Source organism: Aphelocoma coerulescens, chromosome 13 (assembly GCF_041296385.1).
Source record: "Aphelocoma coerulescens isolate FSJ_1873_10779 chromosome 13, UR_Acoe_1.0, whole genome shotgun sequence".
Lineage (NCBI taxonomy): Eukaryota > Metazoa > Chordata > Aves > Passeriformes > Corvidae > Aphelocoma > Aphelocoma coerulescens.
The window spans coordinates 7,801,378-7,923,273 of NC_091027.1; the positions used below are offsets into that span (position 1 = coordinate 7,801,378).

At 44.1% G+C, this 121,896-nt stretch overlaps 1 protein-coding gene and 2 long non-coding RNA genes across 5 annotated transcripts; 2 read left to right on the plus strand and 1 right to left on the minus strand.

Moving 5' to 3' along the window:
- The first annotated feature begins 3,197 nt into the window (after positions 1 to 3,197).
- On the plus strand, positions 3,198 to 33,930 carry LOC138118357 (uncharacterized). Of its 2 annotated transcripts, XR_011155102.1 has the most exons (5): positions 3,198 to 3,286; positions 4,032 to 4,076; positions 5,455 to 5,526; positions 28,113 to 28,432; positions 30,384 to 33,930. It is a non-coding gene; the product is annotated as an uncharacterized lncRNA (long non-coding RNA). The 2 variants fall into 2 exon arrangements; XR_011155103.1 differs by lacking the exon at positions 5,455 to 5,526.
- Positions 33,931 to 42,969: 9,039 nt separating this feature from the next.
- LOC138118358 (uncharacterized) lies at positions 42,970 to 46,869 on the minus strand. The gene is made up of 3 exons (XR_011155104.1): positions 46,241 to 46,869; positions 44,609 to 44,726; positions 42,970 to 43,576 (listed from the first exon to the last, which is right to left on the minus strand). It is a non-coding gene; the product is annotated as an uncharacterized lncRNA (long non-coding RNA).
- RASGEF1C (RasGEF domain family member 1C) lies at positions 44,723 to 121,447 on the plus strand. Of its 2 annotated transcripts, none has more exons than XM_069029296.1 (14): positions 44,723 to 44,862; positions 88,127 to 88,309; positions 89,910 to 90,032; positions 92,562 to 92,699; positions 98,505 to 98,717; positions 100,798 to 100,872; positions 104,271 to 104,366; positions 105,457 to 105,559; positions 105,660 to 105,739; positions 106,379 to 106,474; positions 110,895 to 110,990; positions 111,140 to 111,263; positions 113,269 to 113,341; positions 113,734 to 121,447. In XM_069029296.1, the coding sequence occupies exons 1-14, from the start codon at positions 44,827 to 44,829 to the stop codon at positions 113,756 to 113,758; spliced, it is 1,461 nt and encodes a 486-aa protein (XP_068885397.1). In that variant the 5' UTR covers positions 44,723 to 44,826; the 3' UTR covers positions 113,759 to 121,447. The 2 variants fall into 2 exon arrangements, with proteins under 2 accessions (XP_068885397.1, XP_068885398.1); XM_069029297.1 differs by lacking the exon at positions 44,723 to 44,862 and adding an exon at positions 47,172 to 47,378.
- Positions 121,448 to 121,896: the final 449 nt, after the last annotated feature.

Below are 121,896 nucleotides of genomic sequence, written 5' to 3' on the forward strand. Positions count from 1 at the left end.
AACATGGGGAACTGATACTCTGCAAGTAGCAGAACTAATACAGAACAGCTTCTCACCAGTGAGCAGGAGTTACTGAGCTGCTCTCAGAGCCAGGATGGTCCTGTGAAGCCATCAGTATTGTCATATTCCAACTATGTTGTACCTTTGCTAATGAGCCCAGGCAGTTTCAGGCTGGCTTCACATCTGGGCCATGGTCATCCTGCAGGGCCCTTAAGGGGCTTGATAGCACTGTGTGCCCTGTGCAGCAGCACATACAGGGTTAGGAACATGGGAGAGATGTGACTGAGGAAGATGTACATGAAAAACAGATCTCTTGTACAGATGAACTTCCTTGGGTCCTGGGCTTCTTGATAAGCTCAGAACTTACTATGAATGGAACATTCCCATTCACTGTTCCATTCATAAAGAAGAAAGGAGCCAGTTTTGTTGCCCAGGGTTGCCCACTCCCTTTGGAACGGTTGCCCTGCTGAGCTGGTTGTGGGTAGTGGAAAAAGTGGTTGGATGCTTCTGCACAGCTTGGTAGATGTGCCAGTTTTCATTCTTTTTCTAGGGCAGCCTCCTTCACATCAGGATCTTGCTTTCACTACAGCAATCCAGAGGACAATGTTGTCTTCCCAAAGTCAAAGGCAGGGCGAAGGTAACTGGAGCAAGGAGATAATTCTTTAGCAGGGGTTAGAGGGCAATGAGAGGATGAGTGTGTGCTCTGCTGGAATACCAGGGATCAGGGGCTGGGTCTGCTCCTATTCTCACTAACCTACTCTGACTCTGGGAAGCTCGGGCTGCTTCAGTCCCCATTTGTAGGGAAAGGGAAACACTCCCTCATCTTCACCAGTGTAGCAAATATAATAGCCCTCATCTACAGGATTTTCTTCAATACCATGATGTTTCTTTATCCTTTTTCCCCTCAGCTCTGGCTGCACAGGCAAGCTTAAAGGAGGAAGGGGATCATCCTTTTCCCCTCTTCTCTCTTAGTGCCCTTACCAAAGAGAGGAAGCACTTTCGTGAAGGCAAGGAACTTCTCTACTGCTCTGAACGTGCTTGAGCCAGAAAAGGCTTTTTTAGCTGACTCAGCTTCAGCAGCACTGAAATGAAATTAGCAGGTGTTAAGCCTGTTTTGAAATGCTGCATCACTATGACCCGATTAATAACAGCCTAACTCTTTTAAGCTGCCTCTTTGGCCTTCTATGATTAAAATTTTGCCAATACATCATGTTGTTCCCTTGGTTTTTCTTATGCCAAAATGAAATTCACTTTATTGCATTAGCCATGGTGGCTGGAGGATGCTTGTTATTGAAGGCAGTCAGAAATCTATCTTCCTGTTCCTGCAGAGAGCAGAGTGTGTGCAGCTCCTTATGGAGGGCTGGCTCACACCCAGGGCTGTGCAGAGCTGTGCCTTACCCGTGGCAGTAACTGACCACTGCTAGAAAGTTATTTTATCTGGATTGTTCTGTTTGAGACTCCAGGCTCAAAGCTTTTAGTACTTTCCTGGCCTGTTAAACGTGGAAATCATGTGCTTTGCTTGTGCCTCGTGCCTTCTGACTGGCTGTGGAGGTACAGAGAGACCCACATTCCCTGCTGATTACTGTAGTGGCAAATAGCGAACGCCACTGCATTTTAATTTTGTTTTTAATACTTAGGGTGACGAACCTCTCGTGCTTTCCTCATGTAGTCTGTGTGATATAGTCTTCTGTCCTTTCCTGCAGATGCTGTTGGTAAAGCAGCTTTTAAGGAAACTGCTGGGTGCAATGCATTGGGACACCTTTCTCCAAAGGCGAGAATGGTATCACTCCTCTTGTAGCCTTCACCTTCCTGGGCTCCTATTTTCCTGCCCCAATTGGTTTATTTAGCCTATATGTTTCCAGGACAGGGCATGGCTCGTTTCTTCTGAGCTGCATTCAGCAGAGCCCTGATCCTTTGATAATGCAGCAATAAATCTCCTGGAGTGTTTCCTGACTTGACAATTGTGTGCTGAGTCCCATCTTCAGACATTCAGGAACCCAACAGGCTCAGGTATCTTGGATGTAACCAGCAAGACAAGAATGAAAACCAGGTCAGCTTTTTGGGAACTAGTGTTTTGATACTCTGTCATCCAGCAATTACAGGAAACTAGATAACCAAATTTTCAATATCTAGTGCACTGATATCTGCTGATAATCTGCCTGCTGGTTTTGATGACTAAGTGAGGGCTGACTCTCCAGGTGCTGTTCCTACTTGACTTCTGAGGTTGACTCCAGCATCTGATGTCAACAGAGATGACATTCATCCATCTGCAGCAGGCCTGTGTGTCACCAAAACTGAGTTTTAATGTGGTGACTGAACTTTATCCTGTTCATTACTGCCATCTAAGCATGCTGCTTATCCCCCACATGCCTCTGAAAAATGCTATGGATCCCCTGGATGGTTGAGTTGTTGAAGGGCCATATCCTTTCTCTCCTTCCCAGCACAGCTGGTCAGTGCAGTGTTTACACCCACAAACATGAGGAAGCCTCAGCTCTCAGCTCTGCCATACCCAGTATGAGGGCATGCTCTGTTAGGCTAAAACTGATCTAATCCCATTAAAACCCCCAAGCTGTGCAAGTTCAGACTGCTCTTTGCTCTGAGTTCCTGAGTACTTCTCTGAACATAGGAGAAAAAAAGGCATGATATTCATTGCTGACATAAAGCACAGAATATGATGAAACTAAAATTGCACTGCCACTAGAAGTGTTTGTAAAGAGATTTTTTTTTTTAGTAAAAAATTTCTTTGGCTTGCTGTGATTTCCTTAGTTTGTGCTATTTTCATGCAGATACAATGATTTGTTGTACAACCAGTGTTTGCACATGTCCTGTATTTTGATAAAAATTGTCTAGCACTAGAGCTATCCTAAGTGGTCATCACAGTAAACAAAGCCCAGTCAGTGTGTGTTGGGTGAAAGGAGCAGATTTGCAGTAAAGCAGCTGACAGGGGAAGAGACAGTGTGAGACTGCAGCCCTGAATCATGTCACTGACTTCAGGCAATGCAGATCAGCAGGAGACAGGACTGCAGCAGATGGTCTGAGTTTGATTAATCAAATGTCCTGAATTAAAGCCTGATTGTTTTTCTTTAAAAAAAGTAGGTTAAAAAATAAAAGCAAGCTGACAAGGTAAATGCATGCACTGTCTGTCGCTGTTATTAACTTCAAATAACTGAAGGCATCTTTGTTTTCCTGACAGATCTCAGCACATGGAACACCAGAGTGTTTAAAGAGATTTAAAACATTGTGGGGCTCAAGCACAAGTACAGCAAATTCTGCATCCTCTGGAAAGGTTGAGCATGATGGGCTGGGGACCTGGTGGAGGACAGGCAGGACTGTGCTAAAATACACAGGGCCCCATCAGTCCTGAGAGCTGCTCTGGGCCACAAAACCCTGTTCAACCCCAGACATTCACCACCCTGTGCTTGAATTCAATGTAGTTGAGGGGTTGAGCCTTCCAATGTGACTTCCAGAGAAGGAAACCAGACCTCAGTTCTCCATGGCTGAGACTGCATGTTTATTTTTTGCTCCTAAATAATGCACATTTCATTATAATTAATCATCATAACTCAAGAAATGGGGAGAAATTACAGAAGTGGTGCAAAATCATATTCAGCTCTGATTTTCTATCTCTAAAACAGCAAAAGCCACCCAACATTTTAGGAGTGCAGAACTGAATTAAAACTATAGATTGATCATAAGTCCTCTTGGCTCTAAGCCAAGAGTGGAGCTATTAATTTGACACAAATTAATCTATGCAAATTTGCACACTGATTTAATGAAGAGACAGACATGCAATCATTTCATTACTTCTCAGATTTTCAATTAGATTGAATTCAGTAGCTGGCCACCATCATAGTTGCAGAGTTTTGCTAAAAGGTTATTTGATGAATATTTATGAATTTGTGACTCTGCTACAGCTGGGCCTAATAGCAAGTATCATATTTTCTGAGTACATGCAAACGATTCTTCAAATATCCTAATGTGGTGATTGATTTACCTTTTTTTTGTCTTGACTGCTCTATCTTTAATCCCAGTTATTACTCTGGTGTTCTGGTCGGAGACAAATGACTTGCTATGGGGTAAGTGACTGTTTTAAATTATTACAAACACTGTCTTGTTTCATGGCTATTTCAGTGTGAGACGTGATGTTCTGAACAGCTGGAAATGTGACAAATCTCACTCAAAGTGCAAACAGATAAAAATTGAGACAACCCATAATCCTGCCCTGGGCAAAAAAGGTGTCACTTCTACAGATGTCTGAGATTAGAGGGATGGATTCCCTTCCCATGGAGCTCTATAATGATATTCACCTTGCAGTCACACCTAAGGATGTGTTTAGCTGGAAGTCTGAGGCTTCCCAACTCCAGTGAAGCCAGTACCTGCTTAAGCATTGTCCCAGTTTGAACTGGTGGTTCTGAACCTTATCCAGCTTTGCTGAAATTAAAGGAGCTAGGAAAAAAAATCTGTGAATGGGAATAAGAGCAAGTCCAACATGTTCTATTCCTGCCTTTCATTGTTTCAAGTTCTGAGTTGTTGCAAAGATCCAGATTAAAAACTGTATGCACTCTTGTATTGCAGGACCATTTTTGAGCTAGTGGGTGTTTGGGGAGCAAACTAGGTGAGGAAGCTAAAGCTTTAATGTGCACACACATTCCTCCTTCAGGAGTTCAGAAGTGTTCTCCTCCGGACTCATTTAAGGCCACAGATGATCTCTAGCTTTAAATCTGAAGGTTCATCCAGGCAGCTACTTTTATTTTTGATAGGCTTTGGTTTTTTTGTTTCCGTCTTTCAACCTGCCTGCTCACAAGACATTGGCTTGGAGTTGGACCAGATCTCTTCTGGAGACAGCCAGAATCAGCAAAAGTTATGCAAAATACTGGCTGCCCTGAGGTGGCTTTGCACCCCAATCTATAGACAGAATGTCAGAAACTTAGAGTAGAAAACATTTCATTTGGTGACAAGTTAAACAGGAAATGAATGATCACATCATTATGAGCACCCTGAATCTCCATTTTTCTATGTTTATCCATGTAAGCTCTTACAAAACCTCCAAAAACAGTGTCAGAGCATCTTCCTGTAACCATAGGTGTGCTGTTTAGCCTCTGGCATGAGGGACTCGGTGTGTCTCTCTGCATCTCTTCTCAGCTGTGCTACAAATGGGATTTGTTCCTGAAGTCAGCCTGGAGAATACACAGCTGGTAGTTTGGATAGGAGATAGGGGGGTTTGTGATGCTCCTTAGTTCCCAAAGAAAACAATTCTGATGTCTGAGGTCAGCATCTTCCTGCTTATCACATGCTTCAAACTTTGCCTTGGACTTTAGCCCTTTACTGGTGCAATGCAAGTGAAAGTGCAGGTAAATGTGAAAGGAAAATGGCTGTAATTTGTGAGCTTTACAAAATGAGATCTTGAACTGCACAAGGCAACATGGAAATAAGCCCTATATTTTATCCATTCAGAGGTGGAAAGAGCTGGCTAGCAAGAGTGAAAACATACAGGCGTCTTAGTAAACTGTGATGGAGGTGCCAATGGTAAGTTGAGAACTAAGCCAAAACTGGTGTCACTTGTACCTTCTGCCAGACTCCTCAGTGTGCCAGTTAAACCAGTTCTTTTGCCCTTTGGTTGACACCCACATATATTATAATTACTCCCACATAACTACAAAACTGGCTCATTTTACCTGAGCAAGAGTATTTTCTGTATGAAGAGCCAGAAGAGCAGGATATATCTAGAAAGACAAGAAGTGGCGATAAGGAAGTGTTGGCTGAAGGAGGCTTCACTTCCTTTTAGATTTCACTCTCCACTGGAGCCAGGGTGTTAAGTTTATTCCTCCTGTAACATACACCATGTTATATCTTTCCACTGACCTCTGTGTGCTGTCCAGGATATGAATTAAATCTTGTTTGTGATGGAGGAATTTAGCTGAGAAAATGGGAGAGCACCAGACTTCAGAGGGTTAGGAGGCTACCAGGACAAGGAAGGCATGTTCCCATTCTGCTGAGAGGGAGTTCTATTCTCTTTCAGCGGCAAGGAGATTGGTCACTATTCACTAATAGCTTCTGAAATAAAGAATATTTATAAATTTTTGCAATCTCCTAACTCAACAAGGTCAAAAGGGTGCTGCTTTCATTGCAGCCTGTTTCTTGCACTATATAAACACCTGCAGGTTATGTCAGGCAGGACTCAGCTGCTCTGTGAGGAAATGCTGCAGGATTTCGACACAGGCCTGGACTGCCTGGGAAGAAAAGCTGATTCAATACAGGCTTTGGGAAAGTTTGTAGCAAATGTCATTGGCAGGGTTTGTCTATCAGTTATGTAAATTGGAGTACATGGAAAGGAGGATTATCAAACTGGCAAAGCAATACTATCACCAGCATGTGACCTAAGGCTGAACCATTGCAGGGAGGCTGGGCTGAGGCAGGGCTGCAAAATTTGACTCTATGAAGGAGTTTCTGATTTCCACACCAATTTATTTGCATTGTGTCTGTGAGTGTCTAATCCTCTCCTGCTTATTTATATTTTTTCCTGCTCTGGAGAATATCCTCCCTGAGCTTTTTCTTTAACATAACAAGAGGAGGTTTCATCACTAGCCAGAGATGTGACCATACAACTTGGAGAGGTGTTGCTGCTTTTACAGCTCTATTATTTGACAGGGCATGATGTTTCCACACTTAACTGGAGAGCTTGTCGAATGCCTCATTGCCCTCCTGAAAATTGCCTTTCTTCTGTGCAGTGGTGACAAATGACCATCACAGGGCCCATGGAGCAGGAGAGAAACTGTAAAATTCCACAGAAATTAATTTTCTGAAGCAAAAGACTAAACCCCATGTTTGCACAGCCCCATACATTTCAGCCCCTGACAGCATTTCTGCCTCCCTGTGGGAGCAATCGAAGTGTGTCCCCTGTGCTGAACTTGGAGCTGGTTTTGTTGGCTTTTGTGGCTCACAGAAAGGATGTGGCATGTCCACCTTGGTACAGCAAGATGTACTCTGCAAGCCCTTCTTCCACGACTGTGCAAACAACAAACACCACAATCCTGCTTTCCCTTTAAAAAGCAGGGATGTACAAGAAACAGGACTGCCCCATCTAAGGGACTGGGAGCGTTTTGTCCCCAGTACTGTTACTGGCCATGCTGGTGTTTCTGGCATGTCCTTGGCCTGAAGGTGCATGTCCTTTCCTTGGAATGGGGTTCTGAATTGGCAGGAGATATCCTGGGAGCTAAGGAGATTGATGTGAGGGAGAAACACAGGAGATCTGTGTGTCCTCATGGATAAGGCACCACCCCTGGCTTTACCTGAGGTAACTCCCCTGATGCGATTTGTGGTCAGTCTCATTATTACTACCACAACTGCCTTCAGGAAAAAGGCACTGGTGCACTCCTGAATAAAGGAAAACAGAGGTAAGGCACATTAAAAAGGTGCTTTTCCTGCCCAGGGCACAGTGCTGAGGGGCTGACTCTGGGGTACTATCCCCTGGCTGTCCCCTCTGCCTGCAGACCAGGAGGAGACCCCTCCCCTATGACAGGCCCCTCGGTCAGGGTTAGATGCCCTGTCCTGCCCTTGTCCCCCACTGTGCTTCCAGCACCCCTTTGCTGAAAGGAGAAGCTCTTCCCATGATGCAAACACAACAAGGAAAATACCTTATTTAAACAATTAAAAAAGTCGCCTTGTTTCCAATGGTGTGTAGCCCATTGCTGCATGGAGGTGTTTTTACTGCAGGGTCTAATCTTCTGCTGTTCCTGGCACTTGTCTGGACCTTGGGGGTATTTTTCTGATACTTTGGCTGCAGGTAACACTGTGCCTGCTTTGTTGTGCTTCACTTGCACCCGTGGAACCCTCTCCAAACTGCCCCTGAGTGACGAGATGGCTCAATTTATTGTCTCGTAATATTAGGTCTCTCAGCCATACTGCAAATAAACCTCAGAGAGAAATCAATATATCCCACCCTTAGCACATTGATTTACACCACCTTTCCGATGATGGCTCTTGTAACAAATGCAAAAGGGCTTTTAAAGACTTATCTGAATGCAAATGTCTTCTACATGCAAAACACAGCAGTGTGGGGTGGTGAGCAATATGTGGTCCTGAAACAGCCTGCACAGGGTCACACGGGCTCGTGCAGGGTTGACTTCTGTGCATATGAGTGCATGTTTGAGAGATGCAGCCCATGGTCTGGGAACAAGCAGTAAAACAGTGGGATGCTGCCTCAGCATGTGGGCTATAATGGAACTAGGATGGTGACAATACATGATGACAATAAAAAAATAAATATATAAATAAAGCCAGCTACAAGGTTTGAACCTTGAAGCACTTTGTGTCAAGAGAAGAGCAGAGCTGAACACAAAGAAGCAGCACATGCCATGCCGTGCTTTTGAGCTGCCTGTATTTTGGTGCCAGGCAGCTGAGTGCCTCAAATTTTTGTGTGTGAGAGTCTCAGTCAGATGGTTACAATACCAAAATACTGGCCTTTTAGCTGACAGGGCTGCAGTGAAACTCCCTGCTCTGGCTTGGGCAGGGCAAGGGGAGAGGCTTCAGAAGTAGCTGGGGTGAGATGTGGGGCTGCAGAGGTGGGTCCTGTCAGAGCAATGTTCTCGATACTTGCTCGCACCCCAAAGCCCTTCAGTGACCTGGAAGCTGCCCAGGATTGTGACTCTGCCTGTTCTTTCAATTTGCTGTCTAGAAAGTGTAATTTGTATTGTTATATGTTCCATGAACTCCAGCCATTGCTTAGCCACAGCAAGCCTTTGTGTTGAGCTGAGTTTTGGAGAAGTACAGCAGCATCAGTACCCAATGTCTCCTTTCATATGGCAAAGCACCCACCACATTCACCAGCCGAAGTCACCAGTCAGAGGAGTTGTAGGGGCTTCACAAGGTGCTGTGCCCTGGCAGAGCAGCTTCAGATCCTCTGTGTAAGCAGCCAGAGACAAGCACTGGCAGCACAGTCTTGAGAAAATGCTGAATGCAGCTTTTTGCTGGCTAAAAAAAAAGGACTTGGAGCTCTCTCCTGCTGCTGCGTTCCCGGTGTGTGAAGCGAAACAAGGCTTTGTACATAATTTGAAAGCAAACAGGATTGTGTCAAAAATATCAGACTTCGCCATTAATTATTTCTCCAGACTGGAATGACCCATGGGAGTCAGATTTTTTAGCCAGCTCCTCTGGGCAGGCAGATAGTATCATGAAATGTTCTTATCTGATGGAAGTGGGTATCACCCCCTGATACACCCCAGGAAAGAAGCTGACAAAAATAAAAAGAAAAAAAATCTATTAGAGTTGGAGCTGAGCAGAACATGAATTTAAATAGCTACTTTCAGTTAGCTACTTGGTATATTAAGTACATAATTTTCCTACTCCATTACTCCACTGTAAAACAATCACTAATGAAGATGGAATTAAGAGTTTGTAAAAATGCTTTTGAATATTTTGCAGTTTGACTCAAAGTGGTTCCTTATCTAAAAGGGCAGATCTGATAGTTCATAGATCTGCAGGGATTGCTGATATGCACTCTATAGTTGCTTTAATGGTGTCAGCATTTCAGAGCTGTTGAGCTGTACCTCTGCATTGCTGCAGTCTATGAGTTCCCATTAGGGAAGTTTCCAGTATTTTCCAAGCTTCATCTCCAGTAAAATTTCAGGTCCTCGAGGAAGAAGACACAGAGGAGAATAATTTCTTATGTGTTTATACAGTATCTACCACCACAGGACTCCAATCCTAGCTAAAGTCTTTGGGTACTGCCGCAGTATAAATGATCTTCCAGGTGAGAAATGATCTTCCAAGTGCTGTTTAAGAGCTATTTAGGAGGCTGAGTCCTACTGTACTAGTTCCCTGGGACCACAGATTTACTGTTGATAATTTCTTAGGATGGGTGCTTGGCTCATAGTAGCTGGGCATTTGGCAGTGTTGTTTTTCTCTTGAAGTCCTCAGACTCAACCAGAGGTGCAAAACCTAAACACAAGCCTAGACATCCTTCAGCTCTAAGGCTGTATTGGTTTGTGTGACCTTGTTGGGTCCTCAGATGTCCTTTAAAATGTGACTTGCTAGGGTCTGAGCATCTTCCTGTGTCCAGAAGGAGCAGAGGGTTAGGCTAGCTCAGGATCTTGTTCGTAGGCAGACTCACCAATGCATTTTAATGCTGTTGGTTCAGAATGTAGAATTTTTGTTTCTTGAAGAAACAAAAAATTCTGTCTTAGAAACAGGATTTGTAATAATTCTTTGTAATTTGGGTAAAATAGACACCTTTCACTTGAAAGGCCCTCTGTGCAAAGATTATTTCACTCACTGAACATCATGATTTCCCATCAATTCCCAGAAAAAGCACTGCTCAATCAAGGCACCTCTAGCTGCATGGCAGAGCAGTGCTGCAGCAGTGGTACTTTGCATGGTCAGTAAGCTGTGTTTATGGTGCACATTTGATGTTCCAGCCATAGTCCCATATCATACATAAAGCAACGTGGATTTTCCCAGCAAGAAGCTCTGCTGTACCCCAGATCTGCTGTGCAGCTGCCTCTGCCCCCACCCCAGCTCAGCTCTCAGTCCCAGCAACGCCTCGGAAAGTGCAATACTTTAAATAGAATGGTTGTATGTGCATCAGCCCAGACTGACTGTACTCGTAATCTGCCACTGCTCTGGGCATGTACGAGGACAGGTATGGCACCAAAAAATGGAACAAAAAGCCACAGAGACTTTTATGTTTCCAAACACTTCAGCTGTAACTTGGATATTGGGAAATGCACTTCACAGGACAATGCACGATCTCTGCGCTGAGACCCATTTGCATGATTTGTCTCTTCTGTATTCATGAAGAGCTCTCTCATTATGGCTATTTCTCACATTTATTTTATTTCTAATTACAGTGATTTATGATTGGGTTTTAATTAACTTCTCTTGTCAGGATCTTACCTATATGTTTAATTGAGCCTTGCAATCTAGGCCTCACACTGGTGGAAGTTGTGCATGGAAATACTCTTGTAGCCACTAGCTTTAAATTAATCTAAGATTAGATTCTGGAATGGAGCAGCTACTGAAGATGATCTCAGTTTCTGTGCTACAGAGGAGATGAATGAACTTGTTCAAGGTCTCTTCTGAGCCCTGGTCTCCCAACACCAAGTTAATGCTCAGTGGTCCTCAGACTCCCATTCCATGAGTCAAGTGCACCATGCCTGTGGATACACCCTGTAGTCCAGGAAGGTTGGCTTTGTGGATGCTGTCTTTCACCTTCACGGCACTCAGCAGCTCTAGTGAGACTTCAGATGTGACTTTGGAGGGTGATGGGACCCCACAGCAGGAGGAGGAGAACAGCAGACTGCTGACAGTGCTGTAGTGTGGATTCCCTGTGAGGCTGCTGCACGTTCCAGTCGGAGAGAGCCACCTCGCAGTGCAGCCCTGGCTGCAGGGACACGTTAACAGTGCCGGGAGCTAACTTTGATGTGACATCAGACTTCTGGTTTAGCATGACAGTCCCTCAATTTTCTAATAAATTTGGGTCAATGGTGGTCTTTCATGGGATAATTAAGGTTGATCCATTCTGCAGGGCAAGCAGGAAGAAAATTCATTACTGCACAAGGAGGTCAAAGAGGGCCAAGGTGGAGAATATCTGTGTTCCAAGCACTGCTGTTTAGTGCTGCATCCTAATTGATCAGTGAACTATGTAAATGCCGAACAGGTCAGGCTGTGCATTTTATAAAGTGTCAGAACTGATGAGGCTTGCTTTGAAAAGTTACCTTGCTGTGCTGCATGCTGCCAAGAGAATAGGAAAATGGGATCTTTAACAATTGTTCATTTTTAATTCATGGCAAGTTCTTCTTATGATCTTTACACTGTGCTTGGCCTGCTGAGCATAGTGATTGCCCCTGTAAACAAAATACTCACAACACAAATACAACAACAAACATTCTCCAACCCTTGTCACCTCTTCCCTCCCTCATGCTGGGTGCTGTGCAAAGCAGTGGCAGAGCAGTGATGGTTTCCTATGACTGCAAACAACCAAGCAGCTTTGTAATAAAATTTATGAGCTTGTTCATGGAAGGCAGGCAAATTTTGGACCTAAACCCAAAGCCCCTTGAGGCCACTGTTTCACACTCCCTTCAGTGTGGACTTCCTTTCCTTGTTTTTATAAGAAGACACCTGATTCCAAGCACAGTCCCCATCTTCCTTCTACCTGGGCTCCAGGATTCTGGGCAGAATGTTGCCATGAACACCACTGCCCTGCACAGTAGAAAATAGGAGCATCTCACAGCAGAGCTGGGCCTTTGTATGGCACTTCCAAACTGGAATTCCAACACTGGGAGGAGGAGTTTTGCTATAAATACAGGGCTTTGTTTGCAGAGCTTTGACTTGCAGGATTGTGCTCAAGTCCCATAGCCTGAGCACTCTGCTAGAACAAATTGCTCTGAGAGATCTCAGTGTTTTTCATTTTACTATGACTGGAGGAATACCAAGTTTTTTTCATTCACTTGTAGCAAAGAAACTTACCTGACCTCAGGGCTTTACAAAGTGCAGTGAGTTAGAATCATCCAGGAATGAGAACTTCCTATGAAGCAAGCTGCATATTCATTTTTACAAGTGGTGCAGGAGCAGAATTCCTATTTGTTTCATTAATCACTTTTGTGACAGGCCCTTCACCACTCCTTCCTATCAATGCTAAAGCTGGGGAACATTGTTTTTCACAATGAGAGAGGGAAGAAGTGGATCTCTAATTATGAATACTATTACAGAGCAGAAGCAAATCACTCAAGGCTGTTTTAAGTATCATGCAATGGAAATCATCACTCAGGCTCAGACAACACACATCTGTTACTGATATTAGAATTGTTAATGTGAGCATGCCGTGGTTTTCCTTTGTGATAAGACTGTGCAAATAAAACAAAAAGAAATAAATTCAGGGGATGCTTGAAATTCTGATTCCTCCAGGCAGAATTTTTCTGGTGAGCCCTGGGCTGTTCACTGTTTGAAAGAGTAGAGTGGAGGACTTGCATCCCAGGCTGGGACAGGTATGCTAAGACTGATGGTCTCGTTATGAAGAACAAGGAGTTTCTAATCCTAAGAGAGGAGGTTGAGGCTCTCGCAGGAGAAATAGCTTGGCTTTTACTGCTTCATGAAGTGAGAACTGAAGGGAGAATGTGATTGTTGGCTATAAATTCAAGAGGAATAGATAAGAAGGAGAAAAACTCTGTTGTTGACCCATGCATCTGTAATTTGGCCCAGTGCTTTCCCATTGTATGAATGGATTATTGAAAGATGTTACTTCTCCTAGAAGACTCTGGTTTTCTTCTAGTCTTGGACCATAGCAGCTGTGGTGCTTCTATCCTTGGCACTAGAGTGGAACACTTACAGTCAAGTTGAGATAAATTTAGTGTTAGTGTGAGGAGGATTCCAAATATGAGAGCTGTCGGGATCTGGGAAAAGCTCACAGTATTCAGGCAAAGCACCTGAAATAGCCATAAATTGGCTTTTGATTAGTATCTGAAGGACTGAATGACGTGGGAGCATGCGATAGCTGAATTGTGATGGCTCAAAATCCTCTGCAGTCCTAAGGGAACACGAGCTGAAATAAAGAGACTGTGTAACATCAGTGAAGTGGGGAAAAATCTACATGAGGAACATCAGCAGATTTACTAGCCAGTGGTTTATATTTAATTATTGATAGTAATCCAAGCACTTCTTACTCTGTTTTGTACTGTTTTACAGTGTTTTCCTCTGTGTATTGAATGTCTGATTTACTAAGGAACTATATGCCTTGGAGTTGTGTAAGAACAATGAATGCATTCATCAGCTTTCATATAAAGCAGCTGTAAGATCTCACTGAGGAGGGCTTCTGCAAAGAGTTAAGCTGTGGGATAGAGGGGAATGTAATAGAATTATACATAAGATTGGCACATCCATCTAATGTGCTACATGGGCTGTGTCATCAGGTTGGTTGTTTTGTTCTCCCTCTGTGCTTAGAACTTACAAAAACATTTCAGAAATTCAGCATCAATATCTAGGATAAGATTTTAGCTCCCACTTAGGCCCTGGACAAAGGAGCCAGGGTCTCAAATGGCAGGCTGTGCTGAGCACTTTCCCTTTGGCTCTGCCATGGAGAAAAGCTGCTCATCACACTCAGCCAAGAGGAATGGGGCACAGATCAGTGCCCTGGCCTTCCAGGCTCCCAATGCCTGCCGTGAGGGGGGCTGGCTACAGGCATTTTGGGGAGTTACTGTACAAAGGGAGTGCAGTGTTTTGAATTCTGCAGCAGTTTCTTCAGTAGGACTGGTGTGAGATGCCACAGACCAGTGCAACTTTGCATGAAAAAATTTATCTGAGTGCATTGCCAAACTTTTGTCCAGGATAAACAACCAGGGAACATCAGATTGTTTCTGTAAGTCAGCCTCTGCCAGTGGATTCACTGAAAGTACCAGGAAAAACTCTCATCCTTCTTCTGCACTGCATTGTATCCTTGCTCTGTATTGGTAAGATGGAGAATCCTTGTCTAGAGCCTTAATGGCTTTTGTGCTACAAAATACCTCATACACAGGTTTACCTGAAAGGAGGTTGCAGGGAGGTGGGGATCAGGCTCTTCTCCCAGGTAACAAGCAACAGGACAAGAGGAAACAGCTTCAAGTTGTGCCAGAGAAGGTTTAAATCAGATATTAAAGAAAATTTCTTCACTGAAAGTGTGGTCAGGCATTGGAACAGGATGTCCAGAGAAGGGGTGGAATCCATGCCTCTGGAAGTGCTCAAAAAATTTGTAGATGTAGAGACATGGTTTAGTGGTGTCCTTGGCAGTGCTGGATTAATGGATGGACACGATGACCTTAGAGGTCTTTTCCAACCTTAATGATTCTGTGATATTATAAAATTGCAGGTCTCAATTCTTCTTTGATATTCCACTGAAAGGGAATATGATGGAGGGCTGATAAAATAGGATGGAAGACCTCACTGGGCCTCCCTGGAAGAAAACGTGTCCTCAGAAGAACAAGTAAAAACCCTTCCCATATCCTGTCCAGGCCTGTACTCTGAACTTGGGCTGCACTTCTTGATAGCTTGAACAGGTTTGGCTCAACCCTTGCAAATGGGAATGTATTAACAGAAATTACACAACAACACTCTCAGGAGATGCTACTCACCAGGAGTAGTTAGGAGCCATTGCAAACAACTGGATGCACACGGGATGGTGTTTTACACTGTCCTCAGTTATCATCCCTCTCCTGTTGTAAATGCATCTGAAGGGCGTGATTTCCATTTACAGTACATTATAGAACCAGGTCAAACATGAGGAATTCAGTTTTTTACCTGTCTGGTAACCTGACAGACCATGTAGTTTGATCTTTGTGAAATTATCTGACTAGACATGGCACTCTTCAAAAGTAGAGGATTAGGAACTATTTAGACAAAGAAGACAAGTGTAATAAAACAGTGGTAAGAAAAGTTTCTTACCCTAGATTTACAGGGAAAATTAAAGAGGAAACTGTTGCTTATTTGACACTGAATGTGGGAATTATTGGGGAAAGTGTTACTTATTTGACTGTGAATGTGGGAATTATTACTAATTGCAAGAGTAATTTCTTGAAAATGATACTGTAATGATTCTTTCTATTACAAGTGGTAATGCTGTCATTACTGCATTACTCAAACTCAAATCCATGGGGAAACTCTGTAGGGTGAGCAGTGATTGAAAGTTCCACATTAAAATAATTACACTCAGTCTTAAATTTAGACTATGTGATAAATATCTAATGTTCTCGAGATTTCTTAAGGCTCCTCTTTCACAAAGATGCTTCTCTTATGTGCACTGTGGACTGGCTATTTTGTTCTTTTTATACTAATTAGTTGTTCAGGACACGTTTAATGATGATATTCAGAAATGAGAGTTTTAGCATTCATACAATTGTGACAATCAAAAAATGAATAGCTCATTTCTTGTCTATAATGCTGTGTGGAGAAAAATTTGTCAGTCCTATCTGGAGCTTTCCTGGGTTTGCTGCCTCTTTGAGATAGGATTTAAGCATCTCGGTGGAAACATCCTGTGGCAGTGTGAGAAATGTGACAGAGGAAGGTGCAACAAATGCTACTCCAGGTCTCATCTTGATTCTGTAAGCCCTGGGGAAGGGGGCAGGGCATGTGAGGGATCAAGAAGGTCCTTCTGATTAGAGTAAAAGAGAGTTATGAAGTTATGCAGACTCTCTCTGCTGACTGTCTGTCTCACTGACCCAAGGGCACCTCCAGAATTTCCTAAGGAAGGTAGAGCAAGCCCTTTCCCTAGCAAATACTGTTAATTCAGTTCTCCCAGAGGTGAGGAGCCTGCTTGATCTGGAATTTTAACTAGTATCATCCGTAGTACTTAAGAGTGAATTCTTTGACAGCCAGGTGAAGGCATGTGGCTGTTGTGTACAGATATACCTTGGTGTGGCAGAGACCAGGGAGCACCTCTGAAAGGCAGTGAGGAAACAAGGGGCTTTCCTCTCCTCACTTTTTTACTGTGGTGTTCCTGGTAGCAACGGGGAACTGAGCCACTGCTGTGCCCTGCCCTTGGCTTTCAGCAGAAGGTTGTGCTGACCTAAGTTTTAAATGCTCAGGGGTTACTGTTGTAGGAACAGGTCTGAAGGAGAGTTTTAGTCTGGGTTTTCTGTACCAAACAAAGGGAAAGGAAGTCCCCAAAACAATTTTTGCTTAAGTTACCTGGGTGGAAATTAGGTAGTCATAGAAAAACACAACCCACTTCAACTGGAGGGTGAAGGAGCCATGGCAGATGGACTCTCTCCTGCTTTGGAAGCTCTTGCAGAGCTTCTGCTGTCTGTTTCTCCATGAGGTCCTGAACAGGGGCTGCTGGCTGGGACTGCTGAGGGGACTTGGGTCCCACATGAGGGTGGTGGCTGGCCCAGTGTGGGCTCTGAGGGCTTCTGCCTGATCTCACTACTCTTCACTTCAGTGATGATCTTACTTCTTTACTGAGCTTGTCCCAGTTAACTGAAGTTGGGGACTTGTCAGGATTCTCCTCTGGCAGAGAAAGTTTAGTCTTTACTCTTCAAACGTATTCTCCTTTGTAAAAGTGTTCAGAATGTGTTTTCTTTTTAAGTGTAATTTTGAACACATTAATGATATTGGCAATTACTCAAAGAAAAACATGTAATCAATGAATGCTTACTAGTCTGTGGGGTGATAAATTTTAGAAATACAGTCTGTGCTTGCCTGGAATTTATTGCTTCAGGCAAGGTGATGGCTGCAGCAGTGCCATTTCCAAAGACTGTGCCGTGCATTTATTTTCTCATTAGCGTCTAGTTTCTATTGTATATTTTGAACAAAGGTAACCTTGGAGTAGGAACACATTCCTTTCTGTCAGGAAGAACTTGTGATGCTGTTTCAAAGGTGCATGCATGATTGAGCAGCAATACATCACAAGAAGCTCTGCAAAGAAGATAATTCTCCATGGGCTGTAGTTGAAGAAAAGAAAAATCCATTTTTTTAGATTACTGTACTTTGTGTGGGGGGGAGGGTTAATTTATGTCTGTTGTGACAAGCTCTCTCAGATGGTGAGTAGACTGTTTGTCAACTCATAACTATCATTCTCCAAAATAGCAAAGATTCATTGATTTGCATTTTAGTAGGTTTTGATAAAAATCTGTATTCCTTTTTAAAGGAAGGAAGCTGTTGTCAGTGAAAATTCTTTAAAAAGCAAAAATTCAAAGTGGTTTTTGTAGTTCAGGAGAGGAATTTGAAACAGTGACTCTAAACTTTAGCTGCAGCATGCACTGTACAGCATAAAACCCTTGCTGCATTGCTGTCGTTTAATGCCCACGATGCAGACAGACTACACCGAGCTGGAAGTTCATAGGAGCTGCATTTCTGAGGATGGAGGAGAAGATGTAGTGGGGAAGTGAGGAAGGCCAGTCCTGTGGGAAAGCACTGAGCTGTGCCCTGGAGGAAGAGGAGGCCCATGGTGGAGGGAGAAGTATTTGTGACAAAGAATGTCAAATGTCAGTGGGAGGCCTGGAAATGGCCTCTCAGGTGCTCTTGTTTTGGAAGTACCTCCATTACAGCAACATCTCAGAAACATTAGACCCAGCCCAAGAAGGTAACAAGGAGAGGTCCTTTCTGTAGCTTGGACCAGAGCTGGGATAATAATCATTGCCCAGCACAGGAAAGACCCATTCACATGCCCCAGAAACCACAGGGCATAGTTAGAACAGGAAAAACACTGGCAGCAGAGCCAGGTATTGACCAGGATATTAATCCCAGTACTCTCATTTTACAAAACACAATCTGAGACCTTTAACAGCTCTGCTTAACCTCAGTCTTGTCTGCTCCAGCAGAAAGGTGCCCCCACATCTGAGGTGAGCACTGATGCAGGGGAGTGGCTTCTGCTAAAATCCCACCACAGGCTGTAAAACTTTCAGTGTCTGGAAACTCCAATCAGTGCAGGGGCAGCTGCCTCTAACACTGCCAGGATTTTGACTCAATGTGCCACTGGTGCAGCTTCCAGTGCCACCAGCACTCTGGGTTACACCCTCAGGGATGAGCTGAGTTGTCCCAGGAAAACAGAAGCACAGATAATGAGCTGTGGAAGCAAAGCAGTATTCCTTCAGGCTGCTGTTGTGGATGGGTTTGGATCACAGCTGAGCTGGCTCTGTGTGCTGGGGATGCTGTGTGCTGAGTGTTGGGCTGAGGACAAAAAAGCTGCTCAGGCTCATCCCACTCCAAAGAGGGAGCAGTGTCTGGGGAATTCCAGAGATACTAAAGGGCTGCACCAGCCAAAGCAGCTGGATTGTGGCTTTCAGCTCTCAGCTCCAGTGAGCTGTGGTGTTGGCCCTTGCTCTTGTGTTTTTATGACAAGGGAGATGGAACTGACACCCTGAAGTTTCTGGTTTTCAGGATTTTTCTGTGATGGCAAGTTTGAATCCTCAGCCTTCCTAGGACACCAGGGTCCCAGGAACTTGCTTCAGGGGAAAATGGGGCTGGTCAGTCCTGTGCCAGATTGATCCTAAAGGTGGAACTTCCATCAGAGGAGCGAGGGGTTTAAGGATAAATTTCTGGTGAGAGGCACTGTGTAATCACAACATGGGCAGACAGCTCTTGGCCTGACAAGCTTTAGCTCTGCAGTCAGCTACAGCTGTGCTGGCTCAAAAGATCACATTAAATCTATGCCTCTTCCTATTCACAAAACTTGATGGATTTTGAACATAACAAACTTTAATGTCTTTGAAAGTGCCTTAAGTTGGTAATGATGATGAAATGCAAAGAATCATCCAAACTTCTTCTGTTTACTTATATAGTATAAACAGCTTTATTCAGTAGTTTCTGCATGGGGTATTCAAGATTTTTAACTGACAACAGAAATCCACATATGGCTCAGAAAAATGTTGGCATCCTCTTGTGTGAAGTTTGTTAAAATTGTATGATAGACATCTTGTTATTTTAAAAAATCCTTTTCCTTTCAAACAAATTTATTCTGTGGTTTAAAAATTGTGTTTTCAAAGCTAATTGGACAAGGCCAAGGTTATAATTAGATTTATACTCATGAAGAATAGTCTCCTAGGACTATTTTGTAAGTCTGTGTCTGAAACTGAAGTTTGTCTGCATGTCAAAATTTATTTTAAAAAATTGTCATCTGCTGTAAGTAACAATTGCAGTTGTACCAGGAATTTTTCAGTATCAAAGGCAGATATGGTCTCAGATGGGGGGATCTGCCATTATTTACCATCTACCTTGTCAAGCTGGTTTCCTCCCTTCTCTCCTGGAGGTGATGCTGACAGCCAAAATTGTCCTGCTGGTGGTTTCTGTAGGATTAAGAAAGTCAAACCAACATGAGGTCATTCACTGAAGGCTGATTCATAGCTGTTAACAAGTGCATTCAGTAATCATATTTTTTCTACCAAAATTATCACATCTTTAAGAGGGGCAGAAAATAATTTATTTAGGACATAAGAATCTTCACAAGCAGCCCAAACATTTAATTTTTTTTTTTTAATGGGAATTTAAATTCTCTCTTTCCCTTACACAGAAACGTGTGCCTTTGTTTGCATCATTTCATGGCTGAGAGGTGTCTGGGCTCTCTCAGAAAAGCAAAAATGTTTAATTCAACTTACCCTGGGCTTGTCACTGCCTTCCCCACCTATACTATAACTTCGTTAAGGCACTCCCCTTGTGCTTTTACCTGCTCTTACCACACATCAGAGATACCTGCTGGGTCCTGGCTGAACACAAGGTGTGTTCCAGGTCCTGGCTGAGCACAAGGTGTGCTCCAGGTCCTGGCTGAGCACAAGGTGTGCTCCAGGTCCTGGCTGAACACAAAGTGTGCTCCAGGTCCTGGCTGAGCACAAGGTGTGCTCCAGGTCCTGGCTGAACACAAGGCTGCTCCAGGTCCTGGCTGAACACAAGGTGTGCTCCAGGTCCTGGCTGAACACAAGGCTGCTCCAGGTCCTGGCTGAACACAAAGTGTGCTCCAGGTCCTGGCTGAACACAAAGTGTGCTCCAGGTCCTGGCTGAACACAAAGTGTGCTCCAGGTCCTGGCTGAACACAAGGCAGCTCCAGGTCCTGGCTGAACACAAGGTGTGCTCCAGGTCCTGGCTGAACACAAGGTGTGCTCCAGGTCCTGGCTGAACACAAGGTGTGTTCCAGGTCCTGGCTGAACACAAGGTGTGCTCCAGGTCCTGGCTGAACACAAGGCTGCTCCAGTGGGCTCTCTGTGGAGGAGTTCTGCCCTCAGCCTCGTGTGACGGCTGTTTGCTGTGGCAGATGCTGTGTGCATGGGCACCTGTGGGAGAGGATCAGCTCACCTGTGGTTTGCCTCCTCTCCCTCACGATTCTAACAGGAAGCAGCAGCTTTTACAGTGTAAATGAGAGGCTGCTGCCAAAAAGTTCATCCTGATTCCATAACACAAATCCTGCATATTAAAGCAGTTATCCCTTGTTAGACACGTGCTATCATTTAGCACATGGAGGTATCAACAAAAGGCAGGTATCCCTGCTGCTAGCAGCTACACATTTGGGTAATCAGAATTCATCTCTGTCCTGAAGAACTTGCAGCTGGAGCTTGTGCACAAGGCTCACAAGGAACTTCTTGAATGGGGAATTTTCCTGTTGTCAAACCTGAGTGGTTTGGTGGAAATGACCTGACTTCCCAGACAGAGCATATCCGTGTCTGAATGGCCACTGTTTGCTGTTTTCCTAGAAGCCCCAGCCCTTCCAAAATCCCATACAAATGGAATAAATAGTAAAGGCTTTCAATTTCATCAAAAGGCTGGAGGTCTTGGACAAAAATGATCCTGAAAATTTTTATTGTTGTTTTTTTGCTTTGTTTTGTTTGTTAAGTCTGGTTTCCTGGTAAGCTCTATTTATCATCTAATAGAAAAGGTGGAGGAAATGTGCCTTTGAGAACAAACTGATTAAATGACTTCCCCAGGGTCTCACATGTACTCCAGAAGCAGAATTGAACTTACAGCTTCTGAGTATTACTAGGGCCTTAACTGCAGAATGATCTTAGTCTTGTTACGTGAACATAATCTTAGCAATATGCTGGCTGACTTAAACCTCTAAAAATGAAAGCAAAGCTCTAGCTCAAAAATGAAATAAAATGCTGGAATCCCTTCAGTACCAGTGAATTATTAATATTAACCATTTAAAGAGGAATGTTGCAGAGGAATAGCCTTTTTTAAAAGTGTTTTCAAAGGACAAATGTTTCTATTCAATAACCAGACTGCAGGGAATCATCTCTGAGAAAGCTGCTTTGAGTCTTTACCCATAATTTGCTAATGAATTTCAGCTTAAGTGCAGTTAAAATGTAAGAGTTTGACTAGGGGATGGATTGAAAATAATAATTTTTCTTCTTCCTGTTTTCTCTCTAGGCACCTGTTAAGAAAGGTTTGAGTGCAATGAAGTGTTAAGAGACTTGAGAGCTTGTTAAAATAGCAGAGGGGCAGCTGTTGGAGGGGAGGCAAAGAAGAAAGTTAGGAATGTATCTGAAGAATTTTTCTTTCCAAGGAAGATTAAAAGCACTTCAATTTGAGGAAAAATAAATGTCCTTTCAGATCTTCCTGTTACACACTTTAAAGTCAAATGAGGCAGAAAATTTGTTTGGCTGCTTCTATGAGCTTCAGTCTTTTATGTCTGCATTGGGACACTGGACCTGGTGTGCACATGCCCAGGCTAATTGCACTGGTAATGGTCTCATGCAGCAACTGGATCCAAAATTGGATGGATATTTAGGAATAATGGATGTACTCATAGTAACTGGGATTGGCTAAAACCAGGATAAAGTGCTCAAATATCTAGGTTGCAGTGGGTGATACATTCAATTTTGATAAGGACATTTTGCATTAAAAAGGCTTCTCTTTCCTCAATAATTAATCAATTTCTATATTTATTGCTCAATGGCCATCACTCAGCTCTGGTTAGGCATCTTCAGAGATGGCTTCTCCCAGTGCTTCTGCATTCCCTGCAGTCTTCTCAAATGCTGTAACCAATGGGATCAGATCAGCTGTAACTATGAGGGGCAAAGCCAGCAGCTCTAAAGCAGAGCAGTGTCTCTGTCCTGGTGTTTTCTGGCCTGGGTAAGGGCTGAGTTCTGTCTGTCTGTAACAGCACCCAGCCAGGCTCTGCAGGGCACAGTCCCTGGATGGGGCAGTGCAGCCAGTTAGAGCCTGGTGCTGACAACACCAAGGATGGGTGTGATCCCCATGTGGCCATTCACCGAGGAGTTGGGCTTGGTGATCCTTGTGGGTCCCCTCCAACTCAGAGCATTCTGTGATAAGAATCTGCAATAAGAAGGCTGCAGTTGGCACAGCACAGTAACTGTGGGGCTGAGGACAGGCTGCAGGTTTTCACTGTTGGTCATCTCAAATAAGAACCAGTTTAGGGTTGTCTACCAAGACTGGCACAAGGGCAAGTGCCTGGGATGTCTCTGTGTTTGCCACATATGAAAGGAAGGGGCAGGTTCTCCATGGGTCCAAGCCACTGGTGCCAGACAGGAAAGGACTGCTTGGCCTGTGCCCTGCTCTTTTCTGTTCTCTCCACCCGCATTGTGTTGGATCTGATGATTTTGGGACCCTGCTTGGATCTGAATCTTTTTGTTAATCCAACTGAAAATTATCCTCCCCCGCCAAAAGGTGGTCTTTGGTTTGGTTTTGGCAGAATTGCCCCAGAGCTGGCTCAGCACAGGTTCCAGGGAAGGAAGGCAGGGAGCAGGAGCTCTGCCTTCAGAGCTGCTGTGTTGGCTACAGTGGTTCCTACACTGGGAAGTAGAATAAACAAGGAAGATTTGTTAAGTGAAGTGTCCTCATTTTTGTGTTATTACAAGTTAACAGGACAATCTGGGGAGCAGATACCCTGCACTGGGAGCAGATCTGAGCTGACTCTCTGGAAAGGTGGCAATACACCTTTGCTTTTGAAAAACTGTGCTAATGTGTATGTAAAGTTAGCTTGTTTCGTGGTTTGCAGGCATGGATATTGAAAGAATTCAATTAGATTGCATGTGATTAAAGACACTTTTGCTGTTAATCAGTGTGGATTAGGAGGATGGGTTTAACAGCTTGAAGGGGGAGCTAAAATTATGGAAGGGGACTTAGTAATATTTGAAGTGCAGACTGCCATTCATTCAGCTGTAAGGCTTTGGGATCCCGAGAAGGCCCTGTTTCATTTCCCAACAGCATACAGATGGGAAAGTCTGTTTACAGATGCATCATGTTCTGTGGGAGACTTAGTGGGAATGTTTGCCCTGGACTTTTAGTATTATTCACGTATAGTTCTTATTTAGATTGGATTTTAAGCAAGAAATCTGCCTCTGTTCTAGCCTAGTTTGCATTTCAGGGTTTACTTGTACACGTGCTAGTGCAGGTTGAGCTAATGCCTCTGAAGTCCTGTGTGGGATGTGGGGATGGAGCAGGCACAGAGACTGAGCTGAGCTCCTGTCCCAGCCCAGCTGTTGTGAATGCACCATGTACAGATCACCAAACTGTGCTGGGACAGCCCATTGCTCTGACCCTGCCACACCCAGGGAGTCAGAGGAGACATCTGGCAATGACTTTGTAACCAGGCCCTCAAATCAAGGTACCCTGAACTCTGAAACTGCAAAACCCCCAAAGTTTGCTTGGCTGATATGCACCTTGATAGGCAGAGATACAGATATCCAGGCAACTACAGAATATCCTGGTATGTGTTAGTGTTGCTGGCTTTGAAAATAATAGTGGTATATTTTAGGGACTGAATTAAGCCATTTAAATCTTCCAGCCTGACTTCTGTAACATCAGAGGTTTTCCTTACATTCTCATTGAGAAAAAATATCTTTTAGCTATAGGGACCAGTCTGTCACATCCCTGAAGAGGGCTGTTCACCTACAAATTGTCCTTAGTCTTAGAAGTGCTTTTGTTGTGCCTCTCAGTCAAGTTGGCGAGTCCATAAAATTGGCTTTGATGTTCAGCCTAATATGCTAAATTGAGCCTGGACACTGAAAACATTGTCCAAGAAGGGCACAGAGGTAACCTGGCTTAAAATTTGGCTTGCCTTCACATTAATAAACAAAAAACCAAAACAACCTAAAAACCTAAAACAGACAAACAGAAAGTTCCAAGCAAAGAAAAAACACACAAAAATTATTGCCATCTAGTTTACATATGATCTCAGTCCCTCCCTGTATGGTTGCTGTAGTGCTACTAACACAAGGGGATCAGGAGTACTGCTACTACTTTTCTGGTTGGACAATAAAATAATCCATGTTGGGGTATGAGTAGTAATTTTCTGCTACTACTTTTCCAGCTGAACAACCAAATAATCCACACTGGTGTACGAGCAAGCACTTTTCAGCACACAACTCTATCAAAATCCTCAATTAAAACAAACCCTCCCCTAGCCTCAAATACGAAATCCTATTCATTGCCAAAACTCGTTAGCTTGTCAGTTTGTTAAATATTCCCAGGACTAAACTCACCCTGCCAAAAAGGATAACGCAAAATGCAGAGTTTTAACAAAGCCATAAGAGGGATGGAAGTCCTTCTTTCTCTTGCTAATGTATTTCCAGCACTGTTTTGCATCCTTATGACTCTGGGGAGCACAGTCTGTGGAGTACACGATTAAGCATTATCGCTGTGATTTCAGAGCCATCCTGTTACACCGAGTAATAACTCATTTTCCACCATTGTGCACACCAATATTGCTGTCAGGGCTGTGAGCCTGACCCTGGCGCTGGCACTACAGGGGAAGGGAAGCCATAAACCATTGTGAGCACTTTTACACTTGGTAAAGTCAAACAGGCCTGTAGACTAGAACTTCATGCCTGCCATAGGCTTAGCAGGCTGGGCAAAATAAGGCTGTTCTGTTACTCCAAGGCATTTTGGTTTATGGTTATAGTTTTCTGTGGGTTTATAAGACAGTCTTATGTTTTCCTGGAGGCACCATTTTAATTTTGAGGGCAAATCATGACCAGTGTTGGATTTGTCTGTTTAATGAGATTGCTCCAGGTAGAAGTTGCTCTCTGTTAATTAAAACATTCACTTGAACTCAAACCTTAAGTCCTGTTTGGAAGCAGGAGAACAGCAGCTGCTGGGTGTGGATGTGAGAGGGAGGCTGAGGTTGGTGAGAAGGTGCAGCTTTGGGGCAGAAAGAAGTACAAGAACCTTTGCTCTTTAAATCCCTGCTCTTTCAGTCTCCTTGTTGGACCACCTCACATGCAGTGAAATGATGGCTGTGATGTCAGTTGATAGAGTATTACAAGGGGCTCTTGCTGCTTACAATCCCCAGACACAAAACTGGAGACCTAGTCCCCATCTCCCAAATGGGGAGGAATGTTTTCATTACTATGTTAATTCAATCTCTCCTGTAATGGTGATACTTTAATTGCTCCTCTGTTTTCCTCAGACATAATCCAATTCCCTTTGGCCTCCTAGTTTATCCACACATTAATTGGGTTATTGCCTTGTAAAACAGAAGGGCAAATATATAGCTTAAGTTTTATGACAGACAGTTAATAAGCACGACTGAGATTTTTAAAGTGCCCTAATGCAATTAAGTGCCAGGCTCTCAGGAATTTCAGTGGGATCTGGGTGCCTTCCTGCATCACACTTCTTGGAAATACCCATCCCAGATATGTAAGGGAATCTATATTTCTTTACTGTACATTGAGTACTTCAGAGTTTCTCCTTTTCAACCTGAAATCCCAATTCTACAGTCTTTAATCCTGTAAATCTGCTTTCGATTTAATCTAGTAAATTCCTTTTGATTTCCTTGGTTAAGGTTTGTGGGGTCAAAGCCTTTGAAGTACAGCTGAAGGCTTTGAAGTATAAAACAGGCAGATACAGGGCTTGGGGGACTGGTAAAGGGACACCAAGGTTCTCACCTTCAGGACTGCAGTCCCTGTCAGAGGTGACTCCGTGCTTTCCCAAGCTTGTGGCTGCAGGACTAATGTCCATCCCCTGAAATCTGAGGGAGCTGCTGAGTAACAGCCTTGTTCAGCAAACACAGAAAGCTCTGAAGCTTTCCCATCTCTCCACACCACCTTGCTGTGAAAAGGAGCTTATTTTGTCACAGCCAGGACTGTGCTAGTTATCCAACAAGCAGCTGTCTCTGAACCCCTCCTGCTTCGTGGGCACTTTTGTCCTGTGAACTTCTATTAACTGTGTCAAGAAGCACTGGACCAGGATAGCAGCAATGAAAATTACTAGGAAAAAAAACCAGAGGACTGTCAAGTATGGCCTTAATTCATTTTTACTTGAACAGTGCAGTGGAACACCAGGACTGAGCATACTGTGAAGATCTTCTCTCCCCTTGGCTGTTTCAAGCACCACTCACAGAGCAGGATCAGAAATAACCTTCCCACAGAATCAAACATATCCTGCAACTCCTTCAGCTGGCTGTTCTGGGAGGCAACAGGTTGCAACAGAAGGGGAGATGGCTGCTGCACCCTCCCATGATTTCCTGGTGACACCAGGCTTGGGAAACCATGAGCAAAGAGCCACCATTGTGACAAAGCCTTCATCAAGGAAAAGCCTGGGCTCTGTATTGTCACTCAGCTAGAGTTTGAATCAAACAGCATAAAAGGCAATAGGGAATGATCAAAGGGTGAATACTAATGATAAGAACATTACATGAATTCATGGAATATCTACCATGCCCTACCCACAGCACACCTGTGGAGTGGCAGTGATCGATTTTCTTCAAGCTGGCAAGGGAGAAATAAGAACTGTCGAAGCAGTACACACTTTGCCCTCTCTATTCTTTTAAAATATGGAGTAAATTAAACTGACAGGGATCGTTTTGCTTTGATTGGTTTTTAGATAAAATCACTTTCCATCCAAGCTTACACAGTGTAGGTGTTACAATGGCCAGGGAAAACCTGGCATTTCATAGAGCATTTCAGGAGCTGCTAAAAATCGGAATCAGAAAAAAGTTAATAAGTTGCAAGTGGTGGGAGAGAGCTGGGGGCAGATGCTCCTCCAGTTCAAGCAGGGACTGAAGACCCAGGGCTGAGCTGAGCTGGAACCTCTGAGTCCTGGTGAATGCAAAGCAAGACGTGTTTTCTTTTCTTTATTGGAATCTTTCTTGTTTAAAGTAATTTATGGATTCAGAATCAGTCTCAAGTAACTTTTACTGACCTGTGAACTGGGGTTTTTCAGGAAGTGCCATGTTCCTAACCTTAGTGGACAGAGGGATGATGAACATCCTGATTCCCTTGGGTGTGTCATGGAGTGAGGCACAGTGTTTGCTTTTGCTTCTGACTCTTCCATGAGGAAAATCAGCCCTATTGCTGGCTGGGCTTCCATGTGCCTGTTGAGAAAAAATTACTTAAATCTGGAAGGTATCCCATGCAAGAATATAGAGATATGCTGTCCTAGGTGGGCTGATCAAAGCCTCTGGAAGGGCTGCATTCTCCATCAATTACAGACAAATTCACAATATTTCAAAGGTACAGTTGTCCAAACAAGCTGAGAGCCTTATGTGGAGTGTTTCTGATCTGTTACATACGTTGGCTATGACTGTCATAAGTATCATCTTAAAATCTACAAACAAATCTTGTGTTGTGTTTTTCATTTCCAGGAAACACCTTTAATTTAAATAGAAAAAGTCTGAGTAATTAAAGCAAGCAAAATGCTGTAGCAAGGAATGTGCCATCCAGCTGTGGTTGTGCTAAGTACCGATGTTTCCTTTCTCCCTTCCCCAGAAATTAAAGGAGTTACAGGCTCATTTCAACTCGGTTCCAGTTCCCAAAGCTCGCCTTGCCCATTTCCCACCGTCACTGCTCTGGCTGGAGGCGTTCAGCTGTGTGTTTATAGAGAGGGAAGGGTTCAGCTGCCTGGGCTGGATCCACAGACAACAGCTTGGGAGCACCTGAACCAGCCTGGCCCCAGCACGACACCCGAGTGAGTGGAGCTGTGCCAGCCTGTCTGGGCTGAGCCTTCCGTGGGCACTGCTGTTCCTGCTGGTGCCTCTGCCATGGCTTTACCCTTCTCAGCTCAACCAGTCAGCTCATAGGACTGAGTGGTGAGTTCTCCCTTGGGGAAACTTCTCTGTCGTTTCTTTTGGAAAATAATAAAAATGAAACATGGAGATTTTCTCTGCAGTGTGGTGGATTTGGAAAAGACAGAAATGACTGCAGCAGTGCTCTGTTAAATGCTCACTGCCACAGGGGAAGAGATGCTGTGGCTGCTAAATTTGGGGTGGATTAAAACTCCCTCGTAGTGTAGGGCAGAGTATTTTCATTTGGAGTTTGGAGTCCATCCAAAACAGAAATGCAGAAATAGAGAACAAGCTGTGATTCTGACAACTGCTCAATCCTGTCCTTCCATCCCTTCTCCCTGTACAAAAAAAACAACACAAGTTTTGGTCTCAAGCCCTTGGTCTTGCTTTTCTTTTTGGCTGAGCACTCATTTCAGGTAAATGTTGCCACCAAGTTCTATTTCTTGAAAACCCAAAGGTCACAGATTCGTTTTAGGTGATTGTTTTCTTCATTGCAGGCTTCAGGGTTTATATGAGGGGCCAGGATATACTTGATGGGTTTTTTAGTTACAAAAATGCCTTAAATAATGTCTTTTACAGCCTCATAATCTTTATTTGTTGTTGGTCTTTTCTAATACCTTTTAGGATTTATTAGCTGCGTATATAGAAAACACCCTAAAATCTGATAAACTGTAATACTTTTACTCAGGCTGTTGAGTTGATTGCAGCTTATGAGACTTCGTGACATCTTAAGTACTTCATTGAAGCTACAGCTATAAGATGATTATTGTTAGGTTATTTGCATTAAATATAACAGTAGCCACAAGGGTTTAAAACTGTTGCATACATTAGAAAAGGGGATAAAATATATTGATTATGCTGGAATTTATTCACAGTTCTTTAAGACTGCACTATGCCCAGATGAACTGGGAAAATGCTGATCTTGCTGATAAGAAGCTGAGCTCCCATCAGTTCTGCACTAACAGAATCAGGCTCAGAAATAGCCTGAGATGGGGCAGTCAAAATACCACTTAAGCTGCTGCTGATGTCTCTCTTACCTAAGTGGGGTGTGGGCTCCAAATTCAAAGAAGTAGAGGGAAATATAGCACTGATTTCCTCAAACTGATTCCCAAATGACCAAGAAGTCATGGGGGATTGGGTGTTTCCCCCAGTAAATTTCATGGTTTGCTCTTTGAGATATGTGACATTCCCTGTAGAAGAGCTGTATGAATTGAATGCTCTAAAACCTTTAAGATCAGCAAAAAATTGGCCAGCACGTATGGGAACTTGAGTCCTGTCACTAACTTTGAACAGGCAGTGTAAGATCTCAGGGATAAATGAGAAGGCTTAAGGGAAATGTGGTGTTTAAGAACTTTACTGCTTACATTCTGTAGCACTGATTTTGATTGATAGCTCTCTAATACTGGAAACATCATATCCAGATCAGAGGGAGCTCCACACACGAGCTACACAGAGACCCCAGAGCTCACTCTAAGGGGCACAATCATAAAATAATTTGTGTGATTGTAAAAAGTAGGATGGTAGAAATGGGAAAAGGGGCAAAGGTGTTAAAAATGCAGGTATGGATTCTTTTAGCTCTGTTTCAGTGAGGCTCAGCTGTGGTGCCTGCTGTCTGTTCAGAGGGTCAGTCTGGGTTGTTAACCTGGGACTTTGCATGGAGTTGCATCTGGGGTGCTGAAAATCATGATGTGGTACAGATGGAGCCACTCCTTTGTGTGCCATGACACAATTTCCCTGGCCCAGAAGGACCATCCAAGGCTGAGAGGTCATTTGACTCCCAGGGATGTACAGACTGTAACTTTGCCATCTACAAGTGCTCTGTCACCCTGAAAAATCAGCCCTGTGCCTGGCATGAGATGTGAATTCCCCCTTTGTACCAGCTGGTGCAATGCAAGGCTCAGGACTGTTCTAACTGGAGAGATCTGGGAAGGTGGCAATAGCAGTTGAAGCTTTATCAGTTTTTTTACACTTGCAGGTAAAGGAATCGTAGACTCTGTGACCTTGAACTGAACACGACCACCCTCTTTACAGGCTCAGCATAAGCCTTATCAGGACCACGTGAAAAAAGCATTATCACCTTTTGGAACTGAGTGGGCTGAGGGCTGTGATCCTGAGGTGTCCTGCAAGCCAAATCCAGCTCTGCTTTCCCTGGCCACAGCCAGCCCAACTCCCAAGAGATTAACGAGCCAAATTCTGATCTCAGTTATATTTGTGGACTTGTCCCATATCCATCCTATATAAATCAGTCTTACCCTCTTCAGGAAAGCCAGCTGGGTTTTGGTCCCAATTAAGTCAATGGGAATGCTGCCATTGACTGCAGTGGGTTTGGGTTTCATTTGGGGTTGAGAGCTTTCAGTCTCATTTAACTGTTTCCTACTGGAAAAGGCAGTATTGTCCCAAAGCTGAAATAAATATTTGGCATCCTCTAAGCCAGGCAGCTCTCACGTAAAGGTGCATTGCATTTCCCATAAAAACTGCTTCAATATTTGGTTGGCCAGGATTCTTCCCTTTCATGCTGAATCAAGAGCTCTAATAAGCATGATGACAAAATATGAGGAATTCTATGTAATTATGGCAACGGCACCACCTGCCTCTAATTAAGCTGCCAAAACATTTGGTCTAAAATGATGCAATGAATAAAAAAAAAAAATTATATCCAATATTTTGGCAATGTAACAAGAAGCTGGCTTTCCTCACATAATTAGCTTTAACAAAGTGTTGTTAATCTGATTTTTGATTAATAGACTATTTAATCTTATAGCAGGCTGACAAGACTCTGATCTGCCTCTGGTTTAAGTTGTTGCCACCAAAAAGGCTAAGATTTGTAAGAGTTTTAAGAGATATACTTGTATAAGAAACATTAAATTTCCTTATTATTTTCATTGTTCTACATGAGAGCCCCAAAGGTTACATTCTCTGAATTCACTGAACTTTTAAGCCTTTCATTAAATTGGAAGCCAGAGGAAAAGCTCTTTTTTTTTTTTTCCTCTTCCTAATTCCTTGTACAGAGAAGTCACTGGTATGACTAATTGGGGGGAGGAGGGGTGCCCAGAAACCTGACAAGCTCTGCACATTTTAGAGCTGCTGGTCGGCTGGCAGAAAGTATCAGCTTTGTGGACTGCTGTGATGCCCTGGGGTGTTTGGTGGCTAATGGTCTCCCCCTGGAAGTGCTTCTCCGGTTGGATTTAGTGACAATGAGGAGGGGAATATAATGTGTAACAACAGCAAAGCAGCCCAACCGCTTTTCCAGGACTTGTGTGGCTATTTGGGTTTCAGAGCTGTTAATGTAACCTGGCATGTTAAATCAGACATGATCAACACTGTAAAAGAGCCAAGCATACCAACAGTACAGATGGGTGGCAGATAATGAAAGCAGCCATGGCTGAGCAGTGTAAAACTGCTGATCAAACCACGTTAATATGTGGGTCTTATAATTCTGGAAATCAGCATTCAAATACACCAGGATGCAAACAGGTAACTGTGTATTCACTGTAGGTGCCATCTATTAAAAACATATTTTTAGCAGCTTGCTTGTGTCTTGCCCTGAGTGCCTTAAATGCATGATTTTTCCAGTGTCTTGAGCTCCCTGTAACAATTGGTGGCTCCATGAAGTGGGTGTAAATAGTTTCTGCCAGCCACAGTTCGATGTCTGTTGTCTCACCCTGTTGAGTTTCTTTCCCATAGCAGTGTCTGGGCTGGATTATTTACTCCCACTCCAGCTGCAAAGTCTTGATGGGCTTTAAAATTCAGAGGAGTTTCAAGAAAATCCGAGAACTTGACAGCTCTGGGCTATTTGTAAAGACAACTGTTAATTCAAAAGATTTGTTTCAATTTTCTCATCCTAAAGTAATGATAATGGCACTGTTCTTGTATCTGGTATATTGCTGGGCCAGTGCTGAGATTTAGGCATTTGAGAAAAGGTTTTCTGGTGCAGTTCCCTGCTCTGACAGCAGAGATTTGATGATATGAGTGATACTCCCTTTGGAGGTCAGACAGCCTTTTTCTCACATCCCCTTCAGAGCTGGGTGCAGAAGTCCATTTGTTATCTCCAGGCTGCCTTTGTGCCAGCAGTAGGTTGGTTTCGTAGCAAACCTTAACAGATTTGCTAAATACAAACTGAGTTCAGGTGGTATCCTGACCCACAGGCATGAAGCTGCAGTGTGAAACCACCTCCAGATTCCACCTCCTGCCAAGCACTGGAGATGTGGAGCAACCTCAGTGAATGCTTCCTGTACAGCTGCTGATAAGGGAGGACAATGAGGGCCAAAGGTCTCACTGAATGCTGATAGAGTGTGTGAACCAAAACCCCAGCAGGGTGAGTGTCCCCCACGATGTGCTAAGGCAGCAGGAATTTGAGGTTACTCACTGTTCACTGGCACACCAGACGATTGTAAAATCCAGGATCTCCATTAATTCCCAAATCTTGCTAATAGACTGCCCTGCTCCTCCCAAACAACAGCAACAGCCCTTAGGTGACCACCTCACCTCTATTACACATTGGACTGGCAGATTAAATGCTTATGGCTTTTTTTTTCCCCTCCACTCTCTATCTTATTTATCAAATAAGTTTTCAGATGCAGATTTGGGAATACCCTGTGTTTACTTTTAAATGCACTTGGTAACATTTGTTTTCTTAAAAGCCTATCCAAGGACTGAACAAATGGGCTCCTGAGCCAGTCTACAGAAGGAGGTGGCTAGGGTCAGTTTAATATTTGCCATGAAAGAATACACACTGCTGAGTAAATACAGAGAGGAATTATATGTTATTTGACTAGCTGCTAATTACGGTGAGCTCTTCCTGACTGTGCTTCTTTTTTAAAAGATGAAAGTCAGATCCCTCAAAATTCTTGTATTGAGTTCCTTTGGAAAAAATGGTCTGGTAAATAAAACAAGTATTACTACTCTAGTTTGTATCATGCTTCTTTTGCATGCTAATCCGAAGTTCCCCTGAGATAATTTGACAAGAAGGCCATTAATGCAAATTTAAGCGTGACCTAGAAAGGACTTATTTTTCATGTACCACATTGATTCTCTGCTATTGTTATTTGTTCTTCTTTGTTTTAAAGTGCCTGGTGGTTTGGAGTTGCCTTTCCTTCTTTTTGTTCCTTTTTTTTCTTATGATTTTAGTAGCACAATGCAGAAGAAATACATTTCAAATAAAACGCTCAAGTCAGATATGAAAGTGCTGCACATAAAGAACAGAATTTATGTGGCAAACACTAGATACAGTTTGGGAAAACTGTTTTTGTAGGCAATTAATAAAAGTTGACTTTAATTTCTTTCATTTTACTGGAGAACTTGTGTGTAAATTTGTGTTATAGATACCTGAGCTTTCCCAGCAGGTGTGGTCTCAAAGCCCTTCATTGCCCAGCCCTGCCAACTGGCCAGCAGAATGAAGTAAATGCTAACAAACCAAAACTATTGCAGATGTAAGGATTAAACATTCACTTTTCTTCAATTGTTTGTTTCAGTAATTTCTAGGCATAACATAATTTTGGGGAACTCTAGCTCTGGCACTCATGTAAGTTATCTAATGCAGAAGAAAGCAAGGAATAGACCCTAACACTTGAGAATCTCAATGCTTCTGGATTTGCTTACACCTTGCAAGGAGTAAAGGGTCAGAGCTACCTGCTTCCCTTTAGCCCTTTACAGGTCAATTCAGGACTCTTGCTATTTTTATAATAGAATATATATGGAAATAAAGTATGTAATGTTTCCCAAGGGATCTCAAAGCTCCGTGCCATCTTCTTTCACTAAGGCCTTGAAAAATACACCATTGCTTATGGTCAGGAAAAGTAGATCTAGCTGGTTTCCAGATAAAATGTGGCTTGTTAGTCTGTCTCAGTCGGTGGGGTTTTCCTGCCTGGGACAGGTAGTGGCAGAAGGAGAACGTTTACATTCCCTATAGCTCCCAGCTGCGCTGGGAGGGCATTGCTGCTGCTGGCCCCGGGAACGCGCACACAACTCGCTCCCGGCTTAGTTAATATTTTTGCTTTCCAGGTCGATACATCTGCTTAATATTCGGCTGGAGAGAATGCAAAACACTTCCTCGTGTGGCGCAATGGGGACAGCGCTCAGTCCCGAGGCGGAGAGAAGTTCAGTGCCTCGGGGTTACGGGGTAATTGAAGCGAAGGCTGGCGGAGGTGCGAGCCCCGCTGGAGCCGCGGCCGTGCCGCCCCTGCCCTGCCCCGGGAGCGGAGCCAGGCAGCGACACACGCTGACACCGTGCCAGCTTCTGCTGCCGGAGAACGCATCCAGTGTCCAGCCCGCTTGACCCCCTGTCTGAGTAACTTGTTTTGCCATTTGTCACTGCCAAATGTTTCTTTATTCTGCCTCAGTCACTTGGTGTGCCACTCATTTGACTCCCTGCATAATTAACTTTGCCAGCCAATTGACTCGCTGTGTAATTATCTTTGCCAGTCACTTTGGTCTCTGCATATTAATCACGGTGTGTAATGGGCCTCGGGGCAGGCTGCAGCTCGGTGGGGCTGGCAGCAGGTGCTGGCCAGCCCTCGCACCCACCGGCGCTGCCTGGTGCAGGGAGAGAGCCCAAGGGCTGCCGGCACAGACGGGACCTGGCGGGGCTGGGCCGGCAGCAGGGCTGGGACAGCTGCAGAGACATGCTGCCACTTGCTGCTTGTCTCCCCTGACCCGAATTTAACTCCGCTTCCCAGCAGTGCCCCCCTCCAGCCCTGCCCCTCCTCATTTAATTGCTCTCATTTCGTATCTCATCCGTCCGCCTTTGTTGGCGTCCCTGACACACTTCCCCATATGCTTTATCGCACTCTGGTTGTGCAGCCTTAGCCCTTTGCTCCCCGAACAACCTGCAAGGCGCCCACAAATTCTTTGTTCAGTTTCAACTGGGGGGCCGTTTCAGCAGGATGCCTTGGAAAAATTATCTGACTTAGAGTGACAAGTGTGAAGAGCAGTTGCAGACAGTTTATACATCCTCCTTGGGGAAAATAAACCTGTTAGTGTGCTCCATATGCTACAAAGAAGTGGCTCTCGGCCACGCCGCTGAAACACTGGAGCCCTTCCTTGACTCTTTGTTTGCTTGTCTATTTGTCTTCAAAGCAGGAGCCCCTTACAGCAGACACTTCTTAAGCCCTGCGTACCAAATAGCTGCGGACTTTGTAAATAATGCAGATGAAAGTTTTGGATGTTGTGGGGAATAAATAACATAATGTCTAGATTAATCGCAGGATAAGGTCCTTTGGAAAACTATCTTGCCTGCCTACCTTTCAGAGAGGGCTGTTTTTATCCACTGGTACACGTTGCCTTTAAAATCTCTCTAGTCTGTGCTTTGTTCTGCCCTTTCTGTCCAACTTCAGTCTAGCCCCTGTATTGCTTGATTAAATTTTGTACAACTTCATTCCCTACTGGATATGCTTCAGCTCTAAAAACACAATTCAGCATCAAAACCAAAGGCTTCCAATCTAATTTTCCCAGACAACGTTTTCTAGTTTGCCTGGACTGACAAAAATCCATTTCTAGGATTTTGGCCTCTCTGCGTCATTTTGTATTGACTGGTTATTTTATAGTCCAGTTATCCTCCTTGCTTAGAGGATCTATAACAAATTCTTGTAAAGAGCTTTTTAAAATCCTCTCCCATTGCTCAAAGTTTTGCATCTGTATGTAAACAACAATGTTTCTCTCAAGTGTCAAGGAAGATAAATTCCCAAATGCATTTCTGAGATACAAAGGCACAGGCCCATACGGTGCAATCAAGAGTGGTGGTGTTATCTCACCTAATTTTAGTTGAGGTGGCTCCCCAACAGGAGCTTTCCAGCTGCTGGGTTAGTGTGGCTCTAACCTGAGTGCTTCAGCCCTGCTGTCCAGCTCTGTGTAGCCTTGCTCAGAGGTTTCTGATGGATCTGGACATGGTGCCCTGTGGGGTGAGTGATGTGAATGTTTTGCTCATGTCAAAAGGAGGAAAGTGTTCCCTCTCCTCCCAGCTTGTCTTTCAGTCTCCAGCCTTTACATTCCCTGACATGTTCCTCGGAGAGCCTGAATTATTGTTGGTAGTGGTTTTGTTTTGCAAGAGCAGAGTTCCTTGGCTGACTAATGCACAGACAAATCATCTGTCCTGCCTTGGTCTTCCCATAACTTCTGCATAACAAAAGGAAAGGGAGCGATCCCATCTCAGCTGTCCTGTGCTCTCACGCCTGTGTTTCAGTCTGGGGCAAGATAAAGGAACTTTGCTGGGAAGAGATCTGAAGTTCACAATCTGGAGTCTTTCTTCTGAGGCTTAGCAGGTTTTTTTCTTTTTCAGAAGAAAAAATGAGTTCATGTGTGAAGTATGACTGCTGTTTATTACTATTTTTTTTCCTGGAATGTCTCTCCTCTGCCTCTCCTGACAGCTTTGAGCTGCAATAAACCCACTCAGAACTGCACCAAGAGCCAGTTCTGACTGGTGCAGACAGCGAGGCTGCTGAAATTCAATTTCAGCACAGGAAGTGACATGACTGGAGCAAATTCCTCAGCTTGACATTTAAGAGCAAATATAACATCATTGGTGGTTTGACTGGGGCTGCTGTTGTTTTGGACTAGGCTTGGGTCAGTGGGAAACACAGTGACAGAGGGGACGTGCTAATGCAGCCTTGTTACCTGCTCAGGGACAATCTGGGGGACAAAGGCACAGCTTTGCATTTTCCCCAGGTCAGTCCCTGCCTTTATGGATGCACAAACTCAAGGCTCCGTGCACAAGGAACTCCAGCAGAAAGGAAGAAAGAAACCCAGTCCTGGCACCGAGCTCTGGCTAAAGATTAACCTTGCTGACTAATTGAATGCTGGGTATGAAAAATCTTTAAACAAATACACTAAAAACACAGGGCTGTATTTTTCCTCTCCACTGGCTGATGGAGGGCAGTGTTGCCACCTGTTTGGGCCAGCATTTTTAGATATTAAATAAACCTGGTCTCCTTCTGTGACACAGTACTGAGAAGTTAATTCAGCCCCATTAAAAGTCTACAGCACAAAGTGAGCCAATAACAGCTTTGAGTATGTCCTTAAAGCTATGTTTCACACCCACCCAGAACACAGAGATAACAGTGTTTACTATCGCTTTGTAACTCTGGATGACTAAATCAAAAAGTAATGAAATGCAGCTGCCTGCTGTGTTCCTCTTTTCTCTTTCATTTATTCATCTTTCTGTAAGAGAGCCCAGGGTCTGTGATCCCCTCCTCTGGGAAAAGCAGGAGTAGGTTCCCCTCTGGGGAAAGTCTGGCTGCTGCTGGGGAGATGTGGAGGCACAGAATGCTGCTCTTGAGGAATTTCTGCTGTGGTGACAGATTGGGCTTGGCTCAGGACTCTGAGTTTAGCCTCCTCACTGAACAATCCTGCCACCCTCCAAACTCAGTGCAAGATCTTTCTCTTTACCTGTATTGACAACAGATTGTCAGAGCGAGGGAGGAAAATGAGACAACAGTAGAGGAAGGAAACAGGGATGCTGTTGGAAATCATTGGCCTTTTAAGACCTTTTTAAGTCTCTCTATTATTGCAAAGATGAGCTTGTTATAAACTCCAGAATGGACAGACAGAGCCTGATGTGCAAGAGAATGGGCCTGAGACAGTTTTCTATTATCTGGGAGATTTCTGTCTTAATAGAAGCTTTCAGAGCCAGAATGAGAGCTGAGCTCTAAAATTATGCCCCCACAGGAACATAGTGTGTTCTGATGGAAAAAGCAAATAAATTGTGTTTTATGATATTGGACACACACAGTATTATTCTGCTGGTTCTCAAGTCACACAGACTCCATCACAGACATCGAGCCTAAATGTCTTCTGTGGCAAAAATCAAAATAACTTTCTGTTCTCACTGAGAAAATACTCACATGAGGCAGTGCCCAGTGAAGGTGGCTGCTGTGTTCATCTCACAAAACTCTTCAGAGAGTTTTTTTCTCTGCTGCTCAGCCCTTTCTATTCTTATGCACACATTTTTCTTTTAATTTTTCTTTTCACAGTATCTACATACTCAACCTGTAAGTGTGAAAATCAATGTTTACATAATTTGAACCAGTTAAAACTAATTAAAGCAAACTGTCACTTTCCAGGCTGGGCAGAAATGGAGAACAGTCCGTGCCCCAATGCACACCCACCCCTTCAGTGCCCTGCCTGTCACACAGCAGGATAAAATGGTAACAAATCAGAATGTCAACTTAGATGAAGTTCTGCTACCACACTGCTACTCTGTCCTGTGGTTTCAGCCATCAGAACAGAACTCCCTCCACATTCAAACCTGTGGTTTATGAAATAGATTTTGCACTTCCAGTCTTGCCACTACTTTATTTACTTTACTACTTTCTTTACTTGCCACTTGTGGGTGGTGCCTCCTTTGGGAATGCTGGCATAGCTTCCATTACTGGCTGCACTGTTTATCATAATTCCACATTATTTTATTTTCTGCCAATGGCAATCATATTATAGCAATGGATTATTTACCTCCTTTCAGCTTAAATATGATCTATATATTTCAGTCTAGCTTAATAGCTCTTACATTTACAGTGCATTTTTTGAAGATTTTAATCAGATGTATGCTCCAATAATTCCTACAAGATATATTTTTCTGCCAAAACTCAGAATTCAATAAAGAGGCTGCCTTCATGTTTTACAGGTTTTTAAAAGGAAAGAATCTCATGAACAATTTTTGGTGTTATACTTGCTTTTAATCTGCAATTAAGGGAATATAATTACTTTTCACCTTGTGTTCTGTTTGCTTTTTGCATTCCAGTTCTGTGCTTGGAGTATGAATCATGTTTTATTTCCTAGTTGGAAAGCAGGCATGGGTGTGCTGCTGATTCCATGTCTGGGCTGTATTTTTGGTAGAGGCACTCAGCTGCTACAAATCAACAAAGGAGTCACTGAAGCCAAGTTGGTTTAGATGAGCAAAGGATGTAACCTTTGATCTTCTGCAAGAAAAAGCCCTTGACCCTACTCCTTTGAAAAATCTAATTTCAAACAAAAAGTACATGACTGTCAATCAAACACATACTATTCTCTGGGTGAGGGTTTGCCCTTGCAGGCTTTTTGCCTCCTCCTAGGAATGCAGTCGGTAGAATTCAGATAAAAACCTGATAGCTGAGAAAGACCCTTCAGCAAAATGTTTGTCCAGCAGTGTTAGAACTTGCCCCTGGATGATGAGTTAGATCCACCTTTGTCATTCCCTCACAGCTTTCACGTAATTAGGCAGCGATTCCAGCACTTGTTGGAATTCACTGAGAATTTCCAGTCTGGATCTGCTCCTGCTGATGATAAGTTTGACACTGTTGGAGCAGAGTGGGCCTGGGCCCATCTCTCCCAGGTTACCTGCCTATCTTCTGTTCCCCTTTCCAAACCTCAGGCTGTCACTGATGCAATAACTCTGTAGGCTCAGCCGAGCTTTCCCTTGAACCTGCTCTGTAATTAACTCTGCTTTAGGTTCTTATCAGTAGATTAACTTACTGCAGAAACATTCTGCATTTCCATAGCTTCCACGCCACATAGGAACTTGGCCACAGCCTTGGCATTACTCAATATGTCAGCTGAAGTCTTAGAAGTTTTCCAGACCTTTTAATCTTTACTCCTCACATAATATTGTTCCCTTCAAATAGATGTCATCCCACCCACAGACACTTTGCCTCGTGGGGATCTAAATCAAGCTGGGTTGAGTAAAGACCCATTTCACACATGGAGGAAAACACAAGAAAGAGAAGGCCTCTAAATATAAACCTCGATTTAGGAGGACAATAAAGCCCTTGCTTAAATCCATTCCTGTTGTAATTATTGGTGTTATGAGAGCTATAGAAACTACAGCCCTATTTGTACTTGATGTTGTACGAATATATAATGAGGAGGAAGTGGTGTGCCCTGAAAGTCTGCCTGGCACTGTAAGGATGAAGGCAACAGGGAGATCCAAGCAACAGACGGGAGTACGGGAAAGTTGACAAAACCTTCATCTACAGAGGGATTCACTGGCCAAAACAAATTACCTGTTGAACAGCACTGTGATCTCTGTGGGTATTGTGGCATATCCTCAGCCCTAAGCATGCATTTAAGGCTAATTGAAGAAATTGAAGTTTAGCATGTGCTTCAGTGCTCTGCTGAATCAGGGCCATAAAAAAGACTGTGTGATATCAGTGACATTCCTCAGCAGCTCCCAAATTGGGGACGTTGTGTCCAGCCAGGACAACTGAAGCCCCTTTCTGTGCTGTGATTTTCAACTCTGATTAAACCATCTCAATATACATTCCCAAGGCCACTGATGTAATAGATTCCCTCCAGAGAAAAAACTGCGCAAAGCAACGCTGCCAGGAAATGGGAGCCCTCACACTTAGTGCCTGTATTTATTGTAAATATCCTGACTGAAGTCTTTTGTGTGGCAGTTTGAGAAGCAGCTTGTTGTTGTCACCCTCTTCAACTGCACCATTGTCCAAGTCTGAAAAGAAATTGGGATCTCATCTGTGGTGAAAAAAAATCCATCCTAGAAAAGGAGATGAAATACAGTAAAGACAAAAATAGCCTGAAAACGGGTTTTCAGTGGGAATGTAAGTTTCCTGGAGTTCTTGTCAAAATAATCTTCATCAACAAAGAGCTCTTAAATGCTATGGGATTTTCAGCTTTTTTTTCTGTAATAGTAGATTCAACACATGAATGTGGTGGTGCTCTCCCTGACCGTATGGTCACAACATGACCTCCTTGCTGCAAACAAACTCAGCAGCTTGGCAGCCTTCTGTGCAAGGGGGCAGCTCACCTCACCCTTAGTCAGTTCCCAGAAGCAGCAAAATTGAAGGAGAGTTTTGCAGCTGAGGTGGATAAAACCCTTGAGTGCTTGTGCTGGGCACTCCACCATGGTCATACCACAGGCTCAAGAGCTCTTCTGCTGGAATCAACAAGCCCCTTGTCTCAGTACTCCAAATGTGCAAGGCTCCTGCATGCATTAAAGCAGCTAAAATTTAGACAAAAGAAGCAGCTGGGTTTTTGGCATACTAATAGTATTAAATGTCATTATACCGTTAAACATCAAAGAAACCGAGCTTGGACCAGAGCTCTCCCCTGCAGAAACCAGTTGGTGACTGCAGGCTACGGCATCTGGGCAGGCCAGCACTAACCAGAGAGGTACATCTGCTGGCTGTGCCTGGCTGGGAGTCCTCAGCCACAGAACCAGCATCCACAGCTGCTTTCCAGCTACTGCTGAAACTTGTGGGCTTTCCCACAGCCCTGACCACTCGCCAGATCCTCGTTAAGGTGTCAGAGCTAAAGACAAGGAATGTCAGGTAAAATGTGGGGCAAGGATAGGGCTTAGTCACCACGAAGTGCTCCAGACTTTGACCCTGGGGGCACGTGGGGACACTGCTCCTGGGATGATAACTGCTGTGGTGGCTGTGGACAGCCACACCGCCCTGTGGCTGCTGACAGGCCTCACCTGGTAAAAATTATCACAATTAACAAAAGAGCACAGCTATTTACTAAAATAGAGAGGGGAATGTCTCAGTGAAACCACACAGCTCACTGGGTGTGCCTTTCTATTTATAATAAATCCCTGAGTGGAAGCATAGTCAATCTGCCACCACAGGTACCTTTGTTATTAAAGTGAGAACATCCCACACACATTTCTCAGTGTCCAGGGCTCTTTCTTCACTTGCAGTGCTGGTTTTGACCTAGGAGCTCCTTGTGCGATTTGGCTGAGGGCTGCCTTGGAGTGTGCTCCTTCCCCCTCCAGCCACCACAGCAGCAGAAACCAGGGATGCTGTGACAGGGGCTTGCTGAAGCCAAACTTCTGATAGAGTTTTGGGCACTTCTGTCTTACTGGAATTCATTCCCCTATTGAGTCAACAAAATCTGGATGTTGAAGTTAGCACAGAGTGTAACACTGAGCCATGTGAGTGAGAATCAAGGTGTGTATCTTAACTGAGGAAACCACACTGGTGACTGTCAGAGGACACATTTTCCTTTCACAAAAAAGTATGGAATGAATCAGCTGCTGATGAAGAAAATATACCCCTTTGCCACCTTTTTTTCTTTCTATCTGAGTCGCATCTGCATGTCAAATGATGATGAGTGATAACCCTACCCTTCCTTCCCCCTGTTGGCAACGGGGGAAATGTGGCTCAGTTGTCTAGAGAGACAGAAGTGATGAAGATGTAGAACATCTGAAGTCCAGAGACGTTTCTCTGGATTCCTTCCATGGTGTTTTACAGATTCTACCACCATCCTCCCTCGCCTGTGGGAGAAGGTTATGATGTGACAGGGAACGATGTTGTCACACAGCTGGGCAAAGCTGCACCTTCATGTGCTACTACCAAAAAGTCCTTTTGTCGGAAGGCAGAAATAAGGAGAGATTGGGAAACCAATTCAAAAGTATTCTGGGATTTTTGTGGTTTTGTGATGTTTCTTCATTCTCCCAGGTGTCTCATTAAAAATGAATTAAAATGAGACAATTAGCTGCTACAGAGAATTTACAATGCTGCTGCATCAAAGTACTTTGGAGTACTCACTAAATAAGAGCCAAGTAATTGGTACCTATCTCTACTGCCTGTCATAAAAACAATGGACATGGCCAGAGTCCTGGAGAGATGTGGTCTTTATTGAAGAAAGAAAATGAAGGCTTAAAAACACTAATTATAAACAACATATATAAATTAATATGATTAGCAGTAGCTTGACTGGCTTTTTCTTTCTTTTATCTTTTTTTCTCCCCCTGCTTCCTTCCACACACTTTTGTTCTGGCTGGCTGTAGAATGAGTTTCCTGGTGAACAAATAAGGAAAGGCAGAAATAATATTACTTTCAGAAAACTAAGGTCGAAATGCTCTTGTGCTTCTTAAAAATGGAGGCATGTCAGCTGAAACCACTGCCTGACTGGCTGCAGGACAGTTGCAGTCTGTCCCCTCCAACCTTGCTGCTTCTCCTGTTAGTTCTTGAGCAGAATTCAGGTCTTGACTACTATCAGGACCAAAATTAAAGGCCAACATTTCCCATGTCAAACATACTGTGAGTGCACCAGCAGTCCCCCTGTGTGGGGCACACACAGCCTGGACGGGTCCCCCTCTGGCACAGGCACGTTTGATCCCTGCAGGCAGAGCCACCAGCCTGGGCTGAGGGATCCTGCCAACCCTCTGCTGTGAGCCAGGATTTACTGCTTTTCCACATCTTCAGAATGGTATGGCTGCTTCTGCCTCCCCAGCTCTCTCCTCTGGAGGATTTCACCCCAGGAAAAAGAGGAAAGAAACAGAAAAAGCAGTAAGGCAGGGGAGTGGCAGGAGAGAATTTCTGATTAACTCGTTTTCACAGGCTCCATTTTTACTTGAGAGTATACCAATTCCAGTTTTCATAACAATGCATTTTTCCTTTGACAAGTGCTTATTTCATTTCATATAGTTGTCTAAATAGTTATCACACTGCTAATGTTTCCAGCCAGAAATTATTCCCCAGTGTGCCAGATCCAGACCTTCCAGTAATTTGTGTATGTAAATTTAGATTATTATTATGTTCACATGTAATACTACAGGTAACAAAATGAAAGAGCAGGTACAAATTATCTGCATAAAAATCTGCATAAAATATTCACATAGGGAAACCTAATTTTTCTTGTTTGTAGAAATGTCTGAACATGTGAGATCTATTAATCAATCTCACTTGCACCCATACAGCTCATATTTATTGTGTGAGTCCTAACACCATCTTCCAATAGTTCATAAAATACGATCACTGCTAGGAGCTGAGCAGAATTCAGAAGTGTATGATTATTTGGTTACTACTTTGGGTCTAAAATGTCTTTTTTTTTCCTCATTTGACAGCCAGCTCAACTAAGTGATCTTGGAGTTAGCAGCTGATGACTGTTCAGCACTGAAGGATGCTTAATGCAATTAGCAAAGTTAATAAAATGTTGGACAGGTGCCTTATACCAGGGGGGAAAAGGCGTTGTTCTTATTTGTTCAGGATCAAACAGTTATGTTGCCTTGTTTCTTTTAAGAAAGCATTTATTCTAAAAATGGGATGAAATAAAGAACAGAATCAATGATTGATTTGTTACTGGTTGAATTTTACAGTAAGCTTCCCTGTTTTCTGCTTCCAGGAAAACACAAGTACAATGCTTTCAGGAAACAACACCTACCTATTTGCAGAGGGGCACAGAAACAAAAAGTACACTGAAAAGGGCAAAGCCTGGAGAAGATTGCCCTGGAATATCTGAGGAACAAGTTCAAGCCAGCTCTGAACCATCTACCTTTAATAATGGGTGGAGGACACGAAATATAAGAGAGGTCAGAGAGGAGTGAGTTCCCTGCTCCTCCTCTCTTTGACGGAGTTGATCCTTGGAAATCACACACTTATCAGCGTAACACCTGGAAAGAGGGCAGAGAAACTCAGTCAGTGAGAGAGAGCTGAAAAGTACCTCTCTGTAGAACTGGGGGGAGCAGAAGGCTCCTGCTGAGAAGTCAGCCCATGAAGCATAAGAAAATCAAGGATGTTGCCAATAAGGTAAGTGTGAGAGTCTGCTTGTAACCTCACTGGAGAGCTCACAAGCTGGAGAACTCCCCCATTTAAGGCAAAATTTCTCCTGCATCTGCCCTTGAGGGAAAACTAAACTAGGGTTAGTTAGACTAGGTAGTTTTCTGAAGTAATTTCTGTGTTGGTTTTAATGGAAGATTGGGAAGTCTAAGTAAGAGCCTGTAATTATGATGGGCTGGTTTTTTAAATTAAAAAAAAAAATTAAAGAAAAAAGCTTGAAAGAGAAATTGCAGAGTCAGTCTGTCAGGTTGCTTGTCCTCTGTTTCGAGTCATGTTGTTCCAGGTTGTATTGCTTTTGTGCTTCCCTCACCCCTTCTATATTTACATCCTTCTAAGAAAAGATTCTATTATGGCTGAAGTGAAACCAGAGGAAAAGATAGTCTCAGTTTCTTTATCCCCATCCTGCCTCTTAAGATACCCTCTCTCTGCTCTCAAGGAATTCACACAGCTGCCTTTGGCACTACACTTTCCCCATGCCTTCACCTCTGGGGATCAGAAATGAATCAACAATAAAAAGGAGACATGAAAAAGAGTGGCTGGAAGACATAGTATCACTTATATCTATGTGATTGTGTTGGATTCTCTGTCTTCTGAGCAGCTGTGGGGGTATTAGAGGGTGAAAAAAACCTCAGAGTCCAGCTGAAGGCAAACCAAGGATGCTCCATGCCCTGCCCACCTTGTGAAATCCTCTGTCTGCTTTGGTCCCTCAGAAATCTGCAGAGCACAGGTGTGATAACAAGGAGCATTTTACTGTTCCTGATGAGGCAAAGGCACAGCTCCTCGTGCTGGGACCAGGATTAATGCTGATGTAGTTCCAGTTTCTGGGCAGAGCCACATCCTTTACCCTTTCCATAGGTACAAAATGATTCTCAGTTCACAGGTGTCACCTTGGTACCACTGGTAAATATAAAATGGGAGCGTGACAATCATTGTGGGCTTGGGCTGAGAAGATGGTAATTGCTTGAAAGAACTGTAGTCGCTTGCCTTCACTTAAGTTGATAGGAGTTAGTGGTTAAGACCCTGGACTGGGCAAGAGGAGTGGGCAGGACAAGCTGTCTTTTGGAGATGGGGAGATGACTTCCAACCTGCACTCTGTGTTAACAAGCAGGGCTGCCCATCGCCCTTAGACACTGCCCAAGCTGGCATGAGAGAGGTACACATGCATCAGCTCTCTGTGGTTCCCCTCTACAACCCTGGGCTAAAAGAATTCCCTAATCCTGCTTATCTGAAGTAGTTACACACCTCATAGTGTCCAGGTGTCAGCAGGAATCGCATGGCTGGGTTTCAGCTTTGAGTCATTGGGTGAAAGCAGTGTGGTCTAGGGCCTGTAGTGACTAGAAATCATTACCTTGTGTTGGCTGCTTGTCCTCTGCAAGATGAATTTGTGGGCTTGATCCATTTTCCCCGCATAGATGCATAAAACACCCACACATCTGGCTTGTATTAGCGTGTCCTCATTGGCAATTTCCCTAAAGACAAGCCAAGCTGGGGAGAACTGGAATGTTTTAACCATCTGCAGCTCACCTGGCCCGTTGAGAGCACAGGTACAGCCAGGGAGCTACACAGGGGGTGCTGGTCCTGCTCAGCCGGCCAGGACATCCTCTGCTGCTGTGCTCCTGTTCAATAACAAGGTCCTTCCCCAATGTGTGCAATAACCTTTCAGTCTTATAACCACGGTGTTTCATCCTCCCTAGCTATGGGCAGCCCAGTTAGAAAGCAAGCCCATGCTCTCTAAGGACATGCACTTTAAGAAACAAGTAAATAAGCGTTGCCCCTCATCTTCACCTGCTGTGAGCCAAAAGCTTCTATTGAAATGGCAGGTCTCTGAATGCGGCTTTTCGGGAGCAGGGCCCTGGACATGCGGGGTCCCCAGGGCAGTGCCCGGGCGCGGTGTCGGGGGCGGCCCCGGCTCTGCGGTGCCGGCGGGGGCAGCGCACGGCAGCCGCGCGGGGGGATTCGATCAGCGCGGCTGCCAAAGCCAATTATCGGGGAGAGGACGATATAATTATATTAGGGAACATCTGTACTTCATTAAAAGCCCTCGCGGGGCGGATTCGCGCCCAGCCACGTTAAGCACAGGCGCTTCCAGCCGCTCCTCACCCCCCGCTCCGGCAGCTGCGCCGCCCCGGGGCCGCGCCCGGCTCCGGCTCCGCGCCGCCCCCCGCCCCGAGCGGCTGCACCTGCCCCCGCGGCCGGGCCCCCTGCGCCCGCCAGGAGCCCATCCCATCCCATCCCATCCTATCCTAACCCATCCCGGCGCGGCGCGGCGGGCAGGCGGCGCTCTGCGGCCAGGCTGCGCGGGGCTCCGGGGCGGTGCGCTCCGCTCTTCCTCCTCCTCCTCCTCGTCGTCCTCCTCCTCCTCCGCGGCGGCGGCGGCGCCGGGCAGATGCGGCGGATCGTGGGGCGGCTGTGGCCCGCAGCGGGCTCCCGTCCCCCCGCCGCCCCCATGGACGGCAGCGGGGGCAGCAGCAGCCGCGCGTAGCTCGGTGAGTGCCGGTGCCGTCCCCTCCCCCGCGCCCTGCCCGCACCGCGCTGCCGCAGCCGCGGCTGCTGCTCCTCTCCTGCGCTGCTCCTCTCCTGCGCTGCTCCTCTCCTGCGCTGCTCCTCTCCTGCGCTGCTCCGTCTCCTTCTCTCCGCCGAAAAACCACCCCCGGCCCGGCGCCCCACGCGGGCTGGCGGCGGCGCCGGGGCTGCGCTGCGGGGACCGGCTCTGCCACCTGCTCCCTGCGGCGGCTCCGGCTCCCCTCGGGGCTGCGGGAGCGCCGCCGGCTGCTCCCTCCCGCCGGGACGGGGTTTGGGGGAGCGCTCCCCGCTCGTGCCGCGCCAGCGTCCTGCCTTCCTCCCTATCGAGAGTCCCGGGCTGGCGCTGCAGCTGGGCTCCCGAACGTTTGTTTCAGGGTAGGACTTTACCAATATCAATTTTGGAGTTATTTTGTTTCAGTTGAATTTGATTTAAATTGACTCAGCGGTTGTGAGAAGCTGAGAGGAAAATGTCAGTTTGAGGGCTGTTTTCTTTACCTTCCATTTAAAGATCGGTCTCTGTATATTCGGTAATGATTTATTTTTGTAAAATAATTTTGTTGTGCTTTATTAACTCCTGGAGTTTAACAGTCCTCCAAGACAGACAGGCTTGTTAGAGGCTGAAATAATCAGCTCCAAGGTGCAGCAGTGCCCTTGGTCGTAACAGGTGCAGCGTGCATATTCCTATGAACAATGAAATGGTTTCAGCATTCAGGTTTATTTGTATGCTCTGCATTTCTGTGACTCTGAAAAAATTGTCATGCCGTGTTATGTCAAAGATGTGCTTACGGCGTGAGCGTGTCCACAGTACCCAATTACCAGGACAGTGGAGCAGCTGCACCGACCTCCTCAGTCCGTGGTGCCTTTAATGCCCAGGGTACTCCTGGGTGACATCGCATAGCGTTGGGTGTTTTGGTGGCTGTTTGAGGACCCACACTGGTCACTGCTCCCTCTGGCATAGCATGAAACACTGGGAGATGGCGAGGAAAAAGAGAAGTGCAGAGGAACCATTTATGCTTTGATTGTGTTCTCTAGGCTTTATGGTCCCTGTCCATGTGTTGAGTAGGGTGGTGATGGCACATCATATGGTGTTACTGAAACTTAAAATACTGATATTTGTATTCCACGGGAGAAATTTCCTGGGCAGGTATTTTCCAGATTAAAAAGACTGTCATTGTTTTAGTAGCTTCCTGGGCTCCTTATTTAATGCAAGCATCCAGAGTGATACCACAGTTGGGAATTGGCTTAATGGGAGTTATTCAGGAGTTAGAGCTGTAGATCAGAAGGAAATTACACTGCAATTTAATTATTGTTCTCAAGCCAATGTAGCTGAAAAGGGGTATTCCAGCAGTCCTTGCCCAGGTTCAGCTCTTGCTGTGGGATACCTGTGCTCTGTGGTGCAGCCAGTGGCCCCTCGTGCCTTGAGGTGTGTCTGCCCTCCTGAGCACTGAAAGGTGCCCCTTGCTGGTCCTCCATTTCCCAGGACTCCTTTAATCTCACTGTTTTGTTAGGGATGGGAGAAGGAGTGGACTGCCTTTGTGGGATGGGGGAGGATGACTGGGTAAAGGAGCGAGGATGGGGGGTGCATTTCTTTGTTACACTCTGGCTCTTTATGTACTTCAGCAAAGAAGTAGTAGAGCAAAGGAAGAGTCAAGGCACTAGCCAGGGGAAAGTGCCTGGTAATGAAGTCCTGGGTGATATTAATGGAGGCACTGAACAAAGCAAAGGCACCAGAGATGTCTAAGAGGTCCGAGCTTACTGTAAGAGATGCCCTACACTGCACAAGCTTGGAGTTACTGCCTTGTAGCTTACCCTATCATAGGAGACAGTCCTTCTTCCTCCAGGAAACTGGTGAGAAAGAAAGTCATGGAGGTGTCCTCTGGGGCTTTCGGCCCTCTCCAGAGAGTTTCCTCAGTGGTGGGGTCTGCCAGGTCATGCTGATAAGCTGCAACAGCAGTGAACTTTGTGTTGTTTTGTAGTGTCTACAAACCTTGGGACAGCAAAGTGTCTTGCAGAGGAGGTGGAGAAATATAACCAGGATTCCTTATGATGTCTTAACTTCCCTTGGACTTCTTACAGCCTCACCCAGCAGTGTAATTCCATCCCTCGTGCTTCTTGGTTTACAGCAGGTGAAGGTAGGGATATGTTCTGCCTCCTTTGAGTCAGGGCATTTTGTGTAGTTCTAATTCAGCCAAACAAGGAAGATAAACACCTTGTTAATCCTTTGTAAGGTGTGACTAGTACAGCTCCCTCTGGTTTAGTATTTGCTGTGTACTGGTAAAATACAACACGCTTCTCAAAAAGCCATTACTTAAGAAAATGGTTCTTTCATACCATCAAGTAAATGCCATCTAATGATGTTTAATTGAAAATATTTATAGCATTTTTTAATCAAATTTGAGGTCAGTAATCCTAAAGGATTCTTTAAAAATCCTTAGAAATAATTAGCAGCCTTGTTTAACTTCTTGGACAATTTATGCTGGTGAGAGAGTGATTTGTCCTTTTCACGTTGCTGTGAGTAAGCTGGATAATGTTCACAGGTCTGCAACAGCAATGAAGCTCTGCACAGTGGCCCTTTGGTTGCCTGAGGCTTTTCTTGCTATACATGCTTGTTTAACAGGGTTTTGAAAATCATCTCTGGAAGCCAGTTACATGTTTATGCTGCAGATGCTTGTCTGGCCAGGGCTGTGTCCACACTGCAGCTGTGGTTGTAGCTGGAAGTGCTCTGCTCTGCAGAAGTGTCTGTGACTGCGTGGAGCTCGCTGCATCCTAATGCTGCAGGTCCCTGCTCTTGCTCTGCTGAGCTCACCTACACAGGAGGAGCTGTGTCCTCACTCCACTGATCCATCTGCAGGAAAGGGCTCAGGATGACCAGGGTCAAGGTGGGGTTGATGCAAGAGCAGAGACTCCTGGACACTCTGGCCAGCTGATTTAGCAGACGGGTAGCCTCAAGCCATTACTTAGCCCAGGAGTTTAGCAGGATGTAAATTGAGTTAGATGTTTCAGATAGTGAGGATGAGAGAGCAGCATGTGCTGAAAATGAACAAAGCTTTAAGGGGATCCATTGCCTTTTGCTCAGTATTGTTCCTTTCTGATGCAGAATTATGAGAAGATGCTTTCTAGGTGCTGCTGATGCCATATGGAATTTGTGAGGACTGGGTGGCGGTGCCTGTCCTCTGAGAAAGGCCTCCTCTCTCCCAGTAGAGAGTTAATAAACGAATGCATTCATTTGCAACTATAAATTCCTAGTCAGAAGTTCAAATCTGTGTGGTGAATTTCTTAATAAACTTCATTTATTCTGTTTTCTGATTTCCTTGCTCAAGGACTGCTCTGCCTGTGTAAGAATAGTAGGTCACATGCTCTGGGGTGCTTCTTTCAAATATCACCATGTTGGTTATTTTAGAAAGGTTTTGTCTAAGCAAACTCATTCTGGACACTTTTCCCACCTGCAGGTTTCCTCAGGGATGCAGGAGCTTAGCAGGTGTATAGTAAAGGCTTTTCCTTTGCTGGCCAAATGTTTGCTCATGTCCTAAATATAACTTCTGGGAATTTGTGTTTGTTTTGGAGCTGGGGAACACTTTTCTCTTTTACTCTCTTTATAGATTCAGAGAATTTAAGCATATGATTAACATTAAACATGTGAATATTCTCCGCGGACTCATTTTTTGGATCAAAGGCAGAGTGCTCAGTCTGTTGAGAGGATGGAGCCCACAACCACTAAATACAGGGAGCTGATCTGCTGCTATGCTTGTCTAAAAGGAGTATATGATATGAGTGCTTTGGATTTATGTCTGTCTGTGCCCCAAATCCCTCTGCTAACTACTGTCTTGATGTTCCTTATCTACAAAGTGCTTACAAGCGTTAACAAACCTTTGTGATGCTGCTGAGACGTGTTGTTATCCCCCTTTTCCATAAGGGGATGCTGAGAGAGTTTGGTGATCTCCTGAGACCACTGTGGGTTCAAAGCTGGGCATTGAACCCGGGGCTTTGAATTCCCAGCCCAGTAAGGCAGCAGGAAGAGGAAAGCAGCACAGCTCTCTGGCAGTGCTGGGTTTAACATTGTCTTTCACACTGTCAGAATGCTTCCCAGATTTTCATCCTGACAGAGAGGCTTCTCGTATCATCTGCTGGATCAGGCTGCAATGCAAAATACAGCCTGTCTGCAGGAGTGAGCAGTGGCCTGTTAAGGGAAGGAATCTCAGAGCAAATTGTGTGTCCGTGCTGGCTCTCAGCCTTGCTGGGTGCTACAGGCAGAGCTGATGCGTCAAGATTCCTCTAATATGAACTTAGAGAAAAGGGAAATTTTTCATCTTCTCTAAGTACAGTGATTCTTGATTTCTTGCTGATTTAAAAATACTCAGAATGCCTCTACAGAGCAGGGAGCCTGAGTCCATGCATATAAATACAGACACACTAGGTGTGTGTGCCTATGAGCTGGCAAATGAATCAGTTTCCAAATCTGAAGTTGGCATGGTGTCACTTTTGGCTCCGAGGTGCTTTTCTTCTTCTTCCTGGTTTTATTCTGTTTCACTTGCTTAAATTAGAAGAATTTCTTGAAAGAGAATGGGCAAACTTTGAACATGGAAGAACACGCTTTGCGCTGATCTCACTGTGCTTGTGCACAGGTGAGAGGCCAGCACCTGCCTCCCTCCCTTGGCCCTGATCCATAAGACCCTCCTGGACCACTGCAAGATGCCAGGACATTGGGAAACTGTGGTGTCCAGGCAAGCTTATGCTGGGTCCAATAAACTGTGACAAAGGAAAGCTTCTGTGGTTTTTGAATTTTTCCTTTAGGAAATGCGTCTCATCAAAATCCAGAGTTTTGTAATGTAAGGCTGGTGACAAATTTGCACCGATTCTCCAGTTTTCCACAAGACAGCCGTCTGCTGTACCTGCACACACAAACATGTGAGGGACAGACAAGCCCTAACTGGGAATTTACTACCTTTGTGTGCTGGGTGAATGAACCTTCCTGAGCTTTTGCATGTATATAATGGCATCTTTCCTTTTATCCTCTGTAGGGAACCTGTGTTCTTCTGAACTAATGTTCCCTTCCATAAATGACCCAATCAGCCTTCATCACTGCTTGTTAGATCAGAAACCTTATTAGTTAATAGCAGTACTGTTCTTCCTTTTAGTGCCTACTACAGCTAAGCTCATGGCATTTACAGACAGACTTGTTAGTCATTAATATTCTTTGTATTCTTCATCTTTGGCTTCAGAAGAGAAGGCCTTTCATCTTTTGCCTTGCTTTGTTTTTTAGAAGAAGCCAAGTTTGACTGGAGGAAAAAAGAAACCAAAAAAACATTTCTCTACTGCTTTCTTACAAGCTTCCAAGCAGTCTCCCCTGCTGACTTTGTACTTTTGCAGTAGACAAACATTGACTTTGTTTTCACAGAATATAGCTGATTTTTTTTTTTTTTTTCTAGTTTACCTTTTTGGTTATGCCTCAGTAGCTTGACAGGACAGGATTAATTAGTCAATGACCGCGTCTTTTGCTGAAATTCTCATTTGTTACTCAGTTTTTCCATCAGGTTTATTGTACCTGAAATCAAGTTGGTGTAGGGAGAATGTAAGCATGTGTCTAAATTTAGCAAACTTGTGATGGGTTTCCCTGGTTTGGAGACTAAAAGATTACTGAGATCAATCTGTGGATTCTTGTTCTTATCTTTAAAAGAAACCCAAATGCTGATACCCAGGAATGTGTTTTAAGTCTGTGTACTGGGGGTGACATGTGCGTGGGCAGGACGATAGCAAGCCGTGTTTCTCAGATGGGGAAGGCTTTGTTGACATCACTAAATTCTAACCACTTGTAAGTGGTCAAATCCTTTGTTAATCTGCAGTGCTAACTAAAAGGAAAATACGCAGAACAGCATTTGTTGTCTGTGATCACATGAAATCTCACACCTCATTTCTGAAGAGCAGGATCAGAAGATAAAAAACTTGGTGCCTGAGTTGTGTGTTTTGTTCTTGAGGTTTGATAAATGCTTTTTTGAGTGTGCCAGTAGTTCATATCCATTCTGCTCAGGTTTCCTCACTCCCAGCTCTAATGCGGTGCACATCACAGTGTGATCATTAAGTGTGATTACTGCATTTTTGACCTATTTAAAAGTGTCTGGCTGTGAAATTCCAAAGATTCTAATTTAAGCTATAAAACAGATTATTAATGTGCTGCTGCTTACACATTTCATGGCTCATTTCCTGATTACAGCAATTTTGAACTTGTACGTGTAGGCTGTTCCAATGCATGTGTATAAACATCCTACACCATGTTCAGCCTGGTCACCTGGCTCGGGGATCACGTTCCACGTACCTTCCACAGCTTAAAAACAAATAGAAGAGAAAGCCACAAGTGCAGGAAGCTGGGATGTTCCACATCAGTGCTGTCAAAAGGCCTGATGCTTTCTGCAGGGCTGGAGCTCAGGACAGGATGTAGGAATGAGGATCGTGCAGGGGTATGGAAGCTGGGCAAGGAATGTCTTCAGACAGTCCCTTGCTGTGCCCTGTGGACTGGAGAAGGTGCCCTCTGAAAGCATCAAGGCTCGATGGCTGTCCCTGGATTGCTGCCAGGAGACTTTAGCTGTACTGAAACTGGAACACAGACAAGATGCTGTGTGTAGTCAGTGGATGTGCAGAGAGAAAAAATGACTGTTGGGATCTTCAGTCTTTTCCATCACTTCATTCAAATCTGTCAACTTGTTCATGGAACTGAAACTCTGCAGAGCTTCTTTATCTGGGTGCGCAGAAAGGAGTTTGGGGTTACGGTTACATGAGTCCCTTATGATTCAGCCATTAGGATGACCCAGCATGGAATAATTCACCAGGGTTACAGGTGCAACTGCAAACAGCGGGTCCAGTAGAGAAATTCAGGTAGAAAGATCAAGAGTAGGTGAAAGTGTTGCAGAAAATATCCTGTGAGGCGCTTCTGTGCACTTACATTGAGTCTCCTCCTGGTGAGGACATAAAGAAAAACTTGTCTTGCTGTGTTTCATAGAGGATTAGTTACATGCTGAAAACTGCACCTTGAGATTTCTTCCTGAGCTGGGAGCATGTGCAAAGCTAAGTGTGTGTCTGCCTGAGTTTGGTGCTTTGTTACAGAGGGGCTGACCCTGGTCCTACATGAGCTGCCAGATAGGGATATCTGCCTCTGTGTGAGATTAGCAGTGATTTTATACAAGTTTGGGATGCAGGATGAGAGCAAGGTCTGGAGAAAGGTGTGATGTTCTTCTGCATCAGGGGTGGTGCTTCTGCTCCTGGCATGTGCACACACTAAACAGCATTTCAGTGTGCATTGCTTCAGAACTTCATGAAGGCAAAGCTGCCGCCATTCGTTACTCACTTGCTGGAATGGCTTTGGATCCTTTGGATCCTTTTGTCTGTCTCTCAACTGGGAGGTTGGAAGCGAGGCTGGCTAAGCACTGGTGGAAAGTATCATTGCATAGGATACACAGCTGGGAGAGCATCAGCTTGTCGGTTGCAGTTGTCTTATTTCTTAATGTGGTGTAGTAAATTATAAATGTACACAAACACCTACGGAGTGTTTCATTGATGAGCTGCCAGACAGCAGTGTGCTTTTTGAAAGTGCAGGTTTGGGGGTTGTTTTTGTTTTATGGGATAATTTCATTATCTGATACCAGGCATTTCCTAAAAGTAAATCGATCACATGAGGACCGTGTGGCCATTAGTGATTCCACTAACAAAATTTTGGGGTTCTTTTCATTCCATGAAAGACCTACTGCACCACAGCCTTTTTATGCTTTATGGCAGTTATTAGCTATTGTTATGTCATTTTGGGAAGGTCATTATTTGCTAATGGGTGTGCTGTGGGGCTTGGAAGCATTTGCCACAACATCCTGTAGGCCAACAGAAGTATTTGAAAGTATAGATTGTTAGGAAAATGTGCAGGAGGGTTGTATAAATAGGGATGGTTACGAGGAGTCCCTCTCGTGGCATTATTCACATGCCTCTCTCCTGGGCTGTAGCAGTGCTAACAGCGATCCCATTTGTGTATTAAAGCAAGGATCTTCTGAAATGGAGCCACAAATGACAGCAGAATTATGATTAAAGGGCGGTCAGTACTGATGGCAAGCCCAACATAACATACAAGCCTGGCTGCTGTTAGGAGAATGTGCCCATCCTAATAAGCAGCTTAACTTGGTGTATTACTGTGAAATAGAAAGAACCATGGAATATGTGATGTGAATAGTAGGCTGGATTTCCCTGTCACTTCCTATTTATGTTCCTCAAGCTGCCCTGGTTTCGCCAGGGTTACTTCTGAATTGCACCCGAGGGAATGAGAGGTGGATTTCCACTTCTCAACACCTTTCTTTTTAATCTGGAAACTGTACTATAATTTCTTTGGTTTAGCCCTAGATTTGAAGTTTTCATATCAGATGAAATGTGTGCTAAATACCTTAGCAGTAAGACTAATTGGTCCAAATGTTTTATTTTTCCAGATCAGCTGCTAACTGATACAACTTCATCCAACTATATTGAAGAAAATGGGCGTTGTTCTTTTCTCACTAATTGGAGTTGAATTGGGGCATTAAAGGTCAATTCCAGGAGAGATATTAGCAAATACTAAGGCTTGATCCACAGCACTTTGCCCTCAATAAATCAGCAATTGCCGTCTGCACAATAGCAGATCTTGAGTGTCTTTGAGATTGAGAGCCCTTGTCTTGAGTATTGCTTAAGTTTCCTGAAATCAGTTAAATTGAGATAAAGCCAGTGACTTCTTCATGTCTGTTGGAGTTGCTGAAAATTTATGTTCCTCACTGAGAATAGACTGTGCTCTGCTGTGCCTTGGGGAAAGTGGAAACTTTTTTCCCTTGGACTGTTAATAGCCTGAATATTTGTATTCTAAAGGTGTTCAACCAGCCCCTGAAACGGTATTTCCAAATTGCCTCAAGTCACTTCCTGATCGTTTCTGTAACAGGTATCCAGGTTTTACCTTGTAGGCTTTTACATGTGTGAAGTTTCCTTTTAAGATTGTTGTGTCTCCTTCCCCTCCCGTCAGGATTCTACTTTACATGCCACGTCCAAATATCTCAGTGGTATGTTGTGGAAAGAAAAGCCTGTTGAACCAGGCTGTGTGTTTGGGTGTTTCAGCAAAAACCACAAGAAACTGGAGGTTCTATCCTGCACACCTTCCATCTTGATGTTTTGACAAGCCCCATTTAAAAGCTCTTATGGCAAGTGATTTTTATGAGCACGTGTGGAGGGGAATGTGTAAAGCGCTTGAGATGGCAGGGACTGGAAGAAGCGTGACAACTGCTTTGTGTAAGATGATCTGTGTTCGGAGGAACAAATGGTGCATTGAGATGGCAAATGGAGCGGCAGAGGTGCAGCTGGGCTGTTCCGTAGCGGGGGTACCGCCAGGCAGCTCCATGGAAGGAGTTTGTAGTCGATACCAAAAATTTCCTGCTAGCTTTGAGCTTTCTGATGAATTAATGATATAATTCTCATTGATTTAATTAAATCAGGTTCCAGGGCCTTGATTTGCAGAGTTTTCTGATAGTAGTATTATAACTAGGTGGACAAATAAATGGCCTTTATTTTCTTGCTTGCTGGGTGGGGTGTCTGGTGATAATTACTGCATTTATCAAAGCGTCCTTCCACGTTGGAGACAGGCTGGTTTCCACTTGTGATAGACAGAAACAGGGACAGTGAGATTGTGGGGCTCGTCCAGCGGCTGCTGTGTGACGTGTCAGAGCACGAGAGTTGGATGCTGGCACCCTAAAAGCCAGACTGGTCCCCCGAGTCGAGCATCCTTTGGACCACACTGCGCCTTTGCCCTTCCTCGGGAGGGCAGGCAAGCACCGCACAGAGCCGGCGCTGCTCCCGCCCCAGGGCGTTATCGCCAATTAAAGCTCAAGTGCAAGGACTCGAGGTTTCGGTACCGTCCCAGCTTGGCTTTTCACCTGCTGAGACAACGTGCTGATGTCACATTGCTCTGATGAGTTTTGGTTTCTCTCATACGAGTTTGAATGTGCGTTGGCTTTTGTCAGGAGATCCGGAAGGAATTAAAGCTGCATTCTACTTAATTGTTCCTCAACAGTTAAATCATGACAAAATTGCTCCACCCCAACTAGTAAAATAACAATTAAGAAGACTTAATTAGAGTCAATATCTGAATGTTATTAGTATCTATCTTTTTATTTCTACTAATTACTGTGCTGAGTAACAAATTTAATAAGACCAGCTTGTAAGATGAATGACAATACAATCATGGGAAGAAAAGAATATTTGGATTTTTTACTGTAACAGGATTGGAGGAATTTGTACCCATGGGTTAGATTTGCAAAGCCTCTGACCCTCCCCTATTGGTATTTTTTTCCTAAAAACAAAGATGCTGTCAGCACAAGTCACCACGTCTCCAAGTGGGTCGTTTACCTTCCATAAAAAATAATAAAGGCCTGTATAAATACTCTCCCTATGCTGCTGCTGGATTGTATTAGTGAAATATGTCCGTGTTTGTGGCGTGTGCAGCCCCACATTTCATGGCACCACTTGAAAAATGCAAGACATTCCGGTGAGTTATTTGGAAGACAGTGACAAACCTATTTGGCAAAGCTGTGTCCTAAAGAGAGCATTTCCAAGCACCCAGCAGAGACAGACGTGTGTGACCAATGCTGGGGGAGCTTCAGCCCATGTGCTGCTGCAAGGATAGCTGTGGGGCTTTCCAGTTTGCTGGGTTTTCCCAGTGTGACCTGTGGGACCAGGTGCTTACAGGCACCAAAGCAGATGGCCATGAAGATCTTTCTGCATGGCTTCCAGAAATTTGAGAGCAGGGTGGTTGTTTTGGGGATTTTTTTGACAGCTTATGTGCTGTTGGGTCTCTACCATACCTTGGCATTTCTTAGCCATGTCTTGACTGAGCTTCTTGGATAATCTGTGTGTTGCCAAGACGTGCTGCAGAGCTCAGCGGACACTGCAAAATCCAAGATTATGGTCAACCTCTTAAGCAACTTCCACCTGACAGTGCTGGCTGGAGCAGATCAAACCCCTGTACATCTGGTGCCTCCTACACCTGGGTGCAGAGGTTTGCATTGGTGACCAGAGTTGGTTTTTCTTGAGCCAGAGGAACAAGGGTGCTGAGGGATAAGCTGGATTTGGATTTGGGTTGCAAGAGTGTGCCATGGGCAGTTGAGGAGGAAGGTTACCCCAGCCACCCTTCCTGCTGAGGCAGTTGTGCTCTGCCTTCCCCATCCAATACAAGAGTGACAACTGACAGTAGAGAGCAAGCAAGAAGCAGCTTTTGCCTGCATCTTTTTATCATTTTATCTAGTCCCTGAGCCTTCACTGTATTATCTCCTTAAATCTCTGTGCCTGACACTTTTGCTTTAGCACAGTTGAATGTATTACTGTCCTGGGTTGTAAAAGAAAAGCGTGTGCTTGCAAGCTTCCCTAGGCTTCCTGGGAGGGTTTGGAGTAAATCTCCCAACATGCAGCTGCCCGCTTCAATTCTCCCTTTTCATGTAGCTCTTTTTTTAGCAGTGACCTGTTGCAAGGATAAGTTGCTATATGCAAATTCGAGATTAAACCTTTTGTCTTTCAAGCGTTTTCTGTTTGAATTGCTCAAAAAGGGGTTGCAGGTTCCCAGCTTTGGGCTCTGGCTGTGCAAATGCCCCAGCTGAGGGCTGGGAGTGTTGGTGTATTCGGGGCTCAGTGTTCCTGGGACAGTGAGGGATGGGATTGATAAAACCCGTGGGTGAGTGATTTGTGCTACAAAGTGGGGGCTCTTTTGGCTAATGAATATTGAACTTCTCCTGTCTAACAGCACGTTGTGTCCTGCTCTGCAAATGAGCATCCTTGCAAGAGCCTGAGCTGCAGGCACAGGGGCTGCTGGGGAATTCATTAATTCCTGTCTGGGTGATGAGTGTGCTCCAAACAGGGCTCTGCTGGTCACCTAACAGTTGGTGCCGTGCAGGATGACTTTTTCTTTTTTCAGTTGTTCAGTTCTAATTATTTTCCTCTCAAAAGTCTTTTCTCAGGGCTGGGTGCTTTTCTCTGGATGCTTTTCTTTAGCTGCCCACATTGCATTTTCTACATGACAACGTCCTCAAAGAATTGATGTAATGAATTTGTGCACTCGGCAGTCCCTAAATTCAGCTCTATTTGTGGCAGGAGCTCCAAAGGGCAAATGCATCTCAGAAGCATTGTGACTGTTGCATGAAATGGTAATTGCAATGCATGGAAGATCAGCTGCTGATTTATTTTTATTAGTGCAGATGAAAATTACTATGATGTTTCAAGTAGGGCGTAAAATAATATCTTTAATCTCATTCCAGGAGGAATATTAACTTCACATTTTGTATTTCTTTTCCTTCCCAAACCACTGAAAAATGCTTAGTGTGTGACTTGAGTGTCTGTTCTATCATGTTTATGTAGGAAGGTTTTTTTTCCATGCTCATAATAGGAAAAGTGTATTTTGATTCCTGTTGTGTTTTATGTAGTGTAGAAGTTCCAGTTCCTTTGATCAGAAAAGTCTCAGTTTTTAAGCAGAAATGTGCATCTGTCCCCATAGACAAAATTAAGAATTAGGAAATGCTTTTCCAAACAGAACACTGCAGGTGAACTTCAATTTAAAATCCACCTGGAGTCAAGCATTTGCTATCAGCAAGAATAGCTGGGCAGCCAGAGCTTGTGGAAGGGACAGTTTCTACTCCTGGTTTCCTACAGGTGAGAACTAATTTGATCCTGGAGACTTGATAGTTACACAAGTAGTTTCTTGGAAGGCTGACTGTAAATGGAGGGTCTGAGCAATGTCTGGGTGCTTGAGTCTCCTCTTTTGGAGTTTCCCCAGCTATCTTGGCACAAGCTTCAGGGAGGATAAGCCCTTTTTAGACTTCAGCTATATCCTGTCTGTGACGGGTTAATCTGCTGCCCATGCCCCGGGGTGGTTGGCAGCATGAAACCAGCCCTGGAAATGGAAAGTAGTGCTCCTTCCTGCTGCCATTCCGGGGGTGGCACGTTACAGGAGGTCAGGGGCAGCTCTAGCACCCCTGCCTGCTCTGCTGCTGCTGTACAGCCCAGGGCATTCTGGCAGTGTTAGCTGATGGCACTGGCCATGCCAAACATCACTGCATAAAGAGTGATGATTCTGCTGGCATGACTCAGCACTCCTGCTCTGATCTACCTCAACAGAGGAGGGTAAGTAAAGTTGTGAATATCTAAGGGTTTTCATCCCTAGATAAGTTAGCAAAAACATGGTTGTGGGCAAGCCAGGACTTCGTACCTGCCTGTGAGAAGGTCAGTGTGTGTTTCTGTGACATTGTCCTGTCTCTGAGTGCTGTTGTAAGAGCATTAGGTACCAGTGGTGTTTCGGGGGGGTTAATTGCTAGTCTAGATAGCATTGTGGGGAAAATTGTAAAAGGCCTTGAAGAGAATATTAAAGGATTCAAGTATTGCTTGAAGTATTAACAGAAGATGCACATGTAGGTGTGTGCATGCATGTGTGTAATTGACAAAGCAAAGCCTTTAAATTGGAAATCATTGGTACAGAAATACAGTTAAGGGTTTAGAATGGAGTTAGTTCAAACAGCCATGGGGAGAAGTCAGGGTGTTAAAGCAGTAAAAGGATGTATTGCAAGGCATTCAGTTCTTTATCAATATATTGATTATACTGAAGGTGGAGTGTGTACACAGATGGTAGGAAAGGAAAATGTATTTTGGGAAATGGGGAAAATCACTGAAAGTGCTGTAAGATATTCTTAATACTTCTTTCTAAAAGTCTGGAGAGGATCCTTGAGAGTTTTGGTCTGTGTTCCAGGAAGTTGAAGACTGTCCTCTGTCTGTGAAGAGCTTTGCACAGGTGAAGAAATCAGTGTGGTCTAAGACTCCACAGGTATAAGAGAAAGAAAGTCATGATATGAAAATATTTATAATGACAAGAAATTGTACACTACTAAAGTGACACTTCTGCAGTGAATAATTTTCCATAATAAAAGTCAAGAGCTGGGCATCCTGGTGAGTTGACTTTGACTGTTTGCAGTGAGAGTGCTCAGAGATGTTCCTGAGGAGGCAAGGTTGGTGTTTATTATTCCGTAGAACAACTCAAATAGTCTTTCTCTATTGGTAGCACATAGTCTGCTAAGGGTGCTGATCAGTGGGAACAGGTGGAGAGTGTGGTCAAGATGTTGTCTATCCCAAATGCCTTACCTGCCATGGACCCCTCTGTATGCAGCACTGGTGAGCGTCCCCTCACCTGGGCTGAGCACCTCGTGGGTGTAAAGCTTTTTGTAGGCAAACTTTTTTGGAGGAATTTGGAGGAAGTGGCTTTGGGAGTATTACAGGTTGAGCTGCGCAGAGACCTTATAACCCACACTGCTCTTATGACTGTCTGTCTGCTGTTGGCCTTGCTAGTGTTGCCTCTGCCCTCTCTCAGCAGGTTTGGGGTGTCTGGGGGACTGTGATGGAAGGCTGCCATGTCTGTGTGCTCCAGAGTGAAGTGGGAGCAGGTATCCATTTGTGGTCTCCACCACTGCTGTTTGCTCAAGCCATGCACTCGCCCACTTGGTGGTGGTGCCCAAGTCCACTGTGGATTTCTGCATAGCACTAAGGATGCCGAGCCTGTCCTGTCCATACCCTGCAGTGGACACACTGCACAGATGCTGTTAACTCCATCCAAACCAGCTCACAGTGTGGGTCACTGTTCACATGATGGTACACACTGTCCCCCAGGTACTGAGACAGTGTGAGAGATGTGATGTCTGTGCAGTGCAGGGTATGGAGCCAGTTCATTGCTTTTTACTGCAGAGCATAAAGCTGCCCCGAGAGCCTTCTGGTCACAGGAGGCAGCTCATCCCTCTGTCTCATGAGCTTTTGTATAACCAGTAGGCTGAGCTACTGTGGGGCTTTTTACTACTGAGTGCTAAATCTTTGAATGTACCAGCTCCTGTAGGAGGTATTGGTATTTTTAAGGATTGCTTGGTTTCCGCTTGCAAATACACTGCTTGTATTCCTGGATGAAGATATTCTTGGAATACTTCAGTGTGAACCCTCCAGTGGGCAATCTTTTATTCCAGAATAATGGGCCTTTGTCCAATTTAACATAATGTACTTTGGAAGTGGAAGCCTGTGGTTTGTTGTGCAGGAAATGCACTCATTTACCAAATCTCATTAATTAACTGGCACCTATTTAAGGGAAGTCTCTTCTTTCATGCAGTGTTTAAAACCTCATCTATCATAAAAAGTAGCTCTTTAGTTTTTTTGAACTCATCTTTGATTTTACAAATGATTCCTTCTGCATATTAAAAGTAATTTTTCTGCTGCTGCTTGTTATGAAAAAGGGACTTCAGCTTTGATAATTACAGTTTGAGCTGTTCAGAGTTGTGCAGCAGCTCTGTGCTTGCTGCCAGAAGCTGGGACTGTGCTCAGGACACTGCATCTCTGCTGTTCGACGTAATATTCTACGTGATGAAAAACTAAAGTAGCTATTTTTTCTTCTGTGTGTAGCCCCCACCACCTCTGAAAGGCACAAGATTAATCTTGTGGCTGCCAATCTACAGAGCTTTGCCCACAGCAGAGACATCCAGCAGTGCCTGCACTGCACCGACTGTGTCAGACAAACCTCGTCGCCTCTCCTCAGCGGGCTCTGTAGAAATAACCGTGCAGACGTTTCTCCTCAGCCACCTCGTCTTTGCTCCTTCCCTTGCTTCACTTTGTCATTTCCAGGTCACTTCCCTTGCCTTTGTCAGCATGTTTAGCATTGCTCCGTGTGGGCACTGCCCTCAGGAACACCGTCATGCATACTAAATCCACGTCTGGGGCCATGGAGTGGAGTGGCCCATCCACTCGGGAGTGAGACACAGCCATAGGGAAGAATAGGCAAGCTGCTGACCTTCTGGAGGTCAGCTCTGTGCAGCCACATGGGCACCTTCTCCTGTCCTCCCAGAGTCGGGGTGCCGGGGTGGCCCTTGTGTGGGTGGGTGCGCTGCTTCTGCCACTCCTGGCTGCTCTGACTTGTCTTCAGTGGTGCCTGAGCCAATCTATTTCAGTAATGCAATTATTCACATTGAGCTTAATCAATGAGCCACAGAGCAATCTACTGGTGGCTTCAATCAGTGGAATTGCTCTGAAGGATCAAAATGAGCTTCTCTTTCTGAAAATGAAGCTGTCGTTCACACAGAAATGAGTTCAAGGGAATCCTGTTCTTTATGCAGGGCATGCTGTGACTCAGAGTACCTGTTCATGTAAGTCCTTGTCTTGCTGTAATGTAGGAGTAGGGGTCTGTGTATGTTTGGGAGGATGTGGATCCCAAAGCAGAAAGGCCAGGGTGATAACCTTACTGAAAAAATATGAATAAAGGGCTGCAGAGAATCCTGCAGTTTGCTGTCTCCCTGCCAGCAGCACTGGTGCAGTGGATTAAAGATTGTTTCAGTGGGGCCCAGCTGAATGTCTTGAGGACCATGTGGCACAGCTCAGACTGTGATCACCACCCAGGGTGGAAATTTGTGCAGCTGTCCAGCTGTGAGCTGCTGTGTCTGGTACTGCTGCCACGAGCCTGCTGCCCCCATGCAAGTGTTCCACACACCCTCAGCACCAACCACTGAGCACACAGCATGTGGGCAGCTCCTCCTGCCTCTTTCACATGTGCTAGTCCCTCCAAATTACAGGGATACATGGAGGATTTCAGGGAGTGGGGAGGGATTTGGTGTGAAAGCTGGCACTCCTCTGTGCTTGGCAGGACCTAGTCCAGGCTCACAGCTGTACTAGGGGAGGCCAAATGTGCACCCCTGTCTGAGCGTGCCTCAGCACAGCTGTGGGGAGGAATCCTGCAGATTGCCAGCCCCGTGCTGTGATTTTTATGTGCACATCTCTGCCTGCACTGGTTGTGTGTTGCTCTGCAAACCTGCCTGTGTCTGCTGAGTAGACCCAAAATGCCACAGCGTTGTCTCCTCCCCCACGTGTTGGATGCCACTTGCTCACTGAGAGCATGGCTTAAGGGTTTTACCCTCCCCGTGAACTGATGCCAAAAGGGAGTCTCTTTCCTCTTTTGGAGCTGGGAATCTCCTCCCTCTCCCTTGCCTCAGGTTTGCACGTGGTGGGATTGACAGGAGTGGGCTCCCTGGGCTCATTCTGTGGGCACTGTTCAGTTTTGATGAGGGGCAGGGCAGTCCTTGGAGGGGTTTTTACCTCAGTGTGTTCATTTTCTGCTAGATCAGATTGAACAGACTCGTCCCACTTTCTGCCAGTTGCTGTCTCTGTTGCAAGGAAAGCAACAGGCAGCAGTGGGAGAGCAGGATCTCTTCTTCACTCTCTGCATGGTCACACCACATTATGTTTAACATCCAACTGCTGTCTTGCCTCCTTCTTACCTTGGATGTGCCTGCAAGTGGAAACTGCTGAGCTATTATATGATTATTTTTGAGTTCTGAGTTTCAAAATGCAGCCCCAAATAGCTTTCTAGCTCTATAAAGCTAAAATGTTGGGTGCATGTAGTGATCATTTATTGTCAGACTCTTAATGTGACTGAGGTAAGTGAGAAGCTGATGGTGGGATCCAAATACTTCCACGCTTTCAGAGACCTCAGTTCCCAAGTTGGAGATTAGGTCCAAATGTTCATGGTGATCCTTCCCAAAATGCCTAATCCCAAAGGGCATAACACTCCCCGCCCATCTTTGGGCCTTCAGCTCAAGTTCTTGAGTTCAGTTCCTGTCCCTGGTCATCCCATGCTGTCCTGCAGGGAGGTAAGGGGAAGACAAACCTGAAGGTTTGAATTGCCAGAGCCATTTGTATTTTGTGTATTTGAAATCTAGCTGGGGAGGAGGGTTTGTTCTACACTACATTACTGTTATTTTAAGGTATTGGTTTGGGTGCTTTGGACAGTTTCATGCTTTATTTGTAATCTTTTCAATAGAGGTTTATGTAATACAGAAAACCTAGTCTAGGATTCCTGCTGCTCAGTAAAAATAAGGGTATAATTGGAAAATGTCCAGCTGGGTACAGTTTTTCAACTTAAATCAGATCCCTGATTAGGGAGCCCAGAATGTGGATGAGAAAGCCAAAGTGCACAAGTAACCAATGTCTCCAAGACACCAGGCTGTCTCTGACCATGTCTCTGGCGTTTCTCTTGATTTATAGGAATAAGCGTGGTAACACTGTGATATTTGTTGGCAAAATGGTAACTTCTCGTGGCAGCCTCTGCAGGCTTCAGGCATCAGTTCAGGAAAACACAGAACCGTCTGAGCAACTCCATCTCTGCTGGATGGGACATGTATATGTTTACTAAATTTTGAGCACATGAGTAGCTTTGTTGGCTGGTGCATTTTGAAGCACACATTTAAGTGATTTACTGACCTGGGGCCTACATACAGATGTGAATATTAGAAATTAAAATTAAAGCATCCAGTCCAGATTGCAAATCCAAAATACATCTTTTCAAGGCAGTCTTGAGGATTTAAACAAACATTTTCCATTAAGTTTAATGGAAGATACATGCCTTAACTCCTGTAGACTGCTTTGAAAAGCATCAGTTGAGTGTTCCAATGTGAAGCCCTGAATGCTGGATGTCTTTGCATTGCAGGTACGTTCTCAGCTCTAAGGGTCTTGTAACATCTCCTGGTCACTGTTTTGCACCAGGATTCTCACTGTCCTTGTCACACTGTGTTGCCAGCCCCTGCAGTTTTGTCTTTACCTTCATGGTTCTTAGTTAGTTTTATCTTAAATAACAATTCCTCATCCTGAATCAGTACAGTTTCAGTTTCTAGTCTTATTTCTACTTAACATGTGTTGCAGGGGGAGATGAACATTTACAGCCTTTAAGTTCCTGAAGGAAACACTTGAAACACTTGACAGCATTAAGCACAAGTGCTCAGAATCCCAAAGGGAATAGGAATTTGATAGACTTGTGCATGTGTTTTTAGATCTGGGGGCTTTAACATTGGTCTCCCAACCTGTTGCATTGCTGGGGGAGCATTTGGTGCCAACCTGGCACACACAGCCTCCCACATGGGCATCAACCAGATACATGTACTGGGAGACTGGGTCTGTCCTGCTGTTTTTAGCATGAACCCCGACTGGATGACTCTCCTACCTGTCTTTCTGGAAAGCACTTACAGTTGTCTCAGCTTCTCACGTTGGTCTGCCTTCTTTTTAGTGGTGCTCCAGGGATCCCAGATTGGTGCAGCAAGTGTAATTTCTGTGTGCTATTTGTAGAACTGCTTTGGTTTTTTGGAGGTAAAACTGTTTTCCTTCAACTCTGCCTTTTGTTCATAGGCACGGTGCTTGAGGCAGAGCATTTCATTAAAGATTTATGTAAAGCAGGGGCTGGTCTCTGAAGCAGGAGGATAAAGCTGTGCTTCAGAATGCTAATGGAGAGCTGGAGCAGTTTGAGACGTGCATAATGCAGCACCAGTTGGCACGACCTGATGTCTCATGCAGGAGAGGGAAACTTGCACCATGTTGATCGGTAACTTTGAGGATCATTCACGATTCAGTGTAGGTGAGGGAACAGAAACACCCTGCAAGCAGGCCCTGCCAAGGAGCCCTGAGAGTGCACGGGCTGGGAGGAGCGAAGGGGATTTGGCTCTGGAGCTGGGGTGGCAGCAGCCACTGCACTGAGCTCTGGTTGTTGGGAGGAAACCACAACCATGTCATTTAGTTCTCTCTCTGCCCGATCCTCCCTTTTCCAGCTGGCATGAGCAGGATGTGGAGGTGAAGCTCAGCTTATGTTTCCTTCACTGAAATCTCTCTGATAACTTCTGCAGTGGCTGAAATATATGGAGAGTGGCCTTTCTTGTGTCCCTGGTTCCCCAGTGCTGTCTTGGTAGGGAATCCAGGGAGTCTGTCAAACGTTGAGACACTCGTGAAAATTTACAATGCACCCAAAAGCGCTGGTGTGGGTGGCTTCACTGAGTACCTGGCAGCTGCTGCAGTGCTGCTGGAAACCTGCCTTGTGGGAAAGCACATGTGTTCCTGCAGAGTCAGGAGCAGGCACTGTCCCAGCCCCATCCCCAGCAGCTTGTGCAGAGCCAAGCAGCCTCTGTCTGACAGCACTAACCAGATCTCCTACAGCATATGGAGCTTCCCCTGGGCTCCACAGCTGTGCACAGGAACCCACAGTACTCTTTCAGAACAGTGTTGTTTACTGTTCATGGCAGGTGCAGCTCCTGTTCCCCACTTTGCAGGCAAAGCTCCTTCCTGTCAGGAGGCACCCAAAGCTCCCAGGGACTTGCCAGCCTTCAGCCATGCATTAATGTATTGCTGAGCTGTTTCTTTGGATGTAAAGGCACGACAGGAAATGGGGCTTGTATTCATGGAAATGTAATTATGTATGTTGTGTAAACTAACTAGTAAAAGTAATTCTGGAACTCATAACAGGACAAGATTTGAATACTTATTAACAAAAACAATGGCAGTTGCTGTGTAGGTTGGAATAAACATCTCTATCCAATAGGAGAGGCTGTGTTGTCCCATCCTCCTTTATATCCCTGGCAGCTGGAAATGGCCATCCTGCAGGCCTTGTGTAGGAGGCTTTGGCAATTGTAGTCTTGGATTTTCTCTGCTGTATGGAGACCCTGCAAGTTAAAGGATAAAAGACTGGAACAAGCTTGCCTGCACAGGCGGTGCCCTTCCAGCTAATCTCCTGAAGATATGATCTGTATATCCCTTTGAAGTCATTCATGGAGAGCCATGATAATGTGGAAATCTCTTGGACTGTCTCCTTCTGCCAGCAGCTCCAGCCGGGATTGCAGGCCAGACTGCTGCCTTGAATGTGTAAGAAGCAAATGCTGCTGGAGGACTCTAGGCATGCAGAGGGTGGTGGTGGCAAATAGCCTTGTTAAGGGATGAGCGGGGTAGGGTTTGATTTGAGGCTGACATGTCAGGCAGAGCAGCGTTAACAGCTCAAGTGTGAAACAACTCTTAAGTTGGAGAGCCCAAAGGTGTGGTTGCAGAAGGTCCTTGTGGTGTGAGCTCCCAGCTTACATCAGCTGTGTGAAACAATTGCACTGCCTGTCACTGGTGTGTCAGACCCCAGGACTGAGTTGGTTTCACTGATTTCACCATGTAGCTGAATTAATACAGTAGACTGCGACACTCTCATTTGCAGTTTGTTTTTGAGGTAGGGCTGTCACAGATTGTAAAGTCCAAGCCCCAGTCCTCTTCACATCAATCATCTGCATGGAGGACACCAGCCAAGTGTGTATTTTAACAGGAACACAGCTGGAGAAGCGCCTGGTGGTTTTTGTTCTGCATTTGCCAGAGGCAGGTAATGCCAACTGATAGCTTTTATAAGGGAAAGTTCTGAGAAACTTGAGTTATTCTGGTGCAAATCAACTTGGTTGCAATGTGAGTAGAGCTATAGATAAAGATTGGCCAATGTTGTTAATCCTAAGCAAGGGATAGTTTTCTATATAGTTCATTTCAAATCACTCTTTCTATATAGTTCTCCTAAAATGTGGAATACGAATTGAAAAAAAACCCAAATCTATTTCTTCATTTTTGTGGTTTCCATTTCTTGGCAGTGCCTGTGATGTAGGACAGCTGAATGTCACCTTGCTTACCTGTTGTGTCTTCAGCAATGAATGCAGGCAGCCATCAGCTCCCAGTGACTTTCAGCATCTCTGCAAACAAGCACTGGAAATAGCTTTGCTGATGTACAGACAATGTCGGATCTACAACTAACAGGTTGGCAGTGACAAGTTGTTGTTTCCCAGCAGCTTTGGAAGACAGGGTATACTTGAAATAAATCTATCAGGTAGGGTTTCAAATTGGCCAGGGCTGTAAGTAACGGTTTATTGAGCTTATTTATGATGTGGCACCTAGGAAATGAAATGGAGAAATGTCAAGTGCTTTCAACACCAGCCAGCACAGTTTAATGCCCCCTCCCCCTTGCTTGGAAGCTCTGTCTTGGCTTCATGCCGGAAGCATATTATTGTAATAAAACACATTCACATTCTAGGTGGTAAATGGAATTTACCCGATAATTAAAACTAGAAATAAAATAAATTCATTCATCATCATCATCTCCATTCCCAGCATAGCTGACATTCTTATCACTATATATGGTATAAAAATGTGCACCTTGGGCTTTTTAGCTGTTCATGGTGTAATGACCAAATCCATCTGTGACAGTCTTGGGAATTGAAGCTGAAGCAAAACCACACAAAAGCTAGATCTGAGCAGTTCCCATAAATGATGTTTCCATAGTCTCTTCTCCTGAATTTGGACTTTGGCCCGGGCTGAAGCCCGTCTTCCTTCCAGACTGCTGGTTTTTACCATTGTGCAAAGAACAACCTCAAGTTCCTCAGCTGAGTAACCATCTGTCTGCCCTCCCACACAGACACCTGAAGATGAGATAATGTTGAAAAGAAAACAAATAATTTAAATAATTTTAAAGCCTCAAATGCATCTTTCTGCAGTCTTTAAAGTTTCCAATGTATTTTTTTTTTAATGTGTTAATAGGATAGGTATATTCTTAGAGGTTAAGTTTGCTTGTTACATTAGAATTATGCATTCGGTTTGATAGAGTTGTTTCATAATTGTGCAAAGGGTCTGTGCAAATGCACAAATGAGTTGGATTCAGTCCTGAGGGCCAGCAGCCCTTCTGCAAACCTGGGGACTGGGAAGAGTGATGTGAGCCCTGCAGTCTGCTTTGCAAGTTATATCTCTTTGTGCAGTCTTACTGAGTAAAGCCTTAGTAAGCAGTCGTATAATCCACTACCAAGCAGCACAACTGAGCGCAGCAATTTCTTTTCAGAGGAGTGCTTGCTAATATTAGGATAAACTTACACAAAATAGAAAAATTAAAGACAACTTTGAAATGAATCCTGAAATGCAGCTAGAGGGATCTTGGATTAAAAACCTCTTGTGTGCTGCTTTATGAACAAACAACTTCATCCATGATAGATTGTGAGCCCTGAGCGTACATAACAAGGCAATTAAGAGAAGGCACAGTCAATGGAATAATATTGCAGTATCTTTTTGTTTCACGTAAGTCCTGTATCTCCTTTCCACTGCCAGTGTGCTGTAAATTGCACCTTGTCATTAATAGGATTATTGATAACTCTGCCAAACAGAGATTCTGCAGAATTTAGTGTTTGCTAAAATGCCTCCTTCACCATTTAAGTGTTACTAATATGCTTTAAACATAAATCTTGTACAGTTAATACTCGAGGTTACAGCCAGCAGCAAGTAGAGCTCCGTGGATTACTAAAGCTGAAAGACAGGGACGCACGCCTGCTGAGGGATGCGGTGTGTCCAGCTGGTGGAATTTTTTTCAAGTCTGTAAATGCTTAAAAGTGAATTTGCCCTTCTCCCATGGAGCAAATTCAGGGGTGAATTCCACCCTGGATAAATTGGCTTGTGCCACAATCACCAGACAAGTGGCATTTTCCTTGCTTTCACCCTCTCCTGCAACTTCCTTGGAGGCAGCAGCTGTGGTGCAGGTGGCCCCAGGCTGTGCTGCTGGTGTTGGCTCCGTGGGTGGCTTGTGCTGGCCTTGGCCATAGGGACACAGTGATACACAGGTTCAAAGTCTGATGGCCTCTGGGTCGGCTGAAGGATGTGGGTTCACGTTCAGCAACACAAAGCTCTTCATCTCCTGCCAGCAGTGGGGCTGCATGTCACACATGTCACACGCTGTCCCTCTGCCTGGACCCAAGGTGGATGATGGCAGGGCATGCTCATTTGGGGATAAAAGACAGACTTGTGGCTGGAACTTCCTCCAAACCACTTGTCTTTGCAGAGCAGCATCACATCTCTACAGCTTGGGTCTGGGCTTCAGCCAGTTGCTTCCCACCTTTTGTCATCCTATCCTGTGAGGGTGTCATCGTGGCACCTGTAGTGTGGCTGTGCAGGAAGAAGGACCAGCGGTTCTGGGTCTCCTCTGCCCTTTGACAGCTCCCTAAATCCTCCCTGCATGTTGTGGTCCCACAGGTGCTGAGTGGGATTCTAGGGCGAGGCATGATAGTAAAGGTGCCATTGCCCATCACTCCTGTTTATTAGGAAGAGTTATGTTGCAGGATTATCCTGGAGTACTTTGCTCCTGCTGGGAAGTGCTTTATTACTGACAGGTCTGAAAGCTGCAGAGGATTTGTAGGAATGAAAATAAATTATTCTCCCATCTCTGGTGAGAGGCAGAGATCATCTGTCACTGCTTTTGGTGTCCCACCTCCAGCTTCAATCCAGGTTGTTGTCTGGACTGTGGTCTCATTCAGGTGATCATTGCTGCACCCAGTGTGCCCTGTCTCTGTGTGGTACTCCAGTGCACAGTCCAGCTCAGACTGGAATAACACAACTGGATTTAATTGTTATTTGCTGGAGCTGTGTGGTATCAATCTGACATCGTAACAAGACACAAACAGATGTGCTCTGGTACCATCCTGATGTCTTCAGGACAGTGACCAAATTCAGGCCAAGCAAGGATGGTGCAGAGCAATTCCTTGAGATTTTCATTACCAATGTGGTGATGTTCAGATACTGTTGAAGTCTGTGGCCTACATGGAGTTAGAGCAGTGACTGCCACGTGCTCCTGTGGTCCCTTCTCTAGCTCATGTAAAGCAGCCATTGAGGCCTCCTGCTCAGTCATTTGGAAGATGGTTGTTCTCTCAAAGCAGCAGTTTGTCAGACTGTAATTTTAAAATTACACTGTGTTTTTCTAGGACTTGGCAGAATTTCTCCATGACTTTTAAAATAGTACACCAGAAAAGCTCATTCCTGGTGCAATAAAAAATGAAAAGGAGGAAGAGTGATTTGAAATGAACCATTTGTTTGGGAGCTGGGTTTTTGTTTTGGTTCTTTCTAAGAGAATGCTGCCTGAAACTCTTGCTTTTGAAGATGTATTCCCACGCTGAAATGCAGGGTTCCTACAGAAGAGCCTGGCTGGTGTTTTAGAGGTCGATATTTGTTGACTATTTCAGTGATGTTGCTGGTGCACAGCAGTGGTGTCTTGCAGATGAGGGCTGCAGGCATGCCCTGAGATAAATTGATTCAAAAGGTAGGCACTGCCTCTTGGCTGCTTTAATTTTCCTCCCGCTGGGTTCACTGTGCTGGTGTGATTGCAGCACACACCAGGCTGGAGTTGCCATCTTTCACTGGGTGACAAGGACAAACATTTTTGCCTTCAGAGAGACTGAAGGTTTCTCTATTGTGTGTCACTGTGTCTGGGGAGCACATAACTGCATGTCACCTGTGACAAACGCAGCATTAGAAATAAGTCTGCTGTGGGTTAAGAGCCTCTATCTGGAGGTTATGTGGCTGTTATGCTACTAAATGTCACTTTAACTTACAGAGTCTCACTCCAGCCTTATTTCTCAGTGCTTCGGTTGGTGAGCGCGTGGTTTTGTTGCTGCTCCTCACGGAGTGCATAACTCAGTGTGAGTAAAGACACCCATCTGAAAGCATAATGTACAACTACATTAAGCCCCATTAGTTAAGAGTCAGACTGGTTACAAATGAGGGTAAAATGCCCAGTTCATTGCTGCATCTGCCTCTTCTCTCTGTGTGTGCGTGTGTTTAATTCTTTGAACAAAGGGTGGGGAATTAAGAGACACCTCTGTGATACATTTGGTGCCATTTTGAGCCAGCCCAGGTCTGGGAGAGCAATCGTATTTTAATCATCTTTGTGAGTCATCACAAAAAGCGCCAGCTCAGGTTTGATTGCTGAGATGGCATTGTTGCTGAAGTGCGAGACGTGGAGTAGAAGGAACACAACGTGGTATTTAGCTGCAAGACTGTGCTCAAGATGCTGACAATTTGAAAAAGCTCGGTTTTGACTTTGTGTGCCAAACAAATTTACTGTCGGGAGAACACATTGGCCATGCGATGATGTCATTTTCGTAGAGTCACTTTACAGATGGTGCCCATGGCTCAGCAGGAGGCTGAATACAAAGACCTCTTCAGGATTCTTCTAAGTCTCCTGGTTGGAAGAAGGCCAGTACTGATGTGATACTGAGATGCAGGTAGTGAAACTGCTCATCCCGTAAAATTCCTGCCTGAAGTCACTTGCAAATCAAAAGTGTCATTGGACTACCTGGAGAAGGTGAAAATTATCAAAGATTTGCAGATGTGTGAGAGAGGAAAAAATATCTGAGGATTCTACAGAGGCTGGAGACATGGTGCTGGACCAAACCCTTTCTTTGTGGAAGGGTCATTTGAAACTTGGAAGCACCTGGAGACTTTTGTAGAAACGAGCATTGAATAATGATGGACTGAGCTCCAGAATAACCTCTTGACTCTGGCTTCTCATGGTGTGTGGTGTGGCAGTGAAGCAGAATGAAGAGCTGGTGTGACATGAAAGGCTTTAAAAGTGGAGGATTTGGGAATTTTGAAACTGAGTTCTCACAGAGGAGTCACTCAGCTGGCAAAATGGACTAAAGTCCTGAAAAATGGTGGTGGATTGTACCAGACGTGAGATGGAACCTTTTCCCCCCCCAGGTTACTGTGGTAGCCATCTAAATGCTCACTATGGTAATACAATTTTTAAACAAGAAAGCAATTATATATTTATGAATGGCAGGCACACACTGAAAAATGCCCTGGACAATCAAGAAGAATGTTGGTCATTAGTGTGGTAAAAGATGTATAATAGGCTAAATCACTTAATTTCCCACACATTTCCGGATTTGGCCAGTGGGAAAGATTTCACTGAAATGATCACAAAACAGACTGAGATAATCTTGGCCAATATCCTCCTTTTTAACAAAACAGATTCTAATAATAAAATCCTGCGTTTGATCACTTATCCCAGTGAAAGGCTTTTCGTGGTCCTTCCTTTTCATGGTGTTTAATAGGCTGTAACACCATTGCCAACCAGCCCGGAGCAGGAAGGGAAGGAGAGCTTTGTGCTGGCCTTGGCAGGAAGGTCAGGGCACAGATCTGGCCAGAGTGCAGTGGCATTTGCAGGGACCAGCTGGGGGCTTTGTTAAATGTGTGGGATGGAAGTGAATGGGAGCATCGGTGTGAAGGGGGGGATCTTCACAGATATCTCTATTTAGAAGATAGTTCTTGAACAAAATGCTTATTACAGCAATGGAGGGCATTCAGATGTGGGTGAATTCCTTGTATTTCCCAAAAGGGCTCCCGGGCTGGGGCTGACAGGGACTCTTGGCCCCCACTGAGATACACTGAGCTCTCCAGGTGAGGTGATGTGACTTGCAGGTGTGCACTGCTGAGCAGATAAATAGCTGTACATCTCTGCTTTTGGACACTGCAGCTTCTCTGGAGTTTAATCTGCTAAACCTCTTTGAAGAACTTAAATATCCAGAGCTCTGTCTAAAACTGAATTATGTCTTGTCCTGTTCATGTAGCACAGCGTGCTGTTTTCAAGCACTCTCTGAGTCTCTGGGTTGTTTTTTTTTTTTTTCACTGACTATTAAAAGGCACCCTGTCCTACCATGTTGTTTTAAAGCTTGAGTATTCCAATTTTGTGGATATTTTAAGCAGGGATCCTTGAAATCCCTAAGAAACCAGCCTGTTTCTCTGAGTCCCAGGCATGTCTTCTGAAAACACTGTAAATGTCAGAAGAAGCGATTTTACTGTACGGCTGCCCAGAGCAGACATATTGATGTTATTTAGCCTTCACTTGCCAAGTTGAGTGTTAGGATTGGGTTTTCACATGCAAGGCAGCTATCGGCTTTACAGATAGCCATATTTTCATAAGCTGCATTTGGCTGTCACACCTTCTCCTGTAGTTTCTTGATATGCAAACAAGTCTCGGTTATATATGCTCCTGGCGTATAAACTGATATCCCTGAAGAGTTCCTGATTATCCTTCCATTAACTTTTACTCTCCTCTGTCTCCCTCGGGGAGGTAACAACTAGTCGTTCCTCCATCATGGGTTTCCAGCTGGTTACCTCCCCGCTTCCCTCCTAAATAGATTCTCTCAGTAGGGATGTACAGTCTGTGAAATTTCAGTGCCATCTAAAAGTACAGCAGGGACTGCTGAAATGGGAATTTGAAAATTTGAAATGCAAGGAGAGCATCCTGGATCTGAAGGTGCCCTCCCAAAGAACAGAATAACCATACACCACATCTAAATGCAGAGTTGTAGTGAAGCCAGGAGCAGGGGCTTTGCTGTTTGTCTGTGGTATTTCAGCTCCTGAGCTGTACTGCTGGAAGCTTTAGTGGAGGCTTGTGTGAGGCTCTGCCATTTTTACATTTTCTGGTCTAATTAGTATTGTTTCCAAACCAACATTCATCCCCACCTCTTGGTTTCACTCAACGCCACACACTTCACAACATTCCTCACTGCCACGGTTTTCCCTTTGTGGAGTTCAGATTGTTTCTTAATAGGATTCCCATACCCCGTGTCCATCAAAGCTGCAGCTGGGGACATCCTAGTGCAGCATTCAGCAGTGAAATCTTCACCTGTCCTTGTCCATCCTCCTGCAAACTCCTGCAAGAGGGAATGTTTGTGTGAGTACAGCCTGAGTCCTCTTCCCAAAGACCCAGGTCCATGGAGAGTGCATTGCACTGGGAACCCACCCATGCAGGTTTTGGCACATGCTGCTGGTTTGACCCCTAATCTCTATGATAATTTAAATTCTAAGTATTCCTAAAGTAGTCCTTGAGGCCACTCTGTGCTATCACATATTCCTACTTGGTTCATATCCAGTTGATGAAGGGCTGTGTGTATCTTCTAGTTACTGCCTTAAATTGAGCATAAAGCAGAATTCTTGTCAATATTCTTTGTTTACAGCAGGATGCTGGCTCAGCTTCTTTAGAATTATTCAAACTGAAATAATTATTTAGTTGAATAAATGTTTCAAGACAAGTTGCACATTTCTGGTTTTGCTATTAGCACTCTTAGAAAATTTGCAAATACCGGAGACTGGGTTTTTAAATGTGATCTCTAACCTTGTTGCTGTAAATGTTGACGTGAGCCATCAGTTTCATTTGGGGAGCAAAGGTGACTCCCCTTACCCACATGAGCAGAAGTATACTTGTGGAATCCTCACACTGATTTCAAGAGCTTTTTGAGGCCACAGAGCAGAATTAAGATGGCAAGAATCTGGCCCCAGCTATGAGGCGATGCCAGACCTAATTTGAGCATGTGATTCATCCGATTTCCCATGCAGAGTGGAAAGTCGAGGGTTTTCTTCAATTGCATGTGTAAATCTACAGGCTTGAGAGATTACAGGTGACATTAGGCTCTTCCTTTTGCAAATACTCTGTGTTTGCATATCTATAGATGCATAGTTTTACCAGAAACTCCCCTGTGGAGTTTAAAGTCCTGTGTCTATGTCTGTCTGTGCAGGTCTGGAGCCTGAGAAGATTAAGTAAGGGTGAGACATTTAGCCACAGGGTAACAGCTCTGGTGTACATTCAAATTTTGTATCAGCCAGTTTGTTATATTATTAAAATAGTACCATTTCATAACAGTGAGAGTTGCTGCTTTTAAAACCTCACCGTTCCTCAAACATTATGCAAAATGAAGGAATTAATATAGTTTTTATATATTGGGTGCTATCTGTAGACACAAATCAGGATTTTCACTGTCCCTGTACAGCATATTCTTTTCCAAGCACTCCAGGGGGTGTCTATGTCCCCATCTGGGCTGCCTAAACCTTAGGCAAGCTGCTGCCCTGCAACCTTGGAGGCTGGGGGGAGGAAAACCCATGTGCGTTGTTTGGGGCTTCTCAGGGCACCAGAATAATGAGTAATTAAAGCTCTGTGCCTTCTGACGGGTCCCATATCTTTTTGATCTATAGGATTTGCACCCTTGACACCATCTTTTGAGGAGCACTTCCAAAAAGTATGGAATGAATGTAGATTATGTGGGAAATATCTCAGTAGTGTGCTCACACAGCTCGAGTCAGCACAGTCTCCCACTGTTAACTGGACATGTCCTTTATGGAAATTGGCTTTGTAGCCCACATTTCAACTGCTGAAGAGTAATGAGGTCAGCAAGTGCAGTTCAGAATTTAGCTCATTTTGTGTATATCTTGGACCATGTTCACCCCTGGGTTTTATACCACAAAAATCAGTGGAATGATGCCAAGAAAAAAATTCATCTCCTAATATTTAGAATCAGCTCCTCTGACATGAGTGTAATTTCACTGAGCTCCCTACCATAGCTCTAGGAAGGGTTCTGGTGCTGGTTCCTGAGGGTTATGATATCTGCATGGGCACTGAGAATCACTAACAAGAGCAGGTTTTGGATGGATATTAAATCTTGTGCTTCAGGGTACGAACTATTCCCCTAACTGGGGAGCAGAAAGAGGCTGCTGTAGTGGGCAGAGTGTTGTGTTTCTGCCCCCTACAGTGCTCTTGCCTGTCTAAGATGCACCCAGTAGTGGCCAGCATGAGAGGCAGGTGGGTGAGCTGGATGGACCACAGGCAGTTCCCATGTTTCTCTGAGAGCCAATTGTTGATCCCAAAGCTGAGGCATCACATTGCTGGTGCTTTGATTGGAAGCTAAAAACTAATGTCTGCAATCCTTTTTAATGACAGACTTCTAGCAGTGATCACAGAATTGTCTTGCAGAGTTAATTTTGGCTAATGAGCAATTAGTTAGCTCAGCAGTGACTCTCCCTTGCTCGTGTCCCCTGGGGAAGGGGTGGTCGGGGCCGAGCATGGTGCTTCCCTGGGGTGTTGGGAGCCCCAGCATGTGGGCCCAGCATCCTCTCTTGCACTGCTGCTTGGGCTGCAGCTCAGATTTCCTCCTTCTGAAGCAGAGGGATTTATTTTCCAGCTACAGACTTGCAGTGTTATCCTAAATGTCAGCAGTCTCTTCTTTTTTTTTTTTTCCTTTTTTTTTTTTTTTTTTTTTTTTTTTAATACTTAATGCAGCCAGAGAAAATCTGTCAGCCAAAGACTCCTTGCCTGCCCAAATGAAGGTTGAACTTGTATGGGCTTGAGCATATTCCAGCGTGAATGTGCTTAAATTTGGGGACAGCTACGGATGCTGCTGCAGCTTCCTGGGCTTGTGCCGGAGGCGCGGGGCTGCCTCGGGTCACGCTGCAGCAGCGGGTGGTGGGACTGGGAGCAGACACAGATGGTGCTCCAGAAGGGGAAATCCAGAAGCTCACGAGCTCATTTCTTTTAGGGAGACGTGTCCATATGTCACCCATAGAGGATGAGAGCCTGCTCATCAGTCTGGAGCACTCTGAGGCTGCTGGGATGAAATAACCTGAATCTACGTCTAAGCTGGAGCCTGATGCTGGCTGTACTGATGGAGCCCCTGTGCTCTGTCCACCTTCCCTGCCAGGGAGGGAAGTCCTGAGTGTCTGAGTGTCACCAGTGCCTCTCCTGCCCAGGGCTGAGAGGGGGGACTTTGCTAGAGCCTGCATGGCTGGATCCATCACTGACAGGCTCAGCTCTGACCTCTCAGTTTTCCTGCCCACAGTCCTGGGCACAGCTCCTGGAGCTGAGTTGAGGCTTGGGGATGTGAGCACCATAAATCAGGTGCTTGGCAGTCTGTGCCCTCAGCCAGGCACTGCACACCAGAGCACAGAGATGCTCCACACATACCACAAGGTATCCACACCAAGGGTACCTTGCAGCTGGACATAAATCTCGGGGATGCCTCCAGACCCTGGCAGTTGGCACAAATGTCTCTTAAATATTTGTTCCTTATCTGGTAACTGAGCATTGCTTGAATACAGTGTTAATGAGCAGTGGTGATAAATTGACATTGGTGACAGTCAGAGCTTATGCTGCTCTTCAGAATGTGTTGATGTTTTCTGAGATAAAAATGAGACCCTCTTCCATTTAATATTTTAGCAAATCTGGGGAAGAAAAGAGGTCAACAGAAATGTTGTCCCACTCAAACTGGAGCAGTGATAAGGAAGTTACTTGAATTTCTGTATTTACATATTGAGGAGGAGGGGTGCACTTACATAAATATGTGTGTCTCTATATAACTGCATTTACGTATGTAACACCCAAAATACATCATTATGCAGTCATATTCACATGTGGAGTCTGTCTGAGGATGTATGTGTATGTACAAAAATATGATTTATAGGTTTTTAAACCTCCCTGATAGACTCCAGGAGACCAATTTCTAAATGCCAAGATTTTTGACTAAGAGACAGGTAGCAGTAGGTGCTAATAAATGAAAGAACTGCAAGTAAAATGTTGTGACATCCACCTCTGAACAACCTGCAGAGCGCTGGCAGAATCATCAAACCGAGCTGAGAGTAATCAGCAGGGACTGATAAAGCTGCTCTTGTAATTATTTGTTTGATATACAGCTTTCCTTCTTCCTTCTGCATAAATAGCAGGATTGCTTTGCTTAGTGTGGGAGGTTTTTTGATTCCTGTCAGGGCTTGTTCTCACCAAGACGTCGTGAGAGGAGGACTGAGATCTGCATTTTTGTTTTATTTACGGGCTTTCCATTGTAATTCTGACAGCATGAGGTGGAGACAGCGTTCATTTAGCTGGGGAGAGGCGTCCTCGCTCCTGCAAAGCTGTTGGTGTTGCGGGGGCCAGACTCTGCCATGCTGCTTTTAAGGCTCTCTGATTCCTCCAGGTTTGGCCTGGAAGAAGCTGTTCCTGGGAGGAGGTGGCTGCTGAGGCCTGAGGGCAGTCGCGATGTGCGCTCGTGTATTTGGATATTAAATACAATCCCCACAGCAGCTTTCTTGTTTTCAAGCGTGAGTTTGATGATGCCACAGCCCAGGATGCTCAACGAAACCACACAGCCCTGCAGTTTGACAAGTGTTTGTTATCCTTAAATAACTTCCTCTCCTCACCACTTCCACTACTGAAGCAAGAAAATCCAAGCATTGACTGATTTCCAGGCAGTCACAGTGGTGGCCCGTCAGCGACAACTGAACTGAGCCAAAAGGCTCCTGTTGATGTCAGTGGTTTCTGGGAATGTTGCCTGCATGGTTTTGTTCCGGGATTTCCCTCTCTGTCCATGCCTGGTTGAGCTCTGACTTCACTCAGGGCAAAGTTTGCAATTTTGTGTTTAACAAAAGGTACAGTAATTCATTCCCACCCTAAGCACTCTCATGTTCCTTTTCCCATTTGTGTTCTATTTAGCCTCTTTTTTTTCCTTAAAAAAGGGAGGGAAAGGATAAAGGATATTTCCTTAGCAGAAAAAGAAAGGGTAACTTTTACTCTAAAAAAAAAAAAATCATACACCAGAATAGTTTTTATATTGTCCAAGGGTTTTGCCAGGATAACAGGAACTCAGGAGGAAGAGGAGGCGTACGGGCAGAGAGAAGCACATTAGAGCAGAAAATAGATTTCCTAGCCTAAAGAGAGAAATCCAGACTGCTGCCTTTGGCATGCATTTGAATATTGTCAAGGGCATCTGGAATATAGCTGTTCTCCTAATAATTCTAAATTTCTGCTAATGATGAGGCACAGATTTGCCACCAGCCATGTCTGCCACGTGCACACACAGCATTGGGAAGGGGTCTGAGACATCAGAGGCTGCTCTGCTCTCCTGGCAGGGTCAGCACCAACTCCCTGTTACTCAGGAGAAATACTTCAGACTTGAACCAGATTAATGAAAAGAGAAATTGCTCTGAGACTAAGAAAAAAGCTTTACACCCATTGCAGTGTTGTGGGGGGTTGTTCTTGAGCGATTACAGCTCATCCTTTCAATGCCTTCTGATTCCAGGCAATGATGGCATTTTCAGATAAATAATGTGTTCATGGCTCTGCTTGTTATTGAAGGGCTTTTATTATTGCTGATGTTACATGAAAAAGAAAGTTATTAAAAAAATGTGGCACTAACAAATTGAAGCCCCCAGGGAACTGTTGCCTGAATGGGATTTTGATTGGAGTTCAATTTAATTGGCCATAAATCTTCTCTTTTCTGATTTACATTCTGCTTCAGACCAGTCTACCAAACTCATGATAATCAGGTTTTCATTTTTCTCTATTGAACAAAATACTCTGACATGAGCATAAACAGAAATATTCCTTCAGCAAGGTGACCTTGTTCTTGCTTGCACCGTGCTGGTAATTGATTTAATGCCTCCTTACCTATAAATTGGACCTCTTTCTGAGGCATGTCCATCAGATTTCGAGGTAATTGGTTAGCATGGTTGTTTTCCTGACTGCAAGATATTTCTCATAAACTTCTAGTACAAGATCATTTTACCTCTAGGATCATTTTACCGACGTGGTGGAAGAAATTCAGCAGGCAAACGTACACTGGCTCTGCTGCAGCTTTGAATGCACCTATATGCCTTTCTTGGAGAATTACAAAAGATCTTCTTCTAGCCTGGAGTAAATCTGTGGAGTTGTAGAGCCCAGTAATTTCTGTGGAGTTCAATTTTGCAGAAGAAAAAGAAGAAAAGTTTTCCAGGCACCCTGAGGCTCCTGGCCCACATCGCCTTCTCTGTCGTGTTGTGCACCACAACACATCATAGAGCTGTCCTGTCCTGTCCTGTCCTGTCCTGTCCTGTCCTGTCCTGTCCTGTCCTGTCCTCTCTCCTCTCCTCTCCTCTCCTCTCCTCTCCTCTCCTCTCCTCTCCTCTCCTCTCCTCTCCTCTCCTCTCCTCTCCTCTCCTCTCCTCTCCTCTCCTCTCCTCTCCTCTCCTCTCCTCTCCTCTCCTCTCCTCTCCTCTCCTCTCCTCTCCTCTCCTCTCCTCTCCTCTCCTCTCCTCTCCTCTCCTCTCCTCTCCTCTCCTCTCCTCTCCTCTCCTCTCCGTTGCTTTTTGTGATTGCTGGTTTAGATTTGTGAGTTTTCCTTCCCCTCCTCTCAAAGAAGGCTCCACTGGGTGAACTCTTTAGGGAACTGATACGTGTGGGCAGATGAGTCAGAGGTGAGAACCAGGTGGGATCAAAGGAAACAGAATTGTCATCTAATTCTGATTAGATATCCAAAGCCATAAATTCACTTGCTGCTCTTGCAATCTCATGCATGGGAATCTCAATAAAGTCCTCAGCTGCTGCAAGGAGTGGGTAGGAAAGGGGAGGGAACTCCTTTTTTTTTGAGATGTAATCATTATTATTGAGGTTGAAGAATATTGTGGTTAAATGTTTTTCCCCACTGTTCTTATCCCTTGTGCTTCCTTTGTGTTTCTAACTCATGTAGATACTTCATTGTATTGCTCATTTAACCATTTCCAACAGTACTGGGATTGACAGGTTGAGTTTTCAGCAATCTCACAACTTCATAGACTGTAAATTGAATGTTTTAGGACCTGGTGAAAAGGTGATAAGAAAGTTACATCTGCTACCAGTTTCCTAATTACATCAGCATCAAATACATTGAGCTTGTTAATACCAGGTACTCTTGCTGAAAATACGTTTATAACCATGGCCTTGGCAACTGGAAGCAATTACTTTGCAGTGGTTTTCCTTTTGTATTCTGAAACACCAGAATTCTTTCCTCCTCTTTCCTCTGCTTCCCTCCCTACAAAAGAAGCAGAGAAAAATCTGAATTTTAACTTGTTATGATTATGTTCTGAATTTTTTTTTTTTGTCAGCAAAGATGAATAGCTGGAAAATTACTGAAAGTAATGTAAAGAAAAATGAGCATCTGTTACTGAAGTTTCTGCTGAGCTCAGTGGTATTTAGGGCTTGTGTGACAGCAGTGGGCAGGTACTGAGCCTGATGAGATAGTGTGTCTTGTGCTGTCCTGACAGGGACTGTGGACAGGGTTTGTGTCCCATGTAGGGATGGCTGGGTAGTAGACCTGGTTACTAAAATTGGTCAAGATGTTTTTCCAAAATGTTTTATTGGGAGCCATCTTCCTTTAGCTATGGTTTTTTGTGATTGTTTGATCAGAAAATACTTTTTCAGGACTGAGATGGGATGGGAGATGTCTCCTATCTTGATTCCTGGCTCCCTCTGGATTAGGTGTGTTTGTTAAAGTCTGTGCCTTGCCAAATTAATGCTTGACCTTGGGTCTCCCATACCCTTGGTTTGTCCCCTGCCCCTGCTCCCTGAATGCTGGCTTGCTTGAGTGACACTGGACCCTCCCTCATGGCACAGATGGGTACCCCAGCCTCCACACCTTCCCTTACCACCCTCTCTTGCTCCTGTAATTTTGCTGGGAGATTGTCAAGATCTTGTGCCTTTCATCCCTGAAGTGGGAAGGCTTTTATTTATTTGGTTAATCCGAAAGTTGAGTGGGTGGGAAGATAAGTCGGCAGCCCCACTCCTTTCGTCACATGGTTACCAGCTCTTTTTTCCCCTTGAGAGAGGCAGAGCAGATGGAAGGCAGAGATGAAATGAAGATCAAAAGTAAACAGTGTGATTAAGTTTTTGATAAAGGATAAAACACTTATCACATCAAAGGCTCTGAAAACCACATTAAATGTTTCCTGAACATTTCGTGTCCACGTAAGCATTAACTGCACTTGCCATGGGGACACTTGTAACAGCAAGTGGTGGAGCTGGGGGATGCTGGTGGGTATTTACCCTCGTGGCTGTGCTGCAGGTCACCTGCCTGGCCCAGAAAGGCAGAGCTGGCAGCCTGCAGCCATCCTCTGGCTCCTTGAACCTCTCTTGCCACAGATCAGTGGGCCCAGGTTATGTGCATGCTTAGGACTTGTTTAAGCCTCCTCGGTCTTCCAGGTTTCACTGGTCTTCCAGAGGTTTCAAGGCACTTACAGAGGTAGATAGGTGCAGAGTTGGTGGGTAGCTTTTCTCCCAAGCATTGGTGATCCTTTGGTTCCGTGCTTTAGCTCAGTGAATCAAGTCCTGAAATATTTTTGTGTAAGCAGCATAATTTGTGGTGAGAAGCGTCTATGCCTCTTTTCAACACTGTGTTGAAATACTGAGCGGTGCTGGCCAGTGGAGAAAGATAAAAAGGTGTATATTGCCATTATTTTTAAATGGTGGTGCTGATTGCTCTGGGCCACTGCTGGTGGACATAACATTTTGGTAAAATTAATGCAAAATGTTACCAGCCCAGCAGCATTTGGTGTTCCTTTTTCCAGGTAGTGCTGAATCCAATCTGCTTTTGTTTCCAATTTATCACCTTGTTTTTCTGTAGGCAAGGAAGGAGGCATATGCCCTGCCTTCTGCCACATGGGAGGTTCTCTGTAACAGAGACCAGTCCCAGAAACAGTCTGCCCCTGGATTTTCTTTTTTAGTTTTTTTAACCAGTGCAGAAACATTTTCCTATCTCCAGGTCTCAGGCCTTCAGAGCACAGAGGTAGTTTAAATGCCATGTGTGTGCAGCCACCTGTATCATCAGTCATTATGCATGTTGGGGGTGGAAGTTTGCCCTTCACTAACATCTCACCAGCAGCACTTCCTCCAGAGAACCATTTATCAATTGAAATTGGCATCTGATTTGCTTCTGAAATGAGAGGAACAGCAAAACGTTGTGTGTTGAATTGGTTGAAAGTTCATGGAAGCAGCTGCTGAATGTTCACATGCTTAAATCTCATTGACTTCAGGTTAAGTCCAAGAGGTTTTCAAGTGAGGTTTTGAGTCATTTTTACCACATTTGAGCTGTTGTTTCCAGGAAATGTGGAAAAAACTTTTTATGCCTAGATGGACTTCTTTACAAATATCTAATCATCTGGACTCATTTTTTACTTGCCAGGGTTTATATTAAAAAGCTCAGAAATGGGGCAATACTTGAATGGAAATATGTGTGCTAGAATCACAGAGAAGCTAATCAGAAGGGACCTCTTGTGGTCATTAGTCCAAGCTCCCGCTTGAAGCAGGGCTTGAAGTTTGCTCAGAGTCTTGTCTAGTTGAGTTTTGAAATTCTCCCAGGATGGCAACTGAACATCCTTTCCAGCTCCCTCTTCCAATTTCACACAGTGCACAGGGGATGATTCTTGCTCAGCTGTAATTTCTCTGCTGCAGCCTGGGAGTGCTGCCTGACATGCTGTCACTGTGCTCTTCGGGGAAGGGTCTGCCTCTGTCTGTGGTGCCTGCCTTTTCCATCAGCCAAAGAGTTCAATAAGACAAATCTCCTTGGTTGTTTACTTGTTTGTTTTCCTCTCAGTGCTTCCCTTGTTTCTGTGTTCTGTGAGCAGAACCTTGTCTGTGTATTTGGGACCTTTCAGAGAAAGATCTTGTTTCTATTTAGTACTCTTGACAAGAGAACTTTGGAAATGTATGAACAGAAAGAGAAGTTAGGTGGTGCAAGCAGAGAAGTCCCTGTCCCAAATTCATGTCTGCCAAATGCTAATGCTAGTTATTTTCAAGCTTAGTAGTGCAAGAGGCTTTTATCCTTTGTACAGCTAGCCTCATCCTGCTGTGAACGTCACAGTATCAGTAAAAGCAAGCAAAAAGGCATCTTTTAAAACCTTCAAGTCTTCTTTGGTGGCAAGTAAGGTGGCAGTCATGCACCAGCTCAGATATGACACAGGCCTTGCCTGAAAACTTGAGGTTAGACCAGGAACTTCGTAATAAAAAAGTCAAATTTAATTTCTTGACAATACCCAAGACAGATATCCCAGTGACAGTTGTACAGCTGTTTTATTTCCTTTTAAAAAATGTAACTTTTTCTTAAAAAGCATTGCCTTGTATTTCAGCAAGATTTCTAATTTAATAAGATGCAAAAGTTCAGGCAATATCCTGTTTAGATGGTTTCTATTTGATAATAAAAATGGCATTGACAGTGAGGGATTGCACCAAATAAATCATTACTTGTGTGTTCGTTTTATGCTGCAGCCAGGATATGTCCTGTAAGTTCACAGCTGTTTTAACTTTTTCTTTTCCTCATCTAGACAGCTGTATGTCCATGAGATTTATTTCTTGATCTGTATGGACATGAAATCCTTCTTGGGATTATTGCCATAGAAACAAGCCATAACATAGAGTGTGTTAGAAGTAACAAATGGGATTTGGCAGTCCTTCCCATTTACTACACAGAGTCTGAGCTATGTAGTACAAAAAGCAGCAATTACTTGCTCTCAGAGCTTTATTAACAGGCACATCTGCACATTCATTAAAACTAGATGCTTCAACTTCCATCCTGGCTGGGATGGCATTTACATATTCTTGTCTTTAAACTAAAATCCAACATCTAGTTTATTTTCCAGTCAAGGTAGGAATGGTCAGGCTTGACTTTTTGGTTCCTTTTGTTGGTTGCAAATCCCAGAGGCAGCCCATGTGAGCCTTCCAGAAGGAGATAAGTGATCGAACTGCTGGCTCCAGGGAACGGTCCCTCCTTTGAAGGATGAAGTCACCCAAGTTTTGCTTGTAAAGCCTGATCTCCCACGGAGCTGGGACTCAGCTCCCAGCCTCTCCCAGGGCTTCACACCCTGCCTGGCTTACGGGAATGATTCCCTTCTCTCCTTGGTGGCCCAGGGTGGCTCTGAGCTGGTGAGGTGCAGCAGCCTGAGCTGGGGGAGTAGATGGGTTGTGCCAGGCAGGGAAGGTTTTTTTGCAGGAGTGAGCACAACAAGCTGTACCTGGAGCTGAAGCTGAGCTGGCTGTCTGGGTCACAGCACAGCTGCTGATACACGAGGGAGAAAGGCAAACTCCAAATTCTAAGCCAAATCCATGGGTCAGCTTTTGAAATTGTATGGGATAGTAGAGGCAGAAAAGCAGAGGGAGCAGAATACAGAAAAGGGCAGAGAAATATATTAAAACCCGAGGTGTGTCTGCTGGCTGTGTGTGCCTGAGCCCCGGCAGTGCTGTCCCCATGGCCCTCTGCCTTCTGCTGTGGGAGGTCTGTGCTGGATCAGCAGGGCACAGGGTGCAGATCTTGCTTGGCTCTGGCGCTCTTCTCTTATCTCTTTCCTATCCTCCCTTTTATGAGGTAAAATCTAACATGGAAACAAATAGGTCACTGAGGGGTCCCTTTCTCTGGATGATGCATTTGCAGACCTGGAAGGGAGCACACACTGTTCTTTTCCCTGAGTATATCCTGTAATGGTGTCTCTAGCTGAGAGAGGAGCAGCTTCCAGGGGGGATTTCAGAGGCAGCTGGAGATGCTTTAAAGTTTTCAGGGAAAAATCTCTCATCCCTCTACGGCAATACAAAAACAAAACAACTTTGCTCAACAGGAGGAGAATTCAAAGCTGATTGTAAACCATGAAATCAAGATGAAACCTAGAATGCAACCTGAAAAACCCAGAGAACTGAAATATAGGGAGCTTGAAATTGGGCTACGTGCTCAGTCTGCCTGGCCTCCTTTTCATAAGTGCTGAGAACTTGCAACTCCAGTGAAGGCGATGAGTGCTCAGGATCTCTTTGAAACATTTATTTAGTACCTAAGTATAGATCTAGGACTGACTAACTTCAGGCTCCAAAAATAGTTCAAGTGTCTGCCTTCTCACTCTTCCTCATTTCTCTTTTCCTTGCTATTTAATCTCTTCATCAGCTCCCACATTCTCTGTTTCCTCCAACTTCCTTAACTTTTCCATCCTCCCCCAGTTGACTTCTGCTCCTGTTTCTATCTCCTCACTCACTCTGACACCTCTGCTGTCCTGTGGGAGCCATTCTCCAAGGTCCATCCCAAGCAAGCTCCAGGTGGCACCCCTTTTCTCTCCCTCTCACCCTAAATTCTCCCTGTCTTATTCTCAGGAAAGCAGAGGTTCAAACAAGCTGCTTCATCCTGTACAGGAACCTGCTGAATTCCAGTCCCGAGTATCTCTCCTCTCCTGCATGCGCCTGACCAGAGATGGCGGTGAAAACACAGACACTCTTGACTGGGGGGAAGCCCAAAGTAGCTGCCATCACTTTCTGGCCCAAAAGCATAAATTACAATGTCCCATTTTCTGTGTTCTGCCAGTGCCAGCAATGAGAGAGACGTGAAGGTTATCAAGAAGGGATCATGTTAATTTTGTCAACAGGAAGCTCTCACTAGTGGCTGTGTTGTTCAAGTCAGCCAGAAGACAGATGTGGCTGTGGATCTGATGGATCTTGTCCTTGTCTCTGTTGCAGGAAGGCATGCCCCAAACGCTGAGTTCTACCAGTATGTTTACCCCATGCGGCTTCAGCCCTCATCTACATACTTCAAAAGAAGGTGAACAAGGAGGACTGATCTTCCAGGATGGAAACCTTACCTCAGCATCTCTGGATGCTCTAATCCAGCATCTGATACCTACCACTGATTATTACCCTGAAGTAAGCAATTCACAGTATAATAAATGGTTTAATTTTGATGAATTGGAGCAGCACTTTATGCAAAAGTGCAAATGTGTTAAATTTTGAATTAAGAGGGCTAATTTAAAACCTGCATACAATTAAAGCTTGGTAAATTGATGCATTATTTTAAATGCTGTTTCACTGCTCTATAATTGTTCCCATGAAAAAGCAGATCCCAAAGATGATACTGCCTTTAAATAAGAGAATGGGGTAGGGGGGGATGTCGTGGTGATGAATTAGTGATGTAGCAGTTGGAGCGCTTCAAAAATAGCAGTGCTTCCCAGAGAGGTTTAGAGGAAAACTGAAGCAAAAAACTCCCAAGTCTGAACTGGCATTAAATTAGCTGAATTTCAGTGGCTGCTGAAGTCATCCAGGTTTGCCTGTACGTACAGAGCATTCCCTTGATGACAACAGAGATGCTTCTTCTGGTGGGTTTATAATTTACATGGGGTTGTATTCACAACTGTGCAGTCACTGGACAGCATAGTCTAGATGCTGGTCCTTGCTCCATCAGTGGAAATTAAGTGTTTCCTTACCAAGAGTGTGAGGATCTAAACTGGAAGCAGGTTTATGGTCCTGCAGTCTATTGACTTCACTGGATTTTGCACATCCTCAGTGGAATTCAGACAGAGTTTGACTGGAAGACTTTTAAGTGCTAATATATTTCCATGGCTTGTATTTCAAAGCACAGAGGAGCGTTGACTTCTGGGTACTTTAGGAGACTGGGAAAGTTATCAATGCAGAGCAGGCAGCATGTTTTAAATTACCTGGAGCTCAGTTTCTGATCAGCTAAAAATAAATAATAAAGAAGCATCTCAATTAAAAAAAAGAGAAACAGAAAGGCAATAAAAATAGGTAATGGATAGATCAGGCTGTGAGATTTTTATTAGGCAATGTGTGATATGCAATATTATACCTGCTGCTCAGGAGCATGGCTAGGGCTGGGGGAAAGGAGATAATTCAGGTGCAAGGAGGGGTCAGGATGCAGACAACTGAGACTTCATGCATGTATTTTAAATTCACTGCTGGAATAATTTCAATAATCCAAGGATTTATCCAGCAGACCTGCTTCCCGCAGCTTCACAGATGTGGAACTGCACATGATATGACTTGGCTGATAGAAATGAAATTTGGGGAGTTAATAGAATAAATGCAATATTGCTTAAAGTAGGCTGGGTGAGATTTGCAGTGCAATAGCAAGATGTAGCTGACATGGGAACGTGTGCAGCTGACAACCCAGTACAACACAGAGATCCCTGCCCGTTTGGCTTTACCGTCTCCAGCATCCCTGGGCTGTCTCCTGTACCTGGGCTTGCTCCTGCACACTGGCTTCACTGGATGTTTGCCCAGGGTTTAGGCAGCCAAGGGCTGGAAGAGGATGCTGTGGAGGAAGGAGATGCTGCTGCCTCCTGCACCCAGTGTAACCAGTTCCATATTCAGGGTCAGGAATTGTTATGTCTTTTAGGTAAAAAGGTCTTGCCACGTAAAAATGAAAAAATTGTGAAGTTCAGGGCTTTTACAGTCAATATTACCCACTGTGTGGCTGCTTACAGTAGGTCTACTTGTCTTTCTCCTGCAGAAAGCCTATATCTTTACATTCCTGCTGAGTTCCAGACTCTTCATCGAACCCCATGAGCTTTTGTCCCGAGTTTGTCACAAGTGCATTGAGCAGCAGCGGCTGGATGACCCCGTGCTGGACAAGGTTAGTTTATCCTTAGACCAGAAAAATGTAAGGTATTTTCAATGGGGAGAGGATTCTGGGCCTCTGGTGTGTGTCCCTTGCCTCTCTTTAGATTGAATGAAGCTTTCTCATAAAGGATTTGCCACTGAGATCCTGACATTGAGGTATCCTGGTATCCATGTCTGAGAGCAATGCTTCAGGCAGTAGTCACTTCAAATCTTCTTCTAATTTTGCCTTTCCCTCTGTCTCAGTCTTCCCAGGTGACTTTCCTTCCTAACTTCTTTAAGGCTCTGATGAAGCCTGCAGGATGCAAGGAGGTAGGACGTAACCCTCACACACTGTCAAGTGCAGATGTCCACACACCACTCTCTCTCCCATTTTTACTTAATGTCTCTCTGCCCCTTTGCTTTCTTGCTCCCAGTACAGTAATATTTCCTTGTGGTCTTCCCTGTCACTTAGAACACCAGGTAACAGGGGGCAGGTGCCCACCACCCTCCTGCCCTCTGTGCTGCAGAGTGGCACCAGTGGAGCACTGGGAATGGGCAGGAGCAGCAGTGGGGCCCTGATAGGTGAACAGAATGAGAAAATCCAAGCTGTTCCTGCCTTGGCACTCCTCCCCTTTTGCCCCAGGGACTGTGCAGACTGAGACAGTGTATAGCAACACGTGTGCATCCCCTGGCAGTGCCACAGACGGTGCAGTGGTGATGGATCCCACTGGATCCTGTTCAGTGCTGGATTCTGTCCAAGGTCTCCTTGCTGCATTGATGGACACTTATTCAGTACATTATCTGGAGCAGAAGATGCACCTTCAGAGCAGTGGAGGGGGAAAGAATGTGAATTTGTTGCAACTTTCCAGAAACCCCAAAATTCTGAAATGGTTCTCAGGATCAGCCCTTCCAGCTTTGAAACAGTGAGTTTAGCATCAAATACTGAGTCACCAACATCTGAATGTGTGCTTGTTTTTGCACAGGCAACTGGTTTCATGAGTAACAGGAGCTCTGCCTTCACTGTGGAGAGCCATTCTCCAGAATGCTCAGCAATCCCAGACTTGGGTTACCCACACAATCAGTGTTAATAGAAATATCTGTATGGGGTGAACCGTGCAGAACAAGTTTTCTAAGGTGGGAGGTTCTGTTCTCCAGTTCTATGACAGATACAAGTTTGGAAGGATTAAAATGTGAGCGCTGCAAAGTTTTGCTGCTCATTAAACTTCCAAGAAATGAGAAACACTGTCTTATTATGAAGATTTCTTATCTGCCTGAGGTGCATCTGGGTTTTGTAGCAACACAGGGTTGGTGGGACCACAGCTGATTTTGTGTTCCGGACAGTGGGGCTGATTTTGAGACTTTGTACACAAGCAACCTCCCATCCCATGTCCTGTGACTTGCACAAAGTCCTCTCCATCAATTCGTAATGCAGTTTACACAGCTGGAGCAAATGTCTCCCCAGACCTTTGTAGTTTCCAATAAAGCTTTCCCTTTAGCAGCCACCTGCTGGTCTTTGAGCCTGAGCTTAATGCTAGCTGACAGCAGTTATTTTTAGAGATGTGGTTCATTGAAACCTGTTGTTGGTGGAAAGCTGAAATATGCATTTTAACCACCTTGGTTGAAAAACAAAGAGCTGGGGAGCTTAAGAGTATAATTTTTCCTGATTACAGGATACACTTCAGCTGCAGTACGTGGGATGCAGAAGAAGGCTGTTTGTTTCGGTCTGTGTTTTCTGTAAATAAAAATGCAGTTTGTTGTTTAACACCATTTCCTTTTCACATAATGCAGGATGAAAGCTTTGGGGGCAGCCGCACTGGCTGTCTTTTGAGAGCACTAACGCACCAACTGTGCCATTCCCCGCATTTCCCTCCTTGCCCCATCCTGTCTATTCCCACTGCCACATCCTCAGATACACCTACACCAGAAGTGGGCATCAGCTGTGTGCTGTGTGAGTGAGTGTCCTTGTCCCATCATGACCTTGAGCTCATGTGGGAAGAGAGCAACATTATCAGCAGCCCAGGTAAAGTTACAAAAGTGCTGCTGTTTTGTCCATCTTTTCTTCATTATGCATCTGCTGCTGGTCACTAAGCAGTTTTTTTGGTACAGCCAGAAAGCAAAAGAGCAAAAAACGTCTTTGTTGGTCAAGAAATTCATTCCAGTTTTTCAGAGAAGGATGAAAATATAGAAGAGTTGTAAGTACAAAAGGGAAGAACAAATGATTTGAATCATCAAAAAAGGCCAGATGTTTTTAAAAAAGGTATAAAGGTTGCACCAACAAAATGTTCATCCAACCGTAAACAGGCCAATTGCGTGTGCAGAATACTTAAATCTGCATGTAAAACAGGCAGTTGTGCATGCACCTAAGTTCTGGTATATTTTGCATGCCAAAATGTATTATTTGTGCACCACTCTCTTTGTATGCATGTGTGCAGGTTTTGCAGGTGCAATGTAAATGCCTTCTTTGAAAACCTGGCCCCACGTTCAATGACACACACAGTGAGAGACTTCAGTGAGTAAATATGTTTCAGTCCCTCATTCCGTCATTCAATGGTTTTCATTTCAGGCTCGAATCAGAAAATTTGGACCCAAAATCTTACAGTTGCTAACAGAGTGGACAGAGACATTCCCGTATGACTTTCAGGAAGAGCGGATGATTGGCCACCTGAAAGACATGATTCACAGGATAGCCCCATGTGATGAGGTGAGGATGCCTGACTTGGGATGTTCTGCTGATACGTTAAGTTTTTCCCACTTGGTTCCTCCTTTTCCTTCTTTTCCTCCTTTTCCCACATTCTGTTCCTGGCTACTCTGAGTTTCGATCTCCTAAAATGGTAAAAACTTGTAGTAGCTCCCCTAAAAGCCTCATCTCTCTTTAGGTGCTCCTGGGGCAGTGACATGGGGACACACCAGAGTGAGCATTGGAATTTATCTCCTGCACACTGAATTTCCCATTTTACAGAAGGAATATATGAAGGCATAGCATAGACTGAATGTGCTGGTGACAATTCAAATAGCAGCAGAGCTTTGATCTCCCAAGTTAGAACCATAGAATCACAGACTAGCTTGGGTTGGAAGGGACCTTAAAGACCATCTTGTTCCACATCCCTGCCATGGGCAGAGACACCTTCCACTAGGCTAGGTTGCTCCAAGCCCTGTCCAACCTGGCCTTGAACACTTCCAAGGGTGGGGCATCCCCAGCTTCTCTGGATCCAAGTTCTTAAAGATAATACTAATATTAATGGACATGTAGCTTGTCTGGGAGCATGGAAGTGGCAGAAGACAGCAGTGTGTGGCCTGCTGAGCACAAACTCAGGCTAGATGTCTGTATGATCCTGGTGTTCAAATATGTGAGCTCTGTGTGTGGCACAGTGGGTCACAGTGAATGGAGCCTCTGGGAGACCTGCTTGCAAATTCAGGTGGGTGAACCCCATAAATTAATTTGGAAACATTAAAAAGACCACAAAGTTCATGAAAATAATAAGCCAATAGTACACAGAGTCTCTAATTACTTCTAGGTTAACCATGGGATGTGGAAGAATTCAGTTCCACTGGCTACATCAGGGCCTGGCCTCAAGCCACAGAGGGGTGCAGTCCAGTAGGACAACAAGAACATACCCATGAGGATGAGAGAGAGAAGGGTGGAGAGATGACAGAAGGAATTAGCAGGGCTTCAGCACAACAAAAAAGAAATTGGGCTCTCCTATGCACATGAAATATGTCATAAATGGGAACAGCTGCTCTTGGACTGGGCTGGCATCATGTCTGGTACTTTCAGGGAGCTGGAGGCTGCCATGGATTGACTGGCTGGGCTGGGCAGCCCATGGGAGAGAAGGGGCAGGAAGGGGAAGCTGTGGGACACAGTGGTGGAGGTGAAGGCAACAAAAAAACTCGGAAAGAGCCAAAGTGGATTTAGTTCCATTAACCAGAGCAGTAAAATTCCCTCAAGGGAAAGAGGCAATGGACTTGCTCCTGGCCAGCCACCACAAAAGATGCCTTGTAGCCCTTCAGCATCAGAAGAGAGGGAACCCTATACAGACCCACCAAAATCGTGTCCTCAGGAAAGAAGGAACCAGCCCAGAGGGCGGAGAACAGGAACTTAGTGTGTGCTCTTTAACAGCAGTAGCTGCCCTGCTGAAGAATCATAAATGCTATAAATCAACTTTCTGCATGGAAAGCAGTGGTTTATTTGTCTAACCTGAGCAAGCACTGCACACCTTTGCTCTGGAGCCTGCACAGCTGTGTACAAATGCTTGTGGGTGCCCTGGGGGGCCTCAGACTACATTAGTTTCAAATCACTGTTTTTCAGTGATATTACTAGGCACTGTAATTGCGAGTGATTATGCCTGAGCAAAATCAATAATTAATTTAAGAAACAGCTCATATCCTCCAGATGCAAATTTCCTTTCTTTAAGGGACAGCACAGAAGAGAGATGGTGGCTGTTAGTTTTTTGGAAGAAAGTTGTTCTCGTTGTGAACCACAGAAATTAAAGACTGAAAGATTTGTGATGTCATCTAGTCCATGTAGGTCAGTGCAGGATTCTCCCCTGCAGTGTCTGTTCCTATCCTTTGTAGAGTCCACTTTCTAAAGGCTGAGATGTGCTTATAAAGGTGTCCATGCTGAGAAGCATTTCTTAGTAAGTGCTGTGATTTGCATTTAGAGTTAGAAATTTTAATTAAAATTTGAGCTCCTAAGCCACCTGCTGAGGCCTGCTGTCTTCAGAGGAACTTTCCTAGTTAAGAACGAAACATTTTCTTTAAATATTAAACAGTAGTGTGCTTCTTTTGACTGTTAATGTGGCAGTGAAGTGAAATTGGTTGATAAAGTCCAGCATGCAGCCCCTGTATGGTGGGGGGTCACTTTGTGGCAAGATAATTACCAGCATGTTGAAGGTAATGAACAATGTTGTTTTCAGTTAGTGGATGTAGTTCAAAGAAGGCAGGAAATTATTTTAGAAGGGCAAAAGCAGGATTTTACGTTTTTTTTATTTCTCCCCCAACGTGCACAAAGAAGATTTCTAGGCAAGGTGCACCCAACTGATTTCCAGTGAGTCTCTTCAAGAGCTCTGACTTCTGTGTAATTGTTTGTTTCCTTTAAGTGTCTCCCTTTTTCATTCTTTATTAGGTGGTTGGCCTACCTGAGTCTTTGTTTACTGTTGTCTGTATCTATTTTTTGTGCCATGTGCCCTACAAAATGAGGTGAAACTCTATCTCTTGATGAAGATTTATTGAAAGACTGGCTAATATGCATGTCTTTCAAGCAATTTTATGCAGCTTTGTGGCTTTTAATCCAAACTATGAAGAATTTGATACTGCACAGACAGGGCAGGTCCAAGATTTCTCATGCAAACTCCTTTTAGAAAGAGGAGCTGGATTTCCAGCTAAGTCTTTTAGCCAGATGTTTTATATTCATTAGAAGGCCTGGCTTTCAGTGCTGTCCCCCCAGCCCCAAAAAACTGAGGTCCCTGTTTACAAAATAAGTTCACAAAATACCGAATATTTGAGTTTTCACTAAAAAATAATGTTGTGTTCAGAGAGCTTCATAAGCTGTGCTGAGATTTGCAAACACACCTGGATGTTAAACAGAGAAATATTTACATGGTGGTCAGTAGTTTGGGTCCAGAACAGTCTTTGTAAATCAAAAGTGTGGCCATTTGTTGACATGAGGATTTACATGAAGAAGGCCTTCCTTGGAGCTAATATACATCAGTAACAGATAAAAACTGAAAGAGTGGGGTTTTCTTTTCCTCACTCAATTTTCACTCCACCTGTGGGATTTGATTCCAAATACATTGTGTGTTGTCATTCTCCAAGACAAGTCCCTCCTGCCTGCTGGGTACTGGCTTCATGTCAGACTTAACAGCTCTGTTTTACAAAAAATAAAGCCTGACTACATCCTGCTTACCTGGTCCACGTTCTAGCCCAGCTCAAGAGAGCATCTTCCTTAAGTGAAAGGAGAGCAATGTGAGTCCAAGTGAGCAACGTGAAACCTTTATTAAAAAAGTTGCATCAAAGTTACAAAGTGTTGCAGCAAAAGTTGAAGCACTTGGGATGTTCTGAATGTCTCCAGCTTTTCCTACCCTGTAGTGAAGACAGAGTAGATGTGAGAAGTTATTCTTCACTGTGAAGTAGGAGAAGGTGCTATCTCCATGTGCAGATGGAATTCTGTGCAGGTGAGAAGAGCACGGAGTCTGGTTTCTGGTTCCTTGAACAATTCAAACATGAATGCTGTCAATGCCTAACACTGAAGACTCTGAAGAAGACGGGCTGGATCTAAACCATGGGATTATTTCCTGTAGTGGTTTGGTCTAAAATACTCATTACTATTTACCTTCTGTGAGATGAGAATTAGGAGAAACGCAAAGCAGGCACCAAACTTGAAAGAATATAAAGAAATTTATTAACAGACCTAAAAGAGGGGAAAAGAAAAAAAATAAAATCATACCACCTTCAGAACTCTTCTCTTCCCCCCACCTTCCTCCCTTCTTCCACTGACAATGTAAAAAAGACAACCCTTGAGATGTTCAGTCTGTTTACCACTTCCATAATAACCTTGTTCAGTCCATTTAGGAAGAGGAGTCTCTCTTGCTCATGCTATGGAGAAACTATCACAATGAGACAGCCACCCGGGTTGGTTCTCTGCTTGCATCATGTGAGAGTCCCCCTCCCACGACTTGCAGCTTTTCCCACAACTGCTTTTGAGGGTCCAATCTTGAGCTACTGGGGTGCAATTTTAAGGTTGAGCCGTTCAGAAACAAAAGTTCTCTTCACCCATCTCGGGGAGAATTTCATCTCTAAGAACAGAGGCCCTCCTCCTTCCCTGGGAGCAAAGGGTCTTCCTCATCTTTATCTCTAGGACTATCTCTGGGAGCATCTCTAGGAACAGAGGTCTTCCCCTTTCCATGTGGAGTAAGAGCCCTCATGGCTTCCATCTCTCCCTGTTCAAACTTCTCATCAAATTACAGCTGCTTCAGCATCTGCCTATCTCAGCACAGGTGCTTTGCTCACAAGTACAAGTTGAACGCTCCACCCCCCATGCCTTCATGAGATTACAACAGGTACTCTGATATATCATAGCTTTACAACAGAATTTCAGCTTTAAGCATCTCCTCTTTCTCCTCCCTCAGGTTTTCAGCTCTTCACAGCACTAAAAGGGTTAATCTCACCCAGGCCTTGCAGCTGGAATTTCTCTTATCGCTGTTGCTCACATGATCTTTGCCGGACAGTGGTGGGCAGCTTTCGGCTGAATCTTGGCTGCACTGGAGAGGGGGAGCTGGGCCGCTCTGGCTGCCCACAGCAGGGCTGGGGGGGGTTCCGTGGGTGGAGCAGGGCCCACCGGCTCCAGGATGGCCGTGGCCCGGCCTGGCCTGGCCCGAGCAGGGCCTGGGCTGGTCCCGCTGGCCCCCGCACGGGGCCCGCAGCCGCCTGTCCCAGCCGGAAACGAGAGAGAGCTCTGCCTGGGGTTTGTCTATTCTGAAGTGTGGATCACAGAGGCGGTCACAATTTTAAGTGGCTCAAAGAATTGTCCATATTCAAACTGGCCAGCTGATAGGTTCTGTCAGGTCACAGAGGAGCTGTAAGCACCCCTTTGCAAGAACATCACTTCCGAGACTATGCTTTGCTAACCCATGACACTTCCCAAAGACTCACTTGAACTGCGTCCAGCTTGGGACATGACACAGGTGTGTGTTGTTCTTTGTGGTGAGGCACAGTCTAGCCAAGGACATTTCCAATTAACCTTTGTCTTTAGAGCCCATCCACCTGGTCTGTTATCTCAGTTCTGTGATGTTTGCATCTGTCAGTTGTGAAGAGGTGAAGTAATTTCTGCCCATCCTCCATGGCCAGAGACTCCACTCATTGTCTGTAAAGAGTTGCTTCAGCTCTGAGAACAACCTGGGAAGTTGGTAATGATGATCCTGCTGAGCACATGGCTGTGCTTGGAATACACTATGAGCTTCCTTCAGTAGCAATTAACATTTGGATATTAAATACTCAAAGCTACACAATGCTCCAGCCACTCCAGCTGGGTAGCAAGCAGCTGCAGGCTTTTTCTGCATTCAGGTCAAAAGGATAGAGAAAATAGCATTAGAAACATTTCTTATTCCTAATAAATAAGAGTTGACAAGGCACCATTAACAGGTAGAGTTCTCAGCCAACATGTAGCTGACATAAAAGATAGGTACCCAAAAGCTGCTGTGCTCCAGAAAGCTGCAGTAACTCATACTGTAGCATGGCCTCTCCTTTGAACCTGATGTTGGCAGGAATCTGGAGTATCAGTGCCAGCCCAACCCACCAGTCCTGCCTGCTTCTTCTCTTGACTGCAGCCTCTGTGTCCAGAGCACAGAACTGTAATTAAGCCAACTGGTTATTCTGAAATAGGCTTGTTGGAAATAAAATGGTAACCTGTTGCTGGCTTAGGAGTATTTTGCAGAAAGGAAAATTCAGCATAAAAAAGCACTCCTATGTCAAGTTTTCTGGGTGGCTTATGTTTCTCTCCCTGTCTCTCTAGGCTTACTGGAAAAAGATGAACCAGCTTTTGCAAGCCCTGAATCAGAAGCTTGCAACCCTCAGCCATGGGCAAGAAGGGATTGTCAAGATCAGTACTGCTGTCTCTGATAAGCTGGTTGCCTTTAAAACTAAACCTCCATCAATTCAGAGAGAAATCCTGAGCGTCTGCAGTGACCCTTACACCCTGGCTCAGCAGCTGACACATGTGGAGCTGGTAAGTGGGAATGGTTCCCAACTTCTGCAGCCAGAGATGTTATTTTGAGCCATCAGCTGCTAAGTATTCCAGACATAACCAAAAAATGTCTGCACTGCTGCAGCACATCCCATGCTGTATCAGCACTGCAGCAGGAGGCAGAGTTTGACAGTTTAAGAGATGCTTGGGAAGCAAACTATGTATTAGAGTGTCCCTGTGCATCTTGGAGCAGTTCACTGTACTTCAGCTTGCTTGTTTGTGAAATGAGACCCCTATCCCAGCAAAGTCAAGTCCCAGGAATGTCACTTCTAATAAGGTGCTCAGACCCCACAAGCTCTGCAGGTGCTATTGAAATGGCTGATCATTAACCCTTTTATCAATCTGGAAGGAATTTTAGCAGTTCAAATCCATTTCTCCAGATATACAAAGCATGTGAGTTGTCTTATGTGGCTTTCATTCTTCCCTTTGGGATTTTGTGCATGGACACATAAGGGTGTGCAGATAGCACCCCCACAAAATCCTGCTGTTCCCCCTGTGCTGGGCTGCAGTCTGCTCCCTAACAGGCTCTTGTGTGAAAAATTGCAGTGCTGGAGCCTTGGATGGGCTGTTATGCTGCACACCCTTCTCCCAGGGTCAGGTCCTCCCCATGGACCTCCTGGATGTGCACAGGAGAATGTAAAACATTGCTGCCATCTGCAGATCTCTTGTTGCTCTGGTGCCCTGCTGCCTGTCCTCCTGTGGACACTGCTCATCCTTGAGGGGAAGCATGGGAAAAAAAAACCATGAAATGCAAGTGGATTGGAGCGAGTATTAGGAAATCAACCTTTGGAATTCTGAAGATAGTTGGTATTCTATTTGTCAAGAAGTGGAATGGTTAGTTTTCAGAATATGCCGCTTTGGCTCTCTTTGCTTTATATATCCTAAGCCAGAGAGTAGAAGTCCTTTTGCATTGAGTTTTTTTCTTGCTTTTGTTTTTTTCCTCTTCCACAGTACAACTGTCTTCCAAGGGAAAATTCCCTGTAACTGAGGCATCACTGCCTTTTTAAAACAAATGCAGCTAGAGATTTTAATTCCACTGTGCTGTAATCAATGTTCTCTACCTTCTCTTCCATTGCTATGTCTGATACATCGAGTGCTTTGCACTGAAACTGTCTGATGCTTATTTGTTAGTAAGAATTATTTGCTACTTGTTTAAAACAGTTACTGATCAGTAAGAGTTACAGATACAGTTATCAGTGTTAAGGTGATAGGCTCAGAGAAAAAGCATAGGAGTAGACATAAAATTTTCCCTTGAGCCAAATTACCATTTATTTTATTGTTGCTTGGGTGTTCTAAGTTTGGGCTGTAGGAATTCCAAAATACCTCCTCTGAAATACATTTGTGGCCTACAACCTACTGAAAACATTTATTTTTCTAACAAACATGTTCGAGGGGAGTGAAAAGCCTAGCAGGAAGGTCATTGTGTGGTTGGAGCTGCCACATTTTTTCAGGAGCTGTCTTTTACTGAGAGATTTGGATACTTCATTTATTCTTGTTTTGCTTAGTGCCTGGGACACTCTATAGTTTAAGCAAAGCCTTTAAAGTGTCACGTGCATTCTCAGTGCCTTCCTTACCCAGTGACCCAGAGCCACCACCCCGGGACAGCACCTGAGGGTCAGTGGGCAGGGAGTCAGGGCAGAGCCCTGTGTGGGCAGCTGAGCAGTGGACTGCTGTGGGCACCAGATAACAGCATTACTGCCATTTAGCAGCTGGGAAACAAGGCTTTTGAGAATGTTGGACCACAGCAGGGGTGAGGCAGCACCAGGCACAGAACTGATGCCTGCTGGCTCCAAGGTGAAGCCCTGTGCATCCAGCGCAGTGGAGGGGACTCTTACTGTGGTTTGTCAGTAATGAGACGTATTTATTCTAATTTTCATCTTTCTGCTGACATAGTTCTAATTGTTATTATGAATTTTAATGTCTGGTTAGTTGGCTGTCTACCAGTTTGGTGACACCACTCAGAGCTGACAGAAAATTACAATGTCTTACCAAGAGGAACAGAAGATACTCTGGGGTGCTTTCTTACTTTTCCCTCTCTCTTCCCACTCCCTACCCTCCACAGGAAAGACTAAGTCACATTGGACCCGAGGAATTTGTTCAAGCGTTTGTACATAAAGACCCTCTGGATGGCACCAAGGTATGGTTTCTCCACATACAAAGTGTCACCTGTGACCACAGTTTGTTCAGATGTGATGAGGTCCCCAAGAGCAGGGCCTGAGTCAAGAGCTGACCAGGGCCAGGCCAACTGGTGACTTGTATTGTCATGGCAAGGATGGGAGCCTGTTGGCAGAGCTCGCACTAGCAGGTCACTGCCATTCCTTCCTGGGGACAAGCTGGCCACCGCCCTGATGTTGTGCTTTCAGGCTTGTTCCTCCCAAGCCGCTTTGACTGGGACAGATGGTTGTAACTGTGCACAGCCAGGGAATGTCTGTTGCTCTGCTGAAGGAGTAAAGGCTCTGGATGTGATGTAATGCCCTCAGTGTGTGCCCAGACACCACAGCAGTGAGTCAGTGCGTCATGAATCAACTCTTCTCTCCCTACACAATAGCTTTTAACCCAAAGCACCACAGGGAACAGAGTGCTTGATCAAGGCTTCATCCAAAGGCTGTGAAAGCCACTTGGAGTCTTTCCACTGATTCCATTGAGGTTTAAAGCAGCATTTCAGTGAGTGCCTCAATAAGGAAAGAGCTAGGAGAGCTAGGAAATTCAGAGATTTCACATACTGTCTGAAAAGAAAGAGGGTGGAAAATTCTTCCCCTGAACTGTGTATGGGCTCCCACTGAGATCATACATCAATGGCTGAATTTCCTCATTGGATGACAAAGGTATCAGGAAGACCTGTGTTTGTAGTGCTGCACAAAGAGCCCCAAAATAGCTTGCAGTGGTGAAAAGATGGATGGATGGATGGATGGATGGATGGATGGATGGATGGATGGATGGATGGATGGATGGATGGATGGATGAAAGGATGAAATGTGCAACATTGGGCCCTTTCCTTCTCTTTTTGGACTTAGGGAAATTCTGCAGTTTGTTTCGGGATGAGGGAAATAGTCAGGGATGGAGTTTCAGGTATTCTGGGCATTGATAGTATTCTTTAAAAAGGAACCCCAAGGCAGCAAATGTGTGTCAGAAACACAAGATACCAAACCAGCCACGATGAGATTTCAGCCACCTGGGCTTCAAGTCAGCAAGGCTGATCGAAGTGGGGTAGTTTGGAACTTTTCTTCATGCTCTGCATGGTCAATTTAGAAAAGCTTCTGTGCCAAGACACAGCCCAGGGGGAGAGCATTGTACAGAGAATCACAGAATAGTTTAGGTTGGAAAAGACCTCTAAGATCATCGACTCCAACCCTTAACCCAGCACTGCCGAGGCCACCACTAAACCATGTCCCCAAGTGCCACATCCATACATTTTTTGAACACTTCTAGGGATGGTGATTCCACCACTTCCCTGGGCAGCCTGTTCCAATGACTGACTGTCAGTGAAGAAATTTTTCCTAATATCCAATCTAAACCTCTTCTGGCACAATTTGAGGCCAATTCCCCTTGTCCTGCTGCTTGTTATGTGGGAGAAGAGACCAAGCCTCCTTGCCCTACAACCTCCTTTCATGGAGCTGTAGAGAGCAAAAAGGTTCCCCCCCAGCCTCTTTGTCTCCAAGCTGAGCTCCCTCAGCTGCTCCTCATCAGATTTGTGCTTCAGACCCTTCCCCAGCTCCTTTGCCCTTCTCTGGACACATCTTTGGACAAAGCAGCACAAACCTTATGTGGAGTCACATATTCCCTGACCCATGAAGAACACCCCTGTCAAGCACAGGGAGTTGGTTCAGGTCTGGATTCCTCCAGCTGGAGATCATATTAAACATCTTTCTTGCGTGAGGGCTTCAAAAGGCTTCACTTATGAATGTTTATCAAGCATTCTGAGCTGCAGATGGAAGATGCTTGGGAGGTGCTAAATATTGCTGCCATTTATAAAGCTTAACCTTTAAAAAGCAGTCTGTCTCAACTTCACTGTTGCACATTTTTCACAAGTTTTGCGTTATTAGCTGTGGCTCTTATGCCCTGGCACAGGACAGCAGTTCTGAGATGGAAATACTATTTTCAGAACAAAACCTGGGGTTTGTGTACTTTCTGCTGTAATAGGGAACAAGAAACAGAGGACATGTAAAGCAGCTGCTATGGTTAGACTGGGGCTGATTTGGGTTTCCTTTGGGTTTTTTGATATTTACATGCTGCTTGCTAACATTTACTTTTGAGATGCTTTAAAAATACACTTTTATTGTGTTTGTAGTCTATTCATAAAGTGGCTCAGACTTTCAGTCCTGTTAAGCTTTGATCCTCCATAGCATGGTACTGTGATTTCTGTTTCTAAACACGTCTGTATACAGAATCACAGGTGAATGTTTTCTTACTTTGAATTACCTTGGGAATCATATTAAGCCCCATTTCTGAAGGGGTTCTTAGTCACTGGTTTACCTTACATAATATGGGTGATCCCATTGACATTAATGGATCTTTGCTTATGCATTATGATTTTCTTCTTAGTGGCATGTGTTTACAGTACCTCTGGGAAATGATCAGCCTAATAAAACAAAAATCAGTATTCTCTGGTACCCTCTAGTGGATGTTACTGAATGTTCAGACAAATCTCTTGAACTCCAGAGCTGAGTGTCCTAGATAGACTGTCAAAGACTTTAAAGCTGGAAAAGGGACTTGAAGTCTTACCATCCCAAGCAACATACTCAGGCTGTGTGAACTGCCCTATCACTCCTCTGAAGTCAAATTTTCTGTTGATGACAAAGGAACTGGTAGAGTTCAGCCAAGTATCTGCTCGCACAGCCTGTATCAGTTATGGGAATTTATGTTAAGTTTTGTATAAATAAGTGAAAAATATGCTTCTTGTAATGGCTCTTATCAGTGAAGTGTCTCTGGCATGTTAAGTGACCTGTTCAAGCATAGCCATCCAGGCAGAGCTGGTTGCTAAGAACCTGTTTTTCTGAAAATTCACTAAGGAAAATAGTGGGCTTTTTTAATGAAGAATCAATCAGAACTGTGTTTTCTCTTGTTTACCTCATGTACACTTCACTAAATTCTGGTCCCTCCCCTCCAGAAAAGGACTGTGGGTGATTGTATTTACTGAAGTGGAGGAAGTCCTGGAATCAAAGTGACAAACTGAGCCTGCTGTGGAAGACCGTGCTTGTCTTATTTTGTCTGCATGTCCTTGTTGATGTCAGAATCCTGCAATGCCCCAGCTGTTCATATCCCAGTGAACCAGGGTCAGTGCAGACTGTCAGTGAACACTTGCTGCAGGCAAAATAGGGCTGTTTTCTGGACACCAGTGTGAATTGTGCGTTGTGACACACCCAGCTAGACCCCCATCTGCCACTTGCAGGCTTTTTAAAAGGGGCCCTTAAATGCACAGTCTTCCATGAGCATGAGAGAGATGTTGCCAGTAATTACCTTTTTGCAGTATTTATCTTAGTGATCAGGTAGCTGACTGGAACACAGTTATATCTTTCTGTGCTTTTTCCCCCCCAGACGTGTTTCAGTGAACAGAAGAAGACAAGTAACCTTGAGGCCTATGTGAAATGGTTCAATAGACTCTGCTATCTCGTAGCAACAGAAATTTGCATGGTAAGTTACAAGCATGTGCCATGTTTTACCACATGCCTGAAGTACCTCTCTGAGATTTTATATTAATAAGCAATCCTGGGGATTTATTTCTTATGACCCAGCTAAGCATCTGATGGTAAGTTTTAGCAATATTGCACTTGCAGAAGCGACCTGATAAATGACAAACATATTGCAAAGCAGAGGCGGCGGCACACGGGGGAATGCACTGTTCTCTTGATGTAGTAGGGGCACAGTGTGGAATAATGAACCCTGCAGGGAAAAAGAGAGGGAAAAATGCCTTGAGTTATCCTGTGAGATTTCTGCCAGCAAAGATTCTAGTGGAGCCATATTTGTTATCTGTCATTCTAAAGATCTGCTCTGTGTGTGAATTCCCACTGCATGGCTCTCTGTCCTGCTGCCCATTAGTGTAGCTGTGGCTGTTGTTTCTTAACTTGGTAGTGGTTTTAGTTTGTTTAACTTGGTCCATCAAAATGAAATTAATGTTTTCCCCCTTGAAAAGGGTGGGGAAGGGAGGAATAATAATAGTTTAAAGAGCTTGGAGAGCCTGTGATATGTAAGAATTACCATTTGAAGATCATCTTTGGAAAAGATAGGGTGATTCCAGTCCAATTAAAATGTGTATTTTAAATGCTATCATTTGGCCTGGCCATATTGCTAAAGGGACAGAAGAGGGGAAAGGGAGTAATGCAATGAAACAAGCTCTTTCTGGGACAAAGATGCTGCTGTTCTAGGGGTGTGAAATCCTGCCCTTAGGAAAGTCTGTGCTGATGTGCCCACAGACTCGAGGGAGGCCAGCAGAGAGCTGAGGCTCTGCTTCAGGGCTGCTTGGGCTGCCTGTTCCAGCACTGAGACAATCACTGGGGCTGGGAATTGCCGTGAATTTCTTCTGTGTCACTGCAGTGAAAGCTTTGATTTCGGAGGCTGCCAGTCACCAGCATCCACTGGATTGCTGGAACAGAATTAGGGCCAGTGACTGAAAGCAGATGGCCCAAGCTGTGCGTGAAGCCATGCTATGCATGGAACAAATGCTTAGGATGACCTCCAATTCTGCATATGCTCATTACAGATACTCATTTATTTTAATTCACAGCCTGCAAAAAAGAAACAGCGAGCACAAGTCATCGAATTCTTCATTGACGTTGCCCGAGAGTGCTTTAACATAGGGAATTTTAATTCACTGATGGCAATCATTTGTAAGTACAGCTTCTAGCTGAGTCTTCCATCAGCTGTCACAGATGAAAAAGGAATCCCAGCTCTTATCAATGGCTTTCTTTTTGTCTCTCTCACTCATAGCTGGAATGAATATGAGTCCAGTTTCCAGGCTAAAGAAGACTTGGTCAAAAGTGAAAACAGCCAAATTTTTCATTCTTGAGGTAAAAAAAAATAAATTCCTGATGCACTTTAATTATATTCAAGATATTTTTGTTTGGGAATTTTACATAGTTATCCAGGTGTGAGATGTCTGGAGACACATTTCACAGGCAGAGGGCCTGATTCTAAGCTGAAATATCCCAGGTGTAGTGAGGAGGATGTAAAGCTGCTGATATACAGAGGGAATTCAGAGTACTCAAATAAATAAGAGGAATTTTTAAAAAATCAAAATATGAGCCTATATGCACGCCACAGTGCTTCCACTGATGCATGTTTTGTTTAGCCATGTGCACAATGCTGAATGTAAAGCTCCCAACCTATACCTTGGATGTTGAGTGAAGACCCAAGGTTGTATTTTGTATTGAGGATTCCAGGATTTGGCACACATAAAATGTGCAGTGCTTATTCTTCACATAAAAGCTCAGTAAGCTGTTAGTAGAAAAACCAAAGGTGTAGGCAGCCATGGGCTGTAGAGCTCTCATTGCACATGGAGTGCACAATGGTGCATGGACTTCTGCAGGTATGTGGATTTTGAAGATGGAGGCTCAGCTCTGCTCATGGTTTGCTACAACTGAGCATAAAATTGTCTTTAGAGGACCCAGGCCACTTTCTAACCTAGGTGTGTTGTTTTGTGCATGTAGCACCAGATGGACCCCACTGGCAACTTCTACAACTACCGGACAGCGCTGCGGGGGGCTGCTCACAGGTCCCTCACCGCACACAGCAACAGGGAGAAGGTAGGTGTGACCACATCCCATCCAGCTCCACGTGGGTGGGGTGCATTTCTGCTGGGAGGCAGTGGCTCAAAAACACTTGATGCAGTGTTCTCCTCCCTTCCATGGGTCAGCAGTGCAAGGCCTGTGTGCTTCAAGATGCAACTGGAAATGTAAAAAAAAAAAAAAAAAAAAAGTGATTGAAGGAGTCTGGATAGGATCCAACGTCAGACATTGGGAGGGTTAGAGAGGGCAGGACACACAGCATGGAGGACTTAGTTGCAAGTGTCTCTACATCCCTGGAAAATTCGCACTGTTTAGATTGATAAACCTGATGGAACAGGTATTCCAGACTGAAACTACTTTTATTTTGTTGATGGAGCATGAGCCTGGCAGATGCAGGTGGAGCTGTGCTTTGTTACAACTGTGCCCCGAGGCTCTGGCACAGAAGCCCCTATTGTGTGATGTGTGAGGTGAGATGGAGAGCAAAGGGCACAGCAGTGAAGAGGAGGTGGATCTCCATTTACATTACGGAAAGATGATTTACCACAAGTCCTGCAAGGGAGTCTAGTCTGAATCCACTGCAGCAAACTTGGGATGATATTCTGTCCTTGTGCATTTTCATTTCATTTGGTTGTTGCTGCCATCTCAGTGAGCAAGAATTGAAGTGTTTTATCAGTGTTCAGGGCAGATGTGGAGCTTCCTGACATGTCACTGATGCTGCAAAAATCAGATTGACAAGATGTTAGTGTGTAGGATCCTCTTGTTTTGTGCCCCAATATGCTTCTTGTTAATTTTCTTATTCCTTCATTCAATTCTTTATTTTTTTGTTCTATGAGAGAGGGTTTGTGTTTTACACTGCAATTGCCTATAGTCATAAATGGGTAATCTCTGAGCATGGCAAAGCTGAAGTAGATACTGCATGAACAAGCACAATATGGAATTTAGTATTCATTCACTAGAGGAGCCAGGCCAGATGCTAATCTCACACCCCTGTAAATTTGATGTAAATCTGCTGAAGCTAATGGAATCTCACAGCATTTACAGTGAAATGAGATCAGCATCTGGTGGCAGGCTGACTCAGCTGCAATGGGAGTACACTGAGTTGTTCTGAAAAGCACTTCTCTATGCAAAGGAGAGATGATTTGGATGTTTGTGACTGGAAAAGCAATTCTTTCAACTCTCACTCACTGCAGAGAGGACCTGTCAGTCTGAGATGATTTTGCAGTTTAGTTCTTCTGCAGCCATCATAGATATTCAAACCAGTTGCTTTATTGTTTGACTTAATTTCCTGTGAAGTTAGCAATCTCTGTCATATCTCTACCCCCAGCTGGTTAATACTGATGGCAGAGAGGTTATTAGATTGAAAGGAGTCTATTTTACATCAGAAAAAGCCCATATTCTGTTTTCCTTGTGTAGACAACATTAGTTCAGGAAAATGCGCCAGGATATGATTTGGTAGCTACTCATACTGGGTATTTTACAGTGTCAGATACAGCAGATCATGTAATGCTTTCTGTAGGATTAAGGAATTTTGTTTCTTTTTATAAGCAAGATTATAATTTATTTGTTTTAATGGACTTGAACACATCTGAAAGAACATGATCACTTCTTTTTGATAGAAAATGTTACATTGTTTCTTGGCAAACCCATAGCAAAGCTCACTCTGAAGAAAATTTTTATCTTCAAACTGAATTGTGCTTGCAGAGGGGTGTGCTGGTTAGTAAGTCTGGTTTTGTCTGTGTAGTCAAATGACCTGTGACAGCTCCAAAATGAAGTTATTCCACTGGGAAACTCTGCATTGTACTTATGGCATGTCTCTGGCTTTGAAATGTTGGGAGTACATACAGCACAGCACTGTGTGTTGTTGCTGTCTGATACTGTGGAGCAAGAACACGTTGGATCTCATTAACTTTCTTCTTTCTGCAGGAGGCAATTGTCCTTCGGCATGTGGGTGGGTTGGATGGCATGGAGGGGGGATAAAAATGGAGAGAAATATCAGTTTCTGGCACTAACCCAGGTTTTATGCTAGCAAAGTGCCTGGATTGAAGCCAGTATTAGAGTATAATTGTAACCACTTTTGTTGCTTTTCCTACAGAAATTTGGAAAGCAAAACATACACAGTAATATATTTTTATTGGAGAAATAAATGGTGATCAAAATACAGCAATTCCATGGAAATGTGTAGAGAATTAGTATCCTCGGGTATGTCTCTGGTGCCTTTTGGATGAGATGAGAACAAGCTCTGCCATGTTCTGAGCTGACTGGGGGCTCTGTAGCTGTATTAGCCTGGCATCCAGCCCACATTTGTGTACCTTGCCTCTCAGCAAGCCTTTTCCTTCATGTTTAGTACCACTAATGGTGCTGACCTTGCTCCCAGGCAGTGGAGCAGGGCAGAACAAGCTCACATCTGCCTGCAAAAAATATGTAGACAGACCCTGGCAGTGATTTCTAGCTGGGGATCAGTGTGTGGCTCCAGCTCTCTGTATCTTTCCACCTTTTAAGACCACACTGGTTAGAGAGTCATCATCATTTTTGGTAGAAAACAAATCACATGGAGTTGTATTCTTTGCTGCAGGTCGACTGATCTAGTTTGGGTAACAGGAAAATAAATCCTGAAACACACTTAGCTCAGTTTGACTAGAAATTGCTCCACCTGACCTTAATAGGAGGGCTCAGCATTTTGGGAGGATAGGCTGTGGTTTGTTTTCATTCCTGAGTTTCGTCAGCGGAATGTATCAGGATAAGTATCCAGTGGTTCTTGGAGTGTCAGTCCAGGCTTTTTTATGGCTGTTGCAGTGACATTACGGAGTTTATCCATGGCTGTCCCATAAGAAAGCCAGCAGAGATGCAGATCTTTAACAGTTTACTAGATGTGGTATTTTAGCTGGAACAGAAATTGGCTTCCATTTTCACAACACACACTGGCAGTAGCTTGTGGATTCCTTGCCTCAGTGTTTTGACTTCTATGGCTCGTTCACACTCATTGTAGCATCACAGCGTTGTAGCATCCATGTAGACTGGATAATAACTGCTGCCAATCCTGTTCTGGGTCCATTTCAGATCCTGTTACAGCTGATGTACAGCATGAGATGGAATAACATTAAATACTCAACTAAAGGATTGCTCTCTTGGCTGTTCTTGCTTGCCATGAAGGTGCTTTAGCTTTGATGCTGCTTAACAAGCTCCACTTCAGTTAATATACAAACAGCCCAGTGGAAACTTTGGACACTCTGCCATGCAGTGTTTTGCTTTATGTTAATGGTGGCCAAGTTTGTACTTGGTGGTTTAAAAGACAGATGTTGCTGCCACAGGAAAATTCTCAAAGGGGCAGCTGCTGACCTTCAGCTCAAACCCCCCAAGTGGCCTTTTGCTGTCACAGTGGCACTGCTGGAGAGGTGGGCACACTGAGGTTTGGCTGCCGAATCCCAGAGCCCTGGGAGTCAGCTTTCAGGGACTGGTCCTTTGTGTTATCTTTCTTTTCCCTCTGAGTTGTGAGACAAGGACCCTGAGGGAGTCTGCTTCACTCTGGATCTCTGCTGAGGTTCTGAGGATGCACTTCAGGAGTGCTGCTACTGCTTTCTGCTGTAGAACATCTGGCAGCAAATTTATTTATCCCTGCTTGTAATTCCATTAATTTCAAGAGTTCTACCCAGAAATAGACTTCTTTTATAGCAAATTGACCCAACTCTAATGGGTTCAAGGGAAGGCTTGGATCACTGTTATATGCCACTCTTCCCTGGATGATGTCCAGGGCTAATTTTGAGAATTGCAATGGTCTCTCTGGCTACTGTTGGCAGTTTCCTGTCAACCAGCTTAATATTTTCAATCCTGTTGTCTGCAGGTTAATTTGGAGAAGCAGGTTGTACTAATCAGACATCAGGAAGGAAATTACATGCTTCAAGAGCTAGCCATGCATGGAGCTGTTGAAAATGAAACAGCTCCTGATTAACTGTTTGTAGACAAGTCCTTGGTCATCAAATTTTATTCTGTCTTTCCTTGTCCAGGGACAATACCGGTTCTTTGGTTCCCACCTGTGTTTAAATTGCTTGATTTGTGTATTCAACATCCCTGCTTATAAGGACACAACAGGAAAGGGAAGAGTTCTGCAATGTTATTTTGCTCTTTGCTGTCTGATGTTGTCATCAGACAGTGATGCTGTTGATAGTAAACTGGGCTTATAGCATTTTCTTAGTCATGGTATTCTGCCCAGTGAACATTTGGTTCAGTTCACTTTTCATCTCAGCATACATTCTGCTGGTGGCTGAAGGTCTCTCTAGACACTACTGCCCTTTGGCCTGCCTGTCGTTGTACTGCTTTTTAAGTGCACAGCACACTGGAAAGTTAATACTTCTTTATTCTCATCTCTCCCGATTGAGTTGTTCTTTCATGCAGAGAAAATACTGAACTGAAAAGATAATGGTTATGTCATTTCTCTCCACAGATTGTGATCCCCTTCTTCAGCCTGTTGATCAAAGACATTTATTTTTTGAATGAGGGATGTGCTAATCGCCTTCCAAATGGACACGTCAACTTTGAAGTAAGATCTAAAAAATGTTTTTACCTATCCCATTCCAACAGCTGAGGGGCTGCCTGAGACTATTGGCCTGCAATTTTCCGTGCAGACCATCAAACACTGAACTTGAGATAATCTTACTGTATCTGAGTGGAATGATTTTATGTTTACAGAAATTTCTGGAATTGGCTAAGCAAGTAGGAGAATTTATAACATGGAAGCAAGTGGAGTGTCCATTTGAGCAAGACCCTAACATCATCCACTACTTGCACACTGCTCCCATTTTTACAGAAGATGGTAAGACTGTATAATCATTAATCACTGCAAATGTCTCTCTTCATCACTGCTAATTAACACCCTGATCCATGCTTTGGTGATCTCTCTCACTGACTAGTCCCAGCTCTTTCCTAGCTTTCCTGCCAAACCGCTTGTTTAACCCCTGTCTATCAATGTGTTTTTGCAAATACAACCTTCTAGCAGATGAAGCTGCTGCCTGATGGCGTTTCTCTTGTCTGTAGCATCTCTATAAGGCACTGTCTGGGAAGCTGCCATTGTGGCCCTCTTTTTGTAATCACAAAAAGGGGCCACACAAGCATGTCATGGGCTGCTGTGAATGTCAGCTGTCCCTTAGCCACTCATTCTGTGATTGATGTAACCAGAGCTAATCTCTCTCACAAACCAGCACTGTCATCTCTTCAGTAAACACAGCCCAGGGCGATGAAGTCCAGCTGACCTCCTCCTCTACAACAAAGACACATGTTATCTACAGAAAAGAATTTTTAAGAAAACCTTTTCTATTAATTTCAGCTGTAGCTATGAAAGCCCTGTTCTGAAATTATTTCTCTGATTGTCTTTTTTTTTACTTATCTGTCCTCGTCAGTTTGGTATCCAGCATGTCAGACTGTGTCACTTCATATTGGTTCGTGTCAGCTGCCTCTCTATACATTGTCACACACAGAATTGTCTATAGCAACCTTCCCATAAGCTATTCTGGTGTTGGATTTATTTTTCCTTCATTCTGTAGGCAGTTTTCTGTACTAATCCAAGGTAATCAGACCAGACAGCTTGTATTTTACAGACTACTTCAGAAAGCAAAATACTGCTTCTGAAATCCTGCCTAAATCCTAAGAATGACTGCCAAAATAGAATAATTAATGTGATTAATATGTATCAAAAGGAGATAGGATGAAAGCATCTCATCTTGTTTTAGGCTCTAAAGGGACAGAAAATGAAAGTCAGAGTAAAAGTAAGTTTTCAGGCTACTGGACTGAGAAAGAGTGACCTCAACCCACTAATTGTTTGCAGATTTTCTCCCTCATGTCCTCCCCTATATTCATACTGCTTTTGTGAAATGCCCTTTGCAGAAGCCCCAGGAAGCCTCCCCCATTACCCAGGGGCAGTGCGGAGTAGAAAGAACTGCCCTGAATGAAAGGTGGGAGGATATCTGAGAGAGATGCAGCAGTGGCATGTGAAATGCAGCTGTACTGTGTTTGTCTCGATGTGGAGACATGGTGGCCAACACTTGAATATTAAAAGATAATGCATTTGTAGCACAGACTTGAATGCTGAGATGGTCCCTGCATTAGAGAATAAAAGCATCATGAAACAGTCAAATGAGGAAATGTGTGTGAACACCAATTACAGCCTGTGATTCCGAGAAAACAGTGAGATATTAATGCACTGCCAGCTTTTGCAGAGAAGACTCTACAATCTAGACTCATTTTGGTTTCATAAAATGCATCCTACAGCGTAAAGATTTCCGGGGGGGAAGACATTTATTTTCTTCCACTGCATTCCTTCTCTGGTTTCTGTAACTTACCTTGAGGGTATTGTGTATCCTTTTAAGCTACCATGTTCCCATAGGCTTTAAAAAGATTGAGGAACATAAAGTTGTGTTAAATGATGAGAATATCCTTAGTTTCTAAAAGCTTATGTGTTTAGGTGTCAGGTCTCACTGTCTTGTTTTTAATGTTCATGTAACTCTTGAGTAGCAGTGCTGTGATGGAGGAAATGGGCCCAGATCTCTAGATGCAAAACCAGAGACCGTTCAACTACTTAATACTGTTATGAGACGGTCGTGCTAATATATTTTAATTCTGGGCTCCTTTTCTGTTCCATCAAAATTAACATAACAGCTTTCCACGGTAGATATGTGAGCTAAACATCAGTGTCCCACTATTACCAGCTACCTGATGGACCATGAAGTTTTAAAATTTCTGTGTGGTACAAAAGAATATACAGGAATGCAGAGAGATGGGGCTTAACAATGCTATTGGAAATAACACATATTTACTGTTTCCAGGTTTGTATCTGGCTTCCTATGAAAGTGAAAGTCCGGAAAACCAGACAGAAAAAGACAGGTGGAAATCCTTAAGGTAAGATCTCATTTTATCAGCTCATTTCTAAAGTACATCCAAACTGCACTGACACCAAAGCTTGTGAAGTGCAGGTATTTAAACTGTGACCTCTGAGGGAGGTCTCTTCCATTTAAAACTAATTTGCAGAACTGAGGGTGCACTGATAAAAGCTCATTTTAATCTCAAATTATCCTCCATGTAAAGAATACCCTCAGCTTGCTGTACCCATGCAAAAGCCTGATGCAGATGAAGAATGCCCCAGGCTAACTGGATCTTCCAACAGTTTACAGCTCTTCTAAGAGATGTATAATGGTTTGATATAAGTGGGAATATGAAGAGAGTGATTGAAACAACCCAAACCTTTAAATTTGCTTCTTTTTTTTCATTGTCCTTATGTTTTACATTCACAGATCCACTATTCTAGGGAAGACTTGAAGATTAAGAGATTATTGCAGTAGGTCAAGGAAAAGAAATCCGCAAACATTTTGCACTACTGATTCCAAAGATGCCTGTTTGGGATTTAGACAATTTCTTTTGTTTGAGTTTTTTTGTTGGGTTTTCTTGACTGCCTAACATGATGGATGAACTGGATTCATCCACTGAAATCAACAGAACTGTGTGCACAATGATGCTTTTCTAACTATGAGACAGAGAGAAGAAGGACAAACAGACTATTTGTGGCTGTGCCCAAACTGCGTCAGGATCACTGTAATTTTGCCTCTGAAGGAAAACACAAGAAAACCAGGAACAGAGAGAATCGTGGTACTGCAACAGAGGATGGAAAAGTATAAAAAAGGAAAGCAAAAATACACGAGAGTATTTCAGAAGCAGGTGCTTCAGACAGCGGTTCTTTAAACCCTCTGAGGATTGTAAAATTAAATCAAAGACACATACAACAGCAATCTGGTTAATTGCTGAATGAAGAAAAAAGAACTTAATCTTGCATTAGCAGTCCCCCAGCCTTGTTGAACAAAGCACTGACTGCTGCAGGTATGAGCTTGCAGGGACGAGGACTGACACTGCTCACATACAAGTCTGTCGTGTTAGGCCACTTCAGCATGGGACAGTCGTCCTGACCCCATGGGTTTTTACAGAGAACAACCTGGAGTGTGACTCTTGCTTAGTTAATCTTCCCACCACTGTTGTTGCTTTCCTTACTGTGAATCTGGGCTGGTCTGAGGAGGGCAGAGGGCAGACAGTGCTGCTCAAAGACACCCCCACCACTTCTGAGGTTGAATGAAGAAGCAAATGACTCTGGACTCAACTTACCTCTATTTAATGTATGTAGTGTATTCCCTAAATTTATTGATGCTGAGTTGCATCTTTTAAGGGGTTTTATCACACTCAAAGAAAAAAGGTACTGCATTACCATTTCTGTCAGGTTCCAATTAACACAGTACTGTTTACTTTGCAACATGATACGTAGGAGGATGGGGAGTAATTGCTCTGAATTTGGGAAGTATGTGGTATGCTTTAAAAGGACAAAGGGTTTCAGATGAGAATGAATGCACTAAAGAATTTGTCATTCATGAGCAGATAACCATTTTTGTCTTTTTTACTTTTAGGCTGTAAAGGTCACTGTTTCCTTACAGATAATATGAAATAGGGACTGTGTCTTGTGTTTAAAGTTGTACAATAATCAAGGTGCTACTGTAATAGATATATTATATGATAATGAACTATATTAGATTCAAAACTGAGACCTAACAGTAGACTTACTGTTTGTGTATGGAAGGAATGTTCCTAACTGCCCCAGAAAATATCTCAAAAAGCTTAAATGAAACCTAAATGCCACATCATACTGAACTTTGCATTTTTGTTACTGACTTGGTGCTACCTTTTCAGATGTTCCAGTCCTTCTCTCCCTACAAAAGGATGTAACCCTTTCTGTGAAATCAGTAATAACTTTATTTCAGCACAGAGTGATTTCAAGTGGCTGTAGTGTTTTGAAAAATTCGGGTAATCCCAAAACCTGGCTGTGTTGGCCTATTCAGCCAGAAAACTGGAACTGTTCCTGCCCTCTGCCAGGCCTGGAAGTTGTCTGTGCCTGAGTGAGCTGTTGACCTGGAGGCATTGGTGGGCTGGTGCTTGAGGGCAGCAGCCTGAGAATGCTCTGTGTGGTGCACTCCAGGTCTGATGTGTCTGCAGAGCAGTTTTGTGTTAGGTTATGGCCTGTGGGAGCCCAGTCTGGCTCACTGAATCCACTGCTCTTGTGCTTGCTGAGCTGAGCAGGATGGATTTTTCTGGATTTGCAAACAGGGGCTTGAGGCAGAACTTCAGGTCTCCTTTTCCTGTAGATCTATCAGCACATGAATTCAAACAGGGGGCACATAAAACTCTAATGTGTTTATTCGAGCTTTGTATGGAAGAACTAAGTGTAAAGATGGCACAGCATCATTACAGCCATGGAATGATGACTATTCTGCTGATACTGTGAATATGCTGTTTGTTAATTTTTGTACATGAGCTGAGAGCTACACAGAGAAACTATACACATATAGCTGTTCCTTCAGGCAGAACCATTTCCAAAATGAAGCCATTAAAAGCCTGTTAAATTTCAGATTAATCCAGAGCAATAACCATAAACATATCTACAACAATGCTAATGTTTAAGTGTGTTTGCTAAATGGTCATTTTTTCTTACTACCCGCATCTTTTTAACAGGCACAGTGTGACTTCACGTTGGAAATATGGGGGTTTTGTTTGTCTGAAACCCAGTGCAGGTGGAGGGACCCTTTCTTAAAACCTGCTTTTAAAATGGAAATCCTTGCTCCTTTTCAAATTAGCCACTAGAGGCTGGTACAGATGAGATTATACAACCGTGACAATTAATTAAAATGTGATATCTCGTTATAATTCCGTATACTTTGGGGCACTTTCCATGAATTTGGGCAATTTTGTAAGTGTAAGTTCAATTAGATCTCCTAAAGTTTATCATTGTTGCAAACTAAACCATTTTCATAGTCCAAAACTTTCAAACCTCAGTGCTTAAAGTAGAAGCATAAAGGTCAGATTTAGGTGGGTATTAAGGGCTTAGTGGGACTGTCAGAAGCAGTAAATTATTCTTAATCCTTTATGTAGTCCCACATTTAAAAGGTCTTTTTTCAGAGGTGTTAAACATCCTCATCTCTTGGGGAGTAGTGAGGCAATTATTGCTTTATAGAGGTGCATGGCACATTAATCTGTAGTATTTGATCTCCAGAGACACTCACTGCTCTTTGCAAAATGACTTGGAGATGAGAGTGCGAAACAAAATGAGAAGACAGTGCTTTTTAAAAACGGACTTCAGCAGTCATAGCTTGTCTTCACATAATTTTGTAGCTAAAGTCCTATTTAAACAGAAACAATGTAAGCCTTAAGTTGCAGCTGTCGGTTGCATTTCTAATTGACCGCTGGCCTAACCCGGGTGAACAGCTCCTGGCAGGAACATGGTTAGAGCCTTGCTTCACCAACAAGCACCAGTACAACTGAAAACAAAGAATGACAACTTGGGCAATCAATTTCTTCTAAAAATGTATTAATATTACATGAAAATGAGAACATAAACATGTCCAGTAATCCATTTTTCTTGCTATAAAGGCATAAGGAACTCCTGCTGAAAAGAAAGCAGGGTCACTTCCCACCAAGCACTAAACCACTGTAAGGCTTGCAGTCATTAGACCAACCTCTAGACAAGTTACTAGGAGTAATGTTGTGGCTTTCTAATTCTGCTTCTTTGAGTGGATTCACTCCCCAACAGCTGCTTGAGCTAAGACTACACAGAGAACAGAGCAAAACTAGACCTGTAAGTCTGCAGTGTTGGTATCAAACCCCTAAGCTGGTAAGATGTGAATATGACACAGTCTTGCAGAAGCATTAACTTAACTTCTGGTATACAGCAGTATTTTAAAAGACCCAAATACATGAAATCACTTCTGCACCTCCTCCAATGTAATCAAAATGGTAGCAAAACTCCCCATTTTTTCATTTCTTGAGTGTGCCATTCTGCAATGCAGGGCTAGGTATAAAGCTCAGTGGAAAGCAAGGAGGGAATTGTGTGCCTTCAGCTTGTGTGAGGTCAGTAGATGAACTTGCTCAATGCCTTTAAAAAGACACTTAATCATACAATGTTGCCCTCAATTTCACATCAGCATCAATCACAATACCGAATTAAAGGTGCGTGGATGTTGGTCAGTTGGGCGTGACTAGATTTTCAGGGCAGAAACGCAAAACGAGTCAAGCACTCAAGAACCCTGTGCACCAGAGTACACTGACTAGACTATCATTATTCCCTGTCTTAGGCAATGAACACAATCCTGTTGTACATCTCTGGAAGCTCCCCATGGGATAGGGCAAACTGTGATTTCAGCTTCTGCTGAGGTGTCACTTTAAAAAAGTGTGGACAGCTGCTAAAGCACTTCAAATAAGAAACAATTTAAATGTAGAGGTATTTTTCTCAGCTTGAGAATATTTTATGACGTGGTCATTGGTGGTAAGATAATCACTCACTTAAAATTAAGCCTGTCCCTTCCTGATATCTTGGTTATTTCATCATGTTGTATTGCAATAGTTTATGCACCTTTTCTTAAAGCACATGAGCGCTGGTTTGCACGACTGTAAATCCAGTTTAGAACAGAGCTCAGATCACTGAAAATGTAATTGGAATTATCAACAAAAAGACATGTTAGTAGAAAATATAGTTATGCATATCAATGTAAAAATGTTTCTCAGTTAACAGTCTCTGGCCTAGCAATGACTGTGTTCCATGGAATGAGACTGATTCCAAGCATAGCAATGTGCCAGAGGAAAAACTCCAATTAATTTTGATGGGCTTTGGAGCAGTACTGCAATTATTAACTGTAGTACAGTTTTTAGTTATTCATAGGTATTAAACTGTATTGACAACTGATGTAGTCTTTGTGCCAGGTGCAACTCTCAGATGGGAGGTGCACTTAATAGGGTGAAAATTCAGCCTTAACAAAAGTTTTCTTTGACATTGTTGAAGTTTCAGCAGCAAATTCAAGGACTAAATCTGATCTAATTAATTAATTCATGTCTGAGAGCAAAATTTGATTTTCTGGCTTTAAGAACCTTTTTCTCTTTTTATACTGGTAGAAATTAGCCATACTGTCTCAAATTACTCTCTCATTGGAAATTAAACCCCCTTTGATTGTGAACTGATTATTTCCATTGTTGTAGTTGAAGAATGGGCTTAGGGAGTGACAAGGAAACAGGGAAAAGCCCCTTTGTTACTGCTCAGAGACTCAACTGTGGGCCAAAGCTGTCTTTTCTTTTGTCCTTTCTAACATTACCTGTCGAGTGAAATTCCCTGCGTAGGTGGTGCAGGGCATTACTGAAGTGTGGCTGGGGAACAGCACACATACCCGGGCTCAGGAAGGCACCACAGGCACCATCAGGGACACACAGGGGTGATGAGATGATCCTGGACAAAGCTGATGTACACATTCATGTCTGAGGCTGCACTCAGCTCTCTGATGCTGGGACACATCCCTTTTGAAAGAAAGTTCTTGGAAGTTCACCTGAGGCAAAGCCTACTACACTTCCTTATCCACCCAACAGAATGATTACAAGAAAATTCTTTGAACTAAAAGAAGTTTCTCTAGTGGACTTAAAGCAGTAAAGAATTTGTTTCTTAGTTGACAGAGATTTTAAGATCTAAGCAACATGGAAAAATAAGTATTTTAAAATTATGAGAAATACATTGATACATTGATGGTTGTTAACTTTCATATTTCACAGCATGGCAGCAGAGTGGAACAAAATATCTTCTATTAATACCAATGGCAGCTGGGCAGGCGAAGGCAGGAGAGAATTTCTGGTGCAGAAGATGTTACCAATAATTGTGTTTTAATATTGGCTAGAGTGCATCCCTTCCCCTAAAACCACTGCTCCCTGCTCTGTGGAGCAGCTGAACCAGTTACATTTTTAGATGGTACAGATCTGGAGTTTAATCTGGTTTGTATTAATTTCTTTTACAATTCTTTCTGCATATTTTCAGATAGGCAAAAAATACTGAGTACATTAAAACTAATGCCCCTACAAGGCATCACATCCTGCATTGTTACATTATGCAAGTGTAGATAGGGAGCAAGTAGCTTGTATGGGTGGTATTTCATACACTCAGCACAGGTGCAAGACACTGAAACTCAGGCTACAGCCTCAGCTGCAGAAAAAAGCTAAGTATGAGTAACTCCTGCCTAGATCCTCTGCCCTGCTCCATGGCCAGCACAGACTATAGTGCTGTAAATTCCGAGTGGCTTAGACTGTTCACTCTTCCCTTGATGCCTTTCCCTCCACAGAAGTGGTGTTTTGCTCCATAAACAGCTCTTGCAAATTGCCAAAGGAACATTTTTTCTAGCTCTCTGCCGTACAAAGGCTCTGTAATCATACTCCAGATCTGTCATAACAGAATAGGAATTCTTCTCCGTGTTCATCCCCATGGCCTTAAAACTGCCAACCCAGATTAATATTGCAGTGCAGCAATGTTCCCAGGCCTCCTGGAATGCAGAAGACTTGAGAGTTCAGAGCTCAGGAGTCCTACAAGTTATGTGTTTGTAAAGGAACCTTCCTTCTAAAAGGTGCAAAGCCCATTTAATGGAATTCTGAACAGAAAATTCCATATTCCAGCTACCTTTCAGAGAAGCATGGCTTCCTCAGTGAACTGTTACTGGTCAGTACTATATCACTGCTTTCATTATTTAATTATGCTTCTAAAATTCCAGTGTTTTTGAAATGAACATATGATGGTTTTTTGATGATTGGTCCATGGGCAAACAGAATAGAGAAAATGGGGGCTGTAGTTTAGATTGTTGACATCATCTGTATTTCTTTAGAAGCCCAAGTTGGGTTATCACTTACTGTCTGTCCTTGCCTTGAACTAGAAGGAATTGTTCTGATACAATTGTCCAAATTATTAAAACTTAGTGAAAGACGCACACACGGAGCTATTAAATTCAAGTGTTTCACGGTCTGATCCTTACAAATGTACAAGTACTTCCCTTAGGGGTCTGTCTGTAAAAACACCATTACTAGTACAACACAGATGGAAAACAAATTATTCTCTGGGTTTCAGAACTCTTAGCAAGCGTTCATCAGCTTATGAAGGTGAAAAACCAGATTTTAAGATTTTTTTTTTCACTTTTAGCAACAGTGACTATCAACTGTCTTAAACCTAAATTCCAAGAACATAGGATTCTAAAACTATTAGAATGATACTGTTTAGTCACAGACCTAAAAGCACAGAGTAGAAATGGGTAAGCAGAACTGTCTTTATTTTCACACTGAGAAATTCAAAGGTTGAATGACAGGACTGGTTACCTGGGAAGCACGTCCTTTCAAACAATTACCCCAAAAAGATATCCAAATTTTAGTTTTACATTTCTTCTGGTGTTACTCCTTTTTACAGCTGTGCTTAGATAAATGGGAGCTAAATTATCACTTTAGGTTTTAAAAAGAACCAAGCTAAGAAATAAATATGGCTTAAAAGAATGGTATATATTAATCATGCGAGTGATAGCAACAAGGAACTGTGCTTTTCCTGTATCTTTATCATTAAATTAAACAATTCATGTTGTGATTAGCATTTTCAGGTCAAACTGAAATCCCTCTACCATAGAATCATAAAATTGTAGAATCATTTAGTTTGGAAAGGACCTTTAAGATCATCAAGTCCAACTTTTAACCCATCCATAATACTCAAACCGTGTAGCTTTGTTAGAAGTTCCCAGAACAAATACCAACACTTTATTAATTGCACAGGCAGGAAACAGTAAAGTTACTTGAAAGTGGCTGTTATGATTTTGTGACTGTACATAGATTTTGCAAAATGTTATTGGTAATATGCATCCTATACCCTACATAAACACTGCGAGAATAGCATGGTCATTGTTACGCTTTATAGCTGTTGTGGAAAATGTCTTAACCTGCATTCATGATGATAGTGCCCATCCTACTCCCATGCCTTTTTATACAGTTGTGGTAAGATTGTTATGAAATCCTTTTGTCAGTCATGTTCCAGCTAACTTACCTATGTATAGAATTTATATATTAAACCCCCCTAATTTATACTGTGTTTTAACAGTTTGCCTGAACTGTCTATGGTTTCTAAATTTTGTAATGTGAGTGTCAAATAAGAATAATAATTAAAAAAAAAAAAAAGCCTTGGCTGCGTGGAATTTTTTCTTTCATTTTATATGTAGTAAAGATTTCAACAACTGCAAATCTACAGGATAGGCTGAGAAGAAACTCACATTGCTTTGAAACTCCAAAAATACAAAGATGTCCCTGACTCTGCCCAACAATTCATGAATATGTGTGTAGGCAGAAACCTGTGGTTTCTGCTCTTTCTCATTTCCACTTTACTGCTTCTCTCTTCATCCTCACACATTCAGAACATTGCACTGCATGTGTACTGCAAGGAAAGGAGGCAGATTCACAGTTCCCATAATAAAATATTTTCCCAAATAGGAGCTGTAGAATGGGAACTTCATAATAATAGGAGGAAAAAGCTGAGACTGGGTCTGAGTATTTTTAGTTTGTTTCTATAAAATTCCACGGTACAACTGATGTTTAAA

Bases quoted from the DNA above. Each gene is read 5' to 3' on its own strand.
- RASGEF1C (XM_069029296.1), top strand. From the start codon at position 44,827: ATGAAGCATAAGAAAATCAAGGATGTTGCCAATAAG. The intron at 90,033-92,561 runs GTTAGTTTATCC...TTTTCATTTCAG, and splicing joins ATGACCCCGTGCTGGACAAG to GCTCGAATCAGAAAATTTGG. The intron at 111,264-113,268 runs GTAAGACTGTAT...TACTGTTTCCAG, and splicing joins TCCCATTTTTACAGAAGATG to GTTTGTATCTGGCTTCCTAT.